Source organism: Hippoglossus stenolepis, chromosome 23, assembly GCF_022539355.2.
Source record: "Hippoglossus stenolepis isolate QCI-W04-F060 chromosome 23, HSTE1.2, whole genome shotgun sequence".
NCBI lineage: Eukaryota > Metazoa > Chordata > Actinopteri > Pleuronectiformes > Pleuronectidae > Hippoglossus > Hippoglossus stenolepis.
The window spans coordinates 1,381,848-1,501,462 of record NC_061505.1 but is presented as its reverse complement, the minus strand read 5'-3'; the positions used below and the strand labels follow the sequence as shown (position 1 = coordinate 1,501,462).

At 43.4% G+C, this 119,615-nt stretch overlaps 9 protein-coding genes and 2 long non-coding RNA genes across 16 annotated transcripts in view; 6 read left to right on the top strand and 5 right to left on the bottom strand.

Annotated features, from left to right (window-relative positions):
* Positions 1 to 5,782, top strand: part of LOC124851377 (FACT complex subunit SPT16-like) — a 14,279-nt gene extending 8,497 nt beyond the window's left edge. The window contains exon 7 of the mRNA XM_047338979.1: positions 5,658 to 5,782. Coding sequence (XP_047194935.1) covers positions 5,658 to 5,782 — 125 coding nt within the window. The remainder of the gene's footprint in view (positions 1 to 5,657) is intronic.
* Positions 5,783 to 32,474: 26,692 nt separating this feature from the next.
* sb:cb1081 (sterile alpha motif domain-containing protein 9) lies at positions 32,475 to 35,811 on the top strand. Its single transcript, XM_047338794.1, has 3 exons — positions 32,475 to 32,602; positions 32,954 to 33,016; positions 33,380 to 35,811. Exon 3 carries the CDS (start codon positions 33,511 to 33,513, stop codon positions 35,473 to 35,475), a length of 1,965 nt encoding a protein of 654 aa, XP_047194750.1. The 5' UTR covers positions 32,475 to 32,602; positions 32,954 to 33,016; positions 33,380 to 33,510; the 3' UTR covers positions 35,476 to 35,811.
* An 854-nt stretch (positions 35,812 to 36,665) lies between these two features.
* On the top strand, positions 36,666 to 43,391 carry zgc:92594 (uncharacterized protein LOC436996 homolog). 2 transcript variants are annotated; one of them, XM_035148173.2, is made up of 8 exons: positions 36,666 to 36,804; positions 38,082 to 38,760; positions 38,930 to 39,038; positions 40,010 to 40,105; positions 40,763 to 40,996; positions 41,329 to 41,351; positions 41,681 to 41,829; positions 42,035 to 43,391. In XM_035148173.2, exons 2-8 carry the CDS (start codon positions 38,144 to 38,146, stop codon positions 42,343 to 42,345), a joined length of 1,539 nt encoding a protein of 512 aa, XP_035004064.2. In that variant the 5' UTR covers positions 36,666 to 36,804; positions 38,082 to 38,143; the 3' UTR covers positions 42,346 to 43,391. The 2 variants fall into 2 exon arrangements, with proteins under 2 accessions (XP_035004064.2, XP_035004063.2); XM_035148172.2 differs by having other exon boundaries at positions 36,674 to 36,812.
* Positions 43,392 to 43,898: 507 nt separating this feature from the next.
* Positions 43,899 to 46,847, top strand: mrpl48 (mitochondrial ribosomal protein L48). Of its 2 annotated transcripts, none has more exons than XM_035148744.2 (8): positions 43,899 to 44,076; positions 44,834 to 44,886; positions 45,139 to 45,170; positions 45,290 to 45,375; positions 45,578 to 45,747; positions 46,002 to 46,104; positions 46,204 to 46,293; positions 46,622 to 46,847. In XM_035148744.2, the coding sequence occupies exons 1-8, from the start codon at positions 44,056 to 44,058 to the stop codon at positions 46,697 to 46,699; spliced, it is 633 nt and encodes a 210-aa protein (XP_035004635.1). In that variant the 5' UTR covers positions 43,899 to 44,055; the 3' UTR covers positions 46,700 to 46,847. The 2 variants fall into 2 exon arrangements, with proteins under 2 accessions (XP_035004635.1, XP_035004634.1); XM_035148743.2 differs by having other exon boundaries at positions 44,828 to 44,886.
* A 481-nt stretch (positions 46,848 to 47,328) lies between these two features.
* LOC118102508 (astrocytic phosphoprotein PEA-15) lies at positions 47,329 to 80,424 on the bottom strand. Of its 2 annotated transcripts, none has more exons than XM_035148745.2 (4): positions 80,095 to 80,424; positions 54,158 to 54,333; positions 53,909 to 54,064; positions 47,329 to 53,077 (listed from the first exon to the last, which is right to left on the bottom strand). In XM_035148745.2, exons 2-4 carry the CDS (start codon positions 54,327 to 54,329, stop codon positions 53,013 to 53,015), a joined length of 393 nt encoding a protein of 130 aa, XP_035004636.1. In that variant the 5' UTR covers positions 54,330 to 54,333; positions 80,095 to 80,424; the 3' UTR covers positions 47,329 to 53,012. The 2 variants fall into 2 exon arrangements, with proteins under 2 accessions (XP_035004636.1, XP_035004637.1); XM_035148746.2 differs by lacking the exon at positions 80,095 to 80,424 and adding an exon at positions 54,593 to 54,616.
* A 3,762-nt stretch (positions 80,425 to 84,186) lies between these two features.
* LOC118102720 lies at positions 84,187 to 85,085 on the top strand. The gene is made up of 3 exons (XR_004694735.2): positions 84,187 to 84,470; positions 84,729 to 84,766; positions 84,930 to 85,085. It is a non-coding gene; the product is annotated as an uncharacterized LOC118102720 (long non-coding RNA).
* A 3,589-nt stretch (positions 85,086 to 88,674) lies between these two features.
* LOC118102433 lies at positions 88,675 to 90,544 on the bottom strand. The gene is made up of 2 exons (XR_004694682.2): positions 90,265 to 90,544; positions 88,675 to 89,191 (listed from the first exon to the last, which is right to left on the bottom strand). It is a non-coding gene; the product is annotated as an uncharacterized LOC118102433 (long non-coding RNA).
* A 170-nt stretch (positions 90,545 to 90,714) lies between these two features.
* On the top strand, positions 90,715 to 104,530 carry casq1b (calsequestrin 1b). The gene is given in 12 exon segments (XM_035148588.2): positions 90,715 to 91,130; positions 100,859 to 100,952; positions 101,737 to 101,837; positions 101,925 to 102,036; positions 102,120 to 102,193; positions 102,301 to 102,431; positions 102,536 to 102,581; positions 102,676 to 102,730; positions 102,834 to 102,934; positions 103,066 to 103,140; positions 103,660 to 103,924; positions 103,927 to 104,530. Coding segments are annotated over 12 exon segments (1,326 nt in total). The 5' UTR covers positions 90,715 to 90,893; the 3' UTR covers positions 103,962 to 104,530.
* Positions 104,531 to 105,759: 1,229 nt separating this feature from the next.
* Positions 105,760 to 108,253, bottom strand: LOC118102432. 2 transcript variants are annotated; one of them, XR_004694681.2, is made up of 3 exons: positions 107,939 to 108,100; positions 107,055 to 107,247; positions 105,760 to 106,850 (listed from the first exon to the last, which is right to left on the bottom strand). XR_004694681.2 is itself a non-coding variant. In XM_035148589.2 (3 exons), exons 1-3 carry the CDS (start codon positions 108,014 to 108,016, stop codon positions 106,466 to 106,468), a joined length of 666 nt encoding a protein of 221 aa, XP_035004480.2. In that variant the 5' UTR covers positions 108,017 to 108,253; the 3' UTR covers positions 105,760 to 106,465. The 2 variants fall into 2 exon arrangements, 1 of the variants encoding a protein (XP_035004480.2); XM_035148589.2 differs by having other exon boundaries at positions 107,929 to 108,253.
* Positions 108,254 to 108,815: 562 nt separating this feature from the next.
* Positions 108,816 to 114,549, bottom strand: LOC118102968 (E3 ubiquitin-protein ligase TRIM21-like). Of its 2 annotated transcripts, none has more exons than XM_047338824.1 (13): positions 114,461 to 114,549; positions 113,131 to 113,339; positions 112,708 to 112,917; positions 112,287 to 112,480; positions 112,093 to 112,180; positions 111,856 to 112,022; positions 111,688 to 111,768; positions 111,397 to 111,492; positions 111,223 to 111,326; positions 111,031 to 111,139; positions 110,810 to 110,942; positions 110,702 to 110,728; positions 108,816 to 109,852 (listed from the first exon to the last, which is right to left on the bottom strand). In XM_047338824.1, the coding sequence occupies exons 2-13, from the start codon at positions 113,150 to 113,152 to the stop codon at positions 109,308 to 109,310; spliced, it is 1,776 nt and encodes a 591-aa protein (XP_047194780.1). In that variant the 5' UTR covers positions 113,153 to 113,339; positions 114,461 to 114,549; the 3' UTR covers positions 108,816 to 109,307. The 2 variants fall into 2 exon arrangements, with proteins under 2 accessions (XP_047194780.1, XP_047194781.1); XM_047338825.1 differs by having other exon boundaries at positions 111,931 to 112,022.
* Positions 114,550 to 114,989: 440 nt separating this feature from the next.
* LOC124851339 (E3 ubiquitin-protein ligase TRIM39-like) lies at positions 114,990 to 118,724 on the bottom strand. Its single transcript, XM_047338826.1, has 7 exons — positions 118,580 to 118,724; positions 117,332 to 117,969; positions 117,152 to 117,247; positions 116,690 to 116,923; positions 116,421 to 116,568; positions 116,318 to 116,344; positions 114,990 to 116,219 (listed from the first exon to the last, which is right to left on the bottom strand). The coding sequence occupies exons 2-7, from the start codon at positions 117,911 to 117,913 to the stop codon at positions 115,654 to 115,656; spliced, it is 1,653 nt and encodes a 550-aa protein (XP_047194782.1). The 5' UTR covers positions 117,914 to 117,969; positions 118,580 to 118,724; the 3' UTR covers positions 114,990 to 115,653.
* Positions 118,725 to 119,615: the final 891 nt, after the last annotated feature.

Genomic DNA, 119,615 nt, shown 5'->3' with positions numbered 1-119,615 from the left:
GTGTATATGATTTCTATGCAGCCACATTTGAGAAACAGAAATTGACACTACTCAATTTTATTTGTATAGCGTCCAAATCATAATATACATTATCTCAAGGTTCTTTACATAGAAGGTCAAGACCTTAAAGATTATAGAGAAACCAACAGTTCCCACAATGAGCAGCGACTGGACGGAAAAAACTCATTTACGGGAAGAAACCTCTAGAACCAGTCAGTGTGGTCCGACTGGTTGGTGAGCAGAGAAACGAGAGAGACAAAGAGAGAGAAAGCGAAAGAGACAGACGGAAGGGAGAGAGGAGCTGCAATCATCCAGTTCTTGATGTTCTTGACACTTTCCTGACAATCAAACTAGTGACGCGCTGCCCAGGAAGATCCATCATGAAAAGTTGTCCAAACGTAGATGTGGTAACTAGTGGTTCAGAGTTTGCAGCTTGTGCATCTGTCTCACTCATGGGGAGTGAGGAGGTGGTGGATAATTCACAAGTACATACACGTTACAAAGAAGGTTGAGTTATTTCTGTGGTGACGCTGCAGGAAAGGTTGCGGATTTGTTGTGTTTTTTTCGTGGTGAATGACTACGTGGCGTGACCATTTTTAATGTCAGCCGGCGAAGTGACGGTGGACTGGCTTCTTCATGTCAAACGTCTCTGGAGGTCAGTACTGATAAGACGGGGGAGACAAAAATGTTTGTTGTGAAATTAAAACTGTTTCATAATCATTTAACATTTACAAAGTTTCTTATAACACAAAAAAATACTGTAAACAGTTTTAACAGCTCCTTATATTCGATGTACACATGCACCGTGGTCCTGTTGTGTCACTGATGATGAATGTATCCTTTGAAACTTTTAAAATATTCTATCTGCTTTAGATGATATGTTCATATCTACATTATGTCCTTTGATGATAGACGAGGACTTTATAGGCTGAGACGCAATCCTTCAATGTTTGCTATATAATGCGCATTTATTTTCGTAAAAAGTAATGCTGTTTTGGGTTTAGATCATTTCACAATAACCGAACAGTTTCAGTAATGATGCTGTTCGACCGCTTATAGGAATTGAACTACAGTTTCGTTTCTATAAACGTACCAGTAAGGTGGCATCTGGTCAGTCAAGCTTTGAAACGAAATTTAGTGACATTACAGTTCATCATGGGTTATATATATCACAAAGGAGGCACATGAAACTATGAACAGAATGCAGGGGAGTGGCTAAACAATGCTTATAAGTTCCATCCCCGTGGATCTGCAGTCAAACACAGCAAAGCTGGATTCAGCTGTTCAGTAACAAGATTTGCATTGTTGTGTTTGTTGATTCTTTTTCATTGATTTTCTGATGTAGAAAATTTTGTTGGTATCTTACTGAGCTTTTCCAACATGTTTCTTTTTTTCTTTTTTTTATAAATTAAACTGTTTATATATTTTTATATTTATATTTATATTTTTGTATCTTTGGGGGCTTAATATTTAATTATATATATTCAGCCAAATATATTTGGGCATAAATTAAACTATATCATCAGCATAAATTGTTGATGCATGTCAGTGAGCTACATTTTTAAATGACACAGAATCCTCATCATACAGGGTTTATAAGTTTATAAGTTGGGTTGATTATAAGTCGCTGATCTTTCTTTAATAGATCGGCTAAACATCAAGAACAACAACCGGGTTTCCAGGTTGTTGACAACATCTCTGCTGGTGAGTCACTGCAAGTCTCTAATTAGAAAAGTTAATTCACTGGAATAAGCTGTTAATTCTGCCCTGCATTACCCAGCTAAAGTAACAGCTAAATGCCAACATGCTACTTTAGGAATTATAATGTTCACCATGTTCATTGTCTTGGTTTAGCATGTTAGCATTCTCCGAATTAAATAAAGACAAAAAGTGACTTCTTGAGCATGAGGGAATGTTGTGATTAAGATTTAAAATTAAACCTGTCTTACTCGTAAGTCCATTTCACCCATTAAAGTTTATATATTATATAATGATTACAATGTGCTATATAAATTATTGTGTGTTTTGAAATGAGATGAAAACAATACAACCGTGTTCTCTCCTCCTCAGGTATTTAAAATGCTGCTGCACTGACCAAGAATCCAGAACCAGAGGAATTGCTAAAAGATTCTTATATTCACTCCAAACCACAACAACATTTTGTGTAACACAATATTTCGTCACAACAAGATAAAGCACCATAATGGAGCGTGGTTCACCAGACACTGAATCCTGGTGCTGATAGTGAGATGTCAGAGAATTGGTTGAGCGCTGCCTTGTATATATGAATCAAACCCCAAATCCACCAACACGCAACTGTTCTGTATGTTGGCACTGCTGAAGGCGATGCCCTGAGGCCCTACCTCCTGATGTCTGAGTGTCAAAGATTCTTTGGCCCACTGATCTGGAATTTCCATGGAGGCCTCCCTTTGAGGACAGAATGGAGCCTTTACCTTCTTCATCAGGAACTGAAACAGTCCTTTAATAATGTATGGTAAGGTATGATGACTATCAGCAAAGAAGCAGAAGGTACGCTGACTCTGGATCGCAGGAGTGCTAAGAAAGGGGACTCAAAATGATGAACTCACTTTGTGAGCCTGTTAGTGAACCACATGTTCTCCAGTCTATCAAAGATCTGTTGACAAAGAGAAAAATGGGACAGAAAGGCAAAGAGAATTTCTCAAGGTTGGTTGAAGATAGTATGAAGTAGTAGAGTTTTAACGAAGCTCTTGTGTCTTGGAAGAGAGCCAACAATATCTCAAAGAGAACGCCGTCTCCAAGTTGTTTCTCGCTCTGTATTACATTGCTAAAGAACCATCTGACTATGTAAAAGCTGAAGAATGGGCAAAGAGACATTAATCGAGCCCAGACATCTCTTACAGCTGGACACTCTTGGGCAGGTTTATGTCACATAAGTGAAGAGGGTGGGAATGGGAGGAATCAAGAGCATGGCAGACGAGGCCTTCAGAGCATTTAAAGATGTGGAGAGGAAAGCAGAAGCAAAGCCCCTAGAGATGGACAGAAGGTATTGCAAGTATTGCAGCTTACTAACAATCAGGGCCTTTCGGCTTCCTTCAAGTGGCAAAAGATCGCCTTGAAAACTCTAGAGATCAGCAACACAAGGCTTCTTTAATCCAAAACAAGAAAATGGAAGTTGAAGACAAGTTTGAATTCTTTGAGTGGCACCTGACCTATCAAGCCCGACAAGACAACTTTCGAGCCACCTTACGTCTGATAAACTCTGTTGCAAGATGGTACAACAGCAGGCGCGACAATCCACCAGCCTCAGGCCCTCTCTGACTGTTTGAATCATGGCCTTTTCAGGCTGGAAAGGGGAAAAGGGCAGGATTTCTGAGGAGGAGAAATCAGGGTTTGATTTAGAGGAAATCCAACGTGAGTTAAAAACGACTATGAGGAAAAAATGTTGATGATGTCAAAGTAGCAGAGAGGTACATCCTCTCCAACATCATCTTGAGCAACAGGATGCCGGATTCTCTCAGCTCACTGTGGAAGAACTCCAAACAATCATTCGGAGATTCTGGAGAAGACAGAAAGATATATAGAAGTCCAGAGTTCTACCTCTTGGTGCCGCTGCTGCTGTTGTTCCCGAGGAGCACTCCTCGCAGTAAGACGAGGATGATGAAGAAGCCGAACAGCCGCCACAGATGGGCAAGGCGTTGGTGGAGCCGCCCTTGAAACGTATTCTGAATTTGGACCACAAGCTTAGTGTCACCTTTATGGAAGAAGCCTTTAGCAGTTCAGTTATGCCAAGTACTCGATCCCGCACTTTAGCCAAGTTGGGTGGTGGCTTCTGGACTGAGCAAATGGATTCACAAATCACAGCTGAGGAATGGGGAAGGAAATGCTGTGACGCTGAGCTTAGTAGGAAGTACCATCCAACCAGGCTAAAAACACGCCGGATGAAAGTACGCAATTAACGGTAACGTAGCAATTGCCGGAAGACCAAAGTGGAATTTCAGGGTTGAGGACAATAAAGTGTTGTTTGTGCCGGAGGGTGGAAAAGGTTTCAAAAGAGGCCGAACTCTAATTCAACGTTGAGCAATTGCGGCTCATCTATCTTGGCTTTAACATTAAGGGTCCTGTCCCCACAAAGTGAGAGTCCTCGTGGTGAACAATGACTGACCAGGAACACTTTGGGATCAAGACCGTAAACACTGGCTTGAGCCGACAGCAGATGATTCAGTTAAATACAAAGTGATGGAATGACCAACAGATCACCATCGGTATCTTGAAAGCCAAGATTCTCGTGACGTTAGTGCTAATTCTTGTTTTGGGTGAAACATTTTGGATTCATGAAAACTAAGTGTAAGGTTTCTTCTTTTTTTTTCGCTCATTACCTGAATTATCAGTTTTTTTTGAAGGTGCATGGGTCAAATGTGATTGACATTGGTTCCATTTGTTGTAATGTGTGGATATTCTTAAGAAAATAGTCTCAATCTTATGTGATAAAGAAATTAAAGACATTTCTCTCAAATACAGTCAGCTGGCATATACACATATTGGGGTTGTAAAACTGATTTTGTGGTTGTGTTTAGTATTTACAATAATTTAGTGTTTAACATAAGATTATCATCACATGAATTTTAGACAATACCTGCCTGAGTGAGTCCAGCATAGAACTTGTTTTCAGGCAAGCCACCCTGTCCTTACAACAATACAACACTTCTCTCAGTTTGAAATATTGAGCAGCAACATTAACTGCTGTTTACATAATTAACACAGTTTAACCAATACCTATTTTAAACAATTTTAATGAAAGATACAATATACCCCAATCCAGCAAAGATAAATGTAATGAAACACAAACACAACACATTTAGACAAACAGAAGACACATAGCTTACGCCATTGGGACCCCCTTCTTCAGCAATCGAAAACAGATCGACCGTGTACGCTCGAGCAGATGGAGCGAGATGAGGCACAAGCTCAAGTCGCTTTGGGAATTGATCGAGAAGGTGGAGAGCTGACTAAAGAGAGCAGCTGGAGTTCGAGGTGCCGCTCAGAGACCTGGGGTGAGTGGACGCTGCAACAGTCCGTACAACAGCATGGGAGAAAACGGAAGCGCCATAAGTGGTGGACCAGTTAAGCCACAAAGCCTCTTTGTTTCCAGGTTCCAGGAGCCTCTTGCTGGGGAGCACCTGCCTGCTACAGCCCACTTCCAGCCTCCTGTCAATGCTACTGAATGGGTGAGTGAGTATCTTCGGGAAAACAATATCTTGGTTCTGAAAGTTGAGAAAAAAGTTTAGAAAAATTTGAATCTTAATTAAAGCTGCACAAAAATGTTGGTTTCATAATTTGTCGTGGTTGAATATGCCTTGATGTTTTTAACTTTTCCGTTAGCCGCTTGCCGTGACTTTGAACGCAAGTGTGGAGCTGGTCCACTTTGAGCGTGGTGCAGTCTCCACCTGAAGAACTTCGATGTGGGCTACTACGGGTGAATTACGCAGGTCACCATGATCAACGCCAGCTCCGCTGATCCATCCTGGACCTCATCAAGGAGTGGCTCACAAGTACGACACTCCGACACGGTACAATGCCTCTAACGGGTTCTTCTCTGACCTCACATCCTTCCATCCAGTTAATTATCAACATGCTTCAGAATAACACTTATTGTTAAAATACATCTGTCACCTCAGCTGACAAAGAGAGCACCTACGAGGACAGGACATCATCTAACAGGAAGAGAAAGATCTGCCGCCAGCCTGGCCGTCCTCCCGCCTGTCTCCTCCCGTCATCTCTCCGCCCACGGGGCCTCACCTAGCAGTTTTTTTGACGGGGCAGTACACATTTTCTGATAATTTATTGAACAGCTAATGCTGGGGAGCACTTAAAGTAAACCATTCTCTTCTGGCTTCTGTCCCTTTTTTCTTTTGTTCATTCTGAGTAGATGTACTGTTAATTCTGAAAACCTGTTTTTGTTTGTAATAAAATGAAATGGAATTGTAGTTTTCAATGGTCTGACCTTCAGTGCCGCGCATGTTTATCTGTTTCCTTCCTTCTTGACAAGGCCAGGAAAATCACAAGCCACACATGACACCTGGGAAAACTGAGAATTGACTAATAACCAGAGTCAAACTCTTCAACTTAAAAATCTGTACATACAAACGGTACCTTCTGAAGTAAGATTTGAAATGCCTAGAAGTTTGCCTAAGATTCAATCCTAAAAGAGGTTAAAGATTTATAAACTCAAAGTGCATATGATTTATGTAGCCACATTTGAGAACATGAAATTGACACTTCTCAATTCAATTTTATTTGTATAAGCTGTCCAAATCATGAAAGTGATAGTTAGTATCTCAAGGTTCTTTACCTAGAAGGTCAAGACGTTTCATAATCATTTAACATTTACATAAAGTTTCTTATACCACAAAAATACTGTAAACAGTTTTAAAATAGTTCTATATTCGACATACAACACATGCACCATGTCCCGTTGTGTCACTGATGATGAAATGTATCTTCTGAAACTTCTTAAAATATCTCTCTCTAATCTGCTTTAGATGATATGTTCATATCTACATTAAATTTTGGATGATAGACGACGACTTCATAGGTTACACGCAACTTTCAATGTTTGCTGAGATGCGATTACGAGTAAAAAGAAATGCTGTTTTGGGTCATAGATCATTTCACAATAAACTGAATAGCTAAATGATGCTGGTTTATCTACAGCAGAGGTGGCCAACACGGTGCCTGTGGGCACTAGCCGCTGGGAGGGACTCACAGCGAGTCGCCCGCAAGGCAGCTGCTAAATTAAAAAGAAAAAGAAAAAGGGAAAATGAAGAAAAAAGAAAACTGGAAATTTGAAATAAAAAGTCAAACCGCTATCTCACTTATGCTGAGACAAGCTAGCGGAGCAGCAACGATGGCGAGCCAGATGTGTTTTTTACCCCCAAACTAAAGAAATATGGCAGAGTGCTTAAAGAAAAAACATACTATTTTCATAATGATTGGGAGGAAGAGTTATTTTTAATGACAGTGAAAAAGAAAAATGTGTGTGTCTCTATTTATGTAAGGCAATCATGCACGGCAAAGCGGCACAATGTGAGCAGTACCAACCCGCCGATCTGCCAGTCTTTCACTGTCGACTTCGAATTTCTCTGGACTCACTGGCCGTCGCCGCTACCGCATCAGCGCTGCTGTGTGTCGGGTTGTCTGTAATGGGTTGTCTGTGTCGGGTTGTTCAAAGCGGTTGTCTGCCGTTCAGCACGCCGCTGTGTGTCCGCTGAAGCGCCTGCTGGAGCTGCAGTTTATCTCCGCATTGCCTCTTACCGCATAATGGATTATGTAGGAGACTAGATGACTCTCCAATGAAGACGAGCATCTTCCATTCAGGATACCAATCAAAGTCCCGTTGGAACAAAAATCAGTGGATCTTAGTGAAACGCTTGAGCAAGCTTTTACTTCTGAAATGGTTCGGAAAGTGTTGTAAATACATTTGTGTCATAGTGACAGATAAACATTTTGGTTCACAGCAGAATAAACAGAGAAGATGATCTTTCACCTGGAGTTTTAATGTTTATCTGATGAATTTATGTCATAAACAAATGGTTGCAATAACATCTTCTGTAAGCCTTTTCAAAATAAAAGCACTCAGAGTTTGTTAATGATATCCATTCTCTTTGGTAGTTGGCTTTTTTATTGTGAAATATTTGCAGGAGCTGAAAGATGCACGGTCATACTGTAGTACTGGCATTTATTGAGTACAGTGACTTTTCATACAATAAATACATCTAGCGGAAGCCATATTCAAATCAAAGCCTATATATGTAAAACATTGTGCTGCAGGAGCAGCCCCTCTGATGTGGAACTGAGAAGCTACATATTTTGTATTGTAAATAAGGAATTGATATTAATTTGAATATTGTCATTAACAGAAAAGCACACAACGGTCTTCTTTGTGTATATATTTATTTCTTGTACATTCAGCCTTTACAGAAATTGTAAAATAATAATAGGACCCTCCTAAGGGGTTTTTTGAATATATTGAAGGGACTAAGCATGTAACAAAGTGCCTTGCAATAAATGGTTGGTGACCACTGGCTTAGAGGAACTGAACTACAGTTTCATTTCCGGGTAAAAATATCATGTAGATAAGGTGGCATCTGGTCAGTCACGCTTTTGAAATGAGTTCTAGTGACGCAGTCGACAACTCATACGAAGTAAGTAAAGATTGATCACAAAGGAGCATGAAACTATGAACAGGATGCAGGGGTGTGGCTCCCACACGTTTATAAGTTCCATCCCCGTGGATCTGCAGCAGCATGTGGTGGTGCTGGAGATATCTCAATCAGGTAAAAAGATTTGCATTAACGTTTGTTGATTCTTTTTCATTGATTTTTCTGATGTAGAAAATTTGTTGGTATCTTACTGGAGCTTGTCCAACATGTTCTTTTTTTTTTTTATGAATTAAACTGTGTATTACGGAAGCGTATTGCATTCACTTGAAAAAAAAAAGTTCTGTTCTTCTGAGATAACTAACTCGGAAATTCCGAGATAAGTTCTGTTTTTCCAGTTCTTGGGTTTGAAAATTAATTGTGAAAACAGATTTTTTACTCAGTTATTTAAAGTGAAGTTCCTCATAGACGCTGACTTACTGTTATGAATCTGTATTGACAAAGGAAAGTTTGATGTTTCGCGACTCCAAGAGGCACAATCTCTACGTAAAGTTACAGAGTGGGAAGAGCCAATAAACCTGAAAACATCAGGGTGAAAGTCTCACCATCTTTCGGGGATATGCTGCAGATAGATAAAGGATAGTTTTCATTTTTATCCATAATTCAAATATTTCGTTTGTTAGTATGTAAGCTATTTTAATAGTGGCTTTATTATGGAAGATGAGGTAAATTCCTGGTGATAAGCAGTGGCAAGTTGGTTGGGACTCTTGTTTTGAAAGGGCCTGATCTGGGAGGAGGCTCTGTCCATAGAGAAGTTCTGAAGTGTGAGGAAAGGAACCGCAGATTCCTGAGGCTCGTGACAGAATAACAGAACACGCTCGGCTGCATCAGGCTGTTGTGGTTCATGTTATCAGCAGAAGGAGAGTCTGGATGGTTTGAAGCGACGCTGTACGGCCATGGCGCCGGAGGACGTTGTGTCAACACTAGACTGTCTAAGAGCAGCAGCTACATGCAGCTGAACGAGGGCTCTGTGCGGAACGTGCGTGCAACATGTAGCTTCATCAAAACACTAGATTACAATTATCTATTGCGTATATTAGCGCCATGACGTATAGCGTCTATACAGGAACTTCATTTTCAAAATAAAAGCATGTAAAAAAAGCTCTGTTTTTCTAATTAATATTTTTTTTTTCTCAAGTGAATGCAATACGCTTCCGTAGTTTATATATTTTTATATTTATATTTATATTTTTGTATCTTTGGGGGCGTAATATTTAATTATATATATTCAGCCAAATATATTTGGGCATAAATTAAACTATATCATCAGCATAAATTGTTGATGCATGTCAGTGAGCTAGGATGAATGACACAGAATCCCTCATCATACAGGGTTTATAAGTTTATAAGTTGCTGATTATAAGTCGCTGACTCTTCTTTTAATAGATCGGCCAGAACATCAAGAACAACAACTGGGTTTCCAGGCTGTTGACAACATCTCTTTGGCTGGTGAGTCAATGCAAGTCCCTAATTAGAAAAGTTAATTCACTGGAACAAGCTGTTAATTCTACTTACACACGAGCTAAAGTAACAGCTACAAATGCTAACATGCTACTTTTAGGAATTATAATGCCCTTGTAAGCCATTCAGTTATATGTTAGCATTCTCCAATCTAGCACAAAACACAAAGTACTGGGCTGAGCATGAGGGGAAGGCGGATTAAGATTTAAAATTAAAACTTGTCTTATCAGAAGTCCATTTCACCCATTGTGTGCCATATACTATATAATGATTACAATGTGTTATATAAATATTATTGTGTGTTTGAAAATGAGACAGTAGTAAATGGGGTTTCTTTCTCTTTAGGGGCTAAATGCTGCTGCACTGACTCGTTAAACCAGAACCAGAGGAATTACAAAAGATTCTTGGCTCACTCCAACCACAACATTATTTAAAAATGTAGTATTTCGCCACAATAAGATAAAGCACCATAATGGAGCGTGGTTCACCAGACACTGAATCCTCTAAGAGATAGTGAGATGTCAGGAGAATTGAAAGGAGCGCTGGGTTTTGTATAAGAATCAAAACCCCAAATCCACCAACACGCAACTGTTCTGTATGTTGTATGGAAGTGAAAGGTGTAGCCTGAGTCCCACTTCCTTGAGGTGGCCTTCGAGAGGCCAAAGATTCTGGCCCACTCGCTGATCCCATCCATGGAGGCCCCTCAGAGACAGAATGGAGCCTTACCTCTTCATCAGGAATCCAGTCCAAAACTGAACACGAACATGTATGTATATGATTGACCAGGTATCTGCACAATGCCAGAAGGTAATGCATGCTCTGGATTCCCAGGAGTGCTACAGTGACCCAAAGAGTTGGTCTCAGCTTGGGAGCTCAGGCAGAACCACATGCTCTCCAGCTCACTGGGATTCACAGAAGGTGGAAAGTAAAGAAAGTAAAGAGAATTTCTTTATATTGGTTGAAGTATACGGAAGCATGAGAGTTTTAACGAAGCTCTTTGTGTCTTGGAGAGAGCGTCAACAATATTCAAAGAGAACGCCGCTTCCCTGCTGTTTCTCGCCTACAAAGGAAGGCCACACAGTAGTCCAGCCTGAGACATGTAAAAGGAAGAAGGCAAAGAGAGCCATTAAATCCAGCTCCAGAAATCTCTTACATAGCTGACACTCTGTGTGGTATTTATAAACGCCCGTTGTTGAGGATGGGTAAGGGACCAGGAATTATGAGCATGGTGACGAGGCTTCAGAGCATTTAAAGATGTGGAGAGGAAAGCAGACAAGGAAGAGCCCCACAGATGGACAGAAGGTACTGCAAGCTTGCAGATACTAATCTATCGGGGCCTTTTCGCTCTCCTTCAAGTGGCAAAGATCGCCTGAAAATCTCAGTATCAGCAACACAAGACCAAGACTTCTTTTAATCCAAAAAGGGAGGACAGTTAGCAAGTTTGAATTCTTTGAGTGGTACCCACCCACTAAGCCCGACGAGACAACTTTCGAGCCACCTTACTGGAAGGATGTGGCACTTGTTACAAACATTACACAACAAGAACAGCAGCTGAATCCACCAGCCTCTCCAGGTCTTCTGACTGTTTGAATCATATTTTTCATGTCAAGGGGGAAAAGGCTTCAGATTTCTCAGAGGAGGAGAAATCAGGTTTGATTTAGAGGAAACTGAATGCGGAGTTGAAAAACAACAGAGAAGAAGAGAGGCTGGGTAGCAGAGAGAGGTACATCCTTCCTCCAACATCATCTTGACAACAGGATGCCGGATTCTCCCTCAGCTCACTCTCAGGAAGAACTCCAAACAATCATTCAGAGATTCTTGGACACAGAAAGGAGGGATAGAAGTCCAGAGTTCTACCTCTTGGTGCTGTTGTTGTTGTTCCCTGAGGAGCAGCCTCCGGTGGTTCAAGACGAGGGATGATGAAGAAGCTGGAACAGTCAGCCACAGATGGGTAGCCTGGACAGCTGCCTCTTGACCATGGTTCTGACTCACCAGACCCACAACAGCATGTCACCTTTATGGAAGAAGCCTATGAAAGGTCCAGTTATGCCAAGTACCTTTCGAGATCCTGCTTCCTTTTTGCCTCTGTTTTTCTGGGAAAGGCCTGGATCAGAGCAAATGGATTCACAAATCACAGCTGGATGCAATTGTGGAACAAACGTGGACGCTGAGCTGGCGGGTGAACACGATCCAATCAGTTTGGAGAAACACGCCGGATGGAAAACATGGAGGAACGGGTGACGCAATGGCAATTGCCGAAATCCAAAAACATCCTTCTCCGGTCAGGTTGAGGACACAAAGTGGTTGTTTGTGCTGAGGGAAGTGGAGGTGGAAGAGCTGCACAGAGGTTGAACCTATGATCCAACATTGAGCACCAGGCTCATCTATCTTGAGTTTTCAACATTAAGGGTCCTGTCCTCTCTTCAAAGTGAGAGTCCCTCGTGAACAATGACTGACCAGGAACACTTTGGGGAGCAAGACCTAGCAGGGCACTGCTTATTTTATAGTAGATGATTCAGTTGGGACTAAAGTGATGGAATGACCAACAGATCACCATCGGTATCTTGAAAGCCATGATTCTTGGTGGACGTTAAAAGTAATTTGTTTGGGTGTGAAACATTTTGGATTCATGAAAACTAAGTGTAAGGTTTTTTTTTTTTTTTAAATGTTACTCTGAATTATCAGTTTTTTTTTGAAGTTGGTGCATGGTCAAATGTGATTGACATTAATCACATTTGTTGTAATGTGGATATTCTTAAGAAATATGTCTCAATCTTATGATAAAGAAATTAAAGACATTTCTCTGGGCAGAGCCCACTTGCATATATACATATTGGGGTTGTAAAACTGATTTTGTGGTTGTGTTTAGTATTTACACACTTAGTGTTTCTTAACATAAGATTATCATCACATGAATTTAGACAATACCTGCCTGAGTGAGTCCACATAGAACTTGTTTCGCAAGTGCTTACCCTTCTGTCCTTTGTCCGAAAGCCAGTGTCCAATGTTGACCAAATGGTTTGCTGGAGAGGAATTGATGTGATCCTTCTGAATTCTCTTTTATTTTAAAACAAAAGGTTAACACACAACATAGTTAAACACCATGCTAAAACAATACAACACTTCTCTCAGCTTTTGGAAGATACATAGTAAAGTATTAGCACCCAGTTGCTCTTCATAATTAACACAGTTTAACTACCACCTATTTTAAACAATTTTTAATGAAAGATACAATATGTTCCAACTTACAAAGATAAATGTAATGAAACACAACACAATACATTTAGACAAACAGAAGACACATAGCTTACATACCATGAATTCTTTTCTTTGAGCAACTGAAAACAGACGACTGTAATGAGCAGATGGAGCTGCCAGGATGAGGCACAAGTCACAAGCTCGGCCTTCAAGAACTTCATCGAGAAGGTGGAGACGCTGACGTAAAGAGCAGCTGGAGTTCGAGTTGCCTGGTGAGACCTGGGGTGAGTGGACGCTGTAACAGTCCGTACAACAGCAGCGGTAGGAGAAAACGCGGAAGCGCCATAAGCGGGTGGACTCATTACATTTTTCCGCAGCTTATTGAGGTCGAGCCACAGGGAGCACCTGCTACAGGACAGTTTCTTGCGCTCTTTGAAGCATATGGATGAGCTAGGAGTGAGAACCTTCAAGAACAATATTCTGTTCTGAAAGTTGAGAAAAGTTTAGAAAATTTGAATCTTAATTAAAGCACAAAAATGTTGGTTTCATAATTTGGTCGTGGTTGAATTAAGTGCCTTGATGTTTTTAACTTTTTCCGCAGTTTCTGCCATGAGCCAGTGGACTCCTGACGGCGGAGCTGGTCCACTTTGAGCTGTGTGCAGTTCCACCTGAAGAACTTCGACGCGGTCATCGCCTACAAGGACTACAACAAGAAGGTCACCATGATCAACGCTCATGTCTGTCAACTCCTGACCCCATCAAGGAGTGGCTCAAGCAATGACACTGACACACAATGCTCTAACGGGTCTTTCTCTGACCTCACATCCTTCCACCAAAGTGACTTAGAACAGCAAGCCAGAATAACACTTATTGTTAAACATATCTTGTCACCTCTGAAGACAAAGAGAGCACCTAATACGGTGACGAGGACACGTCCAACAGGAAGAGAAAGATTCAAGCCACACAAGTCTGGCTGCGCCTTCCTGCTTTTGCCGCCCCGGCTGTCCCGCCCATTGGGCCTCACCCAGCAAGAAGTTTTTTTTTGACGGGGGCAGACACACATTTTCTGATAATTTGCTTGAACGGGTTTAAACGTTTGCAGACGGAAACACAAACTGTCTCGCTTTTCTTCTGTCCTTTTTTCTTTTGTTCATTCTGAGTAGATGTACTGTTAATTCTGAAAACCTGTTTTTGTTTTTGTAATAAAATGAAATGGAATTGTAGTTAATGGTCTGTTCTTCAGTGCCGCGGTATAGCCTGCTTCTTCCTCTAGGTGGCCAGGAAACCGCTACACATGACACCAAAGGAAAACCGAGAATTGACTAATAACCAGACAAACTTTCAACTTAAAAATCTGTATATACAACGGTACCTTCTGGAAGTAAGATTTGAAATGCCTAGAAAGTTGCCTAAGATTCAACTTAAAAGAGGTTAAAGATTATAAACTCAGTGTATATGATTTGCAGCCACATTTGAGAAACAGAAATTGACATTTAATGTTAATTTTATTTGTATAGTCTAAATCATAATATACAATATACATTATTCATAATATTATTTTAAAGAAGGTCAAGACCTTAAAGATTATAGAGAAACCAACAGTTCCCATACAATGAGCAACGCACCGACGGAAAACTCATTTACGGAAGAAACTCCTAGAACCAGTCAGTGTGGTCCAAATTGGTTGGTGAGCAGAGAAACGAGAGAGACAAAGAGAGAGAAAGTAAAGAGACAGACGGACAAAGAGAGAGAGAGAGCTCTGGATCATCCAGTTCTTGATGTGTTCTTACACTTTCCTGACAATCGAAACTAGTGACGCTAGTTCAGAAAGATCCATCATGAAAAGTTGTCCAAACGTAGATGGTCCAGGTGGTTCAGTAGTTTCTGTGCTAGACAATGTATCTGTCTCACTGTGGGGAGGAGGTGGTGATAATCAGGTGTGTATGGTAAAGAAGGTTGAGTTCTTTCTGTGGGTGACGCTGCAGGAAAGGTTGCGATTTGTTGTGTTTTTTCCGCAGGTGGAGACGAGACTACGGCGTGACCGATTATGCCAGCAGAAGTGACAAAAGTGGACTCGTCTTCCAACGTCAAACGTCTCTGGAGGTCACTGATAAGACGGGGGAGACAAAAATGTCAGCGAAATTAAAACTGTTTCATAATCACTTAACATTACAAAGTTTCTTTATACACAAAAATACTGTAAAACAGTTTTAAACAGTCTTTATATTCGATGTATATACCTGTATCTTGTTGTGTCACTTATATATTGACTCCTCTTTGAAACTTTAAAGTATTTATCTGCTTTTCTTAGATGATATGTTCATATCTACATTATGTCCTTTGGATGATAGACAAGAGACTTTAGAAGCAGAAGGGAACTTTCAATGTTTCATAATGCGCATTTATTTTAAAAAGAAATGCTGTTTTGGGTTTAGATCATTTCACAATAAACTGAACAGTTGGGTAGTTGAGCATGTGTTCGACTGCCAGGAACTGAACTACAGTTTCATTTCCAGGTAAATGTACCTTTGTAGGTAAGGTGGCATCTGGTCAGTCAAGCTTTTGAAACGAGTTCTAGTGACGAGTCGACAACTCATCTGCTGTGGTTAATAGTGCTGGATCACAAAGGAGCATGAAAACTATGAACAGGATGCAGGGGTGTAGCTCACAATGTTTATAAGTTCCATCCCCGTGGATCTGCAGTCAAACACACAGGCAGCTGGATCTCAATCAGGCAACAAGATTTGCATTAACGTTTGTTGATTCTTTTTCATTGATTTTACGTAGAAAATTTGTTGGCATTTACTTGGAGCTTTTTCGAATAGTGGTTTTAAAATTAAAACTGTTTATAGGCTAGTATTAGAGATAGATAGTATCTTGGGCTTAATATTTAATTATATATATTCAGCCAAATATATTTGGGCATAAATTAAACTATATCATCAGCATAAATTGTTGATGGTATAGATGATGGAATGAGGTAGAACTCCTCAATGTAGAGGTCGGTAGTTGTAAGTTGCTGATTATAAGTCGCTGATCTTTCTTTTAATAGATCGGCTGTAAAACATCAAGAACAACAACCGGCTTCCAGGTTGTTGACAACATCTCTTGCTGGGTGAGTCACTGCAAGTCTCTAATTAGAAAAGTTAATTCACTGAACAAGCTGTTAATTCTGCCTTACACACACAGGCTAAAGTGGGTAGTTAAATGCTAACATGCTACTTTTAGGAATTATAATGTTCACCATGTTCATTGTCTTGGTTTAGCATGTTAGCATTCTCCAATTAGCACAAACACAAAAGTACCATGGAGCATGAGGAAATGTTGTGATTAAGATTTAAAATTAAAACTTGTCTACTAAGCTCCAGCTGGCACCCATTAAAGTTTATAGGTTAGTATAATGATTACAATGTGCTATGTAAATTATTGTGTGTTTTGAAATGAGATGAATACAAACTGTGTTCTTCTCCTCCTCAGGTATTTAATGCACAAGGTAATTGACCTGCTTAAACTACAGAACCAGAGGAATTACAAAAGATTCTTGGCTCACTCCAACCACAACAATATTTGTGTAACACAATATTTTCGTCACAATAAGATAAAGCACCATAATGGAGCGTGGTTCACCAGACACTGAATCCTCTGGTGCTGATAGTGAGATGTCAGGGAGGAATTGGCTGAGCGCTGGGTTTTGTATATGAATAAACCCCCAAATCCACCAACACGCAACTGTTCTGTATGTTGGCACTGGGCATGGTGGGCCTGAGCCCAGCCTGGATGTTGTCTGAGTGTCAAAAGATTCTGCCCACCTGATCCCATCCATGGAGGCCCCCCTTGAGAGGACAGAATGGAGCCTTTTACCTTCTTCATCAGAAATCCAGTCCAAACCCCTGAACACGAACATATGTATGATTGACCAGGTATCTGCACAATGTGCTGTGAAGGTAATGGCTGCCATTGGGATTCCCAGGAGTGCTACAGTGACCCAAATGATGAACTCACTTTGTGGAGCTAGGCAGAACCACATGTTCTCCAGTTCATCAAAGATCTGCTGACAAAGAGAAAAATGGGACAGAAAGGCAAAGAGAATTTCTCAAGGTTGGTTGAAGATATACGGAAGCATGAGAAGTGACCAAGCTCTTTGCTTGGAGAGCTACTACCAATATTCAAAGAGAACGCGCTTCCCCAAGCTGTTTCTCGCTCAGACACATATTACAAGAATCCATCTGACTATGTAAAAGCTGAAGAATGTGCTAAAGAGTTTGCTATTAATCGGAAAAGCCTAGATTTTCTTTTGGGTAGCTGACATTTTGGTAGTTTATAAAGAACCGCTTTGTTGAGGATGGGTAAGGGGAACAGGAGGAATCAAGAGCATGGCAGACGAGGCCTTCAGAGCATTTAAAGATGTGGAGAGCAGACAATGAAAAGCCCCTAGAGATGGACACAGAAGGTACTGCAAGCATTGCAGCTACTAACAATCAGCCTTCTTTCGGCTTCCTTCAAGTGGCAAAGATCGCTTTGAAAAACTCCAGAGATCAGCAACACAAGGCTCTTTTTTTTAATCCAAAACAAGAAATGTAGTTGAAGACAAGCTTGAATTCTTTGAGTGGTACCTGACCTACTCGGCCTGACAAGACAACTTTCGAGCCACCTTACTTGGAAGGTTGTGGCACTTGTTGTGATGAACAAGAACAGCAGCTGAATCCACCATTCCCAGGTCTTCTTGACTGTTTGAATCATGGCCTTTTCATGTCAAGGGGGAAAGGGCAGGATTTCTGAGTAGAGGAGAAATCAGGTTTGATTTAGAGGAAATCAAGTGAGTGAAATGCTTGTTAGAGAAAATGTTGATGATGTCACAGCAGAGGCATATCCTTCCAACATCATCTTGAGCAACAGATGCCGGATTCTCCTCAGCTCACCTTGTGTGGAAGAACTCCAAACAATCATTTGAGATTCTGGCCTCAGAAAGGAGGCAGAAGTCCAGGAGTTCTACCTCTGTGCTGCTGTTGTTGTTCCGTGAGGAGCAGCTCTCCGTGGTGCAAGATGAGAGAGAAAGAAGGAACAGCCAGCTTGACAGATGGGCGGCAGCCTGGACAGCTGCTCTTGACCATGGTTCTGACTCAGACCTACAACAGTATGTCACCTTTATGGAAGAAGCCTATGAAAGGTCCAGTTGCTAAAGCAAGTACCTTCACCTGCTACCTTTGGCCTCAGTTTTTCTGGGAAAGGGCCCTGACTGAGCAAATGGATTCACAAATCACAGCTGGATGCAATTGTGAACAAATGGGAATGCGCTGAGTTGATGGAGAACACCATCCAACTAGTTTGGAGAAAACACGCCGGATTGAAAATATGTGGAGGAACGGTGACGGTGGCAAGTGCCGGAACCAAAGCAGACTTCCCCAAATAAAGTGAGAGTAATAAAGTGTTAGTTTGTGCCGAGGGTGGAAAAATAGTTTCAACAGAGGCCGTCCTTAAGGATCCAACATTGAGCCAGGCTCATCTATCTTGGCTTCAACATTCAGGGTCCTGTCCTCTCTCAAGTGAGCCCCTGGGAACAACACTGACCAGCTACTTTGGGATCAAGACCCAGCAGCCAAACACTGGCTTGAGCCGGACAGCAGATGATTCAAAGTAATTAAAGTGAAGGAATGACCAATGATCACCATCGGTATCTGTGCTGTGATTCTGTGACGTTGGGTACACTTGGTTGAGTGAAACATTTTGACTATGAAAACTAAGTGTAAGGTTTCTTTTTTTTTTCACTCATTACCTGAATTATCAGTTTTTTTGAAGTTACATGGGTCAAATGATTGGACATTAACTACATTTGTTGTAATGTGGATATTCTTAAGAAAATATGTCTCAATCTTATGTGATAAAGAAATAAAAGACATTTCTCTCAAATACAGCCTTACTTGCATATATACATATTGGGTTAGTAAACTGATTTTGTGGTTGTGTTTAGTATTTACAATAATTTAGTGTTTTCAACATAGATTATCACTGCCAGAATTTTAGACACAATACCTGCCTGAGTGAGTCCAGCATAGAACTTGTTTTCGCAAGTAAGCCACCCTGTCCTTTGTCCGAAAGCCAGTGTCCAATGTTGACCAAATGTGGTTTGGCTGGAGAGGAATTGATGTGATCCTTCTTGACCTCTTGTTTCTAAAACAAAGTACAATTGACACATAGAAGTGGAAGAATAAAGTAAAGTTTATAATACAACACTTCTCTCAGTTTGAAATATTGAGCAGCAACATTAAACTGCGGCTGTGTATGAATGAATAGGCAGTTGGTTCCAATAATACCTATTTTAAACAATTTTAATGTAAGATACAATATGTTCCAACTTACTATACCATTGGGGACCCTTCTTCAACAACTGAAAACATGTCCACAGAAATGAGCTGGTGTGTGTCTGGACAAGCAGCACATGTGCCAGAATGATAGTAGCTAGCAAGCTAAGCTTATGCTAACAAAATAGTCTGTGGCCTACTCACACACTGACTTTAGCAGATGAGCTAACATGAATGTACAAAGTAAATTAAGCATAAAACCTACCCCAGTGGCTTCACATCCACGAACTGTCTCATCAAATGAGGTATAAAATCATCCAGGTGCTGTCTGTCCTCCTGGGTCAGTGCTGTCTGTCCTCCTGGGTCAGTGCTGTCTGTCCTCCTGGGTCAGTGCTGTCTGTCCTCCTGGGTCAGTGCTGTCTGTCCCCCTGGGTCAGGTGCTGCTGATCTGGTCCGTGTCTCACCTATTGTTTGAAAGGAGCGCTAATTGTCCTCTGACATCACTGGCTGAGCAGGAAGAGGGTTTCGAATTTCACTCAGTTACCAAAGTAAACTTTACTTCATTGTGTCGGGTCGTGCAGTCAATACAGAAGGGTAGTAAATATTACTTGGCATGAATGATAAAAATTACTTATCAAAATGATGATTCATAATTTCTAACAAACTTCAAGTAGCAGATTAAATAACACACAGCATTTTGAGGTAAAAGAACTTAAATAATATTTTATTGTAGAATTTAAACAAAAAAGCCACGTAAACATTACAGGGCAAAAAAAATCATTTTTCTCAGTGTAGGTAAGGTGGCATCTGGTCAGTCAAGCTTTTGAAATGAGTTCTAGTGACGCAGTCGACAACTCATCTGCTGTGGTTAATATTCTGTATCACAAAGGAGCATGAAACTATGAACAGAATGCAGGGGGTGTGGCTCCACAATGTTTATAAGTTCCATCCCCGTGGATCTGCAGTCAAACACAGCAGCTGGATCTCAATCAGGTAAAAAGATTTGCATTAACGTTTGTTGATTCTTTTTCATTGATTTTTCTGATGTAGAAAATTTGTTGGTATCTTACTGGAGCTTTTCCAACATGTTCTTTTTTTTTATAAATTAAACTGTTTTATATAATTCCCCAAAAATTCTGGAAATCTATATATCTTTGGGGGTGTAATATTTAATTCTATATATTCAGCCAAATATATTTGGGCATAAATTAAACTATATCATCAGCATAAATTGTTGATGCATGTCAGTGAGCTACATTTTAAAATGACACAGAATCCCTCATCATACAGGGTTTATGTTTATAAGTTGCTGATTATAAGTCTGATCTTCTTTTTTAATAGATCGGCTAAACATCAAGAACAACAACTGGTTTCCAGGCTGTTGACAACATCTCTTGCTGGTGAGTCAATGCAAGTCTCTTAATTTAGAAAAGCACCACTGGAACAAGCTGTTAATTCTGCCCTTACACACGAGGCTAAAGTAACAGCTAAATGCTAACATGCTACTTTAGGGAATTATAATGTTCCTATGTTCATTGTCTTGGTTTTCTAGTATGTTAGCACTTCAATTCAGCACACAAAAACACAAAGTACCGCTTGAGCATGAGGGAATGCTGTGATTAAGATTTAAAATTAAAACTTGTCTTACTCGTAAGTCCATTTCACCCATTAAAGTTTATATATTATATAATGATTACAATGTGCTATATAAATTATTGTGTGTTTGAAATGAGATGAATACAAACTGTGTTCTCTCCTCCTCAGGTATTTAAATGTCAGTACTGACCCGCTAAACCAGCACCAGAGGAATTACAAAAGATTCTTGGTTCACTCCAACCATAACAATATTTGTGTAATACAATACTTTGCTTCACAATAAGACAAGCACCATAATGAGCGCGGGTCTCACCAGGACACTGAATCTGGTGCTGATAGGAGATGTCAGGGGAGTGAATTTGTTGAGCGCTGTGTTTTGTATATGAATCAAAACCTCAAACCACCAACACGCAACTGTTCTGTATGTTGGCACCTGCTGAAGGCTAGAGTGCTCCTGAGTCCTACCTCCTGATGTCTGAGTGTCAAAAGATCTCCTGGGCCCACCTGATCCCCATCCATGAGGCTCCCTTGAGGACAGAATGGAGCCTTTTACCTTCTTCTGTCAGGAAACCCAGTTCAAACCCTGAATACTAACATGTATGTATGATTGACTATGGTATCTGCACAATATGCTGTGAAGGTAATGGCTGCTACTGGGATTCCCAGGAGTGCTACAGTGAGAAAATGATGAACTCACTTTGTGGAGCTCAGGCAGAACCACATGTTCTCCAGTTCATCAAAGATCTGCTGACAAGAGAGAAATGATCTAAAGGCAAAGACACTCTCAAGGTTGGTTGAAGATATACTGGAGCATGAGAGAGTTTGAACGAAGCTCTTTTTGTCTTGAGAGAGCGTCAACAATATTCCAAAGAGAATGCATTTTCCCAAGTTGTTTCTCGTCTGTATTACATTGCTGAACTACCATCTGACTATGTAAATGTTGAAGAATGGGCAATGGAAGCTATTAATCGAGCTCCAGATACCCTTACAGCTGACACTCTTGGGCAGGTTTATGGGCCATTGTTGGAGGATGGGTAAGGACCAGAAGGAATCAAGTGAGCATGGCAGACGAGGCCTTCAGAGACAAAGATGGGAGAGGAAAGCAGGCAAGAAGAGCCCCACAGATGGACACAGAAGGTACTGCGCATTGCAGCTTACTTTCAACAATCGGGGCCTTTTCGGCTTCCTTCAAGTGGCAAAGATCGCCTTGAAAAACTGAGATCAGCAACACAAGGCTTCTTTAATCCAAAACAAGATAATGGAAGTTGAAGACAAGTTTGAATTCTTTGAGTGGTACCTGACCTACTCAAGCCTGACAAGATAACTTAGAGCACCTTACTGGAAGGATGTGGTGACTTGTTACAAATTACACAACAAGAACAGCAGCCAACCCAACAGCTTCCCAGGCCTCTGACTGTTTGAATCATGGCCTTTCAGGTCAAGGTATGCGGTGATTTCTGAGGAGGAGAAATCAGGGTTTGATTTAGAGAAACCAACGTGAGTTGAAAACGACTATGAGGAAAAATAAGCATGATGTCAAGTAGCAGAGAGGTACATCCCTCTCCAACATCATCTTGAGCAACAGATGGATTCTCCTCAGCTCACTCCTCGGTGGAAGAACTCCAAAACAATCATCTGGAGATTCTTGGCCACAGAAAGGAGGCATAGAAGTCCAGAGTTCTACCTCTGGTGCTGCTGTTGTTGTTCCCTGAGGAGCAAAGCCTCCGGTGGTGCAAGACGGTGATGATGAAGAAGGAACAGCGCTCACAGATGGGCAGCCTGGACAGCTGCCTCAAATTCATGGTTCTGACTCAGACCTGCAGTATGTCACCTTTATGGAAGAAGCCTATGAAAGGTCCAGTTATGCCAAGTAATTTCGATCCTGCTACTTCCTGCCTGTTTTTTCTGGAAAGGGCTCTGACTGAGCAAATGGATTCACAAATCACGGCTGATGTAACAGAACAAACGGACGCTGAGCTGGCGAGGAACACGATCCAACTAGTTTGGAGAAACACGATTGAAAACATGTGGAGGAACGCAACGTGGCAATTGCTGAAATCCAAACATCCTTCTCCCCGGTCAGGGTTGGTGACAATAAAGTGGTTGTTTGTGCCGGAGGGTGAAAGTAAAGGTTTCTCTAACAGAGGTTGAACCTGAAGATCCAACTGCTGAGCACCAGGCCCATCTATCTTGGCTTCAACATTAAGGGTCCTGTCCTCAGCCAAAGTGAGCGTCCCTCGTGTGAACAATGACTGACCAGGAACACTTTTGGGATCAAGACTCCAGCACAAACACTGGCTTGAGCCGAAGCAGCAGATGATTCAGTTAAATCGCAAGTGATGGAATGACCAACAGATCACCACTGCATTCTGGAGCTATGATTCCTCGTGACGTTGGGTGCTAATTGTCAGTGGAAACATTTTGGATTCATGAAAACTATGCAAGGTCTCTTCTTTTTTTTTTTTTTCACTCATTACTCTGAATTACTTTAGTTTTTTTAGGTTGTGTATGGGTCAAATGTGATTGACATTAATCACATTTGTTGTAATGTGGATATTCTGAGAAAATATGTCTCAATCTTTATGTGATAAAGAAATTAAAGACATTTCTCTCAACATTTACTGTATATATACATATTGGGGGTTGTAAAACTGATTTTGTGGTTGTGTTTATATTTCATAATAATTGAGTGTTTTCAAATATAAGATTATCATCACATGAATTTTAGACAATACCTGCCTGAGTGAGTCCAGCATAGAACTTGTTTTCGCAAAGCTAATCTGTCCTTACAAATTAATATTACTTCTCTCAGTTTGGAAATATTGAGTGAGCAACATTAACTGCTGCTTACAATTGGGCATACAGTTTAAATCCAATACCTATTTTAAACAATTTTAATGAAAGATACAATATGTTCCAAACTTACAAAGATAAATGTAATGAAACACAACACAATACATTTAGACAAACAGAAGATACATAGCTTACGCCATTGGGACCCTCTTCAGCAACTGAAAACAGACGACCTGTATCGAAAGCAGATGGAGCGCGAGATGAGGCACAAGCTCAAGTCGGCTCAAGAACTTCATCGAGAAGGGTGGAGACGCTGATTTGCAAAGAGAAGCTGGAGTTCGAGGTGCCGCTTCAGAGACCTGGGGTGAGTGGACGCTGTAACAGTCCGTACAACAGCATGGAGAAAACGGCCGCCATAAGCGGGTGGACTCATTGTTTTTCCGCTGTGCCTCTTTGTTTCCAGGGTTCCAGGCGCCCCTACAGGAGCACCTGCCTGCTGCTGTTCACTTCCAGCCTCTTGTCAATGTTACTGAATGGGTGAGTGAGAACCTTCAAGAACAATATTCTGTTCTGAAAGTTGAGAAAAAGTTTAGAAAATTTTTAATCTTAATTAAAGCTGTACAAAAATGTTGGGTTTCATAATTTGTCGGTTGAATTGCGTCTTTGATGTTTTTAACTTTTTCCATGTCAGCCGCTTGCCGTGACTCCTGGACGGGCGGAGCTGGTCCACTGAGCGCGGTGCAGTTCCACCTGAAGAACTTCTGACGGCCACCGTCTACAAGGACTACAACAAGAAGGTCACCATGATCAACGCCGTGTCTGGCTACTCCCTGGACCCCATCAAGGAGGCCCAAGGTTTCCACACCTGACACGACAATGCTCTAACGGGTTCTTCTCTGACCCTCACATCCTTCCATCCAGTTAATTATGAACATGTCAGAACACTTATTGTTAAATACATCTTGTCACCCTCAGCTGACAAAGAGAGCACCCACGGTGACGAGGACACGCCCAACAGGAAGAGAAAGATCCGCCAGCTCGGCCGTCCTCCCGCCCCCGTCCTCCCAGCCATCCCGCCTGGCCAGCCTCACCCAGCAAGAAGTTTTTTTGACGGGGCAGACACACATTTTCTGATAATTTTATTTGAACGGGTTTGTAAACGCTTTTGCAGACGGAAATACAACTGTCTCCTTCGGCTCTTTCCTCTGTCCCTTTTTCTTTTTTGTTCATTCCTGAGTAGATGTACTGTTAATTCTGAAAACCTGTTTTTGTTTTTGTAATAAAATGAAATGGAATTGTAGTTTAAATGGTCTGTTCCTCTTTTCAGTGCCGCCGCATGTTTATCTGTTTCTCTCCTCTTGACAAGCGTCAGGAAAACTGTTACGACTCCGGGAAAATCCGAGAATTGACTAATAAACCAGAGTCAAACTTTTCCAACTTAAAAATCTGTACATACAACGTACCTTCTGGAAGTAAGATTTGAAATGCCTAGAAGTTTGCCTAAGATTCAATCCTAAAAGAGGTTAAAGATTTAAATCTCAGTGTATATGATTTCTATGCAGCCACATTTGAGAAAAAACAGAATTATTAATACTTCAATTTTATTTGTATATGCTCCAAATCATAATATACATTATCTCAAGGTTCTTACATAGAAGGTCAAGACTCAAAGATTATAGAGAAACCACAGTTCCCACAATGAGCAGCGACTGGACGGAAAAACCTACTTCTCTACGGAAGAAACCTCTAGAACCAGTCAGTGTGGTCCGGCAATTGGTTGGTGAGCAGAGAAACGAGAGACAAAAGAGAGAGAAAGCAAAGAGACAGACGACAAAGAGAGAGAGAGCTCTGATCATCCAGTTCTTGATGTTCTTGAGACTCTCTGACTAATCAAACTAGTGACGCCAGTTCAGGAAGATCCATCATGAAAAGTTGTCCAAACGTAGATGTGGTAATCCAGGTGGTTCAGTAGGGTTTCTGTGCTCGACAATGTATCTGTCTCACTCATGGGGAGGAGGTGGTGGATAATTCACAAGTACATACACGCGACAAAGAAGGTTGAGAGTTATTTCTGTGGGTGACGCTGCAGGAAAGGTTGGGTGATTTGTTGTGTTTTTCCAAGTAGGTGGAGACGAGACTACGTGGCGACCGATTTTAATGTCAGCTGGCGAAGTGACAAAAGTGGACTCGTCTTCCAACGTCAAACGTCTCTGGAGGTCACTGATAAGACGGGGGAGACAAAATGCTTCTAGTTGTGAAATTAAACTGTTTCATAATCATTTAACATTTACAAAGTTTCTTATACCACAAAAATACTGTAAACAGTTTTAAACAGCTCCTTATATTCGATGTACACATGCACCGTGTCCTGTTGTGTCACTGATGATGAATGTATCCTCTTGAAACTTTAAAATATTCTAATCTGCTTTAGATGATATGTTCATATCTACATTATGTCCTTTGGATGATAGACGAGGACTTTATAGGCTACACGCAACTTTCAATGTTTGCTATATAATGCGTATTTATTTCGTAAAAAGTAATGCTGTTTTGGGTTTAGATCATTTCACAATAAACTGAACAGTTTCAGAATGATGCTGTGTTCGACCGTTTACAGGAATTGAACTACAGTTTCATTTCCAGGTAAATGTACCTTGTAGGTAAGGTGGCATCTGGTCAAATGGGCTTTTGAAACGAGTTCCAGTGACGCCAGTCGAGCAACTCATCTGCTGTGGTTAATATGCTGGATCACAAGGAGCATGAAACTATGAACAGAATGCAGGGGAGTGGCTAAACAATGTTTATAAGTTCCATCCTCAGGATCTGCAGTCAAACACAGCAGCTGGATCTCAATCAGGTAACAAGATTTGCATTAACGTTTTGTTGATTCTTTTCATTGATTTTTCTGATGTAGAAAATTTGTTGGTATCTTTTACTGGAGCTTTCTTTTCCAACATGTTTCTTTTTTTTTTTTTTTTATAAATTAAACTGTTTATATATTTTATATATTTATATTTATATTTTTGTATCTTGGGGCGAATATTTAATTATATATATTCAGCCAAATATATTTAGTACAAATAAAACTATATCATCAGTGCATAAATCTGTTGATGCATGTCAGTGAGCTACATTTAAATGACACAGAATCCTCATCATACAGGGTTTATAAGTTTATAAGTTGTTGATTATAAGTCGCTGATCTTTCTTAATAGATCGCTGTAAACATCAAGAACAACAACTGGTTTCCAGGCTGTTGACAACATCTCTTGCTGGTGAGTCACTGCAAGTCTCTAATTAGAAAAGTTAATTCACTGGAACAAGCTGTTAATCTGCCCTTACACACGAGCTAAAGTAATACTAAATGCTAACATGCTACTTTAGGAATTATAATGTTCACCATGTTCATTGTCTTGGTTTCTAGTACATGTTAGCATTCTCCAATTAGCACAAAACACAAAGTACTGATATGAGGGGAATGCTGTGATTAAGATTTAAAATTAAAACTTGTCTTACTCCTCGTAAGTCCATTTCACCCATTAAAGTTTATATATTATATAATGATTACAATGTGCTAGAAAATTATTGTGTGTTTGAAATGAGATGAATATAAACCCGTGCTCTCTCCTCCTCAGGTATTTAAATGCTGCTGCACTGACCCGTTAAACCAGAACCAGAGGAATTACAAAAGATTCTTGGCTCACTCCAACCACAACAATATTTGTAGTAACACAATATTCTCGCTTCACAATAAGATAAAGCACCATAATGGAGCGTGGTTCACCAGACACTGAATCCCTCTGGGTGTTGATAGAGATGTCAGGGAGGAATTATTGAGCGCTGGTTTGTATATGAATCAAACCCCAAATCCACCAACACAACTGTTCTGTATGTTGGCACTGCTGAAGGCGATGCTCCTGAGTCCTACCTCCTGATGTCTGAGTGTCAAAAGATTCTGCCCACCTGATCTCATCCATGGAGGCCCCTTTGGAGGACAGAATGGAGCCTTTACCATCTTCATCAGGAAATCCAGTCCAAACCCTGAACACGGAATACGTATGTGTGGCATGATTAACCAGGTATCTGCACAATGCTGTGAAGGTAATGGCTGACTCTGGGATCTCTATAGAGGCTACAGTGACCCAAATGATGAACTCACTTTGTGGAGCCTGTGCAGAACCACATGTTCTCCAGTTCATCAAAGATCTGCTGACAAAGAGAAAAATGGGACAGAAAGGCAAAGAGAATTTCTCAAGGTTATTAAGATATACGGAAGCATGAGAGTTTTAAACGAAGCTCTTTGTGTCTTGAAGAGAGCGCTGTAATAATATTCAAAGAGAACGCCTGCTTCCTGTTACTGCCTGTATTACATTGCTAAAGAAACTATCTGACTATGTAAAGCCAAGAATGGGCAAAGAAAGCCATTAATCGAGCTCCAGACATCTCTTACATAGCTGACACTCTTGGGCAGGTTTATAAACGCCGTTTGTTGAAGATGGGTAAGGGAACAGGAGGAATCAAGAGCATGGCAGACGAGGCCTTCAGAGCATTTAAAGATGTGGAGAGGAAAGCAGACAATGAAAAGCCCCTAGAGATGGACACAGAAGGTACTGCAAGCATTGCAGCTACTTTCAACAATCAGGGCCTTTTTCGGCTTCCTTCAAGGGCAAAGATCACTTTGAAAACTCAGAGATCAGCACAAGGCTTCTTAATCCAAAACAAGAAATGGGAAGTTGAAGACAAGTTTGAATTCTTTGAGTGGTACCTGACCTACTCGAAGCCTGACAAGACAACTTTCGAGCCACCTACTTCTGGGAGGATGTGGCACTTGTTACAAACATTACACACAACAAGCACAGCAGCTGAATCCACTAGCTTCCAGGTCTTCTTGACTGTTTGAATCATGGCTCTTTCAGGTCAAGGGGGAAAGGGCAGGATTTCTGGGAGGAGGAGAAATCAGGGTTTGATTTAGAGGAAAATCCAACGAGTTGAAAATCCATCATGAGGAAAAATGTTGATGTGGATGTCAAAGCAGTAGAGAGGCATCCCTTCCAACATCATCTTGAGCAACAGGATGCCGGATTCTCTCTAGCTCACTGGTGGAAGAACTCCAAACAATCATTTTGAGATTCTGGACACAGAAAGGGAGGCATAGAAGTCCAGAGTTCTACCTCTGGTGCTGTTGCTGTTGTTCCCTTGAGGAGCAGTTCTCCGTGGTGCAAGACGAGGATGATGAAGAAGGAACAGCCGCCTGATAGATAAGCAGCCTGGACAGCTGCCTCTCTTGACCATGGTTCTGACTCAGACCTACAACAGTATGTCACCTTTATGGAAGAAGCCTATGAAAGGTCCAGTGCTTATGCCAAGTACCTTCGATCCCGTTACCTTGCCTCTGTTTTTTCTGGGAAAGGGCTCTGGACTGAGCAAATGGATTCACAAATCACAGCTGATGCAATTGTGAACAAACGGTGGACGCTGAGCTGGCGGCGAACACGATCCAACCATTTGGAGAAAACACGCCGGATTGAAAACATGTGGCCTAACGGTAACGTGGCAATTGCCGAAATCCAAAACATCCTTCAGGTTGAGGACAAAGTGGTTGTTTGTGCCGGGAGGGTGGAAAGTAAAGGTTTCCAAAGAGGTTGAACCTGAAGATCCAACGTTGAGCACCAGGCTCATCTATCTTGGCTTCAACATTCAGGGTCCTGTCCTTCTTCAAGTGAGCGTCCCTCGTGGGTGAACAATGAGACTGACCAGGAACACTTTGGGATCAAGACTCCAGCATAAACACTGGCTTGAGCCGACAGCAGATGATTCAGTTGGGACCAAAGTGATGGAATGACCAACAGATCACCATCGGTATTCCTGGAAAGCCATGATTCTGACGTTAGTGCTAATTTGCTTTGGTGTGAAACATTTTGGATTCATAAAATCAAGTGTAAGGTTTCTTCTTTTTTCACTATTACTCTGAATTATCAGGTTTTTTTATATGTATGGGTCAAATGTGATTGATATTAATCACATTTGTTGTAATGTGGATATTCTTGGTGAAAATATGTCTCAATCTTATGTGATAAAGAAATTAAAGACATTTCTCTCAATAGTCACGGTATATATACATATTGGGGTTGTAAAACTGATTTTGTGGGTTGTGGTTTTAGTATTTGCTAATAATTTAGTTTTCAATATGTATTATCACATGAATTTTAGACAATACCTGCCTGAGTGAGTCCAGCAGGAACTGCTTTTCAGGCAAGCCACCCTGTCCTTACAACAATACAACACTCCTCTCAGTTTGAAGTTGAGCAGCAACATTAACTTTGCCAGTTTCTACAATTAACATACAGTCACAATAATTTATTTTAAAAATAATTTTAATGAAAGATACAATATGTTCCAACTTACAAAGACAGTCGCAATGAAACACAACACAATACATTTAGACAAAGAGAAGACACATAGCTTACGCTTACTGGGACCCCCTTCTTCAGCAACTGAACAGACGACCTTACACGCCGAGCAGATGGAGCGCAGATGAGGCACAAGCTCAAGTCGGCCTTCAAGAACTCTAATGAGAAGGTGGAGACGCTGACGAAAGGACAGCTGGAGTTCGAGGTGCCGCTCAGAGACCTGGGGTGAGTGGACGCTGTAACAGTCCGCACAACAGCATGGAGAAAACGAAGTTTACAAGCGGGTGGACTCATTGCTTTTCCGCTGTGCCTCTTTGTTTCCAGGTTCCAGGCGCCTCACAGGAGCACCTGCCTGCTGTCACTCATTCCCTTTGTCAATGTTACTGAATGGGTGATGAGAACCTTCATGAACAATATTCTGTTCTGAAAGTTGAGAAAAGTTTAGAAAATTTGAATCTTAATTAAAGCTGCACAAAAATGTTGGTTTCATAATTTGTCGTTGTTGGAATTGGGTGCCTTTGATGTTTTTTTTACTTTTTCCGTCTCCCGTTAAGCCGCCGCTTGTCAGATTCTGGACGCAGTGGGATGGTCCACTGAGCGGTGCAGTTCCACCTGAAGAACTGGGACGGGTCACTGCCTACAAGGACTACAACAAGAAGGTCAACATGATCAACGCCGTGTCTGGCCAACTCCTGGACCCCATCAAGGAGTGGCTCAAGTACGACACCTGACACGACAATGCTCTAACGGGTTCTTCTCTGACCTCACATCCTTCCATCCAGTTAATTATCAACATGCTTCAGAACAACACTTATTGTTAAAATACATCTTGTCACCTCAGCTGGACAAAGAGATGACCTACGAGGACGAGGACATCGTCCACGCAGGGAAGAGAAAGATCCGCCGTCAGCTCTCGGCCCGTCCTCCCGCCCGTCCTCCCGCCATCCCGCCTGGCCAGCCTCACTCCAGCAAGAAGTTTTGACGGGGGGCAGACACACATTTTCTGATAATTTTATTTGAACGGGTTTGTAAACTTTGCAGACGGAAACACAAACTGTCTCGCTTTCTTTCTCCTCTGTCCTTTTTTCTTTTTGTTCATTCTGAGTAGATGTACTGTTAATTCTGAAAACCTGTTTTTGTTTTTATAATAAATGAAATGGAATTGTAGTTTAATGGTCTGGTTCTCTCTAGTGTCACACAAGCTATCTGTTTCCTCTCCTCTTGACAAGGCCAGGAAACCGCTTACACATGACACCCGGAAAAACCGAGAATTGACTATGAAACCAGAGTCAAACTTTCAACTTAAAATCTGTACATACAACGGTACCTTCTGGAAGTAAGATTTGAAATGCCTAGAAGTTTGCCTAAGATTCAATCCTAAAAGAGGTTAAAGATTTATAAACTCAGTGTATATGATTTCTATGCAGCCACATTTGAGAAACAGAAATTGACACTTCTCAATTCAATTTTATTTGTATAGCGTCCAAATCATAATATACATAATATACATTATCTATACATTATTCTTTACATAGAAGGTCAAGACCTTAAAGATTATAGAGAAACCAACAGTTCCCACAATGAGCAACGACTGGACGGAAAAAACTCATTTACGGGAAGAAACCTCTAGAACCAGTCAGTGTGGTCCGACTGGTTGGTGAGCAGAGAAACGAGAGAGACAAAGAGAGAGAAAGCGAAAGAGACAGACGGACAAAGAGAGAGAGAGCTCTGGATCATCCAGTTCTTGATGTTCTTGACACTTTCCTGACAATCGAAACTAGTGACGTCAGTTCAGAAAGATCCATCATGAAAAGTTGTCCAAACGTAGATGTGGTAATCCAGGTGGTTCAGTAGTTTCTGTGCTCGACAATGTATCTGTCTCACTCATGGGGAGGAGGTGGTGGATAATTCACAAGTACATACACGTTACAAAGAAGGTTGAGTTATTTCTGTGGGTGACGCTGCAGGAAAGGTTGGGTGATTTGTTGTGTTTTTTCCGCAGGTGGAGACGAGACTACGTGGCGTGACCGATTTTAATGTCAGCTGGCGAAGTGACAAAAGTGGACTCGTCTTCCAACGTCAAACGTCTCTGGAGGTCACTGATAAGACGGGGGAGACAAAAAATGTCGGTTGTGAAATTAAAACTGTTTCATAATCATTTAACATTTACAAAGTTTCTTATACCACAAAAATACTGTAAACAGTTTTAAACAGCTCCTTATATTCGAGGTACACATGCACCGTGTCCTTTGGATGATAGACGAGGACTTTATAGGCTACACGCAACTTTCAATGTTTGCTATATAATGCGTATTTATTTCGTAAAAAGTAATGCTGTTTTGGGTTTAGATCATTTCACAATAAACTGAACAGTTTCAGAATGATGCTGTGTTCGACCGTTTACAGGAATTGAACTACAGTTTCATTTCCAGGTAAATGTACCTTGTAGGTAAGGTGGCATCTGGTCAGTCAAGCTTTTGAAACGAGTTCTAGTGACGCAGTCGACAACTCATCTGCTGTGGTTAATATGCTGGATCACAAAGGAGCATGAAACTATGAACAGAATGCAGGGGGAGTGGCTAAACAATGTTTATAAGTTCCATCCCCGTGGATCTGCAGTCAAACACAGCAGCTGGATCTCAATCAGGTAAAAAGATTTGCATTAACGTTTGTTGATTCTTTTTCATTGATTTTTCTGATGTAGAAAATTTGTTGGTATCTTACTGGAGCTTTTCCAACATGTTCTTTTTTTTTTTATAAATTAAACTGTTTATATATTTTTATATTTATATTTATATTTTTGTATCTTTGGGGGCGTAATATTTAATTATATATATTCAGCCAAATATATTTGGGCATAAATTAAACTATATCATCAGCATAAATTGTTGATGCATGTCAGTGAGCTACATTTTTAAATGACACAGAATCCCTCATCATACAGGGTTTATAAGTTTATAAGTTGCTGATTATAAGTCGCTGATCTTTCTTTTAATAGATCGGCTGTAAAACATCAAGAACAACAACTGGGTTTCCAGGCTGTTGACAACATCTCTTGCTGGTGAGTCACTGCAAGTCTCTAATTAGAAAAGTTAATTCACTGGAACAAGCTGTTAATTCTGCCCTTACACACGAGCTAAAGTAACAGCTAAATGCTAACATGCTACTTTTAGGAATTATAATGTTCACCATGTTCATTGTCTTGGTTTAGCATGTTAGCATTCTCCAATTAGCACAAAACACAAAGTACCGCTGAGCATGAGGGGAATGTTGTGATTAAGATTTAAAATTAAAACTTGTCTTACTCTCGTAAGTCCATTTCACCCATTAAAGTTTATATATTATATAATGATTACAATGTGCTATATAAATTATTGTGTGTTTTAAAATGAGATGAATACAAACTGTGTTCTCTCCTCCTCAGGTATTTAAATGCTGCTGCACTGACCCGTTAAACCAGAACCAGAGGAATTACAAAAGATTCTTGGCTCACTCCAACCACAACAATATTTGTGTAACACAATATTTCGCTTCACAATAAGATAAAGCACCATAATGGAGCGTGGTTCACCAGACACTGAATCCTCTGGTGTTGATAGTGAGATGTCAGGGGAGGACACGCAACTGTTCTGTATGTTGGCACTGCTGAAGGCGTATGCTCCTGAGTCCTACCTCCTGATGTCTGAGTGTCAAAAGATTCTTGGCCCACCTGATCCCATCCATGGAGGCCCCCCCTTTGAGGACAGAATGGAGCCTTTTACCATCTTCATCAGGAAATCCAGTCCAAACCCCGGACACGAACATGTATGTATGATTGACCAGGTATCTGCACAATGTGCTGTGAAGGTAATGGCTGCCATTGGGATTCCCAGGAGTGCTACAGTGAGCAAAATGATGAACTCACTTTGTGGAGCTCAGGCCGAACCACATGTTCTCCAGTTCATCAAAGATCTGCTGACAAAGAGAGAAATGGGACGGAAAGGCAAAGAGAATTTCTCAAGGTTGGTTGAAGATATACTGGAGCATGAGAGTTTTAACGAAGCTCTTTTTGTCTTGAAGAGAGCGTCAACAATATTCAAAGAGAACGCCGCTTTCCCCCAAGTTGTTTCTCGTCTGTATTGCATTGCTAAAGAACCATCTGACTATGTAAAAGCTGAAGAATGGGCAAAGAAAGCCATTAAACGAGCTCCAGAAATCTCTTACATAGCTGATACTCTTGGGCAGGTTTATAAGAACCGTTTGTTGAGGATGGGTAAGGGACCAGGAGAAATCATGAGCATGGCAGACGAGGCCTTCAGAGCATTTAAAGATGTGGAGAGGAAAGCAGACAAGGAAGAGCCCCTACAGATGGACACAGAAGGTACTGCAAGCATTGCAGCTACTTTCAACAATCGGGGCCTTTTCGGCTTCCTTCAAGTGGCAAAGATCGCCTTTGAAAAACTCAGAGATCAGCAACACAAGACTTCTTTAATCCAAAACAAGAAAATGGAAGTTGAAGACAAGTTTGAATTCTTTGAGTGGTACCTGACCTACTCGAAGCCTGACAAGACAACTTTCGAGCCACCTTACGTCTGGGAGGTTGTGGCACTCTGTTACAAACATTACACAACAAGAACAGCAGCTGAATCCACCAGCTTCCCAGGTCTTCTTGACTGTTTGAATCATGGCCTTTTCAGGTCAAGGGGGAAAAGGGCAGGATTTCTGGAGGAGGAGAAATCAGGGTTTGATTTAGAGGAAATCCAACGTGAGTTGAAAAACGACTATGAGGAAAATGTTGATGATGTCAAAGTAGCAGAGAGGTACATCCTCTCCAACATCATCTTGAGCAACAGGATGCCGGATTCTCCTCAGCTCACCTCGGTGGAAGAACTCCAAACAATCATTCGGAGATTCTTGGACACAGAAAGGAGGCATAGAAGTCCAGAGTTCTACCTCTTGGTGCTGCTGTTGTTGTTCCCTGAGGAGCAGCCTCCGGTGGTGCAAGACGAGGATGATGAAGAAGCGGAACAGCCGCCCACAGATGGGCAGCCTGGACAGCTGCCTCTTGACCATGGTTCTGACTCAGACCTACAACAGTATGTCACCTTTATGGAAGAAGCCTATGAAAGGTCCAGTTATGCCAAGTACCTTCGATCCCGTTACCTTTTGCCTCTGTTTTTTCTGGGAAAGGGCTCTGGACTGAGCAAATGGATTCACAAATCACAGCTGGATGCAATTGTGGAACAAACGGTGGACGCTGAGCTGGCGGGTGAAAAATGTCGAACTAATTCGAGGAAAACACATCGGATTGAAAACATGTGGAGGAACGGTGACGTGTGGCAATTGCCGGAAATCCAAAACATCCTTCTCAGGGTTGAGGACAATAAAGTGTTAGTTTGTGCCGGATGGTGGAAAGTAAAGGTTTCAACAGAGGTTGAACCTGAAGATCCAACGTTGAGCACCAGGCTCATCTATCTTGGCTTCAACATTCAGGGTCCTGTCCTCGTCAAAGTGAGTGCCCCTCGTGTGAACAATGACTGACCAGGAACACTTTGGGATCAAGACCCAGCACAAACACTGGCTTGAGCCGACAGCAGATGATTCAGTTGGGACCAAAGTGATGGAATGACCAACAGATCACCATCGGTATCTTGAAAGCCATGATTCTCGTGACGTTAAAAGTAATTTGCTTTGGGTGTGAAACATTTTTGGATTCATGAAAACTAAGTGTAAGGTTTCTTTTTTAAATTTTTTTATTTGAAGGTGCATGGGTCAAATGTGATTGACATTAATCACATTTGTTGTAATGTGTGGATATTCTTAAGAAAATATGTCTCAATCTTATGTGATAAAGAAATTAAAGACATTTCTCTCAAATACAGCCTACTTGCATATATACATATTGGGGTTGTAAAACTGATTTTGTGGTCGTGTTTAGTATTTACAATATTTCCCCCCCATTGCATTCTACTGGCCAGGTATTCACTCTCTTAAGGATCCAGATTTATTTATGACAAAATTAATTTAAATTTATTGCCTAACTAAAAAGGTTTCTACCAGGAGAGATAACCCGTTCTTCTTCTTTATAATAAAGCTTTTATCATGTGGTGTCTATTGGTTTTATTATCAGTATCTATATTATTATTATTATCATTATTATTAGTAGTAGTTGTTATTATTATTGTTATTTTTATTGTGAGTTTCATATCGTTTCAAAGTCGTTATTATTATTATTATTATTAGTTGTTCTTATTATTGTTATTTTTATTGTGAGTTTCATATCGTTTCAAAGTCGTTATTATTATTATTATTATTATTAGTTGTTCTTATTATTGTTATTTTTATTGTGAGTTTCATATCGTTTCAAAGTCGTTATTATTATTATTATTATTATTATTATTATTATTATTAATGTTATTATTATAACTACTATTATATATAAACTTTTATCCTGTAGAACAAAACAATAAATGTCCAGAACAAAGAAGTGAGACACGGACGTCGCGTCACGGACCCAGGTGTAAACACGAGAATTTCCGAGGTTCCGTGAAGGCAGCCTTTTCTCCGCAGTTTCTGGTCGCTTTCGTTTCTCTCGTCAAACGTTCGATTCCGCGGAGCAGGAGGCGACTGACCGAGGACTGGAGCGTGTCCCGGGCCCGCTGGAGCCTGTGTTCGGCCCGAGGAGGAGCCGAGGAGCAGCCGGGGAGCCGAGGAGGAGCAGCCGGGGAGGAGAGCTAACTGACCGGGGGACAGCACCATGCTAGCCGCAGAGGGACAGGTGCACCGCGGCGTCGAGCTGTGACGCGTCCCGCCTCGTCCGCTCGGGTTTCTACATCCGGGGAACAAAGATAAAGAAAACACGTCTTAACGGTATTAAGGTGAACAGCCTGTCTGTCTCTCTGTCTCTCTGTCTCTCCGTCTGTCTGTCTGTCTCCCTGCCTGTCTCTCTCTGTCTCCCTGCCTGTCTCCCTGTCTGTCTCCTCGCCTGTCTCCCTGTCTGTCTCTCTGCCTGTCTCTCTGTCTCTCCGTCTGTCTCCCTGCCTGTCTCCCTGTCTGTCTCTCTGCCTGTCTCTCTCTGTCTCTCCGTCTGTCTCTCGCCTGTCTCTCTGTCTCTCTGCCTCTCTCTCTCTGTCTATCTGCCTGTCTCTCTCTGTCTCTCTGTCTGTCTGCCTGTCTCTCTGTCTCTCTCTCTGTCTCTCTGCCTGCCTGTCTCTCTGCCCGTCTCTCTCTGTCTCTCTGCATGTCTATCTCTCTGCCTGTCTCTCTCTGTCTCTCTGCCTGTCTCTCTCTGTCTGTCTGTCTCTCTCTCTCTGTCTCTCTGTCTGTCTCCCTGTCTGTCTGTCTGTCTGTCTGTCTGTCTGTCTGTCTGTCTGTCTCTCTCTCTCTGTCTCTCTCTCTATCTCTCTCTCTCTCTCTGCCTGTCTGTCTCTCTGTCTCTCTGCCGTCTGTCTCTGTCTGTCTCTCTGCCTGTCTCTCTCTCTGCCTGTCTTCTCTCTGTCTCTCTGCCCGTCTCTCTCTCTGTCTCTCTCTCTCTCTGCCTGTCTCTCTGTCTCCCCTCTGCCTGTCTCTCTCTCTGCCTGTCTCTCTCTCTCTCTGTCTGTCTCCCTGCCCGTCTGTCTCCCTGCCCGTCTGTCTCCCTGTGGCTCAGCAGCAGATTAGTGAACTCAGAGTCTCATGGCAGATAAGAGGTGAGGGATCAGGGTTAATGTCTCATAACCACGAGGCAGCGTGAGAACCACGGTGACAACACAGGCTGGATTCATAAAACACGTCCACTGCTCGTAATCATCAAACTAGAGACTTATTATTATTATTATTATTATTATTATTATTATTCAGCTTATTGTCAGTTCACACAACAAGAGCAGATTAAAAGTGGTGAATGAAATATAAGAAGGATTCATCTGCATACAAGTTACAAACATTAAAAGAGAAAATAATACAAGTAAAATAGTTTAAACTGTGTAAAAACGATCAAATACAATCGTGACCTTTTAACCTGAGGTCACCGCCTTCGACCAGAGGCAGTTTTCAACTAGCAGCTTTAAAATGAGAGACAAGAGCTGATATTTGAGTTGAATTAAGTAAGTAACAGTCGTCTCTCTCCCCTCCCGTCCTCCCTCTCCTATACCTCCGTCTCTCTCCAGGCTGTCCTTCACCCGTCACCGTCGTATCCGTCTCTCTCCGAGCCCGCAGCCTGGATGCGGACATGGCGTCGGCCAAGTTAGAGTCCAGCGTCCTGCAGGAGGAGCTCACCTGCCCGGTGTGCCTGGACCTGTATCGCGACCCCTTCTTGCTTCCTTGCGGCCACAACTTCTGCAAGACCTGCCTGGATCGCCTGAAGCGGCAGGCGGAGCGCGGCCGCTTCCGCTGCCCCGAGTGCCGGGACAGCCACCGCTGTAGCACCAACTTTCAGAAGAATTTCAAACTAGCCAATATTGCCGATGACTACCGCCACAGGCGCAGAGCCACCGCTGAAGCTGCCTCAGGTTTGAAATCCAGAGGGTTGCCGTCGTCCTCTCGGAGTGTGTGTGTAGTTCCGTGTGACTACTGCCCCTCGGTCGCAGCTGAGGCGCCAGGCGTCAGTGGTGAGGGCGACGACTCTTCTGCTGCTTCTGTTTCTCATGAAGGTGACGGAGCCGCCGCCGCCGCCGCCGCTGCTGTGTCAATGTTTGCGGTGAAGACGTGCCTGAAATGTGAGGTGTCTATGTGCCAGGAGCATGTAAAGCCACATCTGGAACTACCGGCGTTCTGCGAGCATCCGCTGACAGAACCCATATTTGACTTCTGGAAGAGGAAGTGTCCAGCGCATGATGAAATATACAGGTAGGAGGGATGGACCCATATGTCCTCGCCCTGTTTCTGTATCTGGGATCGTGATCACAAACCTTCTGTGTCTTAACAGTTCAATTTGGAAACAGCAACAGGTTTATTTAGCCTGTGTTCAAGTTCCTCTTCTTCAATGAGTGCTGCTCTGTACCTGTGTCACCTCCAGATACTACTGCATGGACGACAAGTTGTGTGTGTGTAACGCCTGCACCATAGAAGGAGAACACTCCGGACACACAATGAAGACCCTGAAGAACACAATGAAAGATCTCAAGGTACCGTTCCCATCATGGGTCCTACAAACACAGTCTGTACCGTTACATGAAAGAAGAGTTACACACGTGTATTGATATTTGTGGTTAAAACTTAAGATGATGATCCAAACATGTGGGAGCTCAGGGCTTTGTACCGGTTTCCATTCACTTTCACTTCATTGTTGGGCTCACACAAAGTCCTGTGAAGAATCTGGAATGAATGAATGAATATTGTTGTTCATTGTAGTGTGTGTGTTTGTGTGTTTGTGTGTGTGTGTGACATGAATGGAGGCGTCACATGACTCTGGCCTCTTTCTCCAGCGCAGTTAAACCCACTTCCTGTGAGAGGCTTCCACTTTGTTGTCCCGAGCCTGTTGAATTCCGCTTGTTGTTCAGAATCAGCCGACAGCCAGTGTCCTTACAAAGACAGAAAAAGTCTTGAATTCAATTTTACAAATTAAAGTCCATAAAACTAACTAAACTAACTAGAACTTCTCCTCCTAGTACTTATCGCTGCGTCGTTTGTTCGTCCACATAATGAACAGTTCTCCTCAAATGCTTCTGACTGATGACGCTTCTGTTTCGATTTACTCATAAATTAATCTGTAATTTTATGGTTATAAAATACAAGAAAAACTTACGCAATTTGGTGTGTATATATATATATATATATATATATATATATATTTTGTATGAATTTATTCACAGTTGCTTAATAACCGTAACAACAAACACTTTCTCCATCTATTAGTGTCTGTCTGGAAATATTTTTGTGAAATATTGTAGTAGTTTGCAGCTAAATTGATAACTGTGCGTTAGTGACGTGTGTGTGTGTGTGTGTGTGTGTGTGTGTGTGTGTGTGTGTGTGTGTGTGTGTGTGTGTGTGTGTGTGTGTGTGTGTGTGTGTGTGTGTGTGTGTGTGTGTGTGTGTGTGTGTGTGTGTGTGTGTGTGTGTTCTGAAATACTGTAGCTCATGACGTCTCTCTCACCAGGGCACACTGGACAAGCAGCTGTACCGGGCTGAAAGGAAGTACAGCATGGCGGAGAAGAAACTCCAGGAGCAGAGGGAGAAGGAGAGACAGAACAAGGTAAAACCAGGTTCATCACCTGAATCTCCCTCCAGAGGCCGAGGTGACGCAGTCAAGAAGAAAAACTCCAATATGAGCTCATCCAAACAGGAACAAAAGATTTAAATTGATAAAGTTATGAAGAAGCGCGGGATCATGGGAGTCGTCGTCTTCACGGATTCATGGATGAGGTCATGTGTTCAAGTTTTGTTCTCGATAAGCAGCAAACAGCGATAAATCACTGTGAACAGTGGAAGGGAAACCAGCTGACTGGCTAGCAGGGAGTTTGTGATACCAGAGGAGGATAAAGTTGATAAGTTTATACGTATTAGATCTGTTAAAATACAACTTGCTGCTGGATGCGTCACAACCCTTAAATTCTAAATGATTCACATATAAAACCTCTGTTGTTTCATTCTGTTCTGTTTTGTGTTATTTTGGATTTGTGTATTTCTTACACACAAAGTTGCTTGTAGTCATTTCCTCAGCAGTTTCAGCACCATGGACAGCAGCATTAAGACGTTTGGCTGTCAAGTCTGAAAACACAAACTCGAAACGCTTCGTCTCACAATGTCAAAGAAAGAGCAGTGAACTGGGTGGGAAATATCATAATAATGGAATATTATATACTAATATACGACTTCACCTCGTGTTCTTTCTCTTTTGCTGCTCATCCAGAAGTTCATGGACGACTCTGAGCAGTGCCTGAACAGACTCAACGAGGAGATGAAGGCCAAAGTGCTCGGCTTCGTCGCCCAACTGCGGGACTGCACGCGCACTCAGTGCGACACCAACGGGCTGGCCATCCAGAAGAACATCTCCAAGATCTCGCAGGACCAGGCCCGACTCCAGGAGGCTCGCTGCGGCCTCGAAAGTCTCATGCAGGAAAACGATCCTTTCCGCTTCATCGAGGTGAGAAGACGTCCCCACTTTGTTATGATAACAAACACCACAGCTGAGAGAATGTTCTGCCGTTTTGGAACTTGCTCGTGTTGAAGAGTAAAACATACGTTGACTTCATGTGAACCGAGATCAGCTTTTAGTTTTTCTACTTTTTGTAGATTCTCATTTAATAACTTTTGGTGGAAAGTCCTCAGCTTTAAAACAATTACACTTTCAGATATTACACAAACATATCATTGCAGTAGATAAAACGTTATATATCACGATTATTACTTCAGTTTGGCTGAAATCAGCTTTTTGTGTAATTTGTGTCCAAACATCTGTTTGTGTGTCTGTTTCAGGCGTACAAGACGACAGGGAAACAGTGAGTACTGTCGGGGGGGTCGGGGGAACAACACTTGAGTTGTTGTGGATGTTGTACTCTTAGTACTTGTGTAATTTACTGTGTGGGGAAAACAGAATTTGCTGCATTGTGTGTTTTTCTCAGCGTGTTGTTTGCTTGCTGCTGTATTTGGTGTGTGCAGGAGGTTGAGGGGTCTGACTCAATAGCCATTGACCCCCTGTGTGTGTGTGTGTGTGTGTGTGTGTGTGTGTGTGTGTGTGTGTGTGTGTGTGTGTGTGTGTGTGTGTGTGTGTGTGTGTGTGTGTGTGTGTGTGTGTGTGTGTGTGTGTGTGTGTGTGTGTGTGTTTCAGGTGCCGTCGGCAGCTGAGAAGAAACATGTTCTACCCAGAATACGTTGACATGGAGACGGAGGTTCTCGTAGCAATGATGGAAGAAGAAATGAGGAAATTCCTGGACGATGAACTCCAGTGTAGCATTGTTTCCGCCTTAAATTCCATGTGTACGTAATTTTCTCTCATCCAATCAACCAAGTGCTGTCATCATCAAACATCTTTTTAAAATGTCATCTCTGCCTTTTCAAACAACACGTTGTATTTTAATGTGTTGTTGATATAATATACTAATTTGTGCAGTTGCAAGGTGTCAGGTTACAGGACAAGATTATAAAATTCACTGAATCAGAAAAACATTTGTCCACCCATCAGGTCATCTTACAGATCTGGAGGAGGAGGAGGAGCAGGAGGAGATTGAGGAAGAGGCCGCAGAGGAGGACGATGATGACGATGACCTCAACGACAGCAGCGAGGAAGACATGAGGAGCGAGGGCGAGGTGGAGGAAGACGAGGAGGAGGAGGAGGAGGAGGAGGAGAACGAAGAGGAAGGACCCAACCAGAGGGAGCTGGCAGATGATCTTTACAGTCCGGAGGAGGAGGAGGAGGATGACGACAGTGATGAGGAAGGAGAGGATAGAGAATGGGAGGAGGGGGAGGAGGAGGAGGAGGAGAGAGTGGTTTAACCGAGGATGTGATTTGTTTACATATATTTTTACACCTTTTGAAGCACTTTGAATTTGACACTCGGCTTCGGGTGAGTGCAGCAGATGTTCCGACATCTGTTTGAGTGTCGCACACACACACGTCCTCTCTTTGAATGTCCCACTGACAGAACAGCTGCCACACTTTGCCTCAAACCTTCCACAGCAAGCTGAGATCTACCGGAGGAGGGCGGCGCTGCGATTCAGACGGATTCAGAACCAACCGGGAGCGAATCTCGTGTCCGACCTGTGCTGCAAACCGACGACAACTTAAAGGAGACACGTGATGCTCTGTCAGTGTGTAACCTGGATATGAGCAGAATAAGTCTCCTTTTAATAAAGTGTTTTTACATCAGCAGATATTTACACATACAGATGAATGTATATTAACAGAATGTGATTTAAGACTGAATTTAGAAAACAAGTATTTTATTTCTTGCTAGAACAACTGATTTTATTAATTTCCAGTCCTCGATGCACAAATATCTGAATTCCTTGGGTTTGCCAGTTTTCCGTCACCGTAGAAAGCCTTTTCGATCAGAATCCTCGTAAACGGCTCAAAGATTTGACCCTAAAAAGATATTTGAAGTTGATCCAACGTGTGCTGATTGAGTCCTGTGCGAGTACGGATTGTGGGGATCGCTTCGTCCACGTCAGACTTGAACATTGCAAGACCAAAGAGTGAAGATGTACTTTTAATAAATGTGTTTGCTTGGCATGACGTAAATCTAAGTTACAGTTAACGTTGGCTCCAGGATGAGTTTGCTTTTCATGATTCATTGTGCTTTAAAAACAGGTGATGCATCGTTCAAGATATTGTTAATTATTCCTATGCACTCTTCATATATTATTCCTACAATATCAGTTTCAGGTGATGTGGAATTTTGCACTTTATTACAAAAAAAACCTGCTTTGTTGGGCCTGAAACTTTTGAATGTGAGAAGCTGACTTTTATTTTGATATGAGTGATTTTGTGAGCGGCCAAACAAAAACCATTCATATATAAAAATGAAGCCTGCTGAAAACTGGTCGGTGGTGGAGTTGCCTTTTTATTACAGTTTTTATGAAATATGTGCACAATTAAACTCTGGATTATTTCTTAAATGTGTCAAAGAAGAAGCCAAAACACATTTGTTTGAATTAATTATTTTAGATATCTATGAAAGAACGAGGTCATCGATTTAATAATCTAAAGTAGAAGACAGCTCTGGAAAGAAAAGATTCAACTTTTAACCTCACACAAATATTAAGTAAATAAAATAAAAATTATGTATAGAAATTAGTTAAATTGCACCACAGTGAGATAATGTAAAATAAGAGGAGCACATATGAAGGAAATTGTTAAATTAGTTTATTCCCTTTTATATTTAAATGTAGTTTTAATGCATTATTTATCATTTAAAAAAGAAAGTTACTCATATTTATGAATATTTATCTGGTATATGATTTACAATCTATATAATTTTTTATTTCAATATCTTTAAACACAAAAATACCCGAGTCTTTACCCCGGAACCTTTGTTCTGTCCGGCGTGTGTCGCACCCGGAGCGCCTCCGCGCACGGACTGGTTTCCTGTGCGGACCGGCGTCTGCATGTGTGTGTCCGAGTTGTGTTGATTAAAGTGTCGATTCGTCACAGACGCACAAACCGCTCGTGTTTCTCTCTGGAATCGAACCCACGGAGGTCGAGTCATGAACCACGTCTTTCGAACGGTGAGTTTGATTTGTCTGTTTCCGCTGAATGTCGGTTTTTGTCCCAGAGGTCAAACCTGGTTTCTGTCAGTTTCAGTCTGTTGATTCATTTCTTGAATTTAAGATTATTCACAATCTCAAATATCAATAACACAAATAAATGTGGATTATTAACAAGAAACACGGAAGAGAGTCGTTCAGCTAAGGAAGCTAATGTTGGCTAGCTCTGTTTTCTTAGCTTCGAATGATCATGTGACACAAATAATCAATTTTCAGGTTAATTCATGAATTAATCACGAGTTATGTTTCTCTGCTGAAGAGTTCCCTGCAGCCTCAGTCATCTCTGCTGGACACGATATGAAATGTGTGAGAATCTGATCATATGGAGTCAAACTCATCTGTTTGAAACATGTCAACGATCCAGTTTATTGAAGAAGTCATAGTTGTTTCATTTAAGACTCATGAAGCCAATGAGCCATCATACAAACATCTGCACGTTAATGTAGTCGCTTAACGATGGATTCATTTGAAGATGAAGTATTAAACTAATCTATCTGCTGATTATTTACTTTATTAATCGATTAAGTTGTTTTGTAAGATGTTGTGAAACGTGCAGAACGACCATCACAACTGAAAGCCCCAAAATATTAAGTTCAGAACCAGATATAAAAAACAGAAAATAAATAAATAAATGAGATTCATTGGACCTCCTGCTGTGTTGTGTTGTCTGTTTTATAACACAACCTGACGTTGTGGTGTTGTATTTGTTCAGCTGCAGGCGTCTCTCGCTCGTCAGGTGTTCCTGTGGAATCAAACACTTCCTTTGTGTCGGTGAGTGATTCGTTGCTTTGCTCTTTAATCCTCATGTGGTGATATTTAACTGAAGGTTGTGTCGTCAGGCTCTGATCACTGATTACTGAGTCTCAGGTTAATGTGATTATCGTACAGGTTTTGGTTTTATTCTTGCGTTGAGCCCGAGCTTGAGTATAATGTGTCTCCTTTTACTATAGATGGTTTATATTTACCCACACAGACCAATGTGAATGTCTAACTAAAACCATTTGTGTTGGTTGTCTTCTGCAGGAACACACCGAGCATCCAGCATCCTGTCTGGAGTGAGTAAAGACGTGTGTGTGATTGAAACTCTCGTGTCAAATCCACGTCGCAGCAGATTTAACGCTCGTGTTCTCTCGAGTTCTGTTCGTACTTTAACGGACGGTTGTTTTCGTTTCAGGCTCAGCGTCAGCGAACGAGGGACGATACCACAGCATGCCGACGCACGGGATCGGCAGCTGGAAATATCTTTTGAAAAAGAAAGCGGTGAGACTCTGGGACTGGGCCTACTTTCTATTTAGTTATTCTTTTAATGTATTTATCTATTTTTCAATGAAGCCAACTCGTGTAAAAAAAAAAAAGCTCCTGTCCTGATTACCTGTCGTTAGAATACATGAAAATCACGCTGTGCACACTTTATGTAGTTTTGTTCTACTTGATAATTGTGATAAATGGTTTTGTTGTGCAGCAAAAGAAAAAGAAAGACCGGCATCAGATGAAGCAGATCGTCGCGGCGACGGACTCGACGTACGGGACGCTGAACGTGAAGGTGTCGGGCTACGACATGACGCTGGTGGAGCGCTACACGCAGTACGTCCACCACCTCTGCAACCGGCTCAGCATCAAAGTGTCTCTGTGGTGAGGACGGGACTGAAACGCTCGTCTCGGGGGGGTAGAGAGAATCAGGATAACCACTGGAAGTTCATTTCAAAGCTTCTCTTGTAACTGATAGATAACTGTTAAGTGTAAAGCCATCGGCCGTCTGATTGTCTCGAGTGTGGGAACCTCTGGTTGAACGTGTCCTCGTCGTCTTCCCAGAACAGTAGAATGCGATGGACGAGTCATTTTGACGCCGTAACAGTATTTTCCTAACGTCTGTTTTTCCCCTGCAGCTACGCGTTGCCGACCAAGACCACGGAAGTCATGCTGATGCAGGAGCACGGCACCAAGATGTACGTGGACGCCGTGCTGAGGACTCACGAGCGAGTCGTCCAGGTGAAAACCGAGCTTTCGCGTTTCCTTCAAACTCGCATCCCGTCGTGCGTCGTTGGTTTCCTGAGGAAAACGTGTTTTTTCTTTTATCTGCTTGTGTAGTTGAACAGCCTGAACACGACGCTATGTCCCGTCTTCATGGACGTGCTCTTAAAACATCAGCCGGAGGGAGTTCAACTCTCTGTGAACGAGGTGAGTGAGCCGGAGACTTCCACCATCACATCCGTGATGAACGGGATATTTTGAGAACGTAAATTGACGATTAGATGAATTAAAAAAGGCAACAACGACTCCAGGTCTTCAGATGTGAGAATAATCAGCTTTTTCATGGTCTTCTTACAGTAAATTGAATATTTTCAGGTGTTTACTGCTGCAAATGTTGTTGTTTTTCCGCCGTTTCCTCTGGATACTGTCGATCCTTCTATGAAAATGAATTGTAACACATACAGTCCATGTTTTTAACTCTGGATTCGAACCATTTCCACAATAACCTCCCTTCTTCTTCTCTTCTTCCTCTCAGCACACGGAGGCCGATTTCAAAGCTCGGTTCAAGGCTCGTCCAGAGCTGCAGGAGCTCATGACTCACATGAACCAATGAGAGCTGTGGGATTTCCTCATGTGACCTGTCTCACGCTCTGTGTTTATCCCCTGGTGTCCTCAGCTGAACGTTCGCTTTGAGATAACTGCTCTGTAAATTAAAGTGTATATGAACTTGTTCTAAGAAATTAAAATGTATTTGAAATGCAGCGGCTCTGAGGATTTTGTGTAACGTGGCATTAGAGCAGTTATCAAGAGTAACTTTATACTCTTTCACAGGAAAGTATCACAAAAGTAGTAATATTACAAAATGAGAGAAATCCTCTGATCTTCTCTGTACAGGATGACAACATTTATTATTTAAACAAATATTAAAATAGATGGATTAGTTTTTCTTGATGAAAATATCTCATAACAAATAAAAGCCTGCAGTGTTGTAGAGATGGATTTTTTTCTGAGCTCATTGGTCGAAGTAATATTTCATTTATTGTTATGTTTATTATTTTATCGAACTAGTGGTGAAAAGAGGATATTTCCCCTGAAGTAGAAATATACAACACTGAAGTGCAAGTACCTCGAATCTTTCCCACGTGAAGGTGAATGTACTGATTCTTTTTCTTTGCTCAGTATCTTTGCATTTTCAAGATCTTTTAACATCTTTGACAAAAAGCAACTTCAAGCGACACCACATAGGTTAGCAAATATATTTTAATATATAATATTTATATTCATTTTAGCACAATGACAATGGCATAATTTCAGTTCAGTCTCATTTAAATCATGACAAAAAGCCACATCTTTGAATTTATCTTTAATAACACCTCATGTCATATTTCATTGCAGTCGCTGCAAAATAAATCCTTAAGTGCGTCTTTTGCCCCGTGAGAGGAAAATCTTAGCAAAAGTTTCTAACAGCATTGAGTCCATGGCGTCCGACTGGGTTCACGTGGTGAGCTGTACGTGGAAAATGTATGAGTGACGTGATGACGCTCCTCGCCGCCGCCATCGCTGGGTCGCTTCGTCGTCTCTGAGCCAATCAGCCGCGTGCACGTCGGCCAACGGGTGTAACCGCACGATCACATTGTTTAGGATAACAAGTCTAAACCGACGGAGCGCGTTACGAGATAAAACACCAGAGAACATCCCACTGCGCTTATCAGACCTGCAGCATTTCGTATTTTCACAATATTCTATCGTTCAATTTCACATCGAGGACGTTAAAGGTCAAGTTGGCAGCTGAGATTAAAGAATTTCAACGCTTGGAGGTTGGAGGTTTCACTCTTCAGGGGTTTAGAGATGATCTGTTTAATGCTCACACCTTAATTAGACTGTTCTGTCCTGTCACCTCATGTTACCACGGAGACGGATCAAACCTCTCCAGCTAGAAACATCAGCTCAGACTTTGAATCAGCTTCTATTTTCCTCAACTGCAAAACACACACGCGCCAGAAAACACCCGACGCAAAGATCACGAGAAGTCGCCAAAGGTCGAGCGTGAGGCCATGATCCCCAGCAGCTTGCGATCAGAACAAGTTGGCACTTTTACCCATTAAGATTGTGGAACTTTGCTTTTTTTTGTGTGCAGGAAATGTAAACTTGTATTTGCCAAAATTTAAAAGGAAAAAACATAAAATAAGTTTTCACAATATTCAGGAACGTCCAGCGACTTCTCCCGCGGCGGTTGGAAGCTGCTCGACTCGCCTCGCCTCGACTCGACTCGCCTCGACGCGACCGACTTTCACAACGTTAACGAGCCTCGTTAAGCCTTTGATCTCACCACTGTACAACGTGATGTTTCTTATCTCTAAGCTACAAAACCTCAAAAACTACTCGTCACTACTTCCACTGATCTGCATCCACCTCCTCACTCTTCATCACGTCCCGTCTCACCAGTCGCCTTAAAACATTCAGAACTAAACGTAGCCAGTAAATCTATGGAGCCTCAATTGTTCAATATTAAATATATAAACAGTATATTTAAAGAAATGACGCAAAAAAAATGAATAAATCAACCACGAAATTCAATATTTGATATTAAATGATCGTGTTTTTTTAAAGTTTTATTTCATTTTGTTTTAGAAATCTTTATTTTGTCATTTAATTAGTTGGCTAACGTGTCAAGATTCTTTCAGCAGTTTTATCTAACTCCAGTTTCTGGATCTTCTTAAACTAAATAAAAGTACTTATTGCTGAGTTGCTTATACACAATTAAATCATTTATTTATTCAATATTGAACAGATTCTTTTTACCCAGTTAGTTTCTTCCAGCGAGTAGAAAGAGGAAAATACTTGAAACCTGTTTGTTAATTGTTCTCAAAGGTCTGAAATCTTTTCTCTGCATCGCGACGAACGGCGTGCGACCCGATCCTCGCTCAGTTTCCTGCGGTGCGATGTGCGAGTGACACGACGACACATACAAAACAAAATGGCGGGTGATGGGTTTTTGTGAGCGCTCTTATCTTTTGTCATGATTCGGAAACTCTGAATAAAATCATTTTACAAGCAGTGACCACCACACATCTGATCAAGTACGACACAGTAAAACATAATATGTTACACGTCCGTTAATACAATGAAATGAGAAACGCATTTTCTTTTTTTTTCGTCTCGTTGTTGCAGAACAATCAGCCACAGCCCGAACAGCAGAAACGTAACGTGTTCTAAAAGTGTCGATGCCGGTTCTGCTCAACTCAAGGTTTTTTCATCCCATTGACTTGTTTCCAGTTAGTAAAAACAAAACCAGGACACGTAAAACCAACAACACACAGGCATTAAATAAATTAATCCATTTTCAAAAACAAACACAGGGATATATATTCAAAATACATATTTACAACCTAATAAAACGAAGAAAGAAAACACAGTCTTATCCTTAAGGGGGAATGAGAATCTTGTCTGGATTTTAATTGTTAAGTTTTACATGTGAAAAACCTCGACACAGGATCTGGCTCTTCACGTCCTACTTCATCTACTGTGGCTACACCCACATATCGGTTATATTCAGGTATTCACCGTAAATACAGACACGTATTTTAGTAGGTTTGTACTTTGCAGCGTTCACTAAGTTGATATGTACTCGGTACATGGAAATCCAAATTCTGACATCATTAGTGACTGATATGTTGATATATTATGTGCCAGTGGCTACGGAGGAAAACGCTGAGCAACACAAACATGGGATCTGCCTGGTGATGAGAACGGGGGTGCAGCACGGCCATGTTCGGATGAATCTTAAGTACTTCAGTGATTAACCTGAATCAGACGTTTTAACGTCAGCGTCAACCAGGAGAATCCAGAGCATCAGGCAGTCGGGATTCTTTAGATTTATTTTGATGTGTACAGATATCGGATACTCAAAATACCACAGACTCACTAACATCACCTACTGAGTAAAACTAAATGAAATAAAATGGAATAAAAGTCACTTGGTCAAAAACACCTAAAGTCACAAGTTGCTATTCACACAGCACTTCAAATCAAAACGAAGAAAAATAAAACACAATGGCCCGACTTCTCCTTCGCTGATATATTTGTACAGGAATGGAAACACAAGCTGAAATTCGCCCTTTTGCTTTGTGGGGGGGACGACCTTTACCCAGAGGTCATAGCAGTAAGTGGGACTGGCCCCGCCCTGTGATTGACCCCAGGTTGTGTTCTACAGGCTCAGACCACGGGGGCAGCTACCGCTTCACTTGGGGTCTGGCCAAGTGAGAAGGGACAGTCGGGACACTGAGGGGAAAGTCCACCCGGGTAAAAACACTCTGTTTTATGATGATGAAGGGTTTTGCAGTTTTCTAATATATGAATGTGAGTTTCTCCGACGAGTCAAACATTTGATTAATCTCAGGTTCTAACAGTCTCACAGACCAGATGGTCTCACGATGGAGAGAAACACGTCCTCGCCGCTCGTGTTCAGGCATCAGACGACGATCGGACGTCTTCGTACATTAAGACTTTTCCTGCAAAAGACTAAAACGTGTGTTGGCCTCTACAAGTTTTTTCCCCCAGTTCCAAACGATGAACATTGTATAATAAGCAAGTGTTTAATTTCTCCAGAAACGACAAACTTCTAAGTCCTCCTGTCAAGTGCCACTGCAGCGAGCACATGCGTCACACAAATTCAACACAAGAATATCGTGATCTGGTCTCGTCACAATGAAAGCGCTCAGTCCGTTGTTTGCGTGGTTTGTTCTCGAAGGTACGTGACAGTGCAGAATTTCCCCACAGACGTAAAATGCATAGAACACAAATCAGTTCAACACGACGGTTTACGGCAAGCACTACAAAATAAGAGAAGAGAAGCGATCGCAAACGCTGCGATCGAAACAAAAGTCTTGGTCGTTGGCACTGGGGTCGAGGAGGGGTTATAAGGCTGGGATAAATGACTATATAAACAGATCCACAGACCGACACCGAAGTCCTTAGCAAGTTTCAAAATAAAAGTAGCAACGCTCTCTTTAAAAAGCGAGAGTCGTTTTGACTAACCGCGCTCGCCTCACGCACAATCTCACGCAGCCGTGAACAATTTTTGGGGTGAATGCAAAGTCGGCTAAGGCTTCGTCGGGGGAGAAAGAGACACAGTGTTCAAAAGAGCGGTTATTTTAGTCAAGTTTCAACAGTCGCTATCGTGGCGGGAACGGCCGAGTCAGCGGGTCACGAGCCGCCGAGTGCATCAGAAATCCAAAATTCTCTTTTTGACACGTTCCCCTCGTTTTACCGTTTCCTTCCTCTGCCTTTGATTCAAAGAGAAATCACATTCTGGTCAGTTATTGTCTGTGCAACAAATGAAATGGCAACAAAACAAAACAAAACAAAACAAAAAACCGGGTGAAAGAAACGTTGGTAATTTGTCTCTTTTCGTGTCGCGTCATGTTCACACTTTAAATATAACATCCGATGTAATCTCTCAAAATATACTTTTAATATACTTTGTTTTCTCTAATGTCGTCCGAGGTGTTTTTCTTCTTAATTTGTTCGCATATCGGCTCCGAATTGTTTCAATTGGTGGAAAATGAAACTGAACGTACTGTGGGAATTTGCTGCTTTTTGCTGCGTCCCCTTTACGGAACACACACGGCACGTCGATAAATTATTTCTGCTATATTTTCTTTCAATATATTATTTGTATATTTACACGTGTGACCACCTCTGGACCGGGAGCGTCCGTCCTATAGAAAGAACGGCTTTGATTTCTATTTTCTGTAAATAACTCTTGGCTATAAGCTAAAGGCAAATATTGGCTTTTCCTATGAAACTTTAAATATTTTCCTCTAAAATATGACTTTTTTTTTTTTTTTGCTCTTTAAACACGATCTAATAATCTGCATAAGAGTAAAGGGAATGCATCGTAACTGTCGAGTCTTTTGAGATAAAGTTATGTTTTATCACTCATGGCAACTTGATAACAGATGTTTTATGAACCACACGGGAGTTAGACATTTGGGGAAATTTGCTTATTTGCCAGAAAGCAAATGAGCAAATTTCGAATCCTTTCACGTTACAAACAAATATTGCAGCTTTACACTAAAATTAGCGCTGTTGTGGAAACAAACCATTTAGATGAAGCTCTCTTCTAACTTAATTTTCATTTACTTGAGTTTTGTTTTAAAAAATTGTTTTCAATCATTTAAACTATTAAACATTTTTGTTAAATTTTATCTCCAGAAGTTTTCAGTTTGGCAAGTTTCTGATAATTTTGCACATTCAAGGTGAAGTAAAAAAAAGAAATCTGCAGAGTCACGTTGTCGTGATCACGTACAAACACGTCTTCAAATTTCCTTTCGTTGTTAAGTTTTGAAGTTTGTAGTTTTCAAAATCAAATGTGTGGATGTCGTCTTTGTTTTAACCGTCACATCCTCGACTGTCATGCACACACACACACACACACACACACACACACACACAGCACACACGCACACACACACACACAGACACACACACTGCATCACAGTTTGAACAGCATTAAATCCAGGACTCTCTCTCTCTCTCTCTCTCTCTCTCTCTCTCTCTCTCTCTCTCTCACACACACACACACACACTGTCGATCCGTTTCCAGATTTCTTCTTCTATCGTCTTTTTTCCCTGCAGCTTCCCGTGTTCCCTCATCTTGGGAGGAGGCTGCAAACGCCACGATGTGATTGGCTGCTTTGTCGGTAGGCGGCTGCCTGTGTGGTTCTGTGTTAGTGCAGGGAGGAAGTGGGCGTGGCTGGATGTGTGTGTAGAAGTGTGTGTGTGTGTGTGTGTGAGGAGTGTGATGGGGGTGAAGCCTGGGTGGGTGGGGGTGATGGGGCTGGTCAGAAATTGGTTGGTCGGTTGATTAGAGTGCCAGGAGTGAAGAGATCAAGTTGTACGATCAGGGCTGGGGAGTCGTACCCTCACACCTTTTTAGGGGGAGGGGCCAACTTGATGATCTCATCTTCAGAGGGCTGGCGGATGATGTCTTTTTGGGGGGGGGAAGAGAAAAGAGAAAGAACATCGTAAGAAATCTGCATCTCAAACTAAAATATCTGAAGCCATCACATCCAGTTTAGCATCTGTGGTTCTGTATCGTAGACTTTATATGAAGTAAAGTAAAGCCAAAGTATCTTTATCGCCCCCTGGTGGCTGGCTGCAGTACAGGTCACCTCCACTTCCCACAAAGGAAGCATATGAAAGCTGCCATCTTGTGCCGAAGACAAACCAATCAGGAGCCAGTCTCAGCTGTCAATCATGACGTTTCACCCGGTTTTATGGAATCAAACTAATTTCATCAACTAATTCATCAAACTTACAGGAAAACTGTCCCTAATATGACAGGAACCATCTTTAAGAACATTTTATTTGATGTACTTTTATTTTGATCCATGTCCCATTTGCTGACATGGAGGAGTTTATGACCTGTACTGGAGCTCGCCACCAGGAGGGGCAATCGAGACTCTTTGGCTTCACTTTTGAAAGGAGAAACAAACGAATATAATGAGGATATAAATTTAAAAGTTTTTGTTTCTTTCTCATTACAAATATTACCAGGACTATTCAGCATTTATTTTCCCTTATAGATACATAAACATTAATCTAGACCTTGTTTTCTAATTCTAATTTCTAAGTATTCACAGAGTTAATCTGTAGATTATTTATAATGCGGTTTGTGTCTGAGCACTGAAGTTAAGACAGTGTTCTGCTCAACCACTAGAGGGCAGGATTCTACCAGGTTTGGAAGAACATGCATCCAGAGAACAACTCCTTCCCCATCAGAGGGACGGTAACAACCAGCTGCTGCATCGAGGGTTACCTTTGTATTTCTTGGCCGACGGGATGCGTGTGAGCTTGGTGTCGATCTCGTCGTCCTCGGAGATCTTGAGCACGGTGGTGCGGTACTCGATCACCCTCGTCAGCAGGTCCGGTCGCCGCGAGATCTCGAAGATGTGCTCGATGTACGACAGGTTATCTGCACGGGGACGTGTCGTTAGAGGGCGTTTTCACTCAGAAGGTCACAGAGCTGCTTTCAAAGATATGTGACATGTGTGATGTGAGGTCTCACCGTGGGCCAGCTTGTCATTCTTCTCCAGGTAGCTGAACCACTCCTTGGAGGAGGTGATGTCGTTGCTCTGGTCCTCGGGGATGTCCTCCTTACAGGCCGACTTGAGCTGCTCCAGGTCCTCGTTGGTGATGTTTTCAGACAGGTCGCTGAGCAGAGAGCTGTACTCCGCCATTGTTCTGGAGAGAGGAGAGGAGAAAGGGTTCGATGTTGTTAAAGTCGTCGGTGTGCACAGCAGCTTCTTCCCACACTCAGCTGGGACGTCCTGACTAATGACGCTAGCAGCGATGGAAAAGCACAAACGAGCCACTGAGAGCAGAAGAAATCAGACGGATTAATATACTGGTCTGTTTTGAATGTAGGAAGAGACTGAGTGAAGACACAGGGCAGGATGATACCGGGAGAGACTTGAGTCAGAGTTCAGTCTTCTATTGTCACCTGATCTATTTATAAAATAATCGTCAATTGAAGGGTATGAGTGGTGATATTCTACAATTCCCCCTTTGTCAAAATAAATAAGATCCCACGAAGGAGGTGGTTCAGAGGTTTCCAGGAACAGCTGCTGAAGGATTCAGTGATCAGACACGCTGTGGTTACAGATCGTCATGGAAGGAGCGTTGTCTAGTTCGCTGGGTTTCGGTTATCCTCACAGAGATGAGGCATTTGTCAGTGTGTGTGTGTGTGTGTGTGTGTGTGTGTGTGTGTGTGTGTGTCTGTTGGCAAGTGAGCTGTTGTTCAGAAGCAGGCAGTGAGAAAACAAGAGCACAACAACAAAAAGAAACCCCAGTGAAAGAGGCAGAAAAACAGACAGTGATTCAGACGTGTTGCGAAGCAGAGAATGTCCACGACGGGCAAACGCCGACTTTCACAGTTCACGCACGGTTTCGGATCGCAGCTCGTGTCTCGGGTATTAAAATATTTGGGTCAAGCTCTTTGTGTGCATCTTTTTATCCTCACGATTGCAAACATCCAGGAAAACACTACTGTAGAGAAAGTAAGTTGGGGGGAGGGTTCGTAGGTTGGGTGGTAGGTAGGCGGGTGTTCGGTGGGGAGGTAGAATGGGTAAGTAGATGGTAGGTAGGTAGGGAGGTGGGTAGATGGTTCGGCCAGTAGGTGGTTAGGTGGGTAAGTTGGTAGGTAGGTGGGTAGATGGTTTGGCCAGTAGGTGGTTAGGTGGGTAAGATGGTAGGTAGGTGGGTAGATGGTTTGGCCAGTAGGTGGTTAGGTGGGTAAGTTGGTAGGTAGGTGGGTAGATGGTTCGGCCAGTAGGTGGTTAGGTGGGTAAGATGGTAGGTAGGTGGGTAGATGGTTTGGCCAGTAGGTGGTTAGGTGGGTAAGATGGTAGGTAGGTGGGTAGTAGGTGGGTAGAGCGGGTGCATTCCGATCTGTGAAATGCGTCCAAGCAACAAAATATTTGAGCGCAAGCAGAGCAAATCTAAGCACAAGCAGGAGCTGATTTGAGTGCAAGTGCAGGGTTTCGAGTGAAAGCGTTGCAAAATCTGAAGGTGAAACCAACACGTCCTGCTTTTAAAACTGAAAAACCACATCCCCCCCCCGGCCCTGATCGAGTTTAACGAGGCAGTAGTTTAGTGCGGAGATCGTGATTTAGGTCAACAGATGCTTTGCAGCTGATTCACCGATTTGATTTGAGAATCTTCATCAACTTCGGGGAGCGAAACAGTTTCCTACAACATGAGCGTGAATCTAAACACACACATTTCTGTTTTACCCCCTGTCGCTGGCCTCCATGCAGCTGGCGAGAGGCTTCCGCTCGGTGCAGTGCATCATGGGCAGTGGCACGGAGCTCTGCCTCTGATCCCCTCGGTCTCATCGCAGATAAACACACTGCACAGAAAAACCCAGAAGAGCTCAGCGACGAGTGGTGTGACCTATATAACAGAGCCCGTGTTACCCGCAGCGGCCACCAGGGGGCCTGCATGACACTGAATGTGTGTGTGTGTGTGTGTGTGTGTGTGTGTGTGTGTGTGCAGCGATACGATCGTTACTTAATCGTCTTCAGCTTTAGCTCACAGGGACATGTGGAAGAGAGATGATGCTTTAGAGCTGAAGAGGAAACATTTTTTCCTCCATGTAAAAATAACAAAATAGATTTTATGACGACTTATCAAGAGTTATAATCAACTAAAAATATATATAACGTATCGTAATAACAAGTGAGTAGATCAATTTCTCTGCATGCTCCACAGACAAAGTCATATCGGAAAATAATAACAATAAAAAGTATAAAGTTTAAAATAAAGATGATTAATGATGTAACTGTCCCAGAGGCTGATTTCAGGTCAGATTAGTTTGTTCTCTAATGTCTAATGGTGGCGTTTGGTTTGTCTGATCCACGATCTCAGCCTCAGGGCGAGAGCACAGTGATGACAGAGCGCTTTTACTGTGTGTGTCTGTGTGTGTGTGTGTGTGTCTGTGTGTGTGTGTCTGTGTGTGTGTGTGTGTGTGTGTGTTGTCTGTGTGAATTCAGTCTTAAATGTCACATTCATGTCTCTCAAACCAGAGCAACTCGCTCAATCAACACAAAGCTCTGCGTGGGAGAGAGCAGGGATATGCACCTTAACTCAGTGAATACATGGAGGGTCTGAATAGTGTGTGTGTGTGTGTGTGTGTGTGTGTGTGTGTGTGTGTGTGTGTGCGTGTGTGTGTGTGTGTCCTGTCTCCAAGTGCAAGTTTTTGGAATCGTGTGTGTGCACGTTTGCATGTATATGCGCGCACTGAAGTGGATGTGTGTGTGTGTGCGCTTCCACTCGTGAGCTTGTGAATTGTGTCTGTGATGCAGGGAGTGAAAGAATGAATGTGTGTGTGTGTGTGTGTGTGTGTGTGTGTGTGTGTGTGTGAGTGTGTGTGTGTGTGTGTGTGTGTGTGTGTGTGTGTGTGTGTGTGTTGCCCTGCCTGCTCTGTTTTGCACCACAATGGACTGGCGCTGCTTTTGTGTACTTTTTAGAGGAGAAGGGGGAGAAGAAAACAACAATGGAGAGAGTGGCTACATTTAGTCTTACCCCCCCCCCGGTCACCCCCTGTCTCTGCCTCTTTAAACTCCATCAACCATTCAATAAAGAGGCCTCTATGAGACCATGCTTAAACATATCATATGAACATTTAATTTGTTTTTATTTGTTTTTATTTCGCGCCTCAACCAAAATTGCAGGAACTTAATTAAAGTGCTGAAATGGTCGTCCATAGATAATATACAACAGCTCCAATGAATTTTTGGCACTAACAGGAATCCGTATTAAATATATATGCTCTCAGTGACGTGTCCTTGTTCTGTTCCTGACACTGAAGCAGTAAACGCAGTAAGTCTTTGTTTGCGTCGCAGATCACAAGTGAAACAGTAATAACTCGTCAGCGTTTAAGAGTCAAAAACAACACGTCCAAGATTTTACCGTAAAAATATGGAAACACATGATCATAGAGACTGAGTCTGAAAAACAAGTTCTGTTCCACAAGGTCAAAACTGAGCATGTTGGTGGTTTATCTGTAGAAACTGTGGTCATGCTGCGAGTCTGTGAAATCCCCTCCGACTCATGCCCCCGGTGTCTCTGGGACGAGCCTGACACTGCGTCCACACATAGAGACCCACTGTGCTTCACATTCTCACCAACACAAACATGCTTTTGTCTCTGCAGCCTCTGTGTGTGTGTGTGTGTGTGTGTGTGTGTGTGTGTGTGTGTGTGTGTGTGTGTGTGTGTGTGTGTGTGTGTGTTTAAATGTGAGACAAAGAGTTGTCATTGAAATTATAATCACAAAGTATCATTCAGCTATATATTAAATCAAGGTCTGAAAAGTAAAAAGTAAAAGTTCTCAAAATATTATTTTCTACAAGCCCTTTTTGAACATGTACCATTATTCTTGTAAGTGTAATGGGCTGAATATGGAAGGTTATTAGTGCCGAAGCAGTTTTCTTTAGCAGTTCTGACAGATTTTAAAGTCATGGCAACTTAGCAGGGGTTTTTGTACCTTACCATAAAGGGGGTGCTAGCCTGGCTAAATGTGTAAATGCCACCTCTCACCACCGGCTCATTCTGTGCAGCAACTAGTTTCTAGTACTTTATGTAAATAAAGATGGACGACGTCTCTCCACTTTCTCCCATTGTAAAAAAAATGAAGCCGAAATATATCATATGGAAGCTGCCATCTTGCTCTTCTGATGTCATTGCAGGATTGTGGAGGAGGAAAAAGTGAAGCCAAATCATTTGTATCGACCCCTGGTGGCTGGCTGTAGTATAGGTCACGAACCCTGCATCCTCCATGTTAGCAGATGGAACACTACAACAACACACTTTGAATATATTTTAGCTCAGCGGTGAACGAGGTTCCGCAGGTTTCACCGTGTGAGCGGATGGCGTCTGAGGAGCTCGTCTCCACAGTCGAGCCATGTTTCCCGTCAAGCGCACAAACAGCGTCCTGAGGCCGAGCGTGCACGGAGGGGAAAGATCACGTCAGGTACAAATGCTGGGAAGAGCTCGGCCTCGTGCACTCACACACAGCAACTCCCCGTCAGGAGCCTCATATCTCACTGTTCTGATACTCAACCTGCCGAGTGCTTCTCTTTGTTGAGATCCACACACACACACACACACACACACAGACACACACACACACACACACACACACACACACACACACACACACACACACCAAAAACTCCATTCACCCTCCACACCAATGACGTTGCCATGGAAACCAGACCTGGCTTTGCCTTTAGGCCTGGAGACTGTTACCTAGCGACAGGGCAGAAACCCTCCCCTGCCTCCCTCCTCACCTCGCCCCCCCCTTTCAGAATAAAAGCCCCCACTCGGATGATTGACACATAAGAAAAAAAAAAACACCAAACCTATAAAGTGATTATTGGACTTCAGTAGTTCTGCAGTTCTGAAACATTTACAGCTTCAGTGACAGTTTGAAAAACAAAGAGACAATGTTGTTGATCTGTTCGCTGCCACATTGTGACAGTCACATGATCCATGTTGACGCTCGCGCACTCCGCAACTCTTTCTCCTCCGTCTCCCCTTTTATCAACGGCACACACACACACACACACACACACACACACACACACACACACACACACACACACACACACACACACAGCGCCGGCCAACAGTGCTGGACTTCAGCACGGAGAAAAGCCTTTATATTTTACCATGGCAACAGAACCACCAGGATAGCAGCCCAACAGTCTCTCGGAATAAGGAATAAACTCTGTTGCACAGATTTCACACAGAATCAAACCCTCCATAAAGACACGAGTCATTCCAGCAGCTGCGACAGGTTGCTAGTTGTTCCCTGGGATGGGTCTCGATTCAGGGGCCGTTCTCCGAAGGATGCAACCCGTGAATCAGGGCAAAGCTTATGTGTTTGGATCATAGATTGTATATAAAGATGGACGACATAACAGCTCCCAGAAGTGAAGCCAAATCCTCCTGATCGCCCCCCTGGTGGCTGGCTGTAGTATAGGTCTTAAACCCTTCCTCCTCCATGTTAGTTGATGACTAAAAGTGCAAGATGGTGGCGTTCGTATCCGTGATGTTTTGGCTTCATTTCTGTACAGTGGGAGGAAGTGGAGATGCGTCTTTATTTACAGTTTTATACTTTCACTCAGTTGGTCTTAGAGGTGTAAAGTCCCTTTTTGTGCCATCTTTCATAAACCTAACAAGGTGGTTTAGTGTGATATTAAATACTCCACATCTCCTTTTCTCCCTGATTCGTTCTTCCCATCCTCCCTTTGTGCTCTCCTGTCCTGTTCCTGCGTATTTCACATGTCGGAGTCGGAGCGTACGAGCAGTTAGTCTCTTTCTCCGTCATTAAATCTCTCATTAAATACACCCTGACCTTTCAGAACCCTCCCCTCCTCTCCTCCCTCTCTCAGGATATTTTCTCACTTTCACTCAGATGGACTGCGAGGCAGAGAGTAGGAGTCCCCGCCCACTCGCCATCTTTAAATCTCCCACGAAACTCACCTCGACTTTACAGAAATCTGCTCCATGTGCGACGGTGTCTATTCTAAAACGGCCGAGCTCTCCAAAAATGAACGATGTTTTTAAAAAGGTGCCACATTTTAAGCGATCTTAAATCTCATCCTCTCTCAACACAGCTCTTTTCTCTGCATCGCTCATTCTGAAGCTTCGCTCTCTCTCTCTGAGAATAACCAGCCTCCTCAGTCCTGCAGCCGGTGGGGGATCAGAGAGTGGGAGGCTGAATCGCACACAGTTTCAGGTCGAAGCTGACGTCTGCCTCCATCTTCTCGGGTCAGGAGTCTCTCTCGTGCTCATCCAGTCAAGGAATTCAGCATCTGTGCGAGGAACAAATTGCCTTAACTCTTTGGATCCTTTCACTTCAACCCACACGTGCTTCTCTCTGCAGTTGTTTCTCGTGCTTTCCTCTTATGAAACACACTGAGAACCATGTTACCGCCCTGTGGTCGTACGTCTCCACCAACAAGTGCACTTTCAGTTTAAACTAATCTTTATTCCAGTCTAATGTGATCAGTTCATCAAGAGGACAAAGTTGTGCTCCGACTTTACTTTTACCTCCAATGTATAAATGACTTCTCGATCCTTTTCTCCCTCCCTGCTTCACGCCCGAGTCGGTGTGTGAAACCCTGCAGAGTCAGAGTCTCTCCACCAACAGGCATCGATCAGTGCTGCAGGCGCTAAACGAACCCAACCCGCCTCCCTGCAGGTTTCCTGTCCGGCAGCAAACAACAAACAAAGCGCCCCCTGCAGACGGCGACCGGGGAGGAGGAAACGCGGTGGACGAGCCCTCGCTGCACATCGACGTGCAGCAGCTTTAACCAGCACAGCTGCAGGGCGGCGGCGGCGTGCTGGGCTCCTGAATGACACCGTGCTGTTGGCGTGCCGCTGTGCCCCCTTTCTCATTTTCACCGCGGTGGTTGGAGGCAGCTTGAGTTTCGATTCTCGGTCTGAGCTGATTTGACTTCCTGTTCGGAAGTATCAGCTGCTGCAAATGTCTCATTATCCGCTCGTAAGATGTATGGAAGTGATGGTTGCTCGCTGTCGTGCAGCCTGGGTCACGTTTAACCATTAAACCAAATACTTACAGGAGCAATCACACAAAGTCACAACTGAAAAACAACAAAAATAAATAAATCTAGCAATACGCAACAACTACTTCCTTTAAAGAGCTGTTTAAATGCAAAAATAAATCAAATAAAAGACTCAATCAAACAGTAAACAACTCAAAAACTAAATAAATCATAAATCACTTCTTCTTTGCTGCTCTGAAAAACAGTATTTACCAGCGGCAGAGTAAAACTACTCAATGCAGAAAAACGTGTAAAACCAGTATGTTACTGGGGAAATTGTTCGAAGCTTTTTTATAAACTTTTGGGCAATTTAACTTTCAACAAAGCGTCATATTTGTTACTAGTGGCTGTTGCTTTAATATGAATTTAGTGGAAGTATAACCTGGTATAAAATGGAAATAAGTGAAATGTACTTAGTTACAGCTCTGGTTATGGACATGATCCTCGCATCCGAAAATATGCGTCCACAGTAATGGACGTATTATGATTTATTCATATCAGTGGTGAGCTGTCACTCAAGTTAGTCCGCTGACGTGAAACATTCAGACTTTTCTCTGCAAACAGATGTTCCATATTTGTTTTTGTTTTAAGCGAAGATGACATTGTGTTTTAATGGACAAGCGTCACACGTCCATTCACACACACACACGTCCCCAATTGAGAGACAATCTGGGCATCAAAAGGTCAAACACGATGCTCCGCCCCCGCTCTGCGTCCTCATCATCCTCATCATCCTCAGCAGTGAGACGGCTTCCTTCTCCCGCTTCGTCTCTGTGCCTCCCTCCGTCATCACCGCTCTACCTTTACTTTTCCCAGTGTCTCCTTCGTGCCTCCTCCCCGAGTCTCCCGGCACAGGGCGGGCTTTGAAGACGACACCATTGCAGCGTTTTTTGCTGCAGGGGAAACATTAGACCTGATTTCTAACCATTAATCTCACTTTGATGTCTCTCGCGCCGCCGAGAACATTGCCTGTGTACACGCGGCAAATAAAAGACCTTGTGTAACAGCTTCTCCTCTGTTTTATCTCTGCTCCCTCGTTCTCTCCTCCTCTGCTCCCCCTCTCCTGACGTTTCTCGCTCAGATTCGCTTTTGCTAGAGGTTCTCTGCCCACCACCACCGGGTTGACCCCGGTCCGGACGCCCAGGTTCCATCACCGCTCCCATTCCCACCACAGGCCCGGACGGAGGAGAGAGGGAGGGTGAAGGGGAAAAGAGAGAAGAGCTGAGAGAGGGACACTGTGCTCGGGATTAAAGGACGGGACGGAGAAAGAGAGGGATGAGGAGGGAATAGATGACGGAGAGGGAAGGGACACAGAGAAAGGCTCCTTCCAGACGGCCCCCTGTCCAATGAGGCAGCGAGCACTGCCAGCACTTATCAGTTCAAAAGCCCAGAGCGAGGGAGAGAGAGAGGGAGAGAGAGAGGGAGAGAGAGAGGGAGAGAGAGAGAGGGAGAGAGAGAGGGAGAGAGAGGGAGGGAGAGAGAGGGAGAGGGAGGGAGGGAGAGAGAGAGGGAGAGAGAGAGAGAGAGAGAGAGGAGAGGAGGAGAGGAGGAGAGGAGGAAGCACTAATCTGGGGAGAAGCAGCGGAGCGACGGGGAATATAGGCCACTGGCCCAATTTTCATTGAGGAGAAAAGAAGATTTGCTGAGTGTAAAAATAGAGCTTTTTATTTCCCAAATTCTCGTCTAACTTTGTTCAGTGTGACGAAGCCTTTTTCCGAACTGAGAATCTTTATTTAAACAACCCGCTGATAAATAAACTACAGATGAATAAACGTCGCTTTATTCATCAACAGTTTTTAATTTGCCGTTAAAGGTTTGTTTGGTGAATAGAAAAGTGACGGAAGCTGCAAAAGGCTGAGACGTAAGAGAAAGAGGAAGAAACTCAAATTATTCATCAATTGTTTGGATTAGAATCTCTTCTCTGACATATTTGTTTCCTGGTGGTTTCAGGTTTGTGTGTTAGAAACGTCATCAACACTCGCTCGCTGTGAGTTTTCCTGCCGTGTTCTCACATGGACTCGTTTGGACTTTCTACCGGAGGGGCTGCAGGAGAAGTTCAGGACTCCTGCGTTCTCACATGCAGCCCCTCTGGAGTTCAGTGCACGTCTGGAAACAGCTTCAGAATAACATCGTCCTCTTCCCTCGTGTATTTCACGATTCTAAGTCTTTAAAACCTTCACAATAAGAGAGGTCCTGTTACTGTAATCAGATGTTTTCTTCGTGGAACGATCCTGAATCGACTCATTGAGAACGAAACCTGATTCTAAGCTGAGTTGGAGCTGATTGAAGCTTTGTGCTTCGTGAAGGGAGCCGATGGTGGAACCTGCTGGGTTGTTGTTAAACCTGTTTGATAAAATACAAATGGATGAAGGATTATTTCACTGAAGAGCTCCGTGCATTTAGCTTCTCGTTCGGGAAGAAGAGGATTTACTGTTTTCATCTGGGAGTGTTTTAACAGTGAACCTCTGCTGGTGACTAGTATCACGGACATTTCTGTCGCCGTCATCTTAATTATCTGTCCCCAAAATGTCCTTGAAGCTTCCACCAGCACATTTATACCAAGAATCTTTGTGTTTCCACATCATCGTCTTCGTCCGTCTTCTGTCTACGGGTCACCGTCACTTCAACTCCTCTCAGTCTCCGTCTCTCGTCTCTGAATGAAACGGGTCCGAGCTGTTCTCTGCTGCTGCCCCCGAGCTTCAGAACAGATCCTGTCACACTATTAATGATATGAAATCTAAATTCAGCCTGATTTGGTCTCATGATCCTGTTAATGTCTTTCGTTATTTTAAATCTATTTCTTATTTCTTTTAACCTCATCTTCTGTGTCTTTAAACCTTTCTTTCTTTTATTGATTTTAAAACACTTAAACAGCTCCCTAAGAAATCACTGGATAACTCTGTCTTGACTGGAAAGCATCTTTTATTTCTTATAACGATTTAATGAAGCTTATATCTTGTTGTGCACGGGAACATTCAGAAACAGAACGTGATTACCACCACACGCGCGTGTTAATCTGTTTACATACATGTTTGCATTTTCCTCCCTCTGATTTTTCTCTAAGCTTCTGAAGAGCAGCATTGGTGGAGTTTGTGTAGGCAGAGGCAACAATCAATCCTCCCAAGTGCCACACAAACACACACAAACACACACAAACACACACAAAACGCACACACACACACTGTGGCTCCGTGTGGATGTGTCCTGAATACAGATACCCCTCAGTTTTTGGCAGGAGCTTGCACAGAACCAGAGGGTAAAGGTTACCCAGAGAGAGAAACACTACCAAAGTGTTTCGCAGGAATAATCAGGAAATGTGAAAGTGCACGTTCAAGAATGAAAAGAAAAGAATCCTGGATTTGTGGCTCAGTCGTGGAAAAGATAAATGAGTCAAATGTGCAGGAGGCGACTGATTCGTTCGTGAAACCTGATGCTGTTTTCTTTAAACACACATCCCTGCGTGTACATGCAACACAGACCGACACACAGCAAACTGAACACGTGAACGTATCTTCACCTGTTTATCTACTGCCTCTTGATCACCCCCTTGTGGCTGCCTGCAGTAAAGGCCACAAACCCCTGCCTCCTCCATGTTAGTAGATGTGGCATAGACCAAACAAAAATATATGATTTGATGGGTTCTGTCAGTTTATGTAGTTCTTATTAAGCAGATGTTTGTTCAAGTGTGAACTCTACCACCGAGTTTGGTTTTAATTAGTTATTCAATGCTATAAAAATGGGGTGAAGGGTCGTGATTGACAGGTGAGACTGACTCTGGCTCCAAATGACGACGAGACGACGGCGCCCACATGTAGAGTCTGCGTCCTCGCCAACGACCACTGAAGGAATCCTGAATGACACTTAACTCTCTCGCCAACGTGGAACTAGTGGAAAACAAGATGTTAGAAGGAGCTGCAGCCGCCGGGTTTTGTGCTGTGGAGACGAGCGAGTCCGTGACTGACACAAGATGAGGCTTCACGTCCTGCTGTCGCCATGGACACACTTCCTGGCCTCGGCTATAGGGCAGCGGGAAAAAACAGCAGCCGCCGAGGGAGAGCAGAGACAGAGGGGTGAGACAGTGTGAGACAGGGAGAGACAGGGTGAGACAGGAGGGATGGAGGGGAGAAAAATAAACCAGCAGCTGGACTCGCCGGAGGAATTAAAACTGGAGCTGATCCCTTTTCTGCTTTGTTCCACACCAGGCTCTTCCTCTGGAGCTCCGCCCTCAGGACTCCACTTTATGGAGACATATTTTTGCAGCTCTCTTTTGTCAAACAGTGTTAAGACTGTTTGAAAATCGTTTTAAACTGCGTGTTAGATTTTAAATAGCACCTCTGTTGGCAACATGCTTTTGGAGGATGGACTCCTCCTCTTCATCCTGAGACATTTGTAATCTTCCAGTTTTTATGTCCGATCTGGACAGTTTTTCATCAAGATCAATGAATCCTTCACTGGGATATTGGTGAATTCGTTAGCGATAGAAAATCCTTCATCCGCCTCTTTGTCCGAAATGTAACGGGTTCTTTCTTGGCTCTTTCCAGCAAGTTTTGTGTAAATCTGTTTTTGCATAATCCTGCTGACAAACAAACAAACCTCATCTCCCATATAACCCTGTGTATTGTGACTTCGACCGTGGATACCTCGCGGTCTGCACGCCTGCACCTCGGCTGATAGGGTCTTTGACTGTATGCATGAATAACTGTATGAATATGAACAGCTGCATGAACCGCACACTCACAGATGAGTGCTCTGACGTGAGAGACACAGGAAAGAATGAGGAGAGAGAGAGAGTTACTCCCCGGTCACCGGAGCAGCCTTCTGCTTAATCTGAATTCTAAATGGCAAACGGTTCATCGTGGCTGCAGGAAAAGACCAGATGGTCGTGACTAAAACCGGAGAGAGGGAGCGAGAGAGGGAGCGAGAGACCAGATGTGGTGTGCGGAGATGCAGGGAGAGAAATAAAGATCGTCAGGGAGGAAGGTGAACGGGTTGTAGCAGAAAAGGCAGGAGTGAGTCCTGGAGGCGCTGCTTTTATATAAACACACATTCCTTGGTCTAATCAAACCCAGTGTATTCTGGGACAAACCCCATGACTCTGTGACCCCGCAGTGACATCGGCCAGGACAAACCAGACGGCAGCCGAGCGCAGTCACGCAACACGCCGCCGCGATGCCGATCCACCGTCAGCTCTAATTCCCTAATCCATTAAAATCCTTCCTCCATGCGGCTAAGCTAGCGTAAGCAAGTCAGTCACCTCCTGCACCTGATAACTCGGCAGAGGCAACAGGCGTTACAAGCTGTTTACGCTCCCGAGCCGCTTTAAGCTGCTGTTGTTGGTGTTAGTGAAAATCACTCGCTGACTGGAGAAACCCTGAATACTATTTTACAACTTCAGTAATAAAAGGTCCCGTCACGTTCTGGAGCTTTCAACCACATCGCAGCCGTTTTCAGACGTGAGCTCTGGAAAGTGTCTGGACCCAGTTCTCTGGAGTTCGTCCTTCAGATACGAAAGAACGCAGCAGGAGACTCACTCGGACATATACCAGACGTCTTACTCGGGGGCTGCAGGAAGAACTCTGGAGAATGTCCAGAGCAACTGACTCTGACATTTTCATTTTCAGCCCTTTGGATAGTTTCAGGAGAATGTGCGGAGTTCAGTGCAGCTCTGAAAGCAGCTTTGAGGAGGACCAGTTGCAGTTTAAGGCAGAATTAATGTCGGCATTTTTCTTTGTCAAAATCTTGTCTTTAACGGTTAAAGATAAAATCGATTTAGATTAGCTTAGCATAAAGAAAGAAACGTCTAACCTGGCTCTGTTCACACGCAGCTACTAGCTCTTCCAAAGCTGCTCCATAAGACAAGATATCATTGTTGTATAATTTGTACAAAGCCGGTGAAAGAGACAAGCTGTGGTTTTTCAGGGGATTATGTGCCAGTCTCCTGAAGATCAGCAGCTTTGGGCTTTCAGATGTTAACAACACGTTATTTGATATAAGTTCTCTTACACTTAAACACTTAAACACTTGAGAAATCGACTGAGTGAGTCGGTGAGTCCCTGGTATCGAGCAGCGACCAGAACAAACCTCTTCGTCTTGCATCATGGATTCTGTTTGTTTGTTGAGGATCATCCGACAAATCCCAATAAATACTCAGAGAACCCGTGTCGTCTATATTCACTAATCTGCTTTATAGAGCCCTGATGTCACGTTCTTGCAGGATGGCGCCTGTGGCCTCGCGCGGCGGCTGCGTTGTTCGACCACGCGCTGATGAGTTGAAGCTCCTCCCTCCAAACGTTGATGACAGTGGATTGCATCATGCGGACTGAACCCAGCTCCCTCAGTGAACCCGTCCGTACAGACGACTGATTGGTTCTAACTACACAGCAATACAGGAAATAATCCTGATTGTATTACTTGTATAAACGTCCACATCCGCAGATAACGATAAGAGACGTCTGCTTCTACACCGACGCAGACGTCTGCGGTGAAATCTGGCCTCTGTGTTGGTGACTTTCACTCGTTTCCCGTGCAAATTAATTCATTTGGAGACTTGTTCTAGAACAAAGTGTCGGAGGAGCCGTGGGTCTGGTTTTCTGACCCTGTCAACTTTCATGACAACGGGTAAACGGACTGGAGATAAGTGGAATCCTCTCACCTCGCTGCCTCCCTCACCGAATGAGGTTTTAAGACTGAACACACCGATACATGGACGCTTCCGACGTGCAGTTTTCGTTGAAAAGCCTCAGACACGACTCAGAATAATCTTGACTCTCATGCACTGTGACAGTCGGTGTGCACAGCCGCAGACAGAGATGCTGTGGTGTGTCACGGCAGCGGGAGCCAGATATGAGAAATCATGGAAATGTATTTGTGTCGTCGATGCTTCATTAGCGTTCGGGCTTTATGGAAGATAAAAATATCTTTGTGCCTCTGGGAGGAGAGAGGAATGACGAGGGGGGGGGGCCGAGTGTGTGCGCAGAGATAAAATGAGGATGCAAGAGTTTTTCTTTTGTTTCCTGCTGTGAATATGTGCGTGTTCATCCGATGTGTGTCTGTGCACGAGCGAGGCTGCAGCGGCGGCGTTTTGAGTAAAAACTTCCAGGCAAAAACCGTGATGTGAAGGTGCGACGCTGACGTCAGCCTCTCCTGACATCCTGCTGTCGAAAATATCTCTCCTCCCCATCTCTGCCTGCCTCACTCCCGAGCTCTTCTTCACTGCTCCTTCATCACAGCCACACCGCAGGCTCCTGTCAGCGTCTGTGCACCGAGGCATGAACATGTTCCATCGGAGGTGGATGCCTTCCCTGCACACACTGTACATACATCAATATTGTGATGTCAGCGACACCATGTGATGACGAATGATTGGTTAAGCTGTGCATCGTCTTAGATATTATGGGATGCAACATTTAATGCATTATTACCCTTTTCTGACTTCATCATCAAGATCATGAATCATCTTTTGATCTCTATAATCTTAAGGTGGTGTCTATAGTCTTATTCTATGACGTCACATGAGGGGGATTCACTCTTTGAACATTATGAGCTTTAGATCTGGAAAATGGTTGTTCTTGGTTTAAGTTCTGTTCCACTAAAGGTTCTGGTGTTTCGCTGCAGCAGGAAACTCAAAAACTCGAAGCGAGCATGTGACCTCACGTGAAGGATCAGTTCATCGTAGACATCAAGTCTTCGTTCATTCACTGGACTGCAGGCGTCTTGTTGAGAGAAGTGCAGAGTGAGTTCAGCTGGATTTACATCTGCAGAGACATGTGACCAGTCACAAGACCAACACTGTCTTCTTGGAGATCAACCCCACAGGAAACTAATCTCAACTCTTCACAACAGGGGAAAGTTTGAAGTCTCCTGATGTAAAACCACGTAAACGCTCAATTTTCTACTTAACAAACTCTTTATTTCCAGATAATCCATTTATGTTTTTAACAGGAGTTTTCATTTTGCCTTCGAATATGAGCCACGGAGACAGGTGGGCGGGCGGCCGAGTGGGAAACGGAGAGTCAGAATCATTCAGGCACGGTCGGCCTGCTGGGAAACGCTGTCAGATGTTTTGATCGGTCGTCCACTAATCGTGGAAATAGGACCTGGAGTCTGGCCGGTTTCTTGTGATCGGCCGACGACGCGTCTGACTGTGTTTGTGTCGTGAGCACAGACGAGCGGAGAAAAGCCTGAGGGAGAGGAGGAAGAAGACGAAGGGTGTGTGGGGGGGGGGGGATGTTAAAGTCACTGTTGTAAGATAACGCCTTCAGTGAGCGCCGACACGTTTACTACACGTCTGCCGATGAGACGATCAGAGCCAGATGTCAAGCAGCCGCTCTGATGACATCTCGTTTCCTCGAGGGGGTTAAAGTTCACAGGATGAAGTCATCGTTTGGAGATGAAAGAGGATGAAGAGGAACGAAGAGGAACGAACACTGTGGGGACACGAGGAAGACCAGCAACACTCTTCTCCACCTAAAAAACTGTCCATCTTCTATCCTGAATGGAAGCAAAGGATGAACCTCCACCATCTCTCTCTCTCTCTCTCTCAGACAAACCTCTGACGGAACAGAAATTAGACAGAAAACACAGATCAGTTCCTGTTTGGCTCGGGCCTGATCCCAGATGGAAAAAAGCTGCTGGAGCGTTTGGACGGAGAGAGAGAGAGGAAAGGAAAAGTCTCGTGTGTTTACTTCTCACTTTTTTCTGCGGCATCGAAATAGCAACAGCAACTTAAGAGAGACGAGAGACGAGAGACGGTGTCTTCGTCTCCGTGCTGTACCTTCTCATGTCTGCGTCTTTATATCTGACAGACACCTGCACAGATCCACATTCTCACATTTCCCCGAGAACACATGTTAGCCTGTGAGTCTAGCTACAGATCTGCACACAAACATGAAGACACACACACACACAAACACACACACAAACACACACACACACACACACAGTTACAGAACCAGCCTCGGTCCGGATGCCGACATTCTCCACAGTGTTAATGGGGCTGTATCCCACTGTAATGCACAGTTCACTGAGGCTCCAGATGGAGAGGCAGCGAGGAAGAGGAACAGGATGCCATAACCTCGCCTCACACAGTACACAAGAGTCACAGCTGCAGCACACACACACACACACACACAGGGTACAGCAGGCCAGAGCACCCACGCCTGTATCAGCCCACGTGAATGCTTCTAGAAGAAAAAGAAAGGCTGACACACACACGACATATCTACACTATATCTTTTGTATGAGCATGCTCGGAAACACACGTGCAAACGCACACAGACTCACACATTCACACACCCTCAGCTGAAGCACACTTCACCATGAGTGTCGGCTGACGAGCAGAGAGTCAAGGTGGCGGTTGTTGTATTTTCCCTGAAGCCTCAATATAACCTTCACTACAATGTTTTAAATGTTATTGATAAAAGTGTTATGATGCTGACAGGAAGTGATTTAGCATCGCATCGACGTGTAAATGTGTTTTAATGAGGGAACTCAGGACGATCTGGATGTGTCAGCGTTTTAAAGACATAAAGTGACGTGGGCGGAGAAAGCATCCATACACCCCGATCCTTGATTTACAGTAACTGCTGCTGGAAACACCAGAGCTGCTGAGGGGAGGAGAGAGGGGAGGCTGGAGGAAGGGAGGAAGGAGGGGAAGGAAAGGAAAGGAAAGGAAAGGAAAGGAAAGGAAAGGAAAGGAGAGGAGAGGACGCAGGAGGGGCAGGGTGAAGTCTGAGTCATCGTCAGTTACAGTCATCGTCTGAGCCAAAGGGATGAGGGAAGACACACACACACACACACACACACACACACACACACACACACACACACACACACACACACACACACACACACACACACAGGGACGAGGCCATCTTTAATGGCAGCTTCCCCACTCTCTTTCACTAAAGGGGACATGAAGTCAAATGGTCAGGGGCTGTGGGGAATGGTCTTATTGGAGCCACTGACCCCTCTGTAACACACACACACACACACACACACACACACACACACACACACAGACACACACGAATGGGCCGGAGTCCCCACACAGTCCATTAGAGATTAAACAAGTTGTTCGGTCTATGTTTCAGACTCCGGGCATGACTCAAAATTTCAGATTAGTCTGCCGCCTCCTCTCCTTCTCCTCCTCTGTCGCTCCCTCTCTCTCCATCTCTGCTCCCACCGCGGCGTCGTCTCTATCTTTCCATTAGTGGATTAAGCGGTCGGGCGGCGGCGGCGAGGAAGTCGGTTCAGAGAAAATGAAACTCAGTCCATCACCCTGCGTCTGGGGGACGTGAGACGACTGACTGACTGGGTACCTGCCCGCCCTCGTCGCCTCCTCACATCACGGCTCCATTATGGATTTCTACAATAACACGACAGCAGATGAATTCACACGCAGTCCTGCTGTTTCTGCATTATTGGGGAAATAGCCCCCCACCCGCTGGCAGAGCAGGGCGACGGGGATATTTATGGTCATGTTGCGCTCGCCACCTGTTGATGACGAGGATGCAGCGCGAGGAGAAGCCGAGTCTACAGCTCTGCTCACATCCTGTGGGGCTGCACATTAGCAACGAGCTAAAGGCTAACATACTGATATTTGCAGCTTATGCTTTACACGAGTGGGAATTTCACTAGTTTTGCAGGAAGTCAGTCCCTAAAGAATTCTTAAAAACCCTTTTCAGGTTCGTGCTGTGTAGTGATGTTACATAAATGGCAGTTATGCAGCCACATAATAACACAATACCAGTGAAGAACAGACTCAGTGAGTATATCAGGATATTTGACGAGGAGAAGTAGTCGTAGCATTAGTTTATAATCACTGAAGATTGGTAATTAGCTCCTCGGTTACCACACCACTTGCCTTAGCAACCAGCAGAGCTGACAGCTCCGTCTCCTTCAGGTAGTTCTCAGTGGGCTGAAGTTCCCTCACTAACATCTCTTGGATTAAATTAGTCTTTATGAAGCACAACCGTTAAAGAGCCATTCCGCCTGTTACACATCCTCACGGGGACACGACAGGGTCACTTATTGTTTCTCTTTCACTCACATCGCCACGGTAACAGCTCTCCGTCTGTGCTGGGCCTCTGCTCCTAATGCTGGAGTCAAACGCAACGTTGTGCTGGTCGGTTTCCCGTCTGTGTAAACTCCGTGTGATGACTAAGAGGCTGTTTGTAACAAAGAGTCCACATAGAAGTGTGAGTCACGTACTGAACAGCCTGGTGAATATTCAGGTTTTGTGCAATAAGACAATAGATTATGTGAAAAGTCTTTCATTCCAAGTTCTGCTCTATTGTTTATCTGATTGTGTTGCAAGTCAAACACGTTGTTTTCTGTTGACGCTTTGTGTCACATGGCGCTTATGTGTCCATATATCAAATCAAAATGTATTTTACCATCAGAGAGAAGATCTTCCTCAAACGTCGGACACTAAGTGCCGCAGAGAAAGACACGGACCGGACTGAACTCAAACAACTGGGCAGATGTGACCTGTGGGCTGCCGGTTGCCCACCTCAGGGTTGAGTCTCTCCAAAGTCTCAGTGAAAAAGGTTATTACATAAAAGCCTGCAGCCGAGCCGGTGTGTTACGGTACAACGCATTAGTGCGAGCCGCAACACCTCCGGCACACGGGTCCCCAGAGGGTTACATAAACAACATACACACAGCAAGTTTTTCCTCAGTTTGAGTCTTAGCGGAGGAACACGTTTGTGTGTGTGTGAGTTTTTCATGCCCGTGTCATTGAGGTTAACCTGATTCCTGAGGCTTTTTAAAACACACATACAGGAACACACACACACTCCTGAGCTCACACACACACATACAGTGGAGAAAGGGACGGAGGCGAATCTGTGCTTCATGTTATATAAGGAAACTGACGGAGCCGTACGCTGCGTTCATTTTGTTCGTATTTGTGCACGTGTTCTGGAAATAAAGCAGATTTTAATTTAATTTCCTGTTGCACCTTTTACTTTGTAAAGGACGTCTGGTCAAGTTGTTTTAAATGTGACGTATAAACAAAACTGACATTGACATGGATGAAATCCTCAAATGTTAGAAAATCTTTTAATGGAGGACGTCAAGAAAAACAACATTTGGTCTCGAAAAATATTTGGCATTGGAGATAAACATGGCGGCAGCTTTGAATCACCTCAACAAAAGAGTGTGTCTCATCAAGGCAACTGTTACAGACCTGTACTTTCCACCCACGCCGCAGGCTTCTTCATCACACACACACACAAACAACACACACACACACACAAACAACACACACACACAAACAACACACACACACACACACACTCACAGATCCGTCATCATCCAAAGAGCAGCTGAAGAAGCACAAACACACCAGACCCCAACGGGCACTGCCAGCTTCTCCACTGCGCCACGGGCTGAGTGCGCGTCTGTTACATGACAACAACAAACCCCGGCCAAAAAAAAGTTACACGTGTGTCATGCACGTCACACACACACACACACACACACACACACACACACACACACACACACACACGCACACACACAGCACAACAGTTTAGAATTTAGTTCAAAACAAATTCGATGATGAAATGATGAAATGAAAAACAGTTGCATGCTGGGAGTTTTTCACAGTCAATTTGATGATTAAAACTAATGTGAGAGAGGGAGCGACAAAAACAGTCAACACTTTGAGTCGACCCCTTGACAGAACACACACACACACACACACACACACACACACACACACACACACACACACACACTGTACACACCTGCCTCCTCCTGCTTCAATCGAATCAACTCTTATCAAATCCAATCAGACCCACTGGGGCGTTTCATCTGGAGTCGGCCAGCAGAGTAGATTATGCACACGGCCTCAATCAAAGCATGTGTGTGTGTGTGTGTGTGTGTGTGTGTGTGTGTGTGTGTGTGTGTATAACCGAGCATGTGTGTGCTCCAGTACATCAGCACCATGCTGTTTGTGTGGCTCTGCCCGTCTGTGGAGGCTTAGTTGTACTGCATGTGTGTGTGTGTGTGTGTGTGTGTGTGTGTGTGTGTGTGTGTGTGTGTGTGTGTGTGTGTGTGTGTGTGTGTGTGTGTGTGTGTGTGGGTAAATCATTTCATCCATTATTCCGGCCTCAGTGAAACACAGAAAGATTGAGCTTATGAAACACCGCAGCTGTGTGTTGCTGTGCACCCTCCCTCCATCCGTAAAAATCAACACAATCACCCCAGGTTCGCACATAACCCGACAAAAGTCGCACAGCACCCTGGCTCCCCTGCTGCCCCGCTCGCTGCCCCGCCCTACAGGAGCACATTTGAAAACTCTGCAGTGTGCTGAATTTGCATGGATGCAATGACACCAGGGAGCGTCGTGGTTGAAACAGACAAACAGCATCCGAAGTGGAAGAGAGCGTTGAAAAGTAGGTTTTTGCTCGTGTAGGCGTCGCTTGTAGCACAGCAACCGAGCAACCACGCAGCCCAGCAGTTGCTGGAGGGATTTAGATTTCTGTGTGTGTCCATGTGTGTGTGTGTCCATGTGGCTGCAGCCTGCGAGGGAAAAGGCTTAACCTCTGCGACAATGGGAAATGTAAAGTAAATCATTGCACATGCTTCAGTTAAGCAAACACTGACTCAAGGTGAATCTCCGTTCAGGTTAAAAGCCTGATCGATCGTGACTCGCTGCTCATTGGCTCCTCTGAGTAACTATACATGGTTTATATCAACACAATCATCCTGCTAAATAACCAGCATGTGAATTCACTGCAGGCTGGTGGAGGATATAAATAAGGAAACACACCCGATAGAACAATCTGTAGAAGATATGAAATCTCTGGCAAGGGAAGAGAACCAGATTAGAACCGGTGATGTAAGTGGAAATGCGGCCTTCCCCTTTAAGGCATCGCTTCCTGTTTGCCCGGAGCTTCCAGCAGAACACAGTAGACTGTGTTTTTTTTGCGCTAGACATTTTTAAAAACGGCGGAGGCGGAGAGCTTGGCTCCGGGTGCTGGTTTCACTCTTGGCCCCAGACCCACTCCGGCCTGTTTCTCTTCCTGTGACCCCAGTGACTGAGGAGTGAGGCCGAGGTTTCCTGTGTCCTTCTGCCTGATTCCCAGTTCAGAGAGTTGAGGCTGCACCTGAATCAGGCCAGTTTGTGTCTGCTCCGGCTCCACCGGGGTCTTTCTGTGTGGAGTTGGCCTCCGCCTGCTGCACCCGGCTGCTCCACCTGAATAATGCAGAGGATTTGTTGCTGTTGTGGCGTCTGTGCAGAAAACCTCCCGCTGTGTTGTGCATGTGTGAAAGACAAACTCTGGTCACAGTAATCGACCACTTCCCTCATTAAAACCGGATTATCCCCTCACTTGCCCACTGATACACGCAACAAGCATTTAGCAGCATAAACATACGTCTGGTGTTTATTTTTCTTTCACTTTTATTTTGTCGTTCCCTCCACTTGAGGCACTTATCTGGTTTCACTGTGAAAAGCTCCACTGTGCTCACCAGCGAGTCTTTGGCCGTCTGCTGTTTTATGCCAGGAAGGTTTAGAGTTTTTAGAGCTTTTCTGTTTTCTCTGAAATCAGCTCCCTGTTATGTCTGGAAACAGATGAAAGCCGTGAGAGGAAACTGAAACGTGGGGCCGCCGGCTGGGAAACCAAAACAAAGGCCTGAACGGAGCTGGAGAGCTCTGCAGACATTTCTTCATGTCCTGCATCATTTTAATGACTCGAGTCTCATTTATGCTAAATGTAAGATGCGTGTACGGACTTCTGTCGTCTGCGCGAGTGCACGTCTCCTGAAAGCTCACAGATGAAACAGAGGAAGCGGAGCAGGGCCACCAGAAATCGGGGGGCAGTGTAGTCGAATGTTTAAGCAGCACAACCATAGGACACCAGGAACTAATTTCAACGATGGCAGGACAATTTTTTGCGGCGTGACTTTGCAAGTTGTTAAGAAACTAGAGTCACAACCTCCTCCAACGTCAACACATTTGTTGTTGTCAGAAACTCTCGGCTCTGCACTGCCCTCTAGTGGATGTTTTTGCTAAAAAAACACATCTCTTTCCGTACGTAAAGGCAATTTGCAATGACAGTCAATCAATTTGTTTGGTTGGTTTCCGACGAACTATTCTTTCTAAGTCTTTCTTTTGCTTTCCTAAAGTCCAAAACTGCGACAAACACTTTCCTGTTGAGATAGAAAGTGGCATCTGCCCCAACAGGGGGTCAACCTGTAAATGGATACCGAGAACAGAGCTGAGGAAAGCGAGTGGCAGCGGGGGGGACAATGCGAGCGAGCAGCCGTAGCGCAGATTACAGGCGGTGATGTAACGCGGCCTGATGACACTGTCCCAGAGCTCCGAGCTTCCTGAGAGCGCAGCGGACACACATGGTGTAAGCAAACAAACGCTCGGCAGCGGGACAGACGGGAAACAAAAGGCAGGGATCGTCTGACGGGGACGTATCTGTTCCCTCTGTGAACCCGGAGCCGTGTGAGAGGACGCCACCGTCTCAGAGTCCACGCATACTTGAGTTGGTTGTCAGAGGGATGTGATTCTGATTGCCAGGTGTTCTGTGCTGACACGGTTTGTTGTCGGAGCCGTCGGATACTTTATTAAACCTCGTTAAACGATGCCAATGACGGTTAACTGGCCTTTGAGTAGAAACTGAATCTAGACGTCAAACCTGTTGGTCACAAAAAACTAAATCCAAGGCTCTCTTCATATAAAAGCTTTTGATAAACTTTCAGTCCCCCCCCACTTAGATTTCTTGGACGCTCACGGGCCAGTGCCAAATGCATCCGGGCATTCAACGTATTTTTAAACACATGCACTGTTGTTTTCAACCGGCTAATGGAATACACTTCTTAGGTTTTATTTATTTATCTTACACAATGAAAAGCCACTGGGCCCTTCACTTGAATTAGTCAACCTGCTGATCTGTCAGCAGAAAACTCTCAGCAACTCTTCACTGGATTGAAATACAAGTCAAATTATGTTTTATAGTCTTATCACTCTGATGTTCGTCCAGATGTTCATGTTTCTAATAAGGTTGAAAAGTCATGAACCACAACTGACACTGTCTCGTGATTGGTCGAGCGCGGGGCCACGGGTGGGACCTCGATAACGCAACTCTGAATGACATCACCAGAACAAGATGGCGGTGCCCACATGGCGGATGTTTTAGCATCATTTTCTTCGGATGAAGTGGAGACTCATTTATTTAGAGAGTTTATGAGTGAAACCGAGAGGGAGGAGGGAGGAAGTGGATCAGATGTTGGTGAGTCATGAGGAGGTTTACATTCCTCATTGGTTTCAGACGAGAACCTTCACTCTGGGTGAACTGCAGTTAATGTACGAGTTTCAGTTTGTTGGTGCACTAAAACGTCTTGGTTGCTACAAATGCTTTATAGTGGTTATGGTGATTGACTTCATTCTCTTTCATTGTCGGTCGTCCGGCACGTGTGACATCACAGTCGTGAACGTTGCCTCTGAAGAGTCGAACCCAACAAACCAGACGTTTTTGTTGTTTTGTTGTTGTGATCGTTTCATGTTCCACCAGATTAACACTGATCCTCCCGGAAACTGTGTTTGACTCAGCGGCTGCAAACATTCAGCCACAGACATTCAGCCACAGACATTCCCCTGGCAGCGGCGTCGACGCTGGCGGTGGGAGCGCAGGGGGCTGGGGGAAACCGACACCACCAATACACACAGAGAGGAAGTGAACCCGATAGAGGTAGCACATTTCTGCTGCGTTGCCTGGTTGTTGTTTCTCCCCCTCCCCGAGAAGACAGATCAATATGTGTCACAGAGGAGAGGAGGCCGGCTCCCAAACAGCTGAGTCAAGGCACACACACACAGACACACACACACACACACACACACACACACTTGTAACCCCCAGCGTCCTAACCCTTCCTGCCTGGATTTTAACCATGGACTGTTAAACAAAGATGGATGACATGACAGCTCCCCGAAAGTGAAGCCAAAACATCTCTATCTTCATCTGGTGGTACAGTCGTAAACCCCGCCTCCTCCTTGTTAGTGGAAGGGACAGGGACCAAATTAAAAACTCATCACAACTGTGTGATTGTGTGGATTTTTCTGGTAAAATTTGTTTAAATTATTATCATCTTATGACCATTATTTGTTGCGATAAAAACAGTTATAGCAGCTGAAAAGGACTTGTGATTGGTCGAGGGTGTCACTAGCACCATCACCCAAATCTCATTTAAACCACAAGAGACATTTTAAAAAAGTGAAATATCTTTAAAACACTTTCTGAAAGTGACACCGTCGTCCAGTCTTGCTTAAATAAAATAAAGGGCGACTTTATCTCTGCTATGCTGTGGTTTTTTTTAACAGCTTGTAAAAACCGCACCGTGCAGAGGGGAGATATGACTGGAATTCAACCCCACAGGAAATGGACTGGCAGCTGTCATGCTGTGCAAAAGTCACACGCTCCTGTGTGGTGTGTGTGTGTGTGTGTGTGTGTGTGTGTGTGTGTGTGTGTGTGTGTGTGTGTGCGTGCCAGGGTCAAGATGCATTGATTAACATGAACATAACCATAAGTCAAAGAACGCTAAGACAACTGTAGAGCTGCTGTCAGACATGCACTGAAGTCCAGAACACAAACATTTCCGAGTGAGTCGTTCCAGACATTTCCCAGAAGATGTCTCCCCCAGCCCCCCCGAGTCAAGGCTCCAATTTTCTGGACAATTTTGCGTAGTTCGTGTTTTATTCTCCCGTTGCAGCTCCTCGGTCGTGAGGAGTGGCTCGTTTCTTTTGTCTTCTGTTAACATCTTCTCCACAGCACTGTGAGCTGCCGTGGCACAAACACACTGAACCTCAACCTCGACACATTCCACAGTGAGTTCCAGCAAAAAACACAAAATATCCAACACCAGTATTATAGGAAAACGTCAGTGACACAATGAAGGGATAAAATATACGATAACACAGAGACAATAGGTGAAATATCCCCCCCCCACCCCACCCCCACCCCACTGCTCCTGGAACACATACACAGTCAGTGTTGGCCAGCCAGACACATCCATTCATAAAAGACCCACCCCTTCTCCGTTCACACACACACATTCACACAAACACACACTCACAGCCATGCAGGAGGGTCACGGGGGGTCAGCCGGGCTTTATTGTTGCCATTGACTGAAATCTGTGGGTTTAGAGTTTGAATTTTCAAGATAATCTGGTCCAAAAAAAGTGCTTTTATTATAGAAGGAAACCAACCTAACATTATGTCATATTATATTACACATTAAGTTGTTATAATTCAATTGAAGAAGCTATACCAATATTACAAAATCAAGTCATTTGCTATGTTGCGGGTGTTATTGGCTGTGAAGTAATGAAAAGGACACTGGATACATGAACGCCCTCAGCAACACTAAACCCAATCCAATTAGCCTAATCAATGGTGAGTTAAATGCCTTCCTGAGAATGGGAGATTCACCAACTTGCCACTGGGACTGTGAAGTTCAAGGTCTGGTCTGGTGGAGACAGCCCCTTGAACACACAACATGTTACCAATGCAAAAATAAAGATTTACACATTTTACGCACTTGTGGATGATGTGAAGTAAGTTATGCTCCCACGAGGGAACTTAACGCCCCATGTCTTTAACTTTTCACCCCCCCCAAAAAAACTAACCGGAAAAGTACATTTCACAATCTGTATCACTGAGTGAGGGAACGCGAGGACGGAGAGGATCCATATCCATGAATGGAGGAGGCCGATTCACAGTTAATGAACTACACCCCTTAAAGAAACAACCGCCCAGGAGGAGAAGAAGAAGGAGGAGAAGGAGGAGGAGAAGAGGCTTGAATGCGGGGAGGAGAGATGGAGGAGAGACGAGATGAATGAGGATGGACTCACCCTGAGCGCAGTGAAGTGAGTCAGCTACAGACAGAGATGCGGGAGCGTGCGGGACGATGATCTCCTCTGGGCGTCACGCAGATAAGAAAACAGCTGTTCTGCAGGAGTGTGATGTTTGTGGTTGAAGAAGAAGGAAAAGTCCACTCGGTCGGTGTCGCGTCTCTCTGCGGGGCTCCGGGGGCTCACAGGCGGATCTGAGGGCGTCTCATTGGCCGCGGAGGAAACAGGGGGAGACACGAGGAGGAGGAGAGGAGTCACTCGGAGAAGTGAGAAGGTTCCTCTGCGTCTGTGCGACTGTTCGATGCTCGGTGACCGAGAGCCGCTGCTCCACCGTGGACACGCCTCTTCCTCTGTGTCCCGCCCCCTCTCTCCATCTCTCTCTCTCTCTCCCTCCCTCTCTCTCTCTCTCCTCCATCTCTCTCTCTCTCTCTCTCTCCTTCTCTCTCTCCCTCCATCTCTCTCTCTCTCTCTCCCTCTCTCTCTCTCTCTCTCTCTCTCTCTCTCTCTCTCTCTCTCTCTCTCTCTCTCTGTGTCTGATTCATCCACAGATCGTCTATTGAAGACAACGACTCATTCAGTAGAACACATTGGTCACTTTATCACCATGAATCCCAAAAGCCTACATGTATATTCTACTGTGTCCGAGACCCAACGACAAAGACGACAAATAAGAAAACACAACAACAAATAAGAAAAGACTTGCGAATTGAAAATGAATCATAACCCACGTTGACAGATTATCCTTTGGGTCGAGTTCTTGATCTAATCACAGAGTTTAGACGAGAGAACCAGTTCAATGAGAACATAACCTCCTCGGTGTAAAAACTGCATGATCTTCACCAGTATCTTCACGTGTTTATTTTCCAGTGTGGCCACAATAAGCTGGATGCTTAATTCTGCACGGAGCATGAAACGGTTAATTATCCTGTCATTTGGTCTGTGATGAAAAACAGGGAGCACGAAGAAGAAACAGGCAAACTGAACCTTTTACCAGATGACACAGTTTCCTTAGGAAGAATGAAACACATGCAGTGTTTCTGCTGGAGAGCAAAAGAGAGATGAATACTATAAAACAAAGTCCGACTGAGACACACGAGTCTGTGAACATCCAGAATAATAATCACGTTTCATCCAAGGCTGAAGATTAATACAAGAGCATTCTCTGTTCTGCTGAGGAAAAAAAAGAGCAGAGTGAGAGCTCTTTCTCTCTTCTCCACCTCTGATCCCACTGGTTCTCAGACGCTGACACACACACACACACACACACTGACACACACTGACACACACTGTTACACACTTGCACACACACATTTTTCAAAGCTGATGTCACCGCGTTATCCGGTCCGCAAAATCCCTCCTCCTGTTTCTCTTTCTCCATCACAACATGATCCAAAACATCCCCCCATCACCCCTCAGACACACACACACACACACACACACACACACACACACACACACACACACACACACACACACACACACACACGAACCCAGACTCTGAGAGGTGACAGTGAGCCAACAGGAGCTGGGCCTCTGGGTGTTGGTCCCTCAGATGAAGTTAAATCATCCGTCACTTTCTCCTCCGAGGCCTCGTGAGACAAAACAAGTTGCTCTGCTGTTCGGCTGAAATGAAAACTCATCTCAGATCTTCCTCGTGATTCAGATTCCTCCGTGTTATTTATATTCTCTAATATATATTCATGTCAAAAGATGGGAAACACTTTTCTGATCTGAGGCTTAATATTAGATCTTTGTTATGTCATGAAGAACTAAGTAAAATGACAGTTTGGTAAATGTTCCATCCACTTACATGGGGGAAGCGGGATTTTTGACCTATACTGCAGCCCTCCACCAGGTGGCGATCAAGAGGAGCTGTCATGTCGAAGATAAACTAAAATCTATATCCTTAAGTGCAGAATGACTTTCTTCAAATAACTGTTCCCTTTTCGTGTTTCCGTCCAGCTTTGTTCCGAGAACTCTGAGCACTTTGTTTGTGGTCGGGGGAAATTTCCCAAACCTTGTTGTGCGTCTCATGACCGTCGGTCGTTCAAAGTTCTCCTCCCTCAGACACACTTGTGACTTCTCTGTCGGGCTGATGAGGCAGATCCTCAAAACCCTGGACATGAATAAGACTTGTGTTGTCGTGTGTTTGACCCTGAGGCCAGGACCAAGTGTCCTGTTGGACACAAATACACACACGTGAACACGTCGGTCGACAAGGACATTGAACAGTGACTATATCTGTTTGTTTTATTTGTGACGCTGCCTCATTTTAACCAAAATTTCCAGATGCACACGAACTCTGTGACTCAAACAGGAGAGTTGGTTTCTCTTTGTTTTAGTTAGCTGCAAAACGAATTAATGTTTGTTCCACCCATAGATGACGTGACTGCTCCCATAAGTGAAGCCACTAAATAGTTTTTTTAGTATTTTTGATGTAATCCTGACAAACCAATGCGTGATGGCAGAGGTAATAATAAGATAAATATAGAGAATAGAATGAGACGTGCATTTACAAAACAAATATAAAGTACTAAAATAAGAATACTTACATTCAATAAGTGCAATTTAAAACCAATGTTTGAGTCACTGCTTCAGTCTTTTTAAGGTTTAAAGATATTAAGATGTGTAGGAATCCAACAATGAGGCTCTGTGATTGTCTCTGGACACAGTGCATGTGATTACCATCAGAACCTGTGAGCAGCTAAATGAATCGGAGTCCTCTCACCGGCTGGTTTCACACAAACAATGAGTATTATTGTTGCTAACGTATGCTAATGAGCAGTCATTTGCATTTGGCAAAGCAGGAAATTCACACAGACGGATACACAAGCATCCGCATATCTATATATACATATCCAAATCCATTTAAATGTAATATATGAGTTCATGCCAACATTTGACCCGATCAAAATCAGCAGCCACTGAAAGAGCCGTGATGAACACAACCTGTTGTTGTATCTTCACAGGTCAGATGTTGATCCGCCTGCTGGGCTCCGTGCAGACATCTCACCAACGTGTCACCGAGAACAAAACACACACAGTTGGAGTCCGAACCATTTTTAATTTCTCTAAAAAAAATGTTTGGATTATTCATTGAGATTCTGAAAGGATCATTCTTTGTCAGTTTTGAGCCTCCACAGTGGAGAAAGGTCGAGGACGGATGCAGCACAGGTGTTATTACTGCATTTTATTATTATCATTATATTCACCATGTTGATACCAGTCACGTATGTGTGTGTGTGTGTGTGTGTGTGTGTGTGTGTGTGTGTGTTTTGCATCCTGAGGAAAAACAGGATCTAGATGAAATACAAAGGTAAGCTCCCCCTTTAAACACATATGTCTGTAAATGAGAGGTTACGTTAAAACTCAACAAGAGCGCATGTACTGAATCCTGTGTGTGTGTGTGTGTGTGTGTGTGTGTGTGTGTGTGTGTGTTTCCCCCCCTAGAGCCAACTAAAATAAGGAAGTTCTTGTTTCCCATCACAAGACCAGCTCGTTTGTCAGAGGGGAGAAGAAAGGCCCAGAGAGAGGAAGTCCTCCCAAAGAAAACATCTCCGAGGACTCAGCTGCAGAGAAAGAGAGGAAGGAGGGAGGGAGGGAGGCAGCGAGGGAGCGAGGGAAGGAAGGGAGAGAGGAAGTAGAAAACCACAAATGAAAGACAAAGGGAGGGAGAGATAGAAACCGAAGGGAGGAAGGATGGCGAGATGACAGAGGAGAAAGGAAGAGAGAGGGACAGTTGTGTCACAGTGTGTGAATGTGCTCATTGAGAGAGGGATGAGTCGGTGGAAAGAGAAACAATGAAAGTGCAGAGTCACTGCGACGCTTCCATTCTCTTGTTCTGCTGCTTTTACTTCGCTCTGTTCGTTCCCTGCGCCCTCACCTCATGGGCCTCGGCACGTCACCGGCTCCATTACACTGATTCACTTCTCACTGCTTTCGTTTCAGGGCTTTAACGTTTTATCACTTTGTGGTTTTCCTCCCTCGTCTTCTCTGCCTCAGTCCTGAAATGATTCAATTCTGTTTAAACCACGTGAAGCACTCTGTTGGATGAATAATATAATATAAATATGATGATGATGATGATGAGGATGATGATGAGGATGATGATGAAGAGTAAAGTAGTCCTGAGATTCACAGTGTGTGTTATATGTGATTCTGTCAACTCTATACCATTTCCTGTTTTATTTTGAAACCCCTTTCCCTAGGTGTTCAGCTGCTGACTTGACTTCCGGCCTCCGTGTGATTTGCACCTGTGCAGATGATGAGTTCCACCTGAGTCTCAGCGGCTTCCTGTCTCCTCACTCTTTGTCTCTGAGGCTCTGCAGCTTGTCCTTGTGTCCTCTTGGGTCTTCTCTGTGTCTGCTGGACCACCTGTAAGTTTATAGTTTATATATTTATAGTATATATATATGTTTTATGTTGTTAGGATGTAATTCAGAAGGTTTATTATTCTCAAATCCTTTTAAACTCACACTCCCAGATTTACAGTTGTGTTTTCATCTCTGTGTATTTGTTGTTGTTGTTGTTTTGCAGAATTACAGAAGCTTTTAAAACTATTTTTTATGAAACTTGGTGCAAAGATGAGACACATTTTAACATTGACATGTTTCTTTCTTTTTACATCTGTACAGATTTCCCAGGGACTCATTCATGGATCTTGATGAAACAGGTACAGTGTATTTAGAGGACTTGAATCTGAGCGTGTGCAGCTTGACTGGCACTTACTCACGTGACGTCACTGGAGGCACATTATCACATCTCATGCACTTTCTTCATGTTGTACTGTTCCCCTGTAAGAGGAGATGGTAAACATTTTGACGTTTCCTTTTCAGAAGATGCACAACAGGAACAGGAAGTAGACGTGATGTGTCTAATGGGCTCAAACCACAGACTGAAGATGAAGATGAGCAACATGACGGACCAGCCAAAGTGAAGCCAGAGTGTATGATCGCCACCTGCTGGCTGGCTGCAGTATAGATGGGACATGGAGCAAAGTAAGAAAATCTAAGTACTCGTTAATGTTTTATTCCAAAGAAGTTTTTGTCATTTTAGCTATCACACTGTTAATAGTTAATCTTTTCATTAAGTTTGGTGTTAATTAGTTATTTGGTATAAAAACAGGGTGAAACGTCGTGATTGACAGCTGGGACTGACTCGTGATTGGTCGTAACCTCGACACTGTGGCTCCGCCCCTCAGTCGCCACTGCGCCGACTCTAAATGCACAAAATGGAAGCGTTTGAATCTGGGAGGTTTTGGCTTCACTTCTGGATCGTGGGAGGAAGTGGTGACGCGTCGTCCATCTTTATCCATTCAGTCGTGTCTCCCTTCCAGCTGCTGTCGTTTGTCGTTCTGACATCTTACCTGTTTGCAGTCATCACTCACTGAATCTCTTTTTAAATCCTCCTCTCACAGACGGTTCTCACCTTCGTACTCAATCATATCTTAGAGGTGAATTTTAAAATCATTGCTCAGCATCCCCCTGTCTTTAACTCCCCCTGTGTCCTCGTCCTTCCACATAACGACACTGACTTTGCAGCAGAAATCAGAGGCTGAGCTCTAATGGCAGACGGCACTAAGTGCAGGCCGGCGGCTCGGGGCAGGAGACGCCGTTTATAAAGACGTGGCTCGGGGGGGGGGGATGACAAACGGCTGGAAACAGCCAGGTGACGGCAGACGGCTGCTGTGCCCTCGCCTGTTAAACCAGGACCCCATTAACGCTCTGCGCTGTGTTGGCCTCTGTGATTACATGAATATATCAGAAGCACAATTATGACTCTGAACATTATAGAAAATAATAGTCATTATTATGCCCTTTTGAAATTGTTGCATTTTCTGTTTAGAATTAGAAAACAGGTGGATGTGTGTTGCTGCTAATTCAGGGTTTAACGTGTAAATGCTCCACAGGCAAAGAAAAATTTGATTCTGAGCTTTTCACAGTTATGTTGACATAATGTTGTCCTGATACATAAACATACTAAAATAATCTTGACTACACCGAATAAGGAGTTTTACACAATCGCTCAGTCGATTTAAAAGCATAATTCCTAATGTGTAACCAATTGAAGATTCATTCTCCAGTGGGAATAAAGTTCAGTAGAGTTCCGCCCTCTGCCAAGGACAAAGTCATTTATGTTCTTTCATACATTACTGCAGAGAGCAAACCCATAAACCTGGGTTTGACTTACATTCAGTGTCCTTAACACTTCTAATGCTCAATAAAACTCTAGTTTATGTGCTACGTGTATTTGTTTTATACACATAAGTGTGTTTTGACAATGAATTAGTGTATTTATAACATTGATAATTGGATTATTGTAAATAATGACATCACAGTCAAGCTTTTACATGATGTCATCTGATTAACTTTATATTTGGAACCAGACATCACGTATTAAGCAGAATTTAATACACGTCTGAAATTATCTGTCTATACTTGAAATGACTAATTGAACGACCACTTGATTATGAATGAAAATAGGTGTGAATATATGGAAGTAACTTGTGATATGAGTTACCTTAAATGATAGAAACTTTGAGAAAACATGATAGGATATGACATGTACTCGGGCCTGTGTCCCATCTGTTAACATGGAGGCAGTTTGTGACTTACACGGCAACAAGAAGAAGGAATATTACACATTTTCCTTTTTACAGGTTGACACAAACATCTTCTTCACGTACCTGCCAGATGTGATTATCACCATAAAGTTCACAGTGTGTCAGCTTCGTGTTTACGGCTCGTCGCATTGACACAAACACGTTTTCTTGAATGATGTTTCATGAGTCGACACCCGGATCTTCTCAGGGTGACTTGAGTGTTTGATGTCTTCGTTCGCCCTCCTCCTGAAATGCTGCGGCCTGCTCCGAGTGGGGGGGGTAGAGTCGTGACTCTTCACTGCTGTTCGTCAGTTACGATCTGACGACTGAATTAACTCTTGTGCCGTGTCACAACATGTGTTCCTCACTCAGGATCGTCTGGAGTTTCTCTTCTTGTTATCAGCCGTTTTGTAATTAGCAGCTGGAAGTAAATTCATAGAATTGTTTCTCTTCTATCTTTTATTTTTGTGTTTTATTTAATATCCCCCCCCCCAAAAACGTAGAGATGATCAGTTTTAGACGGAGAGAGTAAAGGTCCGATTTGATTATTTCTCCCACATGTCCGTCGTCCTGTTCCCCCATTCCCCTGATGTCAGACATGCTGCATTAAGCCCGGTCGGGGGTCACACGTCCATACGACGGTAACTGGGCTCCATTACCAGCAGTTTCTTAATTAGACCATCCCCACAAGGCCCGTTAGCCAGGGCACAATTACAATCTCCAATTACGGCCTAAAAGGGTCATCGCAGTTAGTGTCGCTCAGAATCCTGCGGAGGTTTAGATCGCAGCTCGTTAATCACAACACAAAATGGCTGATGTGCTTTGTGACTGATGGAAAAGTTGAACATGTCCTCTGGAGCTCAGGGACCACATCACGGTTTCAGTGGCCTCATGGTTTCACCCATAGTCTGCAGGCTGTAGAAAGATGGATGACATTAGAGCTCCCTAGAGCAAAGCCAAAATGTCTCGATTGCCCCCTGGTGGCTGAATGCTGTATAGGTCATAAACCTCTTCCATGTTAGCAGATGGGACCAAACAAAAGTCAATGTACACGTTAAATATTTTAGCTTCATTTTTGTACAACGGGAGTAGTGGAGACATGTCGTCCATCTTTATAAACCGTCTAAGGATGAAATAGTTAATCTGATTTAAAGGTTGAAACCCTGAACCAGGCCTCAGATGTGAATATTTTCCGTCCCCGTCTCTTTCCACATCCTTGGTTCACAGATTTTACAGACATGGAGGCTACACACACACACACACTCACACTACAGCACGTATACACATCCTACACAAGCCAACTGTTCAGAAGCTCCATCAGTCTGTCAGGTTTTTGCGGTTACTAAGCAACATCTCGTCCTCCAGTCATCAGCCAACTGTCAGAGACGATCTTCATATTGACGTTTCCTGACGGGGACTACGTGGCCTCAGCTCGAGATGAACTTCTAGTCCACTGGCTCTCAGATAGTCATGAAACAAGCAGAAATATAAACCTGAGGAATTCTGCGTTCTCGTTTTACACTATTGTGTTGATTCTTGGAGCTCGGCCCCCTCATCATCCCCGGTAATTACCCTGCACTTATTAAACACATTCATTACAAACTAATTACAAGTCACAGCGGCACAGTTTCCTGTTTTCTTCTCCTTTATCTCCTTTCTTGACCTCCTCTCCCTCAAGCTTCCTCGCTTCTCTTTTTGTGATTTCCCCCCCCTCGTCTCAGTCCTTCGCTTCCTTTCTCCTAATTTGTCTCCTTTCCCCATCACACCTTGCACCTTCACTCCCCGTCTCCTCCTCCTGTGGTGGAGACCTTAGATCTCATCAACACCCGACTCAGGTGGAGGAGACGGCTCCGAGGCCCAATGAAGTCTGTGCTGTAATAACCGACATCTGAATGAAGCAGTTGTTCAATAAAGAGACGAGACCAACATGTGTCCTTTCATCCTGTGCAGGAAAAATATAAAAATGAAACCGCAATAACTGGGACTGATGGATGGACTTTACTCACTTTCATTTCAATTTGGCCTCGTGAGATGGAGTGGGGAGAGGAGTGTGTGTCTTTGTGTGTGTCTGTGTGTGTGTGTGTGTGCTGTTTGAGTCAACCTTCCAGTTGCCGTAGCAACAACCTCGCCACAAGCCACACGGATGCTTGTTTGTTGCTTGTCTTCCTCGAGCCGGTTTGAGAAGAGGGCGACGGAGCGATGAGATGGAGGAGATGGACTTGTACTTAGAGTGAGGGTCATTGGTGCCACTGCCAGAGGGGGGCGCTGTTGGCCTCAGAGGTGCAACAGTTGGGAGGTCACACACATCTACACACACAGATTTAGATGTTAAATGGAAACTGCAGTGTCAGCGGTTGCTCTGGATCATGAATGTGGCCTCGCCGTGTGTTGTCCTCCCTGATGACAGATGTTAGCAGCTGTCTGTCGGCTGGTTTCTCCCTGAACATGAGCTCTGATGTCACATCCTGCTGCGGAGTTCCATCACGGCACCAGTCGCTGTAATAAAAGATGATAAACGTGGCTCAAAGCTTTTCAGTCGCTCTCCAGTGACGCATGAAAAAGGAAATAAATAAAACCTTTGTAACTCTCCCTTGTGCACTTCGTTTGGATTGAGGGAGACTTTTGTTTTAACTTCAATAACCTTTTACACAGGTTTTGATTTTATTTCATGATTTATAATTTAAGCTAAATTAAAGTAGTTGAGAAACATAAACACACCAGCACTCGATTTATGTCTTGTATTATACTCCCCATGTGTTTCTATGGTAGAACTCTCCCCCCCCCCCCATGATGCCCCTCACCCACACGCTGTCTGACCGTCCATGTTGGCAGAGGAGAGGCCTGATCATGTTACACACTGTTATTAATAGTCTCCCTCTCCCCTTCCCCGTTGTAAACTAATATCTGAGATGATCTCGCTCCTCTGCTTACATCTCTCTTTCTCCCTCATCCCATGTTTCCTTTCTCCACTCACATCAGCTCTTTCAAAATAAAATCCAGGCGCATGTATTTCCGGAGAAGCAGATGAGTGACGTATAAAATGAGCCAATGTTCCCTCAAACAGCAAATTAAATCTGTTGATGGATTTGAGTCTTCAGTGTAAAATAAAGTCATGAAAAACAACAAATAAGGCTCAAATTCAAAAGTGTACAAAAAACATTTAAATATGAAAAGTGGTTTGGAGTTTTTCCTACGTGCTTGTGTCATGTGACAAGTAAACGGTTTCCATGACAACCGAATATGCCTCACCCACTTTATTCAAAATAAAAAATTCATGTAATATTTCCACTTTACTCATGTAAAAGTACAACTTTTTACTTGCAATATTTCGAGTTTTTTAAGCCTTAGATTTAGTTTTCCCTCTAAATGTCCCTACTACTCGTAGTACTGGTGTAAAGTGAACATTTTATGAATGAACTGTACATAAAAACACAATCAGTTAGAAATATCCTATATTATTATTATTACTGATAGTGTAACTTTTTGTAAAACCAAATGTTTTTCATTGTCATGCATTTTGAATTGGAACTTAGACTCATCAGTGCTTGCAGGACACCCTCTGACCCTACGTGCACGGACGCCATCTTGTCCACAGCGTTCGTCTCGCTCAGGCCTTATTTTTAGCGAGAGTCCGGCTCCTCGGCAAAACTTAATATGGGAATGGCATCCTGGAGCTCTTCTTTCCTCCGGCTCTCGTCCGTACATCCATCCATACCTTCTGTCCTCCAAGACACTGAGCTGGTATCTGGAGCTCCCCGAACACCCGACGCAACCGCCGTCCCTTTTCATAGCCACTGCTTCAAGCAGCTGTGACCCGAGGCTGACTCCTCCCACGTTACCACCCCTCTGCTATTTCCCTGAGCCCCCTCCCCTCAGGGTGCGCCCGGCTTTTTTGGCAGCCCCTCCATCGCGGCTCCTGGACGAGTGGGATCAGTGTCTCGCGGCCCCAACAAGGGCCCCTCCTCTTTCTGTGGGCGTAAACCACGTGTGGCTCTTTTAAAAGGAGGGGGTCCCCGTCAGAGCGGCTCTTCTCTAGCCGGTGGGGTCAGGAAGTGGTTCCTAACTCTCCCGTGTTGACACCAGCTAGTGTTAGGAACGACGTAAAAACCTTCAGGTGTGTTTTTCTTCCACCTCCGACCCCACGTCGATAGTAACGGCTCTGAGAAGAGGAAGTCTTCTGACCACGGTGACGATAGCCATGAAGTGGGGCTGGGTGTTTCTGGGGGTCTTCCTCTCTTTGGGGGCCCTGTCCTGGGGCAACAAAGGCTTAGAGATCCCCAAGTATGATGGCAAGGACCGCGTCCATGCCCTCAGCTCGAAGAACTACAAGTCCGTCATGAAGAAGTACGACGTGATGGTGATCTACTACCACAAAAACGTGGACGGGAACCGCAGCGCCATGAAGCAGTTTCAGATAGAGGAGCTGGCGTTGGAGGTGGGTCCCACGCCAAAGCATGACACAGGATGGATCTGTTGCCTATGTGGGGGAAAGGGTCATAGTGGGGAGGAGGAGGGGAAGGGAAGCGTTTCACATGGATCCTTTTGGCTCCGGTTGGGGATCCCTGGATGCAGACGTGGCTTTTGCTATGAGGGTTCCAGGTGAGGAGGATAACTGCTGTGGGCAGGTGAGGAGGAAGAGAGCAGGTGTCACGTTGACGGATTCGTGGATTTCGGGTGAGGCATCCTGCAAAAGTAATTTGAAAACTCGGGGCTTTGGTGTCCGAATCGTATGTGTCTGAATTCACTCCAGTGTGGATATAGAAACGTTTGCTAACACAACCTCTGGCCTGGTTGATGTGTATCAAACATGCTAAGACATTTAGCACCACGTTAGCATGCAGTTCAAACTAAATAAGAAACCTGGCCAGGGGGCGTCCTGCCTCTCGCCCAATGTTGCTTAAAGGATACGTTGTATAGATGTTGGATGCGTTTAGAAACCTTGGACAGTAACTAAATTAATAAAATTTCCCCTGAAGGTTCATAGTCAAAGACCCAGACTGGGCTTTAGAACCTTCTCTCTCAGGAGGGCCTCTGGTTGAAGGTGGTGTTTCTTCTCTTGTTGTTACGTTTGCATTCTTCCAGTTTCGTGTTGGAAACATTGTCAATGTGCACACGAGCTGATTTTATTCTTGCTGCTGCATTGTCTCATCAGCTTATTTGGACATTTCTCAGACATTTTACTACGAGCCTGTCAGGAAAATATCTGGATTTTAGTGTCTGTCTGAAAAGCACAAGAGAGTTGTTCTGTTGATTTTGTCCCCGGATGTGATGCATGATCATTTATAGCTCCGTTTAATCCACAGTTAGATTCTGGACAACAAGCAAATATTTCTCTTCCAGAAGCTGAGGTGCCTTTGAGCCAGGCACTTTCTCTTAGTCTGCTGCACTCAACAGATGCACTGTGCGTCTTTTCTGGAGTCTCTATTAAACCTGTAGGACTCGGGCCTGCAGGCGAAGCACCTGGGCCGCACTGTCAGCCGGCGTGTCCACAGCACCGCGTCCTGTCAGATCCACAGTGTCTTCTTACAGAGTGTCGCTGACACGGGCCTGCGTAAGTCACCTCTGTAAATAGCCCAGCACAGCGCTGCGTGCTTAGCAGGAGGCTAACGGCCCTCGTGGGACGGACGGAGAGTTTAGGGGCCGTACCTCACCTCTGTTCCCTTTCACCACACCCCCCAGCGAGAGCAGCCGAAGCCCTAAACCATCATTTACACACACAAGTCATTGGATCTGATCAATTTCAGATCAGCGCTGCCAAGGGGAGCTTCTTGGCCTCAGAGAGCGATGCTTCCTGGAGCAGATCCACCGCTCGACTCTCACTTGTCTCACCCACTTCCTGCCAGTTGAGGCCGTCCAGCCAATCGGGAGAGAGCACTGGAGGTGTTCAGAGGGGGATGCTTAAAATAGCTGGTCATTACCACCTCTGAATCAGGGAGCATGAATTATTAAGGTGCAGCGCTCGGGGAATAAAAGCTTAACTACCTTTTGTTCAAAGCTTGGACCGGATACGATCCGTCATGTACTTTAAGACTGTTTCTGTTTGACCTCTGACCTTTAACAAACTGTAAATGCTCTCGCTCATCAATCACTGCACGGCTCAGATTGCAGCGATCTTTTTACTCAACGCACTCTTTCATCAACACACACACACACACACACACAGGGTTGCTATGTCACCCTGTGTGACATCCAGTAAACTGAGCAGAGCCACACTGTATCACAATACGTCCATGGGCTTATACAGCTTTCACTTAATTTGATCTTGTTTATTTTAGAGATATATAAATACTTCATTAAATAAATGCAGAAATAAGGAATATGGGAATACAGGAAGAGCCTTTTTAATCGAACTGCATTTATTCTTTTATTTATTCAATTGTGTGTTTAGGCATTTATTTATTTATTTAACCATTTATATTTGTTCTTTATTTTATTTATCCTAGTGGTGTTTGAATTTCCCAGCGGCTCTCAGGGGAGCTTCTAACGACTCACACACGTGCACACGTTGAAGTGCATGGCAGCGCGGTCGATTGCAGTTTGTTTTCTAATTGATAGATTTACCGTTCAAATACCACGGCCCAATTTATTTAAATCGTTTGCTCTCGAATGCAGTCAGTGGTGAAGCTGATGATAAAGTTAGAGTCAAATAAAGACAGCAGGAGCGTTTCAACTGACTTTGGTGGCCCCAGGTATAAAAAAGGGACCTGGGGGGGGTGGGGCCCCACATCGAACCAAACCCTCCCTACCTCATCGTGACAATCTGAAAACGATTATTTTGTTAGTGCATATTGTTCATGGGATATATGAGGTCTTCAACCAAACCAAACGTCTCATCCTGCAGAGGCTGGCGTTCTGAAACTCTAGATTTCAGAAACTGCATTAAAGTGACTTGAACGGTAAAAGAAGCTGAATTCATTGATGTATATGTCGCTATAAGACTCCTGTAGAGAAACGTGAGCGTCCATTTAAAGAGTGTAAGCGACGCGCTAATGGAGAAGACGCACCGAGGATGTTTCTCTGATTTATCCGCCAGTTTAAATAGAATTCTCTTGCTAACAGAGAAAGGTGACGGAGGTGGACACAAGCTGTGTGAACACGTGTCTCTCAGGAAATCTTCACGGTTTGAGAATCTCGTCTAATCTCCGTCCGTCTACTCGGAGACCCGGGAAAAGGTCAGACTGTTGCCGTGGTAACCGATAGCTAGACATGTCGGAGCCCTCCTCGTTTCACCGGCACAATAAATTTCATGCCTGCATTTTTAATGGTAGAGAGAGAGAGAGAGAGAGAGAGAGAGAGAGAGAGAGAGAGGATGTTGTATGAGGTTTGTTTTAGGCAACAAGTCTCAGACGGCTGAATCAATAAGCTGCTTGATTCTGCTATAAGAATCAAAACAACTGAATTCAAATTAATTAAATTAAAAAGTCTATTACAAACGTAAATAATTTTCATCCATAGCAATATAACAAAAGAGAGAGAGTCCCCGTTGAAAACCTTAAAAACTCCCGGTTTCTTCGATCCGACACGACGACCTGTGAACCTGCGGCTGCCAGACGACTATTATTGACTCTGACTTGAAGCCACGGACGCTGACGCCCTTTGTCCTGAATGCACAAGTGGGTTCGGATCTGATTACCTCCAGTTATCTTGGCTCAGGCTGGGCCAACGGGCCGAGTCTCTGCGGACTCTTGGTGACCTGCAGATCCGTCAGCTTCAAGACACTTGGCCTCTCCCAGGATTCGATGCTGTTGCCTCGCCACAGGAAGCAAACGTTTTATTCGCCTCCATTTTCCGTTGGTGTAACCTTAAACAAAGATAAAAACTATTCCTGGAACCACCCCCTGACCTGGATCTTTACTAAAATGTGATAAGTTCTTCCCGATGTCTCCACTTCCTCAAGATTTCCTGGAAATGGGTCGAACAGTTTTCTCGTAACAAAACGAACAGGGGTGAAAACATAACCTCCCCGGGGGAGGAACTTAAGCAGCGCTGGATAATTAACATTTAGTGACACTGATGTCAAACTGTGTGGGAGCCACGTCGTTGATAGAGCTCCTCTTACCTTTCCTCCTCCGTCCCCCAATTAAGGGTGTGAAAGACTCTAAATTAAGACCCAATTGGTCCCATGTGATGTCATTAGCCGTGACAGGAGTTAGATGAGGTGTCCTCGCTCTTCCTCCGCGATGATGACGGCGTCTCCTCGGCGCTGATGGGTGAAGACGTTTGTTTGCGTTCCGCCTCGTCCACTTTCCTCCGAGTCAGAACCCACCTGTTGTTTGTGGAGGATTAAGAATGGAGGCTCAGCTGTCGTTGAAACGTATAGTGTCACAATATGGATGATCTGAGATGTGTTAAATGCTCCATTTGATGGTGTTGAATTATCCCAAATATAACTTCACCTTTGAATCACATTAATGACATGTGCATCTCTGTGGTGACTAATGTGTAAGAACTGAGTGTTCACAGTGGAATATGATCCATGGGCTCGGTTCACAGGTGTTTTATCTGAAATTCATGTTCCCGTCGGGTTCGGTCACGTGGGCTCGGCTCTGCTTGTTTTGTTTTTACGCTGCACGTGCTTGAGATCGAGAAAACATCGGGTTCGGGTCCGAAAGATTAAAGTGAAATATTAAGATAACATGAGTTTTACCTTTATTGATCCTCTGTAGCAGAAATTCCGAATCGACACAGCAGCACAAGGACAAAATGTTATAAGAATTGAAATAAGAAAGTAGAAATACTATTTACAATAAAAATATTCAAAATATGTACAAGCCTTTTGCCTTTTCATACAAAAGTTGGGCTTTTGCATATAATCTAATTTGTATATATTTAATTATTATTGTATTATTCAAAACTGCAAAAGTAGAGGCTGAGGTATTTAGTTCCAAGCTAGAGAAACTACAGAATCCTACATTACCCATGATGCAACACATTATGTTAATACTGGAGGTGTCATTGTAGATAAATACTTGATGACATCACAGTGACATCATCAGGGTTACTTTCTTTTACTGCTTTTCTATAAAAAAAATGTTTATAAAGAAAAACAGACCAGAAACATTGACATACAAATGTGCAGCAGATGCAGAAATTAGATTATTTTAATACATGAAATAGGAAAAAAAAAACTAAGTCAAAGCGATTTCAGGGCATAACTTGGATCAAATGTCCACAAAGACCACCGGTGGTTGAATATTAGCTGAGGCGGGGGTTCTTGTACATGTCTGCAGACTTTACAGCTCATCGACGGACCTGTCAGCGTCTCCCGTCCAAAATAGTTCCCGAGAGCTCGCATGCTGTTTCTGTCACGCTAAATTTACCATCCGCCCGTCCCCTCAGCTCCGTGGCTGTATCTCCGTGAAGGGAAATAATCCGGAGAAGAATAGATATGAATATCGACGAAGTTGACGAGATTATTACGATTTCACCTTTTTCTGACAGAAAAAAGGGGACGATTTAAAATCTGTCTATATCATAGATGGATATTATAGATGCTGGAGGAAATATGAATGAAGCTGCAATAGACTGTTGTAGTTTACCTTTTAAGTTTGTTTCATGTCCCATCTGCTTACATGGAGGAGGCGGTGTATATGAGCCAGCCATTAGGGGGCGATCCAGACATTTTGGCTTCACTTTTAGGAATAAATAACATATCAAAATATTTAGTTGTGACTGTGCACGCTTGCTAACTGATCTTTATTAACACACCTTTGCTTCGTGGCACCTTTTTTTGTTACAACCAAAAACACGACTCAACCGGTGAATGCAGATGTTTGTAATGAAATCAAATGTGAAAACCTCCCACGGCTCCATCCAGCACTTCGAGCCCCGGCCTCTTTAACGTGACGAGAACAAGCGATGCAGGAGGATCCAGGGTCGATCAGCGGAGACGTGTTTGTAATGCGGCTTATTTCTGTCAAAGTGAGTCATTCACAGATGGTCCCGGACTCTTCTGCCCTCGCAAGTCGCTGCAGCCAATCCGCTCGTGTGCCTGTGAGAGTTCTAGAAGCTTTACCATACATTTCACACGTCTCCCATGAGGCCGTGTTGTGCCACGGAACAGAAAACTGTAAACTCCAAGTTTGAGGAATCTTTATTTTATCTCTAAAAGCAGGCGTTTTGAAGAAGCTTTTGAAAAATCTGAGATGAAACTGGTGCAGTTCCAGTAGCTGCGGGCGAGTCAGAGTGTTGTCAGTGCTCGTGTGTATGAATCTTTCATGCCCACCCCGGCGCAGTGTTATGTAACAGCCCTGTGTAGAACGTCCTGATGTGTTACAGCAGCCATTACTAATTTACCGTTTTGGCTGACGGGGAAACGCTGGCTCAACTTCTAATCTTGCACAGATCCCAGGACACTCGCTCACACAGGAAACCTTTTCATCTTCCCTCTTTTTACCGATTCAGCTCTAATTTGAGATCATTATTGTGAAGTCAGACGTACTTTTTTACTGGGAAGAGGAGAAAGTGATGTCGTGTTTTGGTAACGAGATATTGTGGCGTCGTCGTGGTTGAAGAGGTTGTGTGTAGAGAAGGAAACGTGGTGGTGTCGATAGGATCAATTAAACGACGAAGACGTGACGAGGAGCCGACTCTCAAACACCTGATTGAACCTCTGCTGAGCTTCGTTCACTTCCTCTTGCCGTGTGTGCAGTTCACAGTGAGAGTAGAACACCTGCAGATTCCTGAGGTGACGGCGTGTCACTGCCGCTGACACCGTGATGAACAGGTTCAGAGTGCTTCCTGCTTTGAGCTCCGGCTAATGAAGTGAAATGAGAGAGGTTTAGAACGACATGGATGCAGCCGCATTGTAGCTGTGAAGCACGTGTGAATGGATTCCCTGCAAATCACTGTGATTACACTCCTGCTTTCTCATTTGGGTCTTTGTCTGAGAGGTTTTTCATATCTGAACTGTGCAGCAGGAAAGAAAGAGCCAATTGTTTGTGATGACAATGAAAAGGTCTCGAAATAATTCCCTGTGACCCAGCGTGGGTACGATCTCGACCCCTGGAGAGGGAGGAGTTGATCATCAGTGCAATCGAATGCAAAGAGATACGACAAAATATCTGCGTCCACATGAGAACACCTGGTTCCCCCCCCCCCCCTGTGGCTGCAGAGGGCGCTGTCGCTAATAAAAATTACAATGTGCGAGATCAGAGACTGGTGGTCCGAGAGCATTTTAGACAAACGTGTTGGGTCCGTGGCAATAACACCAGTCAGCAACCAATAGGCTACATGTTGCTAGGCTAACCAGGATCAGTGCACAGCAAGTATTTCAACGTCTACATTACAAGAAATACGAGCCCTCGGCTGTGCTGCCAACCTGCCACCCTCCCCCCGGCTCATCAGTCGATGCCAAGTGCAGCGAGGACCCAGAGCACGTTTCTGACAACTCACCGTGGCGCTCTGCCCTCGCATCGCGTCACCTGACGAGCCCACGGTGACTGGGCTTCGGGTGATGGAGCCAAGCGGCGACTTGCTGACCTCTCACTTGGCTCTGCACCGGCCGGGCTACCGGATGTTAACGAGGGAGCAGAATGAGGAGGGTGAGCGGGCGTCAGGGGCTGAGTTAGGATTTACAAAATATCCAGAGGATGGGAAGGAAAATGAGGAAGAGAAGGAAGCAGAGAGGAGAGGTTGGTTTTCAGCGAGGACCAAACTGATGAGCGTGGCTGACAGACGTGATGGATGTCAGTAAAGTGTCAGGTGTCTGCTGCCGTCCATCAGCCCCGCCTTCTCCACACCCGTTTCTATATGTGAGGGATCTCGGGCCTCTGTTCTGCTCCTCAACAGGCTTCTCACACGACCTTATATAGCTGCTCCTGCTTCGCTTCCACCTCCTCTGCAAGAGCCCGAATCTTCTCCTCTTATAAATACCCCACTCGTACGAGTGTGGCCTGTGCTGACGGGGGATACAGGGGAAAAGTTTGCGCTTCAGCAATTTGATATTCAATCTAATTAATCGTGAAAATAATGAAACAGAAAGTTGTGAAATATGAGCTTGTCTTTTATTTATTCACCAACATACAGATTTTGTGAAATCATGTGCGTAGCCGTATATCATAGACTGTAAATAAAGATGGACGACATGATGGCTCCCAAAAGTGACGCTCAAGCCTCTCAATTGACCCCTGGTGGCTGGCTGCAGTATAGGTCTTGAATCCCGCCGCCTCCATGGCAACGTGGACAAAACAAAAAAGTTAATACATGTCAAAAATGCTGGTTTCTGTCATGTCTCTGATTTTGATAAGTGTCGGCAAACCTTGATACCGCGGCTTCAACCCCGATCACTACTACGCAGACTCTGGCTCCAAATGTCATAGACGGTGCAAGACGGCAGCGTTCGTGTCCGGGATATTTTGGCTTCTTTTCTGCATAGCGGGAGGGTTTTATTTACAGTCTATAGTGTGTATGGTGAATTCTGGCTTATTTACAGTGTTTTTCTATCGATTAACGAGCACCGCTTCCTATCAAATCAAATCAATTCAACGTGTGTGTGTGTGTGTGTGTGTGTGTGGGGCTTTAATTGTCCTCTCTGTGTTTACGTTCGGACCCGTCTTGTCTCCTCTGAAGGCCGCTCCCTTCTGTTGTAAACCTGGAGGCTGTGAGTATTGTGCTTTGCCCTAAAGCGTTACCTCTTCTTGCAGTTTATCACGAGACAAGCAGCAAATACCTTTCAGGTATGTCACGGCCTGCCTCCCTGTGTCTGCTCGGCTCCTGATCCCTGTGCCGCTGCTGATTTGTTTCTGTGGTTTTTAGTCTCTGAAACTCCTGTTGTCCCAGAAAAATGGAAGAAAATGATAATTCTTATGGAATTCTCAAAACATTAAAATAATTACGCTTCATAAACTCGAGATTAAGGGAGAACAATTTAATTAGAATCACGTTCTGCTCCAAAAATGTTCCCAATGAGGAACTAAACCAGCACCACAGTACACACACTCATAAATATCAGTCTGTTAAATATGGCTCATTTAAAAAAAATCTAGATCCATGAATTATTCCCCGGGAAATTAATGAAAAGTTCAAAACACAAGCAAAATTTCATTTACCTTTACGTTATATCACTAAGGTCACAGGAACGTCTTTCTTAAAGGAACAGTTTGACATTCTGCTAAATGCACTTGTTTGTTTGTTTGTTTGCCGTTTTATTCTGAAGCTAGAGCCGGTTCACTTCCTCCCGAGCTTAGGCTAGTTTAGCTTAGCATAAAGACTGGAAACACAGGGACTGAGAAGTTAACACACTCTCACACTATGTCTTTGTAGAACAACCCCCTCGCTGGACTTATAAAATAAGATTTTATGTTTGAATATGCAGAATTAGCATTGATCCTCTCGCCTCAAACTTCAGCAGAAAGTATCCGCATGAGTAGAAAGATGTCGGAGCGAGAAGTAATGTCCTTATTGTCCTGATTTGGGTTAAAGCAAAAGAAGGTGGAACATTTCCCACGATCCTGAGGAAACTAAACTCTGCCGACCAACAGAATGGATGCTGCCTGTGAAGCACGTCCTCCATCTTACTGCACAAAGCGCTCTGTGCTGGTGCTTTCAGGCATTTGGCTGCTTCTGAATGTCGTCCACTCTGCAAGGCTGCTTCATACGCTGCTGCGTCTGTGTGCAAAGGCCCGAAGGTGCTGAACTGAGCGAATAAGCAACAACACGTAGAAGAAATCAACACAAGAAACAAGTGTTTGTGTGTATTTGTACATACAAGTATGAGAGATGCGGTGTGCAGACAGTTTATTTACAGTATATGTGCATGTGTGCAGCGGCTGAATGTTCCCATAGGGCGAGCCCCTCTCCACCACACCTGTCGCAGCGTCTCTTCACCGCCACATATTTGGCTCAAGTTCTGCCCCTCTTGTTCTTCTGGTGTCTGGAGACCCCGCTGTCCACGCTCCCCTCATGCCGGCTTACGGGGGCTGTCGATTGTTGGCTTCGGTTTCACTCCGATTTAGAAAGTGCAAGGCAGCAATCCAAAGCTTTTGCTTTTAAGGCCTTGAAAGTGAGATGAAATGCCAAGTGTGTATTTATCTTGTGTAAATGAAACTTTTTACTGGAGTTCTGAGATTAGGGAATCAGACGGCCGCACACGAGTCAGACGCAGAATCAGCACTCGTATGAAACTAAATAGAACTTTCTCTCCGTGTGTGTTTCTCTGTGCAGCTCGCAGCCCAAGTCCTGGCCGAGCTGGACGACGAGGACATTGGATTCGGGCTGGTGGACGAAAAGAAGGACTCTTCTGTGGCCAAGAAGTTGGGTAAGACTGAAGATTTTTTTTTTAGCTCAGTTAAAATTATCTCTTTCCTTTAAAATCTAGAATTGCCTTCACGGAATGTCTCAGATCAAGTGACAAACAACAACAGCAAATTCTCCTCATTTGTCCCAATTCTCAGACGTCACAATCGTCCCCAGTTATTATTATCGACCAAACAAGAGATGAGCACGAACCTGAATCCAAATGTATATGTGCTATTAAAAATAATTTGACAAAAATGTAACTGTAAATATGGGATTGAAATTTGAGAAAAGACTTGAGGCCTAATGGATTAACATGTGAAACAGTGCTGCCCCCAAGTGTTCACCAAAGATATTTCAGCCGTGTGTGTGTGTGTGTGTGTGTGTGTGTGTGTGTGTGTGTGTGTGTGTGTGTGTGTGTGTGTGTGTGTGTGTGTGTGTGTGTGTGTGTGTGTGTGTGTGTGTGTGTGTGTTATAACTTTCCACATATTGTTTGCTGGTGTTGTGTATGGAAAAGAAAATATTAATTAATTTGCAGCACTGCCCAAAGAGTTAATTTGACATAAATTGCAATGTTACTTGATATATTCTTAAACCAATAAGCTATATTTATAATAATAAGCTACTATAATGTTTTCAATTTACACCTGTACATGTTAAAGTATATATTTCATATTCTCTTATTTTTGTGATTATGTGAATGCTCCCTAATTCTCCTATGACAATAAAAGGAATTATATTAGGTTGTATTTTATTCTATTGGCTGCATAAGGAAACGTTCTGATGAAACACTCTTCTCTCCTCAGGTCTGGACGAGGTGGAGAGCATCTACATCTTCGCCGACAACGAGATAATCGAGTACGACGGCGAGCTGGCCTCAGACACCCTGGTTGAGTTCATCTATGATGTAAGAAATCTGTGGTCATTACATTTCTACACAGGGCAGCTGCAGTGATATTGTTCTGTATAATAATCCATTTAATCCACTGGTCAGGTGATCGAAGAACCAGTGGAGATCATCGACAACGAGCGCGAGCTGAAGGGCTTCCACAACATCGATGAGGTCATCAAGCTGGTCGGCTTCTTCAAGAGCGGGAAATCTCCTCGTAGGTGGAAGTTGACGAGCTTCAGATCAGTTACAATGAATATTTCCTTCAGTTCTATATTCTTCTGTCTGTTCTCCATCCAGACTTCATCGAGTACGATGATGCTGCCGAGGAGTTCCACCCCTTCGTCAAGTTCTACGCCACATTTGACCCCAAGGTTTGAACTGTTTTATTTTCAATTTCAAAGGAGAGCAATAGAGCAAAAATAAATTCTGTTGAAATGTTAATATTTTCTGTTTCTCCTCTCGATTCACGCGACTTCAGATCGCCAAGAAGCTGAAGCTGAAGATGAACGAAGTTGATTTCTATGAGCCGTTCATGGAGGATTCCGTCACCATTCCAGGGAAACCCTACATCGAGTCCGAGCTCGTGGACTACATCGAGCAGCACGACAGGTGTGCTGCCGAAACAACTTATCACCACATTTAGCAAAAACATAAGATCATCGTTTAAATATTTCAGTGCGAAACATTTAAATTTGAATATGTTAATGCTTCAGGCCCACTCTGAGGAAGCTGGAGCCTCACAGCATGTACGAGATCTGGGTAAGAGACGTCTCTGTAATTAAAGAGATTCAACAATATTCATATTTCACCTTGATTTAAAGAAATGGACATGTCCCCGTCTCTCTGTTTACAGGAGGACGACATTAATGGAGAGCACATTGTTGCCTTTGCTGAGGAGGATGACCCTGGTTACTTGTTTTATTCTTTATTTATAATCATAGCTCTGATTTATCCACAAAGCACCCCCCCCCCACCCCCATCCATATACCTGACCTTTGACCTTTTCTCTAGATGGTTATGAATTCCTGGAAATCCTGAAGGAGGTGGCACGTGAGAACACCGACAACCCAAACCTCAGCATCATCTGGATCGACCCCGACAACTTCCCCTTGGTATGAAACCCCCCCCCCCGAACATAACCCGTATATGGCAACTTATTAACACTGCTGAAAATTGCTGCTAATGTCTAATGGTATCAGAACATATATTATATAATTTGATGTGATGTCTCTGTCGTTTTCAGCTGGTGCCGTACTGGGAGAAGACGTTCGGTATCGACCTGTCTGCTCCTCAGATCGGTGTCGTTGATGTTGAGGATGTAAGCAAACTCCATCCATCGCCCGATAAATCCCAAAACTAAATAAATGCTGCAAACTTGTTCGGAGTACTACCCAGAACAAAAAGTATACACTTAGAAAAAATTGTGTCAGTAAATATTTTACATTTTAACACATTTGTAGTTTAAATTGTTAAAGGGGCAAGTTTTTTTATTTTCAAACAATAAAAAATATACAAAACTTTGGTTTTATGTGCATGCTAACCAGCTAGCCCTTTCTTGTCCTGTCTTGCAATACCATGTTGTACCTCAAAGGGCGATAGTGAGACATTGCAGCATCCTGCCTGCTCTCAGATCAACATAAGTAGCAGCTGTGAGTAACCATAAGCAAATCACGTCGATCGCCCCCTGGTGGCTGGCTGCATTAAAGGGCATAAACCCGGCCTCTTCCATGTAAGCTGATGGGACGTGGACCAAACTAAAAAGTCACGTACACGTTGTGGTATGAACTGATTTTGTCCTTTGGTCATTTCGTAAACTGTCTCTGTCCGTCCTCGACAGGCCGACAGCGTGTGGTTGGAAATGGACGACGAGGACGACATGCCCACGGCTGACGAGCTGGAGCAGTGGGTCGACGATGTTCTGTCTGGAAAGATTGACCCAGATGATGATGATGAAGATGATGACGACGACGATGATGATGATGACGACGACGATGACGATGACGATGACGACGACGACGATGATGACGATGATGATGATGATGACGACGATGATGACGATGATGATGATGACGACGACGACGATGACGACGATGATGATGATGACGCGACGACGATGATGACGATGATGATGATGAATAAATGTTTACTGCCATCTTTTACTTCATTTTAATTTAGCCAGTAATGGCGAAAGCTAAAAGTAGAACAGTTTTTACTAACATCAGCAAACACTGTGTCTGTTTGCCTCGTGTACAGTTTCCTACGAGGGACAAATTTCATGACCCTCTGGGAAACTTTTACTGTCAGTTAGCGAAGGAGATTTTCAGAAAGGCAGAGGGTTCGATTCCCTGCTGACCAACAGCTCTGAGGTTCACGATGAGGCTAACACAAGCTAACTCCCCTGACGTTCTCTACCTACTGTCACAGGGTTGTCCCCTTTCTCATTTCCTCCACTTTACTGTAATCCTGTTTCCATGACGTTTTCTACCTGATGACGAGAAGAAACAAACTCGCTCTTGTACTATTTTTGAAAAGAGGAAACCTGAACTCACTGGACAGTCTTAAAATTATTGCAATCTTGGAAAACCATCAAAGTACCAGATAATAAAATACTACAATACAAGTTGTTTCTGCTCTCATATTAAAAATGAAAAAGAATATTTCCAAACCAATGCTGTTTGTTGTTTTTAAAATATACTGCTATACGTGTGTGTGTGTACTTGTTTTTGTTGACTCTGTAGGACAGGGGTATTCAACAAAAATTTAAAGAGGTACAGATAGAGAAGATTTCTTGAAGCAAAGGTCCGGAAGATCATAATGTCTAACTATTTAGTGTGATATATATTTAAGTAGCCTAGTAGTTGTATCAACATCTGCATGTACTAAATACCTGACTGTCAAATCAAATGAATTCAGTACGATTCAAAAACTTTGACAATATTTATTGTCACGTAACAAAGAACTGAACATATATGTATGATTGCAGATATATATAATGTTCTCTCATTAACTAAATAAAAGTAGGGCTGCATTTCAAAATAAGAGAAAATAAAATGTGAAAATTGTGCATGTTCAAATAAAGGGCTCAACTTCAGAAAAATAAAATAAAGGGAGCAAAAGCTTGAATTTCCCTTTTTCTGTTTCACATATTGACTCAAAAGTCTCAAACCAATTTTACAGATAATAAATCTCAACACATCTTAACAATTGAACAGTTTTAGAATCACTTTCTTCCCCTCTTATATCCCACTCCCCCACTTTGTTCGTCTGTTTCTCTCCCTTTGTTTTCTCTACCTGTTTCTCTATCTGTCTTTTTCTTTCTCCCGTCTTCTCATGTGTAACTTGCCTCTAACTCTCATCTGTCTGCACTGTAGAGTCGCAATGTTTACCTGCTGGAATGCACAGACTTGATTGGCTGAGTGGTATCACGTGGGATGGCTTAACTCGCATGCAATTGGTCTGTGCGTTTCCTCATCCGCTAAACCACTACCGTAAAGACTACAAAAGCTGCGCTGATTACAAATAGAAGCGCCCCGTCAGGTTTTAAATCATAACCTTCTGTTTTGGCTGTAGGTCCGGGTCCGTACGGGACGGCTTCTGGGTCCGGACCCGGACCGCGGTCCGCCTGTTAGTGACCTCTGCTGTAGGACCTTTACCAGCAAAAACACTGACCTTGTCAGGACCAGCATACCTTATGGGGACCAGAGCTCTGTCCTTATGAGGTCCTGGTTTTGATTTGGCTGTCCACAATGAATGGAAGTGAATGTACTGTCATTATACTGTGTACTTGTGTGTATGTGCATTTATCTATCTGTATAGGTAGATAAATAGAAAATAATCATGGAAAGGATAATATATTTCATTTATTCCTCAAGAAAAGAAATGACAATGAACATATTGAGTATTTTTATTATACAAAGGAAACAAAGGAAATTAGCACTGTAGCAGTTAAGGAAAATCTTACATGAAAATATAATTATGAACAAACTTATTGAATCTAAAGATCAAACTTAGATGAACTGATATTTAAAGCTGCACTGATCTTTATTTGAAATGTCTGTACCAGGAGGGATCAGTTAAAGTGTCACAGCTCGTTTGAAGGTGACATTTAATCTGCCAAGACATGAGTAACTGAATACAAACTATGATGTATAACAACACTAGGTTAACAAGGTTAAAATGAAGAGGAAAGGGATCATTCACAATGGTTTATTGCTCTGAATCAAATGTTTTAAGGTCATGAATCATCCCGTATTTTTCTGAAACATCAACGGGGAAATGAATTGAGTTTCCCCTTTTCTTTTTCTAAATATATAACAAAATTTCACATAAAAAAAAGACTTAACAACTAAACGGCTTTAACTTTCCTCTTTGTTCACAACTACTGTGTGCTGCCAGGATTTACTATCATAAAGACGGAAAAAGCTGCGCAGGTTAAAATAAGACTACCGTAAGTGCGAGAGAAGTTAAAATAGAAACGGTTCGTCAAAATCTAAAAACAGCGTCCGAGTCCAGTTCGGACTCTTCAGGTGAGTCCAAGCCTCGACTGCGCAGCCACCTGCCCTACAACGCGTCGACGCATGTTTAGCAAGTGGACGTATTTACGAAAGCGATGACGTCGATTACGTTGACGCGTCGCCCCAGCGCTAGTCCTGGGCTGCCAGCCTTTCTTTGAGATCAAAGACTTTGCTCTGATTGGTCGGCGGTCTCTGAGATGGGATGCACGGATTTTTCGTTCTTTTGAGGTTTTGGTTTCCCTCAAAATGGACGGGGAGGCACTTTTTTCCAACCATATTACAGGCCACAATCACAAACATTGACTTCTTGGTTACATTAATATATGAATTCAACTTTGGAGGACAGTTGTAGGATAACACTTCATACACCATCATTTCCTCCCTGCTGCTGCACAAGTTACCCTTCACATAGAGGCCTGATGTGCTGCAGATCTGCTGGACGCCAACCTTCTTATCGGCCGGGAGGAACGACTGCTTCGTTGTTCTGCACCAGAGTCCTTGCTTATTTAGATACCTGCAAAATGAGATCAATATTTCACTGTGTATTATTCACATTGTTTAAATCCAACCCCTTTATGGGTTGGAGATCAAATGACATTAACTGTATCTGCTGCTGATTGGATATGATAAATATAATGATGCTCTTTGATATGACACAGTGCTGTTGCTGACATTGCCTCTTTCAAAAGGCAACAATCTATAAAAGAATTGAATTCACCTTTCCCAGTCTTTTTTAGAATTCAAGGTCCCGTTGGTTTGAATGATGTGTTTCTTCGTAAAGTTTTCGTAATTCTCGAATACGCTCTTGTGGTGACAGGGCTTCGAGTAGTTAGGCTTCTCGTGTTCGCTGGTAAACATCGTCTGGACGACAGACAAGATGATGCCAGTCAGGAGAATGATCTTCATTTTGTCTAGAGTGTGAGAGAAAGATTATTACACAGGGTTTTTGAGCAGAATAATGTGTTGTTCCAAAACAATATTTATTCAGTATTCAATATTATTTGTCAGTGCAGCTCATAGCAGGACTCAAATCTACAGCAACCAAAGCACAAGTGATAAAATACAACCGAGTATTATGTCCATGTTGAACATGACAAATTCACAGGTTTGGAGAATAAAGACCTAAAGTTGTAATTTAAAGAATAAGTCGTAATATTTCCAGAAAATGTCTCATTTTTGTTTTTGTTCCAAGGATCCTACATGACAACCGATATACAACTTTATTCTCTTAATTTTATGACTTTATTCTTACGATATTACAACTTTATTCTCTCAGATTTTCTTCCCTTTAAGTGGCTTTAATTCTCCGTCATAATGAACTATTACCGATATTTAAATATTTTCTATACAGTGCTTTGAATATTGTCATTGATATTATAATTACCAAATCAGTTTTACTCCTTCTCACAGTGTATATAAATACAACTGGTGCATTAGAATCAGCCGGACTGAAGATGAGGTCAGTTTTGTAATTTATAAAATTACTCTTGAGGCTGAATTTACGTTAAAAAGTACAAAACTTTGAATTTGAATGTTAGTCCCAGCTTTAAATAAGTAAAGGAAAGTCAGTAAGAGGGTGAAGGTGGAGAGACCTTTTCTCACCTTTCTCTGCAGCTGAGTTCGTCGGGAGAGGATCAGTATCACCCAAAGATGAAGTCTGTGCAATAAGTCAGAAAACATTCCTCCTTTATAAACCGCTCAGCGTCCAATACTTTGACCACAAGAGTTTGACAACCAATGAAGATGCAGCAAACTCGTTTCTGACCATATATGTCTGTAGTTAGTGTGCAGATAACGAGATGCGGTCAGAGTGTGTGTGCGGACTTCTGACATGTGGTGATGTGCATGTTTGTGGGGAGCCACATGTGAAGTTGTCAAGCACCTCTTGTGTCTCTGTATCAGATCGCGAGTCACTAAAGCGTGAGAAGAAATTAAAATGTACTTGTTGAAGATGTGGGTGTTTTTAACAAAGGAAGTGGTGTGTGTGCAGTTTCACATATGTACAAAAGAAAGTCTTCTCAGCCTCAAAGTTGTGACAAATGCATTTAATGATCATAAAACATATAAAACTAAATATTGAAATCTGTAACATCTGTCTCCATAGCGCCTCTAGTGGTCAAACAGGACACAGGCACAAGTTCATTGGTTGGTAAATAATCACATGACAGACTTTGGTTTCTACTCTTAAAAAATCGTGTGTAAAAATGGAGGACATGACAGCTCCCAAAAGTAAAGACAGAAAATATGTCGGCCATCTTTATTTACAGTCTGACGAAAAGAGTAACTATGGTAACCCGAAGTTGGGAAAGTGTTTAATTCCCCCTCCACCTCTACCAAAACAAATCAGTTGTCTAGCACCTCTTGTCTCTGTATCAGATCACGAGTCACTAAAGCGTGAGAAGATGCTCAAACCCGTCGTTAAGAAGTGTCGCACGTTACCTGTCCAGTAAACACAAGCATGTGAGTGCAAGGGGGATCATCAGGTTATAAAGTTTTATTTGTTTTATACCAACACCACAGAAATAAAAAACATAGAAAAAAGCTCTCGTCATTTAAACCCTCTTCGTGTAACAGGATTTATGAAATACAGTTTACATTAAACCACAACCAGCAGAAAGACAGATGTGTACCCATCACACAGCCTGGCTGGCTGGCTGCGTATAGGGCATAGCTCCATGTTAATGGGTGGGACATGGACCAACCCAAAAAGTCAAAGTACCTGTTAAATAAAACGACTCTGGCTCCAAATGATGTCAAAAGCGCAAGATAAGAAAAAGCTAATAAAATAAGATCCATTATTATCCCTACAACGAGGACATTTTAATGGCAACACCCGTATCCAGCATATTTTGGCTTCATATTTGTAACAGGAGGAGGTGGAGATGCGTCGTCCATCTTTTTCTGCGTCTCTGATAATGTCACAATATAATATATTGTAATTTTCAGCTACTGTAACGGACACACGCTTTATTTACTGCCTTTCAACAGAAGAGATGATCAGAGGAGCTGCGTTTTGACCATTTTGCTCGAGATGCGGACTGAAATACGGGAAGATCTCTCCGCCGAACGAACACTCAGTGAACGAGTAAATGTGAGACCGAGCCGTCGTGTCGTAGAAGGACACGAGACCTTCCTCGTAATCCACGAACACCCCCACCTTCTGAGGTTTCTCTGTCAGCGGCAGGCTGACGCGTGGAGCTGTCAGGGCTGCGTAACCTTTGTCCTCATAGTGCACAGTCGCCCAGTAGCCGTTGTCTGGGTTCAGCGAGAGCTTCCCCTTGCGGTTTGCGTCCCCTCTGGCCACGCCCAGGTCCCACCCGGTCTTGTTGCCGACCTCCACCTCCCAGTATGACCTGCCGGAGGTCAAGCCGTTGAGCCCCAGGACGCTGCCGAACATGTCAAACCTCTGCGGAGTGTCGGGAACTTCCTGGTTCCTTCCTCCGTCTCGCACCTTCTTCCCACCGTCAGAGAGAGTGAGGAAGGGATGGGCTGTAGCTGGGTCCAGCTTCACATCCACTGCAGAAGAATACAACAGAATAATGGACATAGAATCGTGATGCATTTGATATGGTAAACTTCAGAAAATATAAACATTCAAAGAATCAAGTTTTAGAGATGTAGTGAAATGACGTATGTTTGTCACGGACAAACTGAAAAGTTATTCTTTTTTTTCTGCAAAAATTAACTCGGAGAAATAAGTGAAAAGAGACATTAAGCAAATCACACTTTAGACAAAAGGGCGATCATTTACTATATTCATAAATGGATTTTTCTTTTCTTGGTTTTTAACTTTTGAAAAAGACAATACATAGTTTTATATCTGCTCCTTCATGTGAGTCCCTGTCATCACGTTTTCGAGGAAATGGGTGATAAGAAATAATCTGTTTACCACCTAACACCAAAGTTAAACTACATGTGAAACTTCTCACAGTTCTTTTGCTCCTGCAGCAAAGCTGTGGTGATTACATGGAAATTAAAATGAACTTGTTGAGGATGTGGGTGTTTTTAACAAAGGAAGTGATGTGTGTGCAGTTTCAGTTTCACACGTTGCTTTAGAAAACTTTAAGAATCTGTCGATTGAGTAAAGATCAGATGCGTTGGGAGCCCAACACCTAAATAGATGATGACGATTTTATTATTCAGATGCAGGGATCAGATTAAAAAAATAATACATATCAAAGTATAAATGATAATGTCCAATTTTCAAAAATTGGAAAAAACGGCTGCGAAATCTTAATTTGATGTTGTTCTGACAAACGTATAACTCAAAAGGAGAAAATGTGAGTTTTTTATACAGACAAGTGAACTAATAAGCGTAACTCGAATCACATGTAACCATATATTTTAAAAAGCTGAGACACGCACCTGCATATGTGGGAATTCTCTTGAGTTCTGTGAAAACATAGATGAAGTTAAAGTCACACAGATCTTCATCAGATGAAACACAAACCTGGATAAACACAAAGGACTCACCAACAGAGGAGAGCTCTTCTATTTGCAGCTGAATTTGTTCCATCATGGCAGACGTTGTAGTTCTCAAGGAACCGAAGGAGAACGAAGTATCAACACTTGTATTGTCCCAATCCGTGAGTTCATCCTGAGAGATCTGCGTGAGGGGAAATCTCACAACGTCAGTTTAAAATCAACCTAATGGAGACGGGACGATGTCTTTGCACGTCAGATCCTCGACTCACCTGAAGGTCTGGGTTTCCGTCCAACTCAGCGATGGTCTTCTGGAGTTCGTCAGTTTCTCTTTCCAGCCCCTGAAGCAGATCTTTTGCTTCTCTCTTTACGCTTTGTCTCCTTTAAGGTCAAACACAGGACGTTACGCTGATGGATCAATAATATGTCTGACCACACTTCACTGTGAGCCACGTAGAACCAACCTCTCCTCCAGAGGCTGCAGAGCTTTTTGCCGAGCGTCCTCCACGACTTTCATCACCTTGGAGAAGACGTTGTTGATCTCCAGCCACTCGGTGTCCAAGCTAACCTGATGATGGACAGTGGACATGTCAAGAGAAACATGGACAGAAACCATATTGTAAAACGTGAATTCTTACCTTCAAGCCTTTCACAGATAATTTCACTTCTGCCATCTTGAGTTCCCTAATTTGAATTCTCTGCTGTAGCTCCGCCCTCGTATTGTCTTGCTTTGCCTTAAAGGACGAAAAAGGAAAAATAGATAAGGTGTAATAGAACCGTAGACGAGAAAGATGGACGACGTGTCTCCACTTTCCCTATTTCTCACACAGGATTCATCCTCTGGGGACCATGTGGTGTCTGTGCCAAATTTCAGATTTGATGACCCAATAAACAGTTTTATTCAGTGTTATCAGAAGTGTAATAATAACCTTCATCAGCAGTTTTTCCGCCTCCCTCTGCTTCTCCTCTTCGTCCTCTCTTGGGCTGACTGTGGTTGTTGGAGGCGTCGTCTAAAAGGAGAAAAACATTCGGTAATATAATGATGAAGAATCCGTTTCTTCGGCATCTGTTGATTGCGTCGAACTCTTTGTTCTTACGATCTGATTAGCGGGATGAAACTGCATTTGCTCCCAAGCGTGAACTTCTAACAGGTCAAACATCTGTGCCTGCACCTGCTCCGCGCCGGTGGAGAAATCAAGCGCTCGACGAGCTTTGTCCGTGTTGGTGGCGGTTTGATGATGAGGGCGCTCAGGAGTCTGGAAAACTGTGGAAACAAAGCTGTCAATCAAAGCTGCTTTATTGTGTGTTTATTCGTATAATGTTAAAACTCGTACATGGTTCGCTTGTCTCGTCCGCGGTGACGTCGGCAGCTGCCGGATGAATGTGGCCGTTGAGCGTCTGCGGCGAATGCTTGATGGGAGGCTAAGAAAAAAGTGCAAGATTCAATCATTTTCAGTCTGAAGGACTTTACAAATTTTTTATACTTAATAATCCTAATGATTGAAAAAAAATGGCAAATGAAGTTTACAGGAATAAAGTTCTCAGGCTCGTTCAGCTGGGTTGGACGTCCCGTGGAGGGAATGAGAGGAGAGTTCCTCCTCTCTGGGACCCTCACTCCCTTCACTGTGCATCCCCTCTTCCCCTGGTGGATCCTCAGGCCCTGATTGGTCGTCACTTTGGACCAACCACACTTACAAACCTGGAGGCTCTCGTCTGAGTCGGCTGTTTGAGACATTATGGAAGAATTCAATCAAAATTTGGTCTTTATTTCCTTTTCAAATACGCATTCAGAACCAGAAAATACAACTATTATATATTCGATATTTTGTTAAAGTCTTGATTTGTTTTCCACCGATTTTTGTAGCCACAACCTTTAATTTCACACATTTCACCTTTTTCGCAGCATATAAATATTGATATAGTTTATACATTTACTAAGAACCACTCACCAGACTCTATAGAAGTCATCACAGGCTCGTTCGGCTCGTTCAGCTGGATTGGACGTCCCGTGAAGGGAATGAGAGGAGAGTAACTCCTCTCTGGGATCCTCACTCCCTTCACTGTGCATCCCATCTTCCCCTGGTGGATCCTCAGGCCCTGATAGGTCGTCACTTTGGACCAACCACACTCACAAACCTGGAGCATCATGTCTGAGTCGGCTGTTTGAGACATTATGGAGAATTTATTCAGATGTTTTCAAATACGTATTTTGAAGCTGAAACTGTTATATATTCAATATTTGGTATTGATTATGTTTCCACGCCGATTTTTGCTAGCGTCAGTCCTTTAATTTCACACATTTTACCTTTTTAGCAGCAAATAAATTGGAGACAACAGTGATATAGTTTGTACACTTATTAAAAACCACTCACCAGACCAGGGGAAGAAGTCCATCTCAGGCTGGTTCAGCTGGGTGGACGTCCCGTGGAGGAAGGTTCAGGAGAGTAACTCCTCTCTGGGACCCTCACTCCTTCACTGTGCATCCCATCTTCCCCTGGTGGATCCTCAGGCCGTGATAGGTCGTCACTTTGGACCAACCACACACACAAACCTGGAGACTCATGTCGAACGTGTTCTGTATCTGTTGAAAAACACGTTTTTACATTTGTATGCATGAAATTTGTGATTTATTCTGGAGCAGAACTGAATCCAACATGGACAGTTTCACACTTTGCTCAGTTTTCTACTAAATGTAGTGAAGTTTAATCTTTTGGAATGAAAACTTTATCATTCTCACATTGACTATCAACGTGATTTTGTTTGTTTAAAAAATTGTACAATACAGAATTGTGGCAAATGAAAATAAAAAAACATTTTGTCCATAACTTTTAATACTTTTACTTTAAGTCCAACATAACTTTTTACTGCCAGTTCTGTATTTGCTGCTTTTTCACTTTTACTTTCATTTCATTGATTTGTCTGATCTGTGTTGACTCAGGTGAGATGGTGTTTGGTCGCCCTCTAGTGGCACTGACTGTACACTGTCAACTCACTGCTGCTGGTGACTGTCACAAACAAAGTTGTGTGTGTGTGTGTGTGTGTGTGTGTGTGTGTGTGTGTGTGTGAAGAAGCTCAGTATGACAGGAGCCAATCCTTCAATGAATAAACTAACTGTGGAGTGAGTGGAATCAATAATATCTAACTTTATTTATAAAACACAAGGTGCTTATTAACAAGTTCAAACTAAAGTGTTTAAACCAGTAAAAGCAGCAGAATCAAAGTGAGCTGATCTCTGGAGGGACATGTTGTATTATAGTGGCAACAAAGAGGTAAAATATAGATTCAATAGAACCAAATCAAATCTGAATCAAACTTTTAACTAACCAGGAAAAAAGCAGAACAAATATTCTTCTGTGCTGACATCGTGTTCTGTGAGAGGATCTTGGACATGAACAATTTAACATGAACTGTTTTTTTACTTTTACAACAGGAAACGTGATGTTTTTCCTCCTGACAGCAGCATTTTGAAGTATTATATTTATTAACACATCCTACTGTGTGTTTTCTACCTGCACCAACACAGTCAAACAATAGATTTTGCTCTGGGTCAGTAATTTGTAATATTAGTTCATTCTGCAGCTGGACACAGCCTGAAGAGTTTTATCAAACATCCCTGAACAAGAACAAGTTTCATAATTCATCCTTTAACTTTCACAGTTACTAAATGTCACAAAGTTCTTCATAAAGTTGATAAAGTCTCACCCTGCTCTGCAGCTTCGATGCTCCTCAGTTGAGTGATGATCTCTCTGTCATTTCCCGACTCTCCTCCTCGGTGTTATCTCTCTCTTCAGGACTTTCACTTTCGTTTCATGCGAAACAAACAGGGTCTACTCGCTCTCAGGAGATTTACCAACTGCATTTACAAACTACAGCAACGGCAGTCTAACACAGTTAGACCCTAATTTTACAAGAATAGCGATGTAACCTAAAGAGAATTGAGTCAAAACCTGTAATTTTACACGAACAAAGACGGAGTTTTACAAGAATTGTCATATTTTTACGAGAATAAAGTCTAAAGTAATATTACAGAAGTTAAGTCAAAGGAGGTCATTTTACAATTAAATCATCATTTTACGAGAATACAGTAATAAAATGTAAGTAAAGTAAAAATAATAAAGTTGTAATTTGGTGAAGAAACTGATATAAACTGAAGCTAATTATCATGATGAGGTCATAAATGTGACATATTGCTCAAACATTTCACGGGAATATGAATATGATCCGGTTCCTCTTTTTGGAATTATGTATTTTTATTTGGTCCCTTCACCCAAACACGTTTTGGTGAAATGAGAAATTAGAAAACTACACTTTACTGAGCAACATCAAGTTTCACATATGTACAAAAAAATGTCTTCTCAGCCTCAAAGTTGTGACAAATGCATTTAATGATCATAAAACATATAAAACTAAATATTGAAATCTGTAACATCTGTCTCCATAGCGCCTCTAGTGGTCAGACAGGACACAGGTACAAGTTCATTGGTTGGTAAATAATCACATGACAGACTTTGGTTTCTACTCTTAAAAAATCGTGTGTAAAAATGGAGGACATGACAGCTCCCAAAAGTAAAGACAGAAAATATGATCGCCCCCCGGTGGCTGGCTGTAGAATAGGTCATAAACCCCACCTCCTCCATGTTAGTGAATGGGGCATGGACCAATCAATTAATCATGGACCACGATTTTAAATAAAATTACTTCACCAGCTGAAGATGGCGACGCCTGTATCAGGGATATTTTGGCTTCATATTTGTGCAGCGTGAGGAAGTGGAGACACGTCGGCCATCTTTATTTACAGTCTGCTGAGAACAGTAACTATGGTAACCCAAAGTTGGGAATGTGTTTAATTCCCCCTCCACCTCTACCAAAACAAATCAAACACACACATCTACTCTTCATGACTCATCCATGATTTGTTCACATTGTTTCACGGATGAGATAATCAGCGGATCACCGCTTTCATCGTCTTGCTTTCGGTGTGGACTGAAATACGGGAAAAGTTCACCGCCGAACGAACACCCAGTGAAAGAGTAAACGTGAGACTGAGCCGTCACGTTGTAGAAAGACACAAGATCTTCCTCGTAGTCCACGAACACCCCCACCTTCTCCGGTTTGAGCAGCAGCGAGAGAAGCAGCGGCGTTGCTGTCAGAGCCGCGTACTTGTCGTTGTCGTAGTGCACAGTCGCCCAGTAGCCGTTGTCTGGGTTCAGCGAGAGCTTCCCCTTGCGGTTTGCGTCCCCTCTGGCCACGCCCAGGTCCCACCCGGTCTTGTTGCCGACCTCCACCTCCCAGTATGACTTCCCAGAGGTGAAGCCGTTGAGCCCCAGGACGCTGCCGAACATGTCAAACCTCTCCGGTGCATCGTCGACTTCCGGATCCTCCTCTCCGTCTTTCACTTCCTTTCCGTCATCAGAAAGAACAAGGTGTCGGTGCGCGGTGGCTGGATCCAGCTTCACGTCCACTGTTGAGTACGAGATGAAAGTTACGATGTCATCGGAACAAAACATGTCTACTTCTTCAAAGATATTGTTGTGAGAAGAAACTGAACATATCACACACCTGTGAACTTTGGAATTCTCCCGAGTTCTGTGAAGCGGATAAATAGTTTTAGATCAATCAAGTCAAGATTTGAGCTTTTATCATTTAATAATTTGACTGTTACCGATGGACGTCAGCTTCTCCAGCTCCTGTTGGACTTTTTCTTTCATAATAGCTGTGGTTTTTCTCATCGTCCCAAAAGACAGTGACGTGTCCAACTGAACATCGACCCAGTCCTTGATGTCGTCCAGCTCCTGAAGAGATGGGTAGTTCTGAGAGAGAGAGAGAGAGAGAGAGAGAGAGAGAGAGAGAGAGAGAGAGAGAGAGATGAAAAGACAGACAAGCTGACAGCAATCTAACTAAAGTCCTAAAACACGTAATACCCCCTCTCACCTGCAGGAATTGGATGTGATCCTCAAGTGTACTAATGTCATCCAGCTCAGAGATGGTCGTCTGGAAGCGGCTGATCTCCGCTTCCAGATCCTGTTTGAGGTTCTCTGCCTCCTTCTCCACGACCTGCCTCCTGTCCTTCAGTGGCTGAAGAGCTCTCGCCCGGGCCTCCTCCACGATGGCGAGCACGGCGGCGAACACGGCCTCAATGTCCCAACACTCATTCTCCAGCAGGTCCTGAAGATGGAAGGAAATTGAGCCTCATTTCAACACAGCTCTGTGTCCGTATGTGAGTCAACAGGAAGTGTTTTCAGACGGCCACACAAAGAGACTGGAACCTCAGTTATAATCAAACCCTAAGAAGTCGCATCAATTGTGACACTATAACTATTTTTTTAATGAGGTCCTTTAACTTTAACTTGTGTTTGAAAAAGTCCAGGATCAGTCATGTTTGTTTTTCCTCACCTTGCAGCTCTTCAGAGATTTATCGAGCTCGTCCAGTTGTGTTTCTCTCTTCTGAATCTTTGCCTCTAGTTCTGTTTTGGCGTTTTCAAGTTCAACCTGTAACGGACAATAAGAAAACAAGTCATTATCCCAACTTCAAACATCAACATCCTGCCATATGATGAGAAACTGATAATTCACCTTCTTCTTCTCCCACTCGTCCTCGTTGGAGACAACCTCCTCTGGACCTTCCTCCAGACAGCGGACGCAGATGCATCTCTGCTGCTTCTTGCTGTACAGCTCCAGGGGGCGCCCATGCTTCAGACAGGCCCTGTCGTCCAAGTTCTTCACTGGTGCCACTAACTTGTGACCCTTCAGCCTTTCGGTTGAAGCATGATTCTGCAGGTGGGTGGAACAGTACGAGGCAAGACACACCAGGCAGGACTTCTCGGCCTGGAGCTTTTGCTCTGTGCACATGTCACAGGCCACTTCGCCGTCCTTCCCAGTGAAGATACTTTTGTTTTTCTTCTCAGACTTTTCCAATTTACGCTGCCGGATGATGTCTCTGAGGACGATGTTCACAGCTGCCGTGTTGCTCAGAAGACTCCTGCACAGGGGGCACTCGCTGTATTGGTACTGACAGTTGATGTCCAGGCACCTCTTACAGAAGGTGTGGCCACAAGCTGTAGTGACGGGATCCTGAAACACGTCCATGCAGATGGAGCATGTTAACTGCTTCTCCAGCAAACAGGTCCCTTTGGGTGATGCAGCAGCAGAGGCCATAACGAGAACCACGAGGTCACTGGATGAGAAAGGTCTGAGGGGCGGTTTAAATAAACCTGCATAAAGGAGACATATGTTACTCGTATCCAGTTTGATTATTTTAATTTGTGTGATTACTTTAAAATGTTTTCATGCTCCAAAGTTCAGAAAACATCTCTTTCCTCAGACTGTCCATCGCTGCAGCTCCTCTATTCAGCCTCTGTCTCAAACACTTGGTTTTAGCTCCTGATTCTTTATTTAAAATTTGTGTTTACAGAGAATTTATTTAACACAGTTTCAAAAAGTCACGATGACAAAACACATTTTCAACACTGTGATCCTGTTGTAGCTCTGAGTTATGTTTGCGGTGACACACCTGCAAGACAATCCAGCCTTGGGTGTGTGTGTGTGTGTGTGTGTGTGTGTGTGTGTGTGTGTGTGTGTGTGTGTGTGTGTGTGTGTTCAATCACAATAGCAGAAACTGTAATTATAAAAGTGTGGAGGATCACGTAACAAACCATGTGTACAGATGATCCCACAGTGTGTTACAACATTAAATACCTTATAGTGTAAAGTAATAGAGCAACAATCAACTACAGTAAAAGTATTAACCAGTCGTTGTCTTTCATAGAAGTATATAACTATATAACTAATACAATTCAATATGATAAAACAATACTTTACTACCTTTCAGCTGTTTAGATGCAGTTAGTCCTTCAGGCTAAGATCTCCTTCTCTCTACTGCCACATAGGGTGTGTGTGTGTGTGTGTGTGTGTGTGTGTGCATGCGTGCGTGTGTGTGTGTGTGTGTGTGCGTGTGCGTGTGTGTGCCTGCCTTCAGTTAAGTTTCATTTCTGACAAAGTTCCCACCCTGCAGTTACTTCCTTTATCCAAAGAGACACGTCAGCATGATAAGTAAATATATGAGAGTTTTGCATGGGTGTGTTGCTCAGTTTTATTGTGATTATTATTACAGCAGCGACTGGTCAAACCTGTTTCATTGTCTGAGACAGAAACACAACTCGGACATAGCAAAGGAAAAAAGCGACTAGATTTGTGATCCGCGCTGTTCGCTCCTTCTGTCGTGTTGTGAAATGTTTATTGAATAGATTGTGTAAATCCCGGCTTCCTGGTGTGTGCTGGACTCGTTCATTTGATATCTTCACATCAGAATATCAGAGCAAACTTTGTTCCAGGGGTCTGTACGGAGAATGGTCCACATCATGTTCCCTCAGGTCATTAGGATGTGTGGAGAAATCTCTGTAGAGAAGAGAAACGTCTCCGTCAGAGGATACAAGTGCTGAGTGTGACTTCTGACCTTGAGACTCTGACCTGCAGGAAGTGGAGGTCGTCCTCAGTCTGTGAAAGCTGCTCCAGCTCAGTGTGTTTCCTCTGCAGCTCACAGATTTCTCCCTCCAGCTGTTTGATGAGCTCTTTGCTTTGTGTCCGTGTCTCCTTCAGATCCTCAACCTGACTCAGTCTCTCCTGAATCACCTGCTGCAGTTTCATCCTCATCCGCTTTAATTGAATCTGTGGAAAATATAAACGTTGTTATGAACAGAAGCTTGTGATACAGAGTCAGTGTAGTTCATATAAAACCAAACCAGTGTTGCCTCGTTCTCTCAGAGGAATTTATTGTTTTCTTCCTCTTGAGATAAGTTTGTTTTGTACGACAGGATGTCAGGGACACTTAAAGAACAGATACAGGATTTTTATATTAACA

Excerpts from the sequence above, each read along its gene's own strand:
- sb:cb1081 (XM_047338794.1), top strand. The coding sequence starts at position 33,511 with ATGGAGCGTGGTTCACCAGACACTGAATCCTCTGGTGTTGATAGTGAG.
- zgc:92594 (XM_035148173.2), top strand. The coding sequence starts at position 38,144 with ATGGCGTCGGCCAAGTTAGAGTCCAGCGTCCTGCAGGAGGAGCTCACC. Across the intron at positions 38,761-38,929 it reads GCGCATGATGAAATATACAG|ATACTACTGCATGGACGACA; the intron begins GTAGGAGGGATG and ends TGTCACCTCCAG. Across the intron at positions 40,106-40,762 it reads AGAAGGAGAGACAGAACAAG|AAGTTCATGGACGACTCTGA; the intron begins GTAAAACCAGGT and ends CTGCTCATCCAG.
- mrpl48 (XM_035148743.2), top strand. The coding sequence starts at position 44,056 with ATGAACCACGTCTTTCGAACG. Across the intron at positions 44,077-44,827 it reads TGAACCACGTCTTTCGAACG|CTGCAGGCGTCTCTCGCTCG; the intron begins GTGAGTTTGATT and ends GTATTTGTTCAG. Across the intron at positions 44,887-45,138 it reads CAAACACTTCCTTTGTGTCG|GAACACACCGAGCATCCAGC; the intron begins GTGAGTGATTCG and ends TGTCTTCTGCAG.
- LOC118102508 (XM_035148745.2), bottom strand. The coding sequence starts at position 54,329 with ATGGCGGAGTACAGCTCTCTGCTCAGCGACCTGTCTGAAAACATCACC. Across the intron at positions 54,065-54,157 it reads GAATGACAAGCTGGCCCACG|ATAACCTGTCGTACATCGAG; the intron begins GTGAGACCTCAC and ends GTCCCCGTGCAG. Across the intron at positions 53,078-53,908 it reads GTCGGCCAAGAAATACAAAG|ACATCATCCGCCAGCCCTCT; the intron begins GTAACCCTCGAT and ends CCCCCCAAAAAG.
- LOC118102432 (XM_035148589.2), bottom strand. The coding sequence starts at position 108,016 with ATGTTTTCTGACTTATTGCACAGACTTCATCTTTGGGTGATACTGATC. Across the intron at positions 107,248-107,928 it reads GCAGAGAAAGGTGAGAAAAG|ACAAAATGAAGATCATTCTC; the intron begins GTCTCTCCACCT and ends CTCACACTCTAG. Across the intron at positions 106,851-107,054 it reads TCTAAAAAAGACTGGGAAAG|GTATCTAAATAAGCAAGGAC; the intron begins GTGAATTCAATT and ends CTCATTTTGCAG.
- LOC118102968 (XM_047338824.1), bottom strand. The coding sequence starts at position 113,152 with ATGGACTTCTTCCCCTGGTCTG. Across the intron at positions 112,918-113,130 it reads GGACTTCTTCCCCTGGTCTG|CCGACTCAGACATGATGCTC; the intron begins GTGAGTGGTTTT and ends TGTCTCAAACAG. Across the intron at positions 111,140-111,222 it reads CTGCAGCCTCTGGAGGAGAG|GAGACAAAGCGTAAAGAGAG; the intron begins GTTGGTTCTACG and ends TTGACCTTAAAG.
- LOC124851339 (XM_047338826.1), bottom strand. The coding sequence starts at position 117,913 with ATGGCCTCTGCTGCTGCATCACCCAAAGGGACCTGTTTGCTGGAGAAG. Across the intron at positions 116,924-117,151 it reads AATCTCTGAAGAGCTGCAAG|GACCTGCTGGAGAATGAGTG; the intron begins GTGAGGAAAAAC and ends TTCCATCTTCAG. Across the intron at positions 116,220-116,317 it reads GAGAATTCCAAAGTTCACAG|TGGACGTGAAGCTGGATCCA; the intron begins GTGTGTGATATG and ends CGTACTCAACAG.